Source organism: Mus musculus, chromosome 5, assembly GCF_000001635.26.
Source record: "Mus musculus strain C57BL/6J chromosome 5, GRCm38.p6 C57BL/6J".
In the NCBI taxonomy this organism is placed as follows: Eukaryota; Metazoa; Chordata; class Mammalia; order Rodentia; family Muridae; genus Mus; species Mus musculus.
The window spans coordinates 117283266-117424692 of record NC_000071.6 but is presented as its reverse complement, the minus strand read 5'-3'; the positions used below and the strand labels follow the sequence as shown (position 1 = coordinate 117424692).

The 141427-nt window shown below is 48.5% G+C and overlaps 5 protein-coding genes, 4 long non-coding RNA genes and 2 pseudogenes across 12 annotated transcripts in view; 5 read left to right on the top strand and 6 right to left on the bottom strand.

Annotated features, from left to right (window-relative positions):
• Positions 1-10691, bottom strand: part of Ksr2 (kinase suppressor of ras 2) — a 353995-nt gene extending 343304 nt beyond the window's left edge. The window contains exon 1 of one of the 2 annotated variants that reach the window (NM_001312914.1): positions 9685-10691. In NM_001312914.1, coding sequence (NP_001299843.1) covers positions 9685-9864 — 180 coding nt within the window. In that variant the 5' untranslated portion in view covers positions 9865-10691. The remainder of the gene's footprint in view (positions 1-9684) is intronic. The other variant, XM_006530393.4, reaches the window with a different exon arrangement.
• An 814-nt stretch (positions 10692-11505) lies between these two features.
• On the bottom strand, positions 11506-14767 carry Gm52829. Its single transcript, XR_003955989.1, has 3 exons — positions 14739-14767; positions 13506-13576; positions 11506-11651 (listed from the first exon to the last, which is right to left on the bottom strand). It is a non-coding gene; the product is annotated as a predicted gene, 52829 (long non-coding RNA).
• An 18465-nt stretch (positions 14768-33232) lies between these two features.
• Positions 33233-35571, bottom strand: Gm15728 (predicted gene 15728). The gene is made up of 2 exons (NR_166496.1): positions 35408-35571; positions 33233-34539 (listed from the first exon to the last, which is right to left on the bottom strand). It is a non-coding gene; the product is annotated as a predicted gene 15728 (long non-coding RNA).
• A 98-nt stretch (positions 35572-35669) lies between these two features.
• On the top strand, positions 35670-45548 carry Rfc5 (replication factor C (activator 1) 5). Its single transcript, NM_028128.1, has 11 exons — positions 35670-35776; positions 36760-36824; positions 37835-37971; positions 39226-39305; positions 40089-40162; positions 41139-41298; positions 41833-41914; positions 42228-42357; positions 42780-42857; positions 43872-43926; positions 44787-45548. The coding sequence occupies exons 1-11, from the start codon at positions 35715-35717 to the stop codon at positions 44881-44883; spliced, it is 1020 nt and encodes a 339-aa protein (NP_082404.1). The 5' UTR covers positions 35670-35714; the 3' UTR covers positions 44884-45548.
• Positions 45549-46091: 543 nt separating this feature from the next.
• Wsb2 (WD repeat and SOCS box-containing 2) lies at positions 46092-67388 on the bottom strand. 2 transcript variants are annotated; one of them, XM_030254744.1, is made up of 9 exons: positions 66995-67179; positions 60934-61102; positions 53758-54002; positions 53473-53604; positions 50480-50580; positions 48752-48924; positions 48086-48196; positions 47895-48002; positions 46092-47303 (listed from the first exon to the last, which is right to left on the bottom strand). In XM_030254744.1, the coding sequence occupies exons 5-9, from the start codon at positions 50507-50509 to the stop codon at positions 47141-47143; spliced, it is 585 nt and encodes a 194-aa protein (XP_030110604.1). In that variant the 5' UTR covers positions 50510-50580; positions 53473-53604; positions 53758-54002; positions 60934-61102; positions 66995-67179; the 3' UTR covers positions 46092-47140. The 2 variants fall into 2 exon arrangements, with proteins under 2 accessions (XP_030110604.1, NP_067514.2); NM_021539.5 differs by lacking the exon at positions 66995-67179 and adding an exon at positions 67220-67388 and having other exon boundaries at positions 46104-47303.
• A 444-nt stretch (positions 67389-67832) lies between these two features.
• Positions 67833-69203, top strand: Gm42012. Its single transcript, XR_878716.2, has 2 exons — positions 67833-68066; positions 68920-69203. It is a non-coding gene; the product is annotated as a predicted gene, 42012 (long non-coding RNA).
• A 482-nt stretch (positions 69204-69685) lies between these two features.
• Vsig10 (V-set and immunoglobulin domain containing 10) lies at positions 69686-106217 on the bottom strand. 2 transcript variants are annotated; one of them, XR_001784682.2, is made up of 10 exons: positions 105190-106217; positions 101113-101193; positions 99559-99840; positions 89651-89925; positions 86232-86486; positions 80680-80967; positions 76288-76398; positions 74794-74809; positions 72902-73128; positions 69686-71942 (listed from the first exon to the last, which is right to left on the bottom strand). XR_001784682.2 is itself a non-coding variant. In NM_001033311.3 (10 exons), exons 1-10 carry the CDS (start codon positions 105248-105250, stop codon positions 71887-71889), a joined length of 1677 nt encoding a protein of 558 aa, NP_001028483.2. In that variant the 5' UTR covers positions 105251-105427; the 3' UTR covers positions 69687-71886. The 2 variants fall into 2 exon arrangements, 1 of the variants encoding a protein (NP_001028483.2); NM_001033311.3 differs by having other exon boundaries at positions 69687-71942; positions 89626-89925; positions 105190-105427.
• Gm15727 lies at positions 75328-75801 on the top strand (annotated as a pseudogene).
• Positions 106218-108545: 2328 nt separating the features above from the next.
• Gm52828 lies at positions 108546-111054 on the bottom strand. The gene is made up of 3 exons (XR_003955988.1): positions 110941-111054; positions 110358-110596; positions 108546-109905 (listed from the first exon to the last, which is right to left on the bottom strand). It is a non-coding gene; the product is annotated as a predicted gene, 52828 (long non-coding RNA).
• Positions 111055-130284: 19230 nt separating this feature from the next.
• On the top strand, positions 130285-130664 carry Gm3786 (annotated as a pseudogene).
• A 6464-nt stretch (positions 130665-137128) lies between these two features.
• Pebp1 (phosphatidylethanolamine binding protein 1) overlaps positions 137129-141427 on the top strand; it is a 4914-nt gene continuing 615 nt past the window's right edge. The window contains exons 1-4 of the mRNA NM_018858.2: positions 137129-137284; positions 138449-138558; positions 138872-138972; positions 141228-141427. The exon at positions 141228-141427 is cut by the window's right edge and continues 615 nt beyond it. Coding sequence (NP_061346.2) covers positions 137150-137284; positions 138449-138558; positions 138872-138972; positions 141228-141427 — 546 coding nt within the window. The 5' untranslated portion in view covers positions 137129-137149. The remainder of the gene's footprint in view (positions 137285-138448; positions 138559-138871; positions 138973-141227) is intronic.

Sequence of the window (141427 nt, the reverse complement as noted above, 5' to 3'; positions counted from 1 at the left end):
CCATGCAGGGTAGAAAGAGGGGCACACAGGAAAATTCGTCTATTATCTTCCTAAAAGTTGAGTCCAAAGCTAGAAAATTCCATAGTAGAAGCTATTCCAAAAGTCAGAGGGGGCAATGAACCCCTCAAAAATAATCTCATAATTCCGAGATGGGGGCTGATGGGGAGAACATGGGATTGGAGCACACTGGCCTTGATCAAAATCAACTATTATAAATAAATAAATAAATAAATAAATCATCCAATCATGCCGGGGATGTGGGAAACAGCCTTTCTCACACTGTTCATGGAAAGCAATTTGATAAAACTCACTAAAGGTCCAAAAACATTTAACCTAGAAGTTCCACGTCTAGGAACTGGAGGTAGGCACCAGCTATAAGGACGTCCGGCCACAGGCTCCTTCAGAATGGGAAGTCACGAAGCAAACACAGAACTGCAGCATTTTGATCAGGATTTAGGGAACAGCCCGAAAGTAATATGCAGCCATTGAAAGTAACTCTTAAGGGTTTGCAAGATAGCTCAGTGGGTAAAAGGGCTTGCCACCAAGCCGGGGGACCTGAGTTCAATCCCTAGGACCCACATAAAGATGGTAAAGAAAATCCAAATCTACAAAGTTGTCCTCTGACTTCTATACATGCACTGTAGCACACACACCTACACGTGGATCACATACACACACACACACACTTATACACACATGCACTAATAATAATAATAATAATAATAATAATAATAATAATAATAAATCAATAAATATTTCTCAAATATATTTTGGACCTGTGGAGATGGCTCAGTCAGTAAAGTGCTTGCTATGCAGATGGAAGGATCGGGGTTTGGATTCCCACCATCCACACACAAAAACCAGCTGGCCCACTGTAGCCCCAGGGCTTGGAGGTCAAAGACAGTGAGAACCCTGGCATTTAGAGGCCAGCCAACCTAGCTAAATCTGTGCAGTCCAGGTCCAAAGACCCTATCTCAAAAAATTAAGGTAGAGAATGACTGAGGAAGACACCTGCTGTCAACCTCTGGCCCCCATGCACACATACATACACACATGCACACACATGCACGTACACTCACACACATACTTGCACATGCACTTATGCATGCACACACACATGCATTCATGCATGCGCACACATACACACACAAACACACTCACACACACCAAACAGCACCTGAATAATCAGGAAAGATGCACTCAGTACAGGGAGTGGCCTCACAGCTCCGGCCTCCGCCCGGGCTCCAGCTTAGCAGGACAAGTCTGCAGTGACCATGGCGTGGAATCTCCCTTCCAGTCTTCCTATCCATCGACTTCTGGAGCCCAACACCAACACCACTTGTCCTTTTGAGACAAGTCTTGTTGAGGAGGCCAGGCTGGCCACAAATCACAGAGCTCTGTCATCTCTGCCTCCCCAGGCATGCACTACAGCGCCTGGTATACAATTCTGAATTCTTTGCCTTCCTTCCCAGTCTCTATATCCTGTTTCTGGGTACTTCTCATCCTGCCTTACCCTGACTCCACTTCCCCAGCAGTGTGCCTAGCTCAATCCACTCTGGAAGTTTGTTCATACTGTGCCCTCAGCCCAGAACACTCTTCCCCAAGGGAGGCTCTATGGTCACCTCACAGGCATTCCCTGCACCAAGGGAGGCTCTATGGTCAGCTCACAGGCATTCCCTGCACCTCCGTTTTGTTTCACCATCAAGATGAATATTCAAATTAGATTAAAATATTCAAATGCTTCTCAGCTCCTGGGATAGCAGCCATGTTGACTCTGGCTTGTCCACACCCCGTGGCTGGCTAATGGGTCACTTGTTACGTTTGCAAACAGAGGCTAAAGATAACAGGCACTGGGGACTGTCCTCTTACAATGCTGCCTCTACCTCATTGGGAGAAAACCAGGTTATCCTTCTGAGGTAATGGGGGGTGGGGGGAGATACTGAGGCAGCCAGCCATGTGAGGAAACGTATCTTGAGTCCTCAAGACTTAATGGAGCCATTGGATGAACACAAGCTCATTAGGACCCAGGGTAGCCACTAATCTTGAGGTGGCTTTTTCTATAGGAAAGATATCTATGCAAAATCGTGGGGGGGGGGGTCAACCTAAGATGTTGATATTGTTCCTCAGGTTTTTTTGGTTGGTTGGTCATTTTATTAGCCTGGAGGTCACTGCCCAGGAAGCCCTAGGTATCTTCCTGTCTCATGACTTATTGTGCCAGATCCTTGTATACACACACACACACACACACACACACACACACACACACACACACACAGAGACTTTTAAGCAGCTCTAACTTCTCCCCACCCTTCCTGGATATAAAAAGTGACGACACAAGATAGGAGGTTGATACCTAGGAGAGCACAGGCCAGTCATCCCACCTGGAACTGATTCCCCAGTGAGGATCTCACTCCATCCAGTCTAATTATCATAGCCCATCCCACTTAACCAACTTTGTAGCATATCTAACCCACGGAACACAATGGAAACAACATTGTTCCACTCTGCAGCCTCAAGATTCCTTGCAAGCTCTGTCTTTGCTCTCTTGGGACACTAACACCATAAAAAACACCCAAACCATTGCCCTAGGAGGCTCCTCATCCTGTTCCCAACCTCCCCTGCCCCCTATCACCTACAGATGAGTGAAGCCAGAATAGCCAGCTGAGCACAGCACACAGACTCACAGGAATCTGTGACAAGCCATCTTAAGTGCAGACCTTCCTGAATGTAGTTAAGTCTAGGGAGGGCTCATTACAGAGAAATCAAGAACTGATGTGGACGTATAAAAAGCAGAGTTGCTAAGTGTGGCCATGATGCCTGTGCCACACGAGGAGATGCCATAGCATCTGCCCTTGGCCCCCAAACCCATCACATCCCTCCCATTGCAATCTGACCACACTGGAATTGGCTCAAAGCCATCTCCCTGTGTACGGTCAGAGTCTTCCAGCCCCGTGTCACTTGAGATCGAATTCTAGATGACCTCCGTGCAATCCCATTCATCCTCCAAACGAGGAATGAGCCAAGGGTCACCCACCACAAATTCTTGTGAGGCTCCAAAACTAAGAATAGTGTGTGTGTGTGTGTGTATGTACATGTGTGTGTGTGTGTGTGTGTGTGTGTGTGTACATGTGTGTGTGTGTGTGTGTGTGTGTGTGTGTGTGTCATAAAGCAACTATCATAAACTTATAAAGCAAAGAAAAAGAATACATCATAGTAAGTATGTAAAAAATAATATCAAACTCAAAATTCAGGGGCCATAAATAAAGTTTTATTGAGAAACTTCCCAATATACCCATACCTCATGTGTGATCTAATGGCTACTACAGGTTACAATCGCACAGTAGGGTGTCTGAAACTTGGTGACTACAAAACCTAACATATTTGCTATTCAGCCCTGAACAGAAGAGAAGGCTGACTAGCCCCTGCCTCAGACTGTCACCAGACCTGTATAGCCCCTGCTACAAACTGTCACCAGGCCTGGAGAGCCCCTGCTACAGAACATCACCAGACCTGCTGTCAATCATCCTTTTGCCATATTCACTCCAGAACCTCTGAAGACATCTGTCTCCTCCCACAAAGAGACAGAAGCAGTCAGTGTGATGCCCCCATGCTAAGTAAGACCCCAGGAATCAGAGACTTAAACTCATTCCTATGACTCTTCACCAGGCACACTCCATTCAGAGCCGGTCCCTAAGCAGCACTGAGAGGTCTAGAGAGCCACAGGGTCCCCTTTGCTATAGTCTCCACCTCTCTCCTTCTTTCCACTCTAAATCCCTATGTCCCCAGCCAAGCAGGCCTCCCTAACTGCCTGGCCAAGTTTCCTCGGGTGGATTCTATGGAACAATACCCCTCCAGGGTAATCCTCGAGAAAGGAAAACACGCCAGGCTCCACGTGCACAGATGGCCAGGGAAAGACTCTGGGCGGTCCTTCACTGAGTATTTCCCAAACCCCCGCATGCCGGAATTTATTTTGCTCACAGAATACTTGTTGAACATGCGCTTCCAGAACAGGGCTAACAACCCATACAACCGTTCTACTTAACATACTCAGAAATATTACCCAGACTCCTCTGCTCCCAACTGTCCCCATGTCATTTAACCGACACCATCCTTGGCTAACTACCATCATTGTTAAGGTTTGAAGGTGAAGTGTCCCCCAAGTTACCACAGGCTCATGTGTGTGAACTGTTGGTCCCCAATCGGTGGCCCTGTTGTATACAGTTGTGGAACCTTTAAAGCAGTGGTTTTTCAACCTTCTTAATTCTGTGATCCTTCAATACAGTTCCTCATATTGTGGTGACTCCCCCCTCCCCCCATACACACACACCATGAAATTATTTCATTGCTACTTTATGACTGTAACTTTGCTACTGTTATGTATTATAATGTAAATATACGTGATAGGTGACCCTTGAAGGGGTCGAGACCCACAGGTTGAGAACTGCTGCTTTAAAAGGTAGCGCTTTGCTGACAGAAGCAAGTCACTGAGGGTTAGGTTTTGAGGTGTGATGTCTGCTCTCTGCTTCCTGACTAAGGACTGGTCATGAACAGCTGCCTCATGTTTCTGTCACCAGAGATTCTCATCCTGATGGGCTGTGGCTCTTGTGTTTGTGTTGAGACAGGACCTCACGACTGCCAACTCTAGCTATCATGGAACTTACCAGAGATCCGCCTGCCTCTGCTTCCTCAGTGCTAGAATTAAAGACACATGCTACCATGCCTGACTCATGTCCCTTTTGAAATCACAAGCCAAAATACATCTTTGCATCTAGGGAGGGTAGCTGCGAGGTAGGTTGGAGGAGAGAAGGGGAAGAAGAGAGAGGGTGAAGGGATTTTATTTGTTTTAAGTGGGAAAAGTACAAATCAAATAAATAAAAACAAAACAGTAATAGCAGACCCTTTCCTTTTTTTTAAAGTAGTTTCTTTCAGTAATTAGAGTCCAGCAAAGGGAAGGAACTAATATAATCTGCCCAAGGCAATTGACAGCTTAGTACGTTTCAGTTAGTATCTTTAAAAGCATCACCGTCCTGTGATCCTTACAATCACCCACTGCTGCAGGAATTATCTTACAATTGTCGGTGTAGGTTAAAATGTTTACATTTGTATCCAAGGTAAAGTAGAACAGCTAGGAAGCCAACCTGCCTCAAACTGCAAATTGAGCTGACTTTCTTCTTCATCAAAATATCTACCAAAAAAATCTATAGGGCTGGTGTTACTAGTGGGTCACCCAACATCCATTGGTGCCTCCTCCCCTGAAAGCAGAACCTTGACTTTACATGATTCCACACAGGACTCATCAAAGGCAAGGAAAATGATGGCTTTTCCTGCTCCTCTCTGTCTAGCCTCCCTTGCAGCTAGAACATTTGACTCTATTGTGGCCAAAAACCCATAGTTGAACATCGATGGTGGAAAGGAGGGTTACCATTGGAAAGCCTTTGTTTCCTAAAGCCAAAAATATGAACCACCATCTCTCCACACTCATGGGGGTCCCCCTCTATCTTCCCTTGAATGCTGATGTGACAACTGGAGCTATGAATGCCAACGTGTAACCATTGCAGAAAAGCCATCAGAATTTCCTTTGCCATCTCCCAAAGGCTTGAAGGCTTATCATTCACTGTCACTTGACTGTGATGTCAGCCTTTCCTCCCTACCCAAGAAGCATGCTTTATGAAGACCAAGTTCATGCTGAATACTTTTTGTTTCTGCAGAAGTACACACTAATTATCATCACTGTCTTCAGGATGGTCTAGCCAATCTCTTAGCAACTTTGGTGTTTGCGAGCAGGGAGTCATCACCATTAAATAGCAAAAACAACAGGGAACTAGTCTCTCAACATGTGATACCTTGAGCTACCTTGGGATTTTGCTCCAAACACATCGGTCATCTGATGCAGCCCATCGACCTTGGACCGGAGCCACAAGCCAGATAAACCACCTAAATACACATATTGGCTAGCAAGACAACTCAGTGGGTAAAAACACTTGTCTTAAAAACCTGATGACCTGGGTTCAATTCCTAGATACAAAGGAGAGTATGTACTTATATCCACATACATAATAATAGAATTCAAGGTAAGTTTAAAATGTAAAGAAGCCGGGCAGTGGTAGCACACACCTTTGATCCCAGCACTTGGGAGACAGAGACAGGTGGATTTCTGAGTTCGAGGCCAGCCTGGTCTACAGAGTGAGTTCTAGGACAGCCAGGGCAACACAGAGAAACCCTGTCTCAAAAAACCAATATAGATAGCTAGAAAGAGAGAGAGAGAGAGAGATACAGAGATACAGAGAAGTAGCTGGAACGCTAATGAAACATTTATGCCCTAATGGATTCAGGGTTCTGTTGTTGATTTTTGTTGTTGTTCCTGGTAGGTTTTGTTTTTGTCTTTTTCAGAATTTGGGGGCTAAACATGCTATATTAGGCAAGACCTCCACCACTGAGCTACAATACAGTTCTCTTTTCCTTTTTAATTTGCGGCACAATGTTACCATGTGGCCCACGCTGGCCTTGGATGTTCCCTCCTCCCCATTCCAGCATCCCAAGTGCTAAGATTACAGGTGTGCACTGCCACACCCAGCTTCGATTAGTAATTCACAAAGTGTCCCTAATCAGAAACACAAGGTCTGGGGCTTGAGGATACAGTCAGTGGTAGAACCCTCATCTAGCATTCACAAAGTCCTGGGTTCAATTCCCAGCACCGCCAAAGAAAAACTACGCACAGAAGTACACCATCTGCATACTAAATGCAGAATCCTGGACCCTCTCTCCAGTTTCAGCTAAATTCGAATGTGGCCATCAGATGCTGGGAACCCACATTTTAGTCAGCACCACCATGAGGCTTCAGGCTATCAGATAGCTGGGAGGGTCAAAAGCTTGGTGACTGCAAACATGAAGTCTGGCCCAACCATACCTTCTCCAGGGCTCCTCTCCTCTACCCTGGTCCTGGGGAGCTAGGCAGTTGAAACTGTCATGCTTGCTCCAGAAGCGTCACTGGGCATTGTGGACCAAGTGTTGGTGTGTCCTGTGGTACCCTCAAGACTGTGAGATCCAGAAAAAAAAATGTGCTTCCTGTTGTGTGGGCTACTAGGTCAATTTGACAGAAGCTTGAGTAATCTGAAAAGAAGGAACCTCAGTTGAGCAACTGCCTCCATGAGATCCAACTGTGAGGCATTTTCTTAATTGGTGATCAATCGGGGGTGGGGGAGACTCAGCCCATTGTGGGTGCTGCCATCTCTGTGCTGGTGGGCCTGGGTTCTATAAGAAAGCAGAATGAGGGGCTGGAGAGATGGCTCCGCGGTTAAGAGCACTGACTGCTCTTCCAGAGGTCTAAATAAATAGTTCTTTTAAAAAGAAGAAGAAGAGGAAGAAGAAGGAGGAGGAGGAGGGGGGAGGAGGAGGAGGAGAAAGAAAAAAGAAAGCAGACTAAACAAGCCATGAGGAGCAAGCCAGCAAGCAGCACCTCCCATAGCCTCTGCGTCAGCTCCTGCCTCCAGGTTCCTGCCCTGTGTGAGTTCCTGTCCTGACTTCCTCCTTTGATATATTTCTATGGAAGTATAAGTCAACTAGACCCTTTCCTCCCCCACTTGCCTTGGTCACGGTGTCTCAATTGCAGCAATAGGAACCCTAACTACGATAACCTATGACTCGAACTTCCCAACCAGCACATCAGCCCTTTGTCCCCTAATTTCAAATACAAGACATCTTGCAGAGATATCACTGAACCAGGTGCCCGTTGTTTGTGTATGTGTCTGCAGAAGTGCCGGGGATTGAACCCAGGTCACTACAAAAGTCAAGTGTTCCACCACTGGGCTCCATCCCCAGCCACAGAGTGCCTGGCTCTGTTAATCACTGCTCTCCAGGGAGTCAGCGAACAGAGGACAGAACACCATAGCAAGAAACAGAAGGAAACTCTGAGCAACTTAGACTGTAATCGTCCGCCTAGACTGGGGTTTGCTGATGACAGGAGAAGAGACATGGTGGAGGTGGTGGCCCTCAGGGGCCTGTATGAGCTTTCCCATGTATAGTTCTGAATCCAAATCTGTCCTGGGCCCCTGTGCAGAAATAAGGACTAGGCTAACAACAGCCCACACCTTTTCATCCAGCAGCAATCGTTAGTCAACCCCCCCTCTCTCTCTCCTTTGAGAAAGGCAATGCCTGGGCCTCCCAACACCCTTCCCACATTCACATTTATCTTATTTCATCCCTGGGCTCATGTTCCCGCTTGACAGGTGAGCATAGATACATAGCCAAGGGCAGCAAGCGCCGTATTTAAACACACATACATACACACACACACACACACACACATACAAACTCCTCTTTCCAAACCATAGTCTCCTGCACCAATACAGACATCAGGTCAAACTTAAAACCATGGAGGAGAAACAAAAGGCCTGACAAATGAGTCCAAGAGGTGCATTCATACAGATGACCCCATCAGCCAGGACTGATGAAACACTTCAGGCTTCCGGAACTCACAAACCAAGCCAGAGGCCAACCGAAGCAGCCAGCTCCGGGATACATGGCCATACCAATGGGAAGCCTCCTTTGCTCTGGGCTCCACAGCCACCACTCTCTGGCAGATGCCAGCTAGTGGGAATTCCCAAATTAAATCATGCAATGTGGACAGCTGGGCCTTCGAGGGAAGGAGGTTGAAGGGGCTGCTTGAATCCCTCTGACATTTTGAACAAGGTAGGTTGCTGGAGGATTTCGGTACACCAGGTCTTTCACAAAACCCTGAAAGCATCCCCTAGAGGGGAAAATGGCCTTTGAAGGAAAACAGTTCCTTCCATTTCTTGGTGGTAACTTTGTAGCCATCCCTACCACCCTCTCTTAGCAAACTGCTCCCAACTCCCCTCAAGTTCTGCTGGAGAGAAGATGCTACAAATGAGCCAAACGAAACTCCCGTCTCCTGGACCCCTATCCTCCAAGTCTCACCAAGGCAGCCCAAGAGCATTTTCCCCACGCCACCTAGTGCAAGAACCACTCCAGGCAATCGTAACATTTACACATTTTGGGCCTGCAAAGACCCCACACATACACATACACACACACACACACACACACACACACATCAAACGATTGTTTTAGAAATGGGGATTTTTTTTTTTCTCACGCATCTGGTTTTCTAAGGCGTAGATTGGGGGAAGGGGGGGGTGAGACACAGAGCAAAAGGTTGAATTCATTTAAGCAGCCCCATCTAACCAGGCAAAACCACCTTTGACCACCTGCAGAACGCACAAGGTCACGTGGGTTCCCTGCAGCTCCTTAACATAGCACCCAGCACTCAAGCCCCCGTAAACAAATCTGAGAGAGAGAATGAGAATAATAATATAATAATAATAAATAATAACAACAATAATAACTCCCTCTTCCCACAAGAAAAGAATAATCATGGCAACAGCTACAACCCATAATAATAAATACGGAACAGCAATTATTACTGCTACCACCACCACCCGGCCGAGCACAGACAACAGCCGCACTGGGAAGGGAAGGGAGGGACAGCCGCGCTGGCTTTGCCAGGTGATAAATCATAGCGCATCATTCGTGCCCACCTGCTTTAGCCCCCCCCCCCCTTCCCAGGCCCTCCGTCAACACACAGAATCCCAAAGGGAAAGGGGACAGACTGGAGAAGGGGAAGGAATGGAAGGATTGCCCCCCACCCCCACCCCAGGCAACACCTACCTCCAGGGTCCTGATCTCCTTCTGCGTGAGGTCGTTGGAAGCTGCACACTTGGTCCTAAGCCCTTCCAGATTGGAGATGCTCAGGTCGATCATGTTCTGAACCAACTCGCACTGCTGCAAGGCTTTTTGCAAACTCAGAGGTTGCTGCTCTTCGCTTTTCGTCATGTTTTCCTCATCCATCGCTTGCTCTGCAACCCCCCCTTCCCCTCCTCCTCCTCCACCTCCTCCCAGAAAGAAAAAAAGGGGGAGGGAAGGAGTAGAGGTAGAGGGAGTCCACCCCCACCCCCCCTACGCCTCCCCAACCTCTGCGACTTCTCAGCGGTGTCTCCTGAAGAAACCCAACATCTCACACAAGCTTGAGGGGAGTGGGGGGTGGAGGAGGGGACAAGAGCCAAAATTTATTATTATTTGGGGCGGGGGAGAGTATCAGGCAGTCTGCATTAGAATGTCCCTTGTCTCCTCTCTCCTCTCTCTTTCTCTGTGTCTCTGGTCCCTAAAAAGGGAGAGATGCCCGTTTGTCAGAAGCCAACCAGGTGGTAGGGTGCAGTCTGTACACTTAGAGAGGAGGAGGAGAAAGAGGAGGAGAAAGAGGAGGAGGAGGAGGAGGAAGGGGAGGAGGAGAAGTGGAAGGAGGAGGCAGAGGGAAATAGAGCTCACGCTTCGCACACCGGCTCCGTGAAGGGCGGAATTATATGTATATAAATCTATTTGGCCGGGCTGGCTTTTATGTCAAAAAGGAGCGCGCCTGCCCCCCTCCTGGTCGCGGTGACACGGCATGGTCCGCGGGTCCCCGCGCTCAGCGCGCTCTCGGGATGCTGTGCGCACGGCTGGCGCGGCTGCGGCGCCCACTGCGGCTGGCTGCGGTCTGCTCCCCGCGACAACGCTGCTGCTGCTGCTCCTGCTGCTGCTGTTGCCACTGTCGCCGTTGCTGCTGTTGCCGCCGCCGGGCTCCAGGGGGGACGGCTGCTGAAATCGCTCCTGCCTCGCTCCACACCGACATCTTGCCTGTCAATCACTGGGCGGGGTGGGGAGCGGAGCGGAGCGAGGGATGCAGCGCCGAGAGGCGCCGTGCGCGCAGCCGGTCCCCGGGTCCCCGCACTCTGGGCGCGCCTGGGACCCGCTGGCGGCAGGCGGCGCGTGCACCTGCCCGCCGGGCCACCCTCCAGCCGGGGAGGCGGGGTCCCTTGGGACTGAGGGGCTTGCGTGCGGAGCGCAGCCGCTACGATGCCGTGGGGGTGAAGAGGGGGGCCGGGCTGGTCCCCAAGGTGGCGGGGAGGCCCGGCCCGGGGGCGGGGAGAGGTACTCGGTGGCCTGGGTGGGGGTGGGGGCCACTACGCCAGCCCGGATCTCGCGAGACGAGGCCGGAGCGCGGCTCAGCAGGTGCGCGGGGACCCGGGAGCAGGTGCGCGCCCAGCTCACAGGGTTCTGTGCAGCTCTCCTGGCTTGGCTGGTGGCTTCTTGTGGCTTTGGTGGGCTGGAGGGTGCGGGAAAACAACCTTGATGGCTTTCCCAGAGTTGGGACGAGTGGGAGGAGACAATTAGTTAGGCCTGATCTAGCAAAGGTCCATCTGCAGGGTGATAGGAGGCTTGGCTTTCTTTCTTGTCCCCCAAAGGACTCCTGCTACCCACCTTTGGCAGCCACCTAGGGTACCGGAGTAGAGTGCCCAGTACATTTTAAAGAAGTTGAGGGCGAGGAAGGATACTTTGTGACAAGAAAGGGGAATCCTGTAAGAAATTCAAATTTCACTTTGCAGCTAATAAAGTTATACCGAGCGCCTCTGTTACAGATACGCTTTTTATTAATTAATGGGCGACGGGCGGGGGTGGGGTGGGGTGGGGGTGGTTCACGTGCAGCCCAGCGTGCCCGCGAGGTTAGTGCTCAGATGGTGAAGTCAATTCTCTTCTTCTACCCTAGGCTCCAGGAATTGAACTTAGCTGTCCATCCTCACTGAGCCATTTCCACGAACCTATTATAAATTAATAAAAGACGGGGCCTTTCTTCTTAGCTGCATGTGATGACGCATGCTTTTAATTCTAGCACTATGGAGGCAGAGGCAGGTGGATCTCTGGGAGTTCGAGTCCAGCCTCCTGCTGGTTTATCTCTATAGCGAGTTCCAGGCTAGCCAGAGCTACATACGGTGAGCCCCACCTCAAAATTTAATTAATTAATTAATTAAATGAATGAATGAATAAAATAGTTATATTGTAGTAAGGTAGAAAAGAACTGAGATGACTTACCACCACCACCACCACCACCACCCAGAGAACTTTATAGAGAGAATAGCATCCATCGGGAAACACATGGGTAGCTGCAGAGGCTGCAATCTGCAATCTATCAACTATCACCCACTTGCAAATGGTGCCTGGCTACTTTTGGCCTGTTGAAAAGCCAATAGTTGTAGCAGAGATGGCATGGCTCGTGGCAGCTAAAATATTTACCATCTGGCTCATTCCAGGGAGCTATGCCAACTCCTGATTAAATCTATTCTCTATATGAACTTTGCCCAGACCGCACATCATCCTAATTCTCTCTGACTTTTTTTTTTTTCTTGACATTCAGGGTGAAGTCAAATACCATCTCATGGAGACCTCCCATGGATGACTGACAGATTGACATCCCTAACAAACTGTCTACAGGCTGTGTTTACAATAATGAGTAGCCTGGCATGGCATGTACCTGAAGTCCTAGCCGATTGGGAGGCTGAGGCAGGAGGATTGCTTGAGCAGAGAAATTTGAGGTCACAGTCTGGCAACATAGTAAAAATCCCTCATGGGAGAGAGAGGGAGGGAGAGAAGACACTTTGATCCCAGCACAGGAGGCAGAGGCAGTCAGATCTCTGAGTTCAAGCCCAGCCTGGTCTACAGTTTCAAGATAGCCAGAGCTACACAAAGAAACCCCTGTCTCAAAAGCCAGAGGGGGAGAAGGAAAGAAAAACAAAGCAAGGGAGAGAATGAGTGAGAGAAAGAGAATACCCCATCTTTGGCACTCCAATGGGCTAAGAGCAGTGTGAGACCCAGAATTCACATAGTGTTAAATCAGTGCATTCCCCATTTCTGTTGGCCTGTGTGTGACAGAGCACTTTACCTAGCATGCGCCAGCCCTGGGACCCACCTCCCACCCCACCCTGCACCTCACACACAAAACATACTCTATCCAGAATGAGGTCAGGCAACCAATTTTAAGCACCATGAAGTCTTCACAGTCCAGTTTGACTCCAATTGGTTCCAGTTAGTTCCGATTGAACATTGGTAGTCTCTGACTCCAGCACCTGTCCACCAGTAAGGCTCTTTCTAGCTGCTAATTTTCCCTCTGTTTTCAGTGATCTAGTCCTACCTCTTAGTGAGCCTTGCTGAATTTTTGTTGCGTGCCAAACGTTGTGTGAGGCGCATATAGACTCTCAAAATGACACTGTCTGGCTCTGAAGAGCAACGGGGCCTGATCACAGCTCCATTCCTTGGCAGAGCCAAGTGAAGGGTGACTTTCAGTTTCAATGCAACACCTTCTCCTTGCACACAAAGTCCTTCCCTCCCCCACCCCCATCTCTATTCCCTAACTCCCAAAGCATGGCAAACTTTTAAAAACTTTCTTGTTCTTCTGGAACTTTCTACATGGCTTCTTATCCTCTGGCTCTGTGGTGCATTCAAATCTGCCAGTTATCCCAAGCTAGAAAATGCTGGTCTCAGATTCGTTTTCTGTCCTTCCCTCGGCAATCAGCCTCCCCAGAGCCCCTTGTTTTGTCCCCATGGACTGAGGAGATGAACAAAGGCTCTTCTGGTGTCTCCGCCCTACCCCACCCTTCATCGCACCCATATCAGCTCACCCCCTCGTAATTCTTCTGTCTTCAGAATCCTGAAATGTGACCACTCCGGTTCCCGTGTCTTCCACTGATCTCTAAGAGAGTTTAGCAGTAGTCAGTACTGATGGGGAGGGGTAGGTTTGATACTGTTCCAAAATGGCTTCTCTGGTTGTCATCACCAATGCTTCTGCTGAAGTTTAGATGGTGAAAATGACCGGGACTCATCAGTTTGCAGGGTAACAGCGAGTGCATCTTTGTCCTACTTGGAAACAGTCCACATTGTGGGTAGTACCTTTCTATAGGAGAAATATTATTTTTTTATATAATTGACTTTTACGTTTTTATTACTCTGTATTACATGTATGTATTGTGTGTGCGCACACAATGGGCTGCACATATGGGCTGTGTGTGTGTGTGTGTGTGTGTGTGTGTGTGTGTGTGTGTGTGTGTAAGACAGAGTTGACATCTTTCAGGAATCAAACCTCTCCTTCTATCATGTGGGTCCCTGGGATCGAACTCAGGTCCTCAGGCTTGGCAGCGAGCACCTTTACCCATAGGACAGGCCCTAAAGTACTCTTTCAGAACCTTTCTAGCAATCACATACAATGTGAGCTGACTCTGCCATTAGTCACGGCACATGAGGCTTTTAATGTAAAGTAGACAGCGGAGAAGAATCTGACCGCAGCAGGGCAGATGGCACACCTGCTTTCAGCCCCCACCCCCACCCCATTCCTACATGCATTGGGATGCCCATGCTGAGGGGTTTGGTGTCAAATTCACAGGTGTCCCTTATAGTTGCTTCGGGGCTCATCCCTGACCCCACAGCCCAAGGTGTCATCCTGAACTCTTTCTAATCATGCCTTGGTCTGCTCAAGCAGTTCTAACAACCAGAAGGAAGGGGGTAGATGCACTAAAGATCTCCATCTCCCTCCTTCCTCCTTCCCCTTCCTCCCTCTCTCTCCCTCCCTCTCCTTCCCCTTCCTCCCTCTACCTCCCTTTCCCTCTCTCTCCTTCCCCTTCTTCCTCTCCTTCCCTTCCTTACTCCCTCACCCTCCTCTTTCCCTCTCTCCCTCTCTCTCTCCCTCCCTGTCTCTCTGCTTCTCTCCCTCTATGCCTCTCTCCCTTACTCCCTCTGCTCCCTCCCTCTCCCTCTCTCTCCCTCCCTCCCTTTCTCCCTTTATCTCTCTCCCTCTCTGCCTCTCTCCCTCCTTCTCTCCTCCCTTTTCTGCCTCTCTCCCTCCCCAGTGTCTCCATTACCTTGAACTTGCTATATAGCAGATGATAACTTGGAACTTAGGACTCTGCTCCCTCTACCCTCCCAGTGCTGAGGTGTAACTCCCAGATGGTTCAGGAGTTTGCAGTGAGCTCCAGGGGAGGGTGGATCTCTCCTTCCCTGCCTGCTCCCCACCACCTGCAGGACCATCCTCACAGAGAACTGACAGGCCCAGAATGTCAGCTGCCTCGCTGAGTCTAACTACTGATCCAAAGGTACACAGGGAATCTTTAGGGACCTAGAGATCTGGGCACCCTATCAGGGACAGTGATGACCTCCCACACCTGTTTCCATTCTTGGAAGCACCCGACAGCTCCCAGAACCCCTTGCTGTCCTCTTGGCTGAGCCTTTTCAGGATGGCTCAAGACCAAGCATGCTTTGAGAGCGTCACCCGGCCCCTGGGGAACAGGATAGGCCTGTCAGAGAAACTTCTAGATAAGATCTTGACCTTATCGAGTGTAGGCTGGAGGTTGATAGTTACAGATGGTCAAGGGACAAGTCTGGCCACCTCTTCCCAGAGGAGGAATTACACCCTCTCCCATCACCTTTGAGCCGAAACTCCAGGACACCAGAAAAGAGACACTCTGTACCCTGCTTGACTGGCAGTGCGCTGCCCTTGAGGTTTCCCAAATCGCCTTGGGCTCACCGATTGGAGAATGATAGATCAGGGGGCAAAGAGGCCATCTGCCTGGAGATGCACACAACCAACACTGACTTCTTAAAGATGCTGTGCAGCCAAGAGTGACCTTGAACTGCTGATTCTCCTGCCTCTACTTCCCAAGGACTAGGATGGCAGGCATGTGTCACCATGGGTCATTTATGCGGTGCTGGGGATGGAGCCCAGACCTCTGTGAACACTAAGCAAACACTTCTGACTGAGCCGAATCTCCAGCCTCTCTTGACTTCCTATATGCCTTCCTTGTCTTCCCAGGCTGTCTCTTTTCATCTCTCTTTTTTCTTCGTCTTCCTACCAATTTTTTGAGATAGAAGAGAAGCTAGGAGCAGCAGTCTTGTAGATACCAGATATCTCCCAGCTGCACGGGATTGTGATTCTGTTCTAACTCACTGAACCAACAAATATAAATGACTTTAAAAATAGCTTTGATAAGTGCCAACAAAATGTTCCTCTCTTTAATATTGTAGGTTTCTCTGACATCGAGGAAAACTATTTTTCTGGCATTCTCCTTTTGGAACCTTTTGTTTCTGAGTCTTCATTTCTCCTACATGTGGATCACTCTATCCATGTCAGGATCATCTGGACTTGTGGGAATGGGCCATTTGACCCAGTGATTTATGCTGGTTTTCCAAGTTAAAGACTCTGCGGTATGCCGTGAGTTTCCAGTTACAGCTCTCGGACAGAAGAGCCACCCTCCAAACCCCCAAAGACACACAGTGTTTAGACTTCACTGAAAGTTACTATCAAGCCATATCAGCAACACAAGCCCCCCCCCCCACCTTCCTGTCCATTTGCATTATGTGCATGCAGTGCTCACAGACACAACAAGAGGGCGCTAGATTCCATAAAATGGATGAGAAAGAGTTGTGAGCTGCCAGGTGGGTGCTGGACATTGAACCTTGATTCTTTGAAAAGCAGCCAGTGCTCTTCTTAACTGCTGGGCCATATCTCTGCCGGGGCCCAAAGGTTTTGTTTTTTAATTTATTCATTCCTTGATAATTTTAGACATGCATGTATTTGATCACCATCACCCATCCATGAATGTCTTTTATCTTAATTTCCCTCTCACTAAACCCTTTCTTCTCTCAATAGTTTTTCCTTCTACTCCCATATCTTTTGATGTGTAACCTACACCATTTGATTAGGGCTGTTTGCTTGAGCATGGTGGTTGAGGTATATACTGGAGCAAACACAACTTACCAGTTGCTACATTGTTTTATAAAATATCCTTCTTCCCTAGTAACATATGTCAATAGCCTCTGGGGTGGGGAGGTGGGATGGGGTCCAGTCTTTTATGTTTTGTTTTTTAGAGACAGAGTTTCTCTGTGTAGCCCTGGCTGTCCTGGAACTCACTCTGTAGACCAGGCTGGCCTCAAACTCAGAAATCCACCTGCCTCTACTGGCTAGTTTTGTGTCAACTTGACACTGCTGGGGTTATCACAGAGAAAGGAACTTCAGTTGGGGAAATACCTCCATGAGATCCAGCTGTGGAGTATTTTCTCAATTAGTGATCAAACGGGAAAGGCCCCTTGTGGGTGGGACCATCCCTGGGCTGGCAGTCTTGGGTTCTATAAGAGAGCAGGCTGAGCAAGCCAGTAAAGAACATCCCTCCATGGCCTCTTCATCAGCTCCTGCTTTCTGACCTGTTTGAGTTCCAGTCCTGACTTTCTTTGGTGATGAACAGCATCATCAAAGAGTAAGAGTAAGCTGAATAAACCCTTTCCACCCCAAGTGCTTCTTGGTCATGATGTTTGTGCAAGAATAGAAACCCTGACTAAGACAGGTAGCATTACTCTCTATAAAACATCAAGATTTAGCCAGACAGTGGTGGTGCATGCCTTTAATCCCAGCACTTGGGAGGCAGAGGCAGGCGGAATTTTGAGTTCAAGGCCAGCCTGGTCTACAGAGTGAGTTCCAGGACAGCCAGGGCTACACAAAAAAAAACCCTGTCTGGAAAAACCAAAACAAAAAATAAAAAAACAAAAGACAAAAAAACAAAAACAAAAAAACCCAAACCTTCAAGACTTAGAAGTTGGTTTTGTGGCATGTTCATTTAGCAAAACAACAGTAATAGATTCTGTCCTAGGGCTTACAACCTGCCCAGCCATGGCCATTTGACTGGGTTCAGGTATAATTCCTTACCTACATAACAGATGATGACACTATTACACCAGAACCGTGAGGATTTACAGCTGGGTATAAGACTCATGATGGCTTCTCTTCCTGACAGACCTGCACCACACGTATCAACACTGTCAAAGCTAGCAGGCAGAGAGGAAGCTTCCTATCCAGGTCTAGCTTGGTATCTCTGTGTTCTGCCCCCAACATGTACAATGACATCAGCAATAGAGTCTTGCCATCTAGTTTTGGGGGACAACTGAGAACAATGGCCACAACCTGTATTGTTGACATGCAGGGGGTTTCTCTGGGATACCATAGCCAACTCCTGGCACTGAGATTTTCATTTATTAATACCGTATTTTTTCTGCAAGTAAGAGACCTTGGGTTCAGATTCCGTCTTAAAGACCCCGATTTAAGGCTAAACACAGGCTACTACCTAGCACCAGTTTCCAGGTTATCCCCTAAACAAGTCTAACACCAGGACCTGATTGCTTCCTCTCCACTTCGAATGACTTTTCTTGAATCAAACCATTTCCCTTTCTCTTCTTTTTTTCTTTCCCAGGGATCCCTCAACAAAGCCTGCATCTAGCACCAGTTTCCAGGTTATTCCCCAACAAATCTGTACCCCCCCAGATTACAAGCCTGCCCCTGTTACTTCCTAATAACCAACAATCAGGAGGAAGGCAGAAGTTAAGTTTATGGTTTGGGCCAGTGGTGACACTTTGGATGTAGGGTATAAATATTAATTTGAGGGGTGGGGGACTGGAGAGATGGCACAGCGGTTAAGAACACTGACTGCTCTTCCAGAGGTCCTGAGTTCAATTCCCAGCAAGCACATGGTGGCTCACAAGCATCTGTAATGGGATTGGATGCCCTCTTCTGGTGTGTCTGAAGACAGCTACAGTGTACTCTCAAATATATAGATATAGATAGATAGATATTTTAATATATATATGTATATATATATATATATCTTTTAATATAATAATTTTTTTCTGTTGCAAAGGACAAACCAAAGCAGTGTAAAGGTGATCACGTAAAAAAAAGTTCAACAACAGCCGAATACCTTTCTTTCTAACCCAGAACTCTGAGCTCTGCCTTCTATAATGGGGTCCCTTTTGGGATAGTTTGTTCTCAGGATGTGAGCAAGGCCAGTTGACGGTTTAGCCAGGCTGATATGGGCCCTTTCCTCAGGTTTCTTTTTCTCAGGTCACTTAGATGCTGGAAGACAGACAAACACAGTCAAGGCAGCCGCAGCAGGGTGTGAGGAAGGAGGTACAGTGAAGAAGAGGGTACAGTGAGGAAGGGGGTACAGTGAGGAAGGGGGTACAGTGAGGAAGGGGATACAGTCTGATTTTATCAACCAGATACCCACTCAGGAGCGAGGTGCCAAGGCACAGCTGAGGACCAGAAAGCTCATTACCATGGCCACACTCCAGAAGAGGTGTGTTGCAAGGGGGTGATGCCCACACAGACAGAACATCGAGGGTCTTCCTTTATTGCTCCACAATTTATTTTTGAGAATCTCACTGAACCTGCCGTCTGTGGATTCTCTAACCTGGCTAACCTGTGCAACCCCCGGAATCCTCCTGTCTCTGTTTCCCCAGTGTTGAAACTGCAAGGCTCACCACACCTGACTCCAGCCATTGGGCTTGCACAATGAGCACGTTACCGACAGAGCATCTCCCCGCCCAGGGTTTCTCTGCAGAGCCCTGGCTGTTCTGGAACTCACTCTGTTAACCAGGCTGATCTCGAACTCACAGATACTCCTCTACCTCTGCCTCCCAAGGGCTGGGATTAAAGGCGTGCACCACCACTGCCTGGCTGAACACAGGCTCTTCAGTGGCCTACAAGTTTGGGGCTTTTCTTCTTTATGAAGAAAAGGGGAGGGGAAATCCATCCAAGGAGATACATCCTAGAACTCCACTTCTGCGCTTAGCTGCACCAGTGGAACTGGTGTCGGAGTAGGCTTTCGCTCAAATGTCAACCACATATTTGATCAGGACAATGTGTGTGTGTCTTAGTCAGGGTTTTACTGCTGTGAGAAGACACCATGACCAAGGCAACTCTTATAAGGACAACATTTAATTGGGGCTGGCTTACAGGTTCAGAGGTTCAGTCCATTATCATCAAGGTGGGAACATGGCAGCATCCAGGCAGGCATGGTGCAGGAGGAGCTGAGAGTTCTACATCTTCATCTGAAGGCTGCTAACGGAAGACTGACTTCCCGTCAGCTAGGATGAGGGTGTTAAAGCCCACACCTACAGTGACACAGCTAGTCCAACAAGGCCACTGCAACAAGGCCACACCCACTCCAACAAGTCCATGCCTTCTAATAGAGCTGCTCCCTGGGCCAAGAATATACAAACCATCACAGGACTTTTCTTTTCCTGTTTGATTTTAGACAAAAGGCAGAAAAGTAGTGGCTTCCCCCTCCTCTGTCTTTCCTTTTTTTTTTTTTTAAAGATTTACTCATTTAGTTAGTTAGTTAGTTATGTGAGTACACTGTAGTTGTACAGATGGTTGTGAGCCTTCATGTAGTTGTTGGGAATTGAATTTTAGGACCTCTCCTCATTCTGGTTGGCTCCGCTCACTCAGTCCCTGCTTGCTCCAAGCCAAAGATTTATTTATTGTTATATATAAGTACACTGTAGCTGACTTCAGACACACTAGAAGAGGGTGTCAGATCTCATTACGGGTGGTTGTGAGCCACCATGTGGTTGCTGGGATTTGAACTCAGGACCTTCGGAAGAGCAGTCAGTGCTCTTACCCACTGAGCCCTCTCGCCAGCCCATCCATCTTTCCTTTTAATAAAAGATTTAAAACTGAATAAACGACAGCCCTTCACCCCGGTGTGGTGGCTCAGGCCTGTGTAACTTCAGTGCTCAGGAGGTCAAGGAGGACTATGAATTCCAAGCCAGCCTGGGCTACAAGATGACAGCCTGTCTCAAAAGAAAATTAAAAAGATTTGATTCATCATTATGAACTCTACATGCATGATCCCTCTCTCTGGCTGGCTCACCTGCCCCTCTCTTTCAGTGATAAGGACCCTTGTGGCTATATTAGGCCTTTTGGCCAGGACACTCACTGTCGTAAATCTTGGGGTTCACAGTTGCTGGGGAAGATTGCTGAACACTTTTCTCCTCTGGATCACAGATAGAAGCGTCCAGCACTGTCAAAGCTAGCCAATAGGGATAAAACCTCCAGGTTGGCGTGCCCTTCATACACACACACACACACACACACACACACACACACACACACACATACACACACCCCTCCCCCAGTCTTGAGCCGGCTGAATCAGACCTGTTTCTGCCACAGTCGGTTAGCCCACCTAGGGTGGAGTCTTCCGACCTAGGTAAACTCTATTGTGTGCTGTGCCTACAACTTCCTGAAAGAAACCACTACCTGCTGAGCTTGTTTTCCAGGCAAGATCTGGACTAAGCAAGGAGAGCCTGGCAAAGTGGAGGGATGGGTCTCGCAACTTTAAATTCAAGACCCTACAATTGCCGGGCATGGTGGCGCATGCCTTTAATCCCAGCACTTGGGAGGCAGAGGCAGGTGGATGTCTGAGTTCCAGGCCAGCCTGGTCTACAGAGTGAGTTTCAGGACAGCCAGGGCTACACAGAGAAACCCTGTCTCGAAAAACAAAAAATAAAGACAAAACAAAACAAACAAACAAAAAAAGACCCTACAATTAAAGACTGAGCCTTGATCAGAGAACGTTGGCTTGGCTCCTTATTTCCCTCACCATCTTAAGCATCCTTCCCATCCATCTCCAGTTTTCCTTTCAGGAACCCAACAACCCTGTGGCCGCTGGCGGCTAAGGGTTGGAACCAACTTGGCTTTTCCAGTCCCTTCTGCCATGATGTGATTATATCTCCCCAACATATTAGAAACAACGGAGCTGAATGGCCACGGACTGAGGTTCCAAAAGCGTGAACCAAAAGAAACCTGTGCTCACTTAGGGGGCTCTCTTCAGGCGGTTTTGCCGGAGCGATGGAGAGCTTACGGACTGACCCTCTGGAGCACACAGCCAGCTTTCCTCACTTGTCGCACAGAGCAGAAGTAGAGATGCGTTGAAGCGACCACTTGGCATTGTTACATTGAAGGCAACACCTTAATCATCATATAAATAACCCACAGGAGAGCCTTTTCCCCAGAAGGAGCAGCGGCAGCTAGGCTGGTGATGCTTCCACTCACAGAAGAGAAAGCTTGTTAACTGTAGTATGGATGGTTCGAGCCCTAGGATTCAGTTCTGGTACGCGATGAAAGACATCACTGTCTCTTCCGCCCCATGTGTGGTGCCATCATTTAGGAGTGTGGGGGAGACAGGAAACAAGGATGCTCTTCTCTTCTGATGCGGTCTTGGTCTCCGTTCTGACGCTAATCATTGGTTCCAGAGACCTAAGGTGACCTGATTTTGCCACGCTGATCCTGTAGAGTTCTCTGCTGCGGAGTACAGCAAGCTTTAGCCTTGGAAGGCCTCCCTGGTATTGAAGCAGATGGGTCCTTTGGAAGGATGTATGTGTGGAGCTAAGTTCTGTGACTTTCCCATATGCCAAACCACCTCCCCAGCCATTTTGGAGTTACGCAATGGGAAGTGTTTTTCGAAGATGCCCTTTCACGTGTTAATTTTGCAAAATTAATCCACAATTAGAATTTCAAATCATCTGAGCAACAGAAGCAAATGAGAAGTTGCAAATCAAAACTGGGGGCTTAATTAGAATTTAGCATTAAGAAGACAATTAATTAATCAGTACAGACTGAAGATAGCCTGGAATTGCCAGCTCAGGGTGACATTGGCCAGACTATGATATCCTGAATTGGCTATTTTTGCTCAATGTTCCTTAAATAAACAAAATGCTAAGACAAAAGCAGAGGAAAGCAGACCTTACTATCTATCATGTGACCCTTTCAGGAAGAAAATGGCTTTTCTTAAAATTTCTTAAACTATGTACTTAAAGTAATCTTTAAATTTCAGAACTTCCCCAAAACACTATCATCCAACCTTCATAGTAACAAGGATCTACTGCTATGTGCTTTCCTCTTGAATGCTTTGTTTTGTTTTGTTTTTTTGAGACAGGGTTTCTCTGTATATCCCTGGCTGGCTGTCCTGGAACTCACTCTGTAGACCAGGCTGGCCTCGAACTCAGAAATCTGCTTACCTCTGCCTTCCAAGAGCTGGGATCCAAGGCGTGTGCCACCACTGCCTGGCTTTGAATGTTTTTTAAAGAGAGACTGTAGAGATGGTTGAGGTTAGGAGTGCCAGCCGCTAGGACCCAGCATCAGTTCTCAGCATCCACATGGCGGCTCACAACCATCTATTATCCCAGTTCCAGGGCATCCGTTGCCCCTTTCCTGACCTCCATGGACACAGGCGCACACATGCAGGCAAAGCACTCGCTTATATACAATACAAATAAATAAACCTTTACATATTTTAAAAAGGAACTTTCTGAAATGTTGGCCACTGGTAGTCTCCCTGTGAGTGAATCCTGGCTCTACAGCCATGCACTGGTGGGCAGGGTTGGTTGGACTCAGTAGATTTAAGGGGGAAAAAAGGCATAAAGTTGGGAGGAAGGCATGTTTAGGGAGCAAGATATTAGAAGAGGGGATGGAAGAAATGAGGCTAGATATAATGAAAACATATAGCTGTATGAAATTCTCAAAGAATAAAGCTACATAATATATATTATATATTCTATAATATATAGTAATGTGTTATGTATATAAAATGTATAATATCTATTATTTATATTATATATAATATATATTATTTATATGAACTTTGTGGGTTGAAAGAATTTATGTGGGTGGGGAAAGGAGTGAGGATGTCTTAGTTAGGGTTACTATTACTATGACCAAACAGGATGACTAAAAGCAAGCTGGAAAAGAAAGGAGGAAAGGGCTTATTTGGCTTCCACTTCTACAGCACTGATCATCAGTGTAGGAAGTGAGGACAGGAACTCAAGCAGGGCAGGAACCTGGAGGCAGGTGCTGATGCAGAGGCCATGGAGGGATGCTGCTTACTGGCTTGCTCCCCATGGCTCGCTCAGCCTGTTTCCTTATAGAACTCAGGACCACCTGCCCAGGGATGGCTCCACCCACAATGATCTGGGCCATGCCCTAATGATTACTAATTAAGAAAATACCCTGTAGACTTGCCTACAGCCTGATCCTATGGGGGCATTTTCTCAATTGAGGCTCCCTGCTCTCTGATGACTATCCCTGGAGTCGAGTTGACAGGAAACTATCCAGCATAGAGGGGATTCTCAGGGGTGAGAGGAGCAGATGTAAAAGTTCCAGGGTCATTCCTCCAGAGCTGTCTCATTTGTTTCTTTGGTTTGGTTTTTAGGGTCTTTATACATACCCTTGGAAGTACTAGAGCTCACTTTATAGACCAGGCTGGCCTTGAACTCACAGACATCCACCTGCCTCTGCCTTCCAAGAACTGGATTTAAAAGCATGCGCCGGTCGAAACCACTGTCTCCTGTGTGAGATACGTTTCGAACCGGAGCTCTGCCATTATGGCTCCACCATGTGGTCGACACCTCTGTCTCCTGCGAGAGATACGTGTCGGCCCGGAGCTCCGTCATTAAACTACCTCATGCTTTTACATCAAGATGGTCGTCTGTTCGTGACTCTTGGGTGCACGCTAAATCGAGAATTGAGTGGGGGTTTCCCCACTAGGTTCTTTCAGTCTACAGAGTATTTACAGCCTGAAGACTACTCCCATACAGAGACTGCTCCTACTGAGATCAGCTAAACCTGCCTTCTTCATCCAGGACCCCAAGCTCATGAAGCAGTGCCACCTACATTCAGAGAAGGTCTTCCTGCCTCAACTCATTCTAGAACCTTCCTCACAGACATTCCCTGGGCTTTGTCTTTGGGTGATTCTGGATCCAGTCACGTTAATAGTCAATATTAACCACTACAGTGTATAAAATAAAATGTGTTTAAAAGCATAAAAAAAAAAAAAAATAAAAAAAATAAAAAAAATAAAAGCATGCGCCACCACACCCGGTTCTCTCACTATTTTTTGAGGCAGGGATCGCGCTAGGACCCAGGTCTCAATCTGGTAGCCTTAGATTGCCTTGGCCAGCCCCAGAGATCCTCCTGTCCGTGCCTCTCCTGTACCGTGACTACAAGCACCTACAACCTCACATTCATTCATTTTTAACAGGGTGCTGGAGACTGAACTTGGATCCTAAAGCTTGCATGGCAAGCACCTGTTTTGTTTTGTTTTGTTTTTCTTCTCGCTCCAGCCCCGCTACATGGCAAGCACTTTACTGGCTAAGCTGTCTCTCCAGTCCAAAGCTGAAAGAATTTAAAAAAAAAAAAAAAGTGATTGTTTCTACTTGAAGCACAAAGATGTCTTCAGGTTTCGCAGCTCTTCCCATTGACTAGGAGCAATCTTCTTCCCTGGCTTTCAGAGCTTCTTTGTCCTTTACTGCAGCCAGCATGTATTGGGAGCGTGCTACTAAAATCACCATGTGTTAAAGGCTTTGAAAGAGAGAGGATGGGAGGACCCAGGGGCTAGAATGATTGTGTCCCGCTGTCTACTGGATAACACCGTGCCATGTAAGTAAGGACACACTACAGCACAATGGAAATGGGGCAGCATCGACGTGTGTTAGCATTCTGTCTAAACTCCACCCCCACGTTTACCTGGCAACAGCCAGGTAGGCTCCGCCCCACAGTATACCGGGCCCACTATAAAAGGGGCTGCTTGCCCCCTCCTCCCTCTCTTGCTCTCTCGATCTCTTGCTCCTCTTGCTCTTGCTCTCCCCTTCCCTATTCCCTTCCCTTTCCCCTCTCCACATGCCCATGGCTGGCCTCTACTTCCTCTCTCTCTCTCTCTCTCTCTCTCTCTCTCTCTCTCTTTCTCTCTCTCTCTCTTCCTCTACCTCTACTACCCTCTAAACTCCCCCTCCCCATGCCCTGAATAAACTCTATTCTATACTATACTGTCATGTGGCTGGTCTCTGAGAGGGAAGGGATGCCTGGGCATGGGTCTGCTGAGACATCGTCTTCCCCCATACCTCACTACACCCCCATAGAATATATCTTATATCTCTTTATTTTTTTATAAACACATCAACTTGTTTTTTTTTTTTAATCACTATGTGTCTTTGCACAAGGATTATGGCCTTTCGATGATAAGAGTTTGGGGGTTGGCAAGATAGTTTAAGGGTTAAAGCATTTGCTATCCAACCCTAATGGCCTTAAAACCCACAGTAGAAGGGAAGAACTAATTCCACTCCACACAGTTTTCCTCTGGCATGTACACTCACTGTAATATGCTTACACACACACACACACACACACACACACACACACACGCACACCTTTAAAAAAGGGATTTTTGTTGTTGTTCATTTTGTTTTGAGATCGTGTCTTACTCTGTAGCTCAGGAGTTTACTATGTAGCACAGGCTGGCTTCAAACTCACAGCAATCCTCCTGCTTCGGCCTCCCATGGGCTATGCCTAGATTAAGATCTACCTTTTGCTTCTTCATACACCCCCCACTCCAGGCCCACAGCAGCAGGGTAAATGGGACACTGACTCGTCACTTGTTTGTATACAGTCAGCACAACTCTGTATACAACCATTTGTACCTGTGGGTTTTCATGTTCACAAAGCCTGAGACAAGCCAGAGACAAGCCGGGCTTCTTAAAACCCTTTTGTCTTTCTTAATCATGACGACCCCTGGAGACTGTAGCCCAAGGCAAAGATGCTGAAATCAAAGGACCCGGGAAGAAGGAAGATTCCAAAAACTAGATTTCCCCAGCTGGGAGGGTCTTTTATGTGACAAAATAGCAGGTTGCGAATGAAGGGGCTGTGTTTCCTGGTGCAGACTCAACACAAGAGGGAGTTTCTCCCTCCCTCAAGCAATTAAACCTAAGAGTTCTGGGATGTCAGGCTGGCCCAACCCAGGGGAGCAGAAAAGCCAAGGAACAGGGAGGAGCAGATGAACTGTTAAACAGCTGCAGGGCCTCAGAGAGGGGTGGGAGCAGAGAGCAGAGAGAGAGAGAGAGAGAGAGAGAGAGAGAGAGAGAGAGAGAGAGAGAGAGAGAGAGAGAGAGAGAGACGGGGGAGGGGAGGGGAGGGGAGGGGAGGGGAGGGGAGGGGAGAGGAGAGGAGAGGACAACCGACAATGGCACATACCTGAAAACCATAGTCACAGAAAGATCCTGGGACTCGGACCCCACTTCTGAGATGCTCCCAGAAAGTATAACTCACATTCCGTCTCTCTTGGAGAAGCCCAAGCTTCTCTGGTATTGGTACAGCGATAAACATTCTGGGTCGGCATGAGCATGAGTATGAGTTACAAGCCGAGAAAAAAAAAAGTAACTGTTGATATTCAGAGATTGTGTGTGTGTGTGTGTGTGTGTGTGTGTGTGTGTGTGTGCGTGCGTGTATCAGTTCTATGTAACCCTGACACTGGAGATAATCAATTTACAAAGAGCAATGTCTTTGGCTCACCGTTTTGCGGGCATCCTATGATAGGCTGGTCCTACTGCTTTTGAGGCTGGTGAGCCTATGGTGAGGCAGAACATCGTGGCTGGGGCAGGTGGTGGAGGAAGCAGTTCACTCCATGGTAGACGTAAAATGAATACAGATAGGAAGAACCCCAGTCCTCATAATCTCCTTAAAGGGTCCACCCACCAATGACCTAAAAAAAGGTCCCACCAGGCCCCACCCCTCAAAGGTCCCAACCTTTTAATAGTACCAAGCCAGGGATCAAACAAAACTCACAGGCCTTTTGGCCATTGCAGACCAGAACTGTCCCAACCAGCAAAGGACACCTCTTCCACCGAACTGCAAGTCCTTCCTCCATTTTCTCTATAACTTCCTGAACAACTTCAAGGCAGATAAGAGACATAACGGGGCCTCAGTCCCATCTGTCAATCTCTGGCCCATGTACATACAGCGGTGAGAGAGCCTACATATGCACACAACACACACACACACACCCCCTTACACACACACACACACACACACACACACACACACACACACACATACACACACACACACACACACACACACACACACGCCTGTGCTCTCTCTATAAACCAAAATAAGCTTAAACAAAACAAAACTATTTTCTCTCTGCAGATGCTTGCACCTGAATCCGGTGCCCTCCTAAATGACAGTGTGGCTCAGCAGTCGGTACTACCTGTCACATGATTCAGGCTTGGACTCCCAGAAGCAGTGACCTGCCCCCCTCCCCCCACTCGGTTTGCTGGAGGTACTTTGACCTTTCTTTTGAGCACAGTTGTCTCTGCTTCTTTTCTTAGTGGAGTCCCCCACCCTTCCTATTGATCGTGGAATCACACAGGGTTGTCTGTCTCATTCCTGCCTATAGGTTTTCTGCTCATTCTTAGGCTAAAAACTTGAGCAGACTGAAATGGCTAGTGTCTTTGAAGTAGGGGCATTGTCATGGGTCGGAAGCCAGCTGCGCTACAGTGTTTAGAAAGAAAGGGAAGAGGAAAAGAAGAAGGGGAACTTGGTGTCAGGAGGAGGTTTGGCTTGGTTTGGGTTTGGGTTTGTAGAAAACTGTTTTTTCTGTGTAGCCCTGGCTGTCCTGGAACTCACTCTGCAGCCGAGGCTGGCTTTGAACTCAGAGGCCTTGTCTACCTCTGCTTCCGGAGTGCTAGGATCAAAGGTGTGTGCCACCACTAGCCAGCCCCACCACTTAAAGGGTCCAATTCCTCTCAGAACCCCTGCAATGCAGACCATGCTTCCAACAGGTGATCCCCATGAGACGTACTCAACCCCACACCAAACCTCACCAGCCTCTAGGAAGTGAGATGGTTGGTGTGAGTTGTCAACCTGACAGAATTAGAATCATGTAGGAGATAATTTCTGGCCTGTCCGTGAAGGGGTTTCTAGAGTATATTAATGATGGTGGGCAGACCTGCCCCAAATGTGGACAGCAGCATCGCATGGACTGGAGTCCAGAGCTAGAAAAAGGAGAAAGTAGGCTTTGCCCCAACCTTCATCTCCCTTTGCCTCTTGACTGTAAATATGATGTGATCAGCTGCCCACTTGCCTCCTCTATCATCGTGACCATCACACCCTTCAGTTGGGAGCCAAAATAGACACTTTTTTCCATTCTTGTCACAGCTAGGAGACAAGTAGTCACCACAGAGGTCACTGTGAAACGGCCACCTGCTCTCCGTGCTTTGTTCTGCTTTCTTCTTGAAGGTGAAGCGACAATAGATGGAAGCAAATGGGATTTGTGCTTAGGTGGGCTGCCATCCCTTGGAGGGCTTATTACAGAGGAGGCAAGCACTCCTGAGTTTCAGAATTGATGAGTTTGGGTTAGGGGAAGGCAATTACTCTGTCTAACAATGTCCCAGGGGATTTGGCTGCTGTGACCGTTGCCAATGTGGAGTTCACCACTGTCCCTGCTAAGAACTGGGAATCAGACTCTTGGTTAGATCTCATTCTGTGCCCAGTGCCAGGAGAGCAACTACTTACCATATCTGCACCCAAAGGTCAAGGTGATACCTTGGGTTTCTTGCAACAAGTGATGCTCTGTACAGACGATCCTTGGCTCAGTTGAGGAGATGTATTCCCAGCACCATCATAAATCACACACCCCTAAATCCCATCATAAAGAGGAAAATTCATAGGTTGAAACATAGTCTATCGGGGTCCATATATGCAGTAAATACAAACTATTCAGAACAGTGCCCAGACCACGGGAATAGCCTAGTAGATATCAGCTAGAATTATCCATCCATTCATTTGATCATTCAGCCATTGTTGAGTGCTTCCTTTGAGTTAGACGGAGTTACAGACATCTGGCATGTGATGGTCAGTAAAACAGCATCTCTCCTCAGCGAGCTACCGTCCACATCTGGGCACACACAGATGATGTCATCAAGAGCCAACTACAACATCATCCAAACAAATTCATGGTTTTTAGTTTGTTGTTGTTGTTGATTTTTGTTTTTGTTTTTGTTTTCTGGACTAGTTTTCTCTGTATAGCCCTGGCTGTCCTGGAACTCACTGTGTGGACCAGGCTGGCCTCGAACTCAAGGACCCACCTACCTCTGCCTCCTAAGTACAGGGATTAAAGGCATGTGCTACCACTGCCCCAAATTCTTTGTACTGAGCGCCCAACTCTAGTGTTTGAGGACCCATCCCTAATGTTGTAAGAACAAAGGGAGTCAGGGCTGGGCACGGTGGCACACACCTTTATGCCCAGCTTGTTTCTGGAGAGTAACAAGACCAGAAGGCCACTGTTACTGGAGTCAGAACAGGAACGTGGCTACAGGTTAGGACAAAGGTGACTTCATCCTGACCAGAATGTTCCTGGTTTACACTTGCGAGGGGGTCCAAGGGTAAAGATAGACGTGTGTGTAATGTTTTTGTCTGCTTATGGTTTATGGGACAACCCAGCCAGTGGTCATCATGATGTTCTGGTCCCAAATGGCTGCTGCAGACATGTGACACTGTATCCATAAAAACCTGAACAGCAGGTGTGATTGAACTTTTATTAGAAAGTGTCCTTTCTGTGTGTGTGTGTGTGTGTGTGTAGGTGTTCACTTGAGTGCAGGTGCATACATACGTGTGTGTGTGTGTGTGTGTGTACATGTGTGTGGAGATCAGAGGTTAACCCTGGGTGTCATTCTTCAGAGGCCATGCATTTTGGGTTAGAGACAGGGTCTCAGACTGCCGTGGGGCTTAGGCTCAGACTAGGTTAGGCTGACTGTTGTCCTCTCTCTGGCTTCTTGTCGTTAGGATTAGAAGCACACACCAGCACGCCTGCCTTTGTCTGTAGGTTCCAGGGATCAGAGTCGGGTCCTCAAGCTCGCACAGCAAGCGCTTTACTGAGAAACTTGCCAGTCCTGAGAATTTGTTCTGGTCTCATCTGACTCTTTCCAGCTCAAGGAGGGGACAGTGACAGTGAAGAGTCATTAGCAGTTTGAATTTCTACACGGTGGCTAAATGACATACCCCTATGGCATATACTGTCAATTGTCTTAGTTACTTTCCTATTGCTCTAAGAGACACCATGACTAAGACAACTTTAATAGAAGTAAGAATTCATTGAGAGTTTAGTTCTCAGAGGGCTGGTTATCGTGATGGGGAGTATGGCAGCAGACAGGCATAGTGCCGGAGCAGGTTTTGGGAAGGATTAGAAGGTGTGGTGTAAGCATATATTTTTTGCAACCTACTTTTTTTTAAAAAGATTTATTTATTTATTTATTTACTATATATTGTTCTCAATGCATATGTGACTACACACCAGGAGAGGGCATGTGGGTGCTGGGAATTGAACTCAGAACCTCTGGAAAAGCAGCTGGGACTTTTGACCTCTGAGCCATCTCTCCAGCCTGAAACCTACTTTTAATAAGGGTTCAACCTCTCCTCTAGCCCATCAACCAGCAAAGCTAGTAGAAAAGTTATTAGGAAGTGGACTTGTTCAGCAATAGTTCTTTGGGAGTGAGTTTGATCTTCTTTCTCAGCAGTTCAGGCCTGTAGCAAACACCAAATATGACTCAGCAGCTGCAGACCAGTCCTCTAGGCAGGCAGGCAGACACTGAAAGAACCTAGTGGGGAAACCCCCCACTCAATTCCCAATTCGGTGCACACCCAAGGAATCATGAGAGACCGTCTTGATGCAAACACACAAGGTAGTTTAATGACGGAGCTCCGCACCGACAAGTATCTCACACAGGAGACAACGTTTGTCGGCCACGTGGCTCGAAAGCTAGGGGTTTTTATAGAAAAGGATCTGGGGTTTGGGGAGGAATTGGCGTGGTTTCACATGATTGGTTCATTTAAACATCAGCAGACTGTATGTGCAGATTGAGGTAACAGCAGAGCATCTGGTTAACATTTAACCCATGTCAGAAGGGCAGGAGATAGGGAGGCGTCAGGGCAGTCAGGACATGTCATTCTCTTTAACTTTATGGCCAAGCAGCCTCAGGAATGTCTTAACAATGGGCCTGTCTGGGCATGTCCTGGCCTGCTCCACAATGTTCTCAGCTCCAGGCTTCTAAGCTCACAAACAACTCTTTGGACTAATTGCCATGAGTTGCATGGATCACTGGTCTTACATTTCATTTTCTTTCAACACCAGGCAGGAACCAGCAGTTATAGTCCAGTCCTTCTGCAGGCAGATACCAGGCACAAACCAGGAGCTATAGTTCAATTCTGAGGAAACAGAAAGGTTCACCAACTGGCCTGAGGCAAGGCAGCAGAAGCAGCAAGCTAACTCTGGAACCTCACGAACAGTTCTTTGGCGAGTTTCTCTCAATGGCGGCATTACCACAAGTTGAGCTCAACAATGGTATGTAAGGCAAACCAATACATGCGTGTCCTTAGTGAAGAATAAATAGCGAGGCGGAGCAAACCAAACCAACATTCAGTGCTCCTCTCCCACTGTCTGTGGGGTCATATATACTCCTTCATCACAGGTCCTTTCTTGAGTCTGTTATATCCAAACACCCTTTCAACCATGTCTGCCCCAGCAAAACATTCTTTCACCTGGGTCTACTTCAGGAAAGCATTTGTTCATGTGTCTGCTTTAGCAAGACATCCTTTTACCTATGAGCCCCAACAAAACATCATTTGATATAGCTAACTTTCCAAAGAAACTACAAGTTTCCACTTCAGTGTGGCCATGTTGGTGGAGGTGTGTCACTGGACTTGAAGAGATCAGCTCAGGATCTCCTCTGGAGGGGAGAGGCTCTTTATATTCCTCAGAAAGACCACAGGGGGAATGGAACTATTGGCCACCTGCAGATAAGGGAAGCATTTGCTACCTAGGTGGTCCCTAAGGACCAGTTTAAAAGTCACACTGCATTGGGGTGTGGTGGCACATGCCTTTAATTACAGCACTTGGGAGGCAGAGGCAGGTGGATTTCTGAGTTCGAGGCCCGCCTGGTCTACAAAGTGAGTTCCAGGACAGCCAGGGCTACACAGAGAAACCCTCTCTCGAAAAAAGAAAAAAAAAAAAAGTCACACTGCTTTGCCAATCACATTGTGTCTAGTTGCTGATGCTCTATTCTGCCCTTGGAAACTGTATAAAAACTCACCAAACAGGCTGCCTGGGGGTACCACCTCTCCTTCGGGTGCAGGATGGAACAATAAACTCCTCTTGCTTTTGCATCGATCCCTGGCTCCACGTGGTTAGGGTCCCTGGTGGCTAAGGTTCAGTGGAGTCTTACAGACATGGTCTTTGAGATTGCAAAAGCTCCCAGAATCCATTTCCAGGTCGTTTGCTCTCCCCAACCCCCACTTATGGTTGGTGTCTCAAATGCAAAGTCTCAGCTGCTGCTCCAGTGTTGTGTCTGCCCGCTGCCTTGCTCCCAACTGTGACAGCCATGGAGTCACCCTCTGCAACTGTAATCAAGCTAAATGCTTTCTTTCTTTTTTTTTTTCCAGACCTGAGGACTGAACCCAGGGCCTTGTGCTTGCTAGGCAAGCGCTCTACCATTGAGCTAAATCCCCAACCCCACTAAATGGCTAAATGCTTTCTTATGCTAGTTGACTTGGCATGGTTTTTCTTCTTAGCAATAGAAAAGTAACCAAGACAGCCAAGCCTCCTAATCCTTTTCAAACAGTTCTACCAACTGGGGACAAAGTATTCAAGTAGATGAGCCTGTGGGGGCCACTCTCATGGAAACCACCACACCAACCCTTTCTTTCTTTTTTAAAAAGATTTATTTATTATGTGTACAGTGTTCCGCCTGCATGTATACCTACATGTCAGAAGGGGGCACCAGCTCCTATTCCAGATGGTTGTGAGCCACCATGTGGTTGCTGGGAATTGAACTCAGGGCCTCTGGAACAGCAGACAGTGCTCTTATGCTCTGAGCCATCTCTCCAGCCCAAAGTTTTGTTTGAGATGGAAAAAATATATATATATGAGAGAAAGAAAAGGTGAGCAGAGAGTGGCAGGAGGGAGGGAGTGTGGCATGTCCCCAATGTGTTAGCTATGTGGCTGTGTTGATCCCTCACAGCCATCCCTGTTATCAGTGTAGTGCACTGTGGCACTGTATCCTGTGCTTGCCACAGAGAGAAGTTATCATCAAAATCACCCCTGAGCCAAGTCAGGAGCATGGCATGTTAGTGATCTAAAGAACCAGTATTCACTCAAGTTGGCCTACAGAGGAAGCAGAGAGGCGGGGTACTGTCATCCTTGGAGTGCCATCTGATCTCCTTCTTCTGTGATGTGTTCTGTTTTGATTGAGACAGGGTCTCCTTTATTGCAGTGTTGATAAAAATCCCTTGTGTGCTGATAGCATTCCATGGGAGGGGGCATAAATGATGTCTACCCCTCCACCTAAGATTCCAGTGACAAACCGGGGCATGAGTCTACTGCCATACTTCATTTGGGGGAACCAATGAATTTATTGGGCTTCCTTACAGAGCATAGGTGAGGAGTACCTACAGGAGAGTGGGTTCTCCTTCCTCCAGAGATGGGATGGTACCAGAAAAGATTTGGCCAGTGGACAGCAGCTGGGCAGTGGTGGCACACGCCTTTGATCCCAGCACTTGGGAGGCAGAGGCAGGCAGATCTCTGAGTTCGAGGCCAGCCTAGAGAAAAAAAAAAAAAAAAAGATTTGGCCAACAGGGTAAGGGTTTTCCCATAGCTGCTTAGATAAAGACCTCTCTCCTAGTCTTTCTTAATCTGAGTACTCTAGTCTCCTCCCCCCACCCCTGCCCTCCAGGCAAGCCATGTGCAATTAAGGCAGAGTTGCACACAATAAATTATAGGGAGCCAGTGGATACTCAGGTGAGGGTCTTCCGTGAGGGGATGTAAACGGTCAAAAAGTCCAGCTAAGGTAATTCTTTTGTAAGTGGACACAGCTGAACTCCCCCAGATGGCAGCTGCTTGACTCCAAAGGTAGTTAAGTACACCACCAGGCTGGCCATGAGCTGGATATGCAGTCAAGGATGATCTTGCGATTCAAACGGCCAAGCTTGACAGCTAAGTTCGATTCCCAGGACGTCTGCATAAGAAAGAAGACCAACTCTTGAAAATTGATGCACATGGCCTCCACATGTGCAGCGAGGCACACACAAATTAATTAAAGTTAGTTTTCTTTCGAGTTTTTAAGACAGGGTCTCACTATGTAGCCCTAGCTGTCCTAGAGGCCACTCTGTAGACCTTGAACTCACAGAGATCCATCTGCTTCTGCCTCCCAAGTACTCGAATTAAAGGCATACCTGGCTCAAAGTAAAAGCTAAAGATGAAAATAAAATTGGTCACCAGGCAAACGGTGAAGCTCACATTTAATTAATCCCTGCACTTGGGAGGTAGAGGCAGGTGGATCTCTGGGTTTGAGGCTAACCTGGCCTACAGAGTGAGCTTCAGGATAGCCAAAGATACAGAGAGAAACCCTGTCTCAAAACTAATCAAATAAATAAATAAACAAACAAACAAATAAATAAATAAAATTGGTCTGTAATCCTCTTACTGTAGGAGAAAATGCATTTGTGTGTATAAAACACAAATGTTTGTATGTATTTATATGAATATATGTATGCATGTATGTGTATATATGTAACTGTATTTATGTGTATATATGATTGAATGTGTATGTTCTGTGTGTATATATATGTGTGTGATATACATGTATATGTGAGTATATATGTATGCATGTATGTATGTATGTATGCGTATTAACTGTGTATTTGTGTATACTTGTGTGTATGTATCTGTATGTGTATGTGAGTGCAGGCGTATATCTGTTTATATGTATGTGAATGGGGATGTATGTATATGTATATTTGTAACTGTGTGCATACCTGTATATGTACGTGTGTCTCTGTGTGTGTGTTGCTGGTTATGGAACCGAGGTTGCACTGACCACACACCTTGCTGCTCCTTGCGGCTTGCCCCTGCACTGACAGGATCGGGCCCTGGTGAGGCCCGCGGTGGCTCTGGCTTCAGCGCGCGGTCACCCTGGACCTCGTGCGAGGAGGCTGAGACAGCCGACTCAGGCGGTAACTCCGCTGCAGGCCGGCGCCTAGGGTTACCTAGCAACCAGCACCTTAGCAACGGGGAGGAGGCGGGCCGGGGGACGGAAGCCGGAAGCCGGAGGCGAAGCCTCGCGAGGGTTGGTTTGCGCGCGGACTCCGAGTGCGGCGGGTCAGTGGCAGGGACCCGCAGCATCTGTCAGTCATGACGGCGGCCGCGCCTTCGCAGCAGCGGCCCGCGGCGGCCCGGGCCCGGAACCTGCCCTGGTAGGAGCGGCCCCACATCCCGCTTCCCGCTCTTCCTCCTAGGAGCTTTGCAGATCCTTCCCCGCTCCCGGCCTTGGCGCCGCAGCCGCTCCTCCGCTTCCATACCTGAACGGGCTCTGAGCTCAGCTTAGCCATCCTCGGGGTCCTCGAGCATCGCCTCTGCGCTCCGATGACCCTAATAAATTGATCCTGGGTTTCTTTAGAAAGGTTCCGAGGACGGAGGAGTGGGTAGGCTTGGTTGGATTCGAACTCGTGTCCGAATTCAGCGCTTGCACTCTATCCCCTCTTTATTTGCGGGGGAGGGACCGTAGCAGCGCACCCTGGTGGAGGTCAGAGGACAACTTGCAGGGACCTGATCTTCCACCCAGGGCCCCAGCGCCTGCATTCTGAATGGCCCTACAGCACCTTAGCGGTGTTTTAAATGAAGCAAGCCTAGCCATGCTTTCATTTTCTTTTCTTCTGGTCTATCCTGAGGAGGAAGACTTGTCTCAGGCCACACGGTATTTAAATTCTCAGGACTGGAGTCACAGACCGTGTGGCCTTTTGAGTCTGGCTTCTCGAACTCAAGGGTTTTCTGTTCTGTAGCATGGTTCAGCACTCGATTCCCTCTTGAAAGCCACATCATAAGTGGATTGCCCGTTCTCTTGCTTATAGGTATTTGAGTATGAGTTCCGTTTGCGCAGTCTCAGCGCTGTTGGTGAGGGGCAAGGGGGAGCTGTCCTGCCCACTGGAGGATGTTAGCAACCTCCTGACTCCTACTCAACAGATGCTGCTAACACCCATTGCACAGTTAATACAGATAACTGGCCTGACCGATGTCCCCTGGGGGGACAGAACAACTCCTGGTTGTGAGAGCCAGTGCTCTGTTCAGACGCGAAGGGTTTCTCTTCCTCTGCTGCTTAGGATGTGAAGGGGCTTCTTTGCATGTAACAGAACATGGCTTGAGTATATAGATTGTAACTTAACGGTGAATCCTATTTCAGGGTTGAGAAGTACCGGCCACAGACCCTGGCCGATCTCATTTCTCACCAGGACATTCTGAGTACCAGTAAGTATCTGTCTGTTGCTGCTGTCCTTGTGGAGGGTTGGGTCCATTTCGTGATGACGATGTCTCTGCTGGGTGACCCTTAGAGGATGCTCTGAGCCTTTATAGAACCGGCCATGTGTCGCCTTCTCCATAGTGTACCAAACTGTCTCAAGATCTGTTTGGTTTTACTGTTTAGGTGTTTTGTTTACACATGAAAGTGTGTGCACCTTGTGTGCCTGGCTCCTCCAGAGGCCAGAAGAGGACCCTGGATCCTGTAGGCAGTTGTGAGCTGCTATGTAGGTGCTAGGAACCAAACCCAGATCCTCTGCAAGAGCACCCGGCTTAACTGAGGCACCTTCCCAATCCCCCCATGTCCCAAGAAGACAACACAGAAGAGGGATGGTTGATTTTGAAGAGGTTTTGGTTCACAGTGCTTGGCTCTGTTGACTCTAGACCCTTGGTGAGCACAACTTCGTGGCAGTGGGAGCACTCTGCTCCAAAGTGGACAGGAAGTAGAGAGCTAAAGGGGTGGGGGAGCAAGCAGTATGACCCTCAAAGGCACGAGTTTGGTGACCTGACTCCTCCAATGAGGCTGTGCCTCTAAACCAGTGGCTCTCAACCTTCCTAAAGATGTGGCCCTTTTAATACAGTTCCCCATGTTGTGGTGACCACCCCCCCCCACCATAAAATTATTTCATTGCTACTTAATAAATGGAATTTGGTACTGTTACAAATTATAATGTAAATAAATGTCTGATAGGCAGGGTATGTGTGCGATATGTAGCTCCTAAAAGTGTCGAGACAGGTTGAGAACTTCTGCTCTCAACTTAATAGACCCTCCCAAGATAGCTAGTGTGGAAGACAGATAGACAGACAGACAAACTGTGGTGTGACTTCAGGACTTCCCCTCCCTGTCTACTCCGACTAGGACACTGAAAAACTGAAGCATATCTGGATTTAGCATAACCAGGTCCTAAGGTGATTGTGTAGGACCCAGAGACTGACACATGTCACCCCTTCCTGTCCCTCAGTTCAGAAGTTCATCAGTGAAGACCGCCTGCCACACCTACTTCTCTATGGCCCTCCAGGGACAGGAAAGACATCCACCATCCTGGCCTGTGCCAAGCAACTGTACAAAGATAAAGAATTTGGCTCCATGGTCTTGGAGGTGAAGGAGACACTCTCACTCCACAACAGCTCAGACCTCCAGACACTTAACCTTTGTCCTTCTTTTATTCCCTGACCATCTGAGTCCTGGCTGTGTTTGACCAATGGGATCTTGTGTGTGTTTTGGGGGGAGTTGGGGGGTGTCAAAATGGGGGATACTGCTTAGACTTGCTAGGGCATTAACACCTGGCAGCCTCTACTTTCTGCGGGGCCAACTTAGAGGTTGTACCCTGCCCACACAGCCTGCTCTACCTGCCCACAGCTCTTGTTGAACCCCTTAAGATTTCGTGGTGATAATGAATACTGCATATCTCTTTAGTTTAGGCTAGTGGTTCTCAATCTTCCTAATGTTTCGACCTTTTAATACAGTTTGTTATGATGTGGTGACCCCCAACTATAAAATTATGTTCATTACTACTTCACAACTGTAATTTTGCTACTGTTATGAATTGTAGTACAGTTATCTGTTTTTTTGATAGTCTTAGGCAACCCGTGAAAAGGTCATTCGACACCCCTTGGGGTCAAAACCCACAGGTTGAGAACCACTGCTCGACAAACACCTTTAAAAATGTCTCTTCATCAGGATCTTCTTAGATTACTGCTCTGAGCCATGCTGTCTGTGAACTCTTGGGACCTTGGCTGACAACCTTAATACCCTTAGGTTACAAAAACCTAAATGCTGTATTTGAAAGAAAAGCATTTGAGGGACTGGAATGTAGCTTATTTGATAGAGTGCTCGCCTACTATGCACAAGGTCCTGGGTTTGATCCTTAGCATAATAAACAGACTATACACCTATAATCCCAGCATGCAGGAGGTGGAAGCAGGAAGGTCAGAAGTTCACGGTCATCTTAGGCTATGTGAGTTCAAGGCTAACTTGAATACAGAAGACCCACAATCAGAAGAAAAGCATTTGACTCAGGCAGTGGATCTGAAGCTTAGCCCCTTGCTGTCCAGAGTTCTTTCTTTGGCTTATTCAAAGCACAGTAGCCTGCAGGTGGTGAGAACTAAAGTTAACATCAATTGCTCACGGCAGAGGTCCTGGGTCAGGGTCACCAGGCCGTGTTTATTTCCTACATTTTTGTGGATGATCCTTTTAGGATGTTGTGTGATGGTATTGTGAGGCTGTGTACAGGGTTTTTGATGATTGTATCTTAGCTGTCATTAGACCTGAATGGCTGGCTGACACTTCCAGCCACTAGCTTGTAGCTGGCACAGGGTGTGACTGTCACAGCATCCTCTCTTCCTCCTGTAGCTGAATGCTTCTGACGACCGAGGGATCGATATTGTTCGGGGGCCAATCCTCAGCTTTGCCAGCACAAGGACAATCTTCAAGTAAGAATTACCTGTAGGATTTCTCTCCCTACAGGTCTTAGTGCGGGTTAGGAGGGACACAGCCTGGCTGTTCGGTCCCCCTTGGCTGGTATAAAGGGAAGAAGGGAACACCTGGACAGAAGCAGGGGTGGGCCAGCGTTTGAGAGGTGGGGATGCTGGGATAGAGGACTCCATGAGCCTTGGGCTCTGTGGGGGTCCTCAGCTGGGAGTCACATCCAGTACTGAATGAGCTGGTCTCAGTTTAAAACAGGGATAAGAGATAAGGAAGGAGGACTGACATGGAGCTCAGTTAGGCAAGGAGGAGGGCGGTGAGATGGTTCAGCGGGCTAAAGCACTTGCCACCAAGCCTGATGACCCAAGAGTTCAGTTCTTAGGACCCACATGGGGAAGGGGACAACTGATTCCCTCAAGTCATTCTGTGACCTCCTCCATATTTGTGATGTGATGTGGCATCGGCACACACACAAACACACACAGGAGTAAACAGGCTTGGGGGTGTGTGTAGCCCTGGGAACTGTTTGTGCTTGACCTACTCGCATCCCTGGATTCTAGTCCCCACAAGCAAGCAGCTGATCTAGGATACTGGGAGGAAGACTAACAACTCAGGGAGGGATTTACCTGCCACATCTAAGGGATGAAATTGACAGGCAGGTGTGGATGCAGTTATCAGCCTTCATCGGGGTCTGAGAAAGATGGACATGAGGTAGCCCAAGTGTGAAGATGGAGGCTCAGCCTGGTGTGGAAGGAAGCTGAGGGAACCTCCACATGCCTTTGTTCTCCTAGGAAAGGGTTTAAGCTTGTGATCCTGGACGAAGCCGACGCCATGACTCAGGATGCCCAGAACGCCTTGAGACGAGGTGAGGTTTGCTGCCCCATCTGACGGGTTGGCCAAGGAGTGTAGCAGGAGGGCCAGGGTTTGTGGGTATGAGATTACCTTCCCATCAGGAGGCACCTCTTAGTCCCAGTGATGCAGACAAGGCTGCCCGTAGCGCCCTCAGGACGGATAGCCTCTGTCATCTCATCCTCTAGGGCTGGCTTCTGTTCTGTGTTGGAAGTCTGTGGCATTCAGTGGAAATAAGGCTTACGCTCCTCATTCACTGTCAGATCCTCTGCCTTTGGTAAAAAGAAAAACCCATCAGGAAAGACTGAGTGTATGAGTGACTGTGGTACCGAGTGAGCCCTGTGTTTTCCTGTGGAGTGGGGCTGTAGCCACGCCTGTTAAAGACCCTTTGTGAGCAGCTCCCACTAACACTGTAAGGGAATCTGCTGGGAGGGAAGAACAGCTTCAGGAGCCTGGGGAGACGAGACCTGGGAGTGAGGAATAGGAAGTGGGTTGAGGGAATAGGATTTCTTCTGGTCCTAGAGTGCTGACATCCTTCAGCACCTTGTTCTGCTGAGTGACTGTCTGTGGGCAGATCTGTGTGGGGACACTGGTGCCCTGTGCATTCCTAAGTGCTGGCTGTTGCTCACTGACTGCTCCTAGACTTTCAGACATGGGCTGCAGGGAATTGTGCGAATATTGGACAAGACTGGGGTGCTAGTGTTGTGGCAGATGATAAAAAGATGCATTTGTGCATCTAATGGTACGTCTACTAGCTTTGCAAGCTGTGTGTGATGACTCGTGCCAGTACAAGTACTCCAGAAATGGAAGCAGGTAGATCGCCTGGAGTCTGAACCAGTGTGGGCTTCACAGAATGAGAGCTACACAGGATGGGGGTTAAGCTGAACCTGCCATGTCCCATAATACCCTCTACCCTACAGGCAGCTTTCTCACTTAGTATCATTAAGCCTTCCCTGGGTCCTCTTACGTGAAGTGTTTGGTTTCTCTCCCAGTGATTGAGAAGTTCACAGAAAACACCAGGTTCTGCCTCATCTGTAACTACCTGTCCAAGATCATCCCTGCCTTGCAGTCTCGGTGCACGAGGTTCCGATTTGGCCCTCTGACACCCGAGCTCATGGTCCCTCGACTGGAACATGTAGTACAAGAAGAGAAGTGAGTTTGCTTTACAAGAAGGAAGAGGGAGGGTTTGGGGAGTGAGCGGCAGGCAGGGAAAGCCCCGGCTGGGGCCTCCTGGCTGCTCGGGCCCTCGGTGTTCTGCCTCCTGAGCCCTTTTGATTGTTCTTGACCCCCACCTATATTCCTGCAGGCTGTCGCCTCTCTTTTGTCGTGGGAACTGACTGTTGCTGAGTCCTTTTGTACGTGCTGCCAGCTGGCTAGAAGGGAAGGCTCTGAGACATCCATTCTGGGTGATGAGATGCCCAGCTATATCCTCTTTCTTCCCAGAAATGTCTCTCGGCAGCCACTTCCTTAAAGCCTTGGTCCATAGTAAAGCTCTGGCTGGGGTCTGGCCACTCATGTGACACATGTTCCTAAGCACAAGTAGCTTAGATGTGCAGGAGAGTGCTGTCCCCTCCATTTTGGTGCTTTCCTTCCTTGAAGCTTCATCATTCAGGGCTCACGTGGTGGGTGAAGTCTGTGCTCTTGCAGAGGGGGCTTTAGTTAACTCTTCTGCCTGTTTCCTTTTAGTGTGGATATAAGTGAAGATGGAATGAAGGCCCTTGTCACTCTGTCCAGTGGGGACATGCGAAGGGCTTTGAACATCCTTCAGGTACAGTCACACTGCAGGCACTTAAACCATTGCTTCAAAATAGTTTTACAGGAAAGCCAGCCAGCTAGTCCACACGTTCATTCAGACTCCTAGTAAGATTCCCCTTGCCTGCACTAGCTCCCTGCCTGTGTGTTCTGATGGGAAGGCTCTGCGCTGCTCTAAGCTATGGGAGGGCGCCACATGCTGTAGTGTTCACAGCAGAGGGCAGCCCTTCCAGTGCACAGAGTTCAAGATTCCTTCCCACTGTGCTTGGCCTGTGCCTTGTCACTGCGGCAGGGCAGCTGCTGACAGCCCCTGGGCCCTCCTCCTGCAGAGTACCAATATGGCCTTTGGGAAGGTGACAGAGGAGACTGTCTACACCTGCACCGGACACCCACTCAAGACGGACATTGCCAATATACTGGACTGGATGCTCAATCAGGACTTCACCACTGCCTACAAAAGTATCCTTTTGGGCAACTGCTGCTAGGTTTAGGGCTCAGGGTGGCCAGAAGCCCAGGCTGCAGCCAGCACCTATACCTCCCAGGTGACAGGTGTCATCCCCAGGCAGAGTGCCCTTCTCCTCCTCAATGGCTGTCCGGAGCTTCCCCGTTCACAGTCTAAGCGGACTCACTGCCTTGTTGTGCAGTGAGATGAGAAGCTACAGGCGGCTGTGTTACCCTCTGAGCTGTCTGCTCTGCCAAGGCGGGGCTATCCCTTTTAGAAAAGCATGTTGAGGATCACATGGGGCGAGTTAGAATGGGGCCTGCTGCTACTGTCCTGGGATGAAGAGCCCAACTGCCAGGTCGCCACTAGGGGCTGGTGTGGAAGCCTCCCTGCAGCAGGTTCTGGAATGCTTCCCCTCCCCTTAGCTGCTCCTCCCCAGACATCATGGAGCTGAAGACTCTGAAGGGCTTGGCGCTGCATGACATCCTGACAGAGGTTCACTTGTTTGTACACAGAGGTAACTATGTGGAGCCGGGAGGAGGCACAGCTTTGGGATAGCTACAGAGTGTGACATCTTTGCCTCAGAGCAGAAACGGGAAGACAGTGACTGACCCTTAATCTTGAGCAGTTCTGAATGGCTCTGTCCAAAATCTTTGTAATATCTGTAACTGATAGGGTTAGTGGAAATGAGCCCGTGGAGGCTGTACTGTACATTTCATTCTCATTACAAGCTTCCCACACCAGGGATTGAACCCAGGGCCTTGCGCATGGGAGACATGTGGTCTACCACTGGGCTGTCTCCACTGAGCTTATTTCTGGGGTCCGTACCCAGGACTGATGCATCCTAGACATTCAGCAGACTCCAGCCTCTAAGTCACATTCTAAGATGCATCCCACAAAGGGGAAAAGATGTGTTCCTGCAAACTCGACAGTCTCCAGGAAGCTGCCTTTAAGTTCCTGCTTCCTGCTTCATTTCAGGGCTCAGTCTCAGCATAGGCAGAACCTGAGAATCACCCGAGATGATTCAGAGTGGGGAGGGGATGCCAGCCTTCGGAAGCTTTTGTCTCCCAGCCGCCACCTCCAAATGGAGAGGCTCTCAGGTCCCCAGTACTGTGAGCCTGTGTGGAATCTGTTGCTTAAGTTTGTCCTCAAAACTGGGTAACATGAGCTTTCTGGTTAGTGTATAGCTGTCACCCACTGTGGACAATGCTGACTTATTCATGTTCTATGACCACTGGGGATGGGGCCATGTATGTTTGTGGGGTCTTTATTGGTGGCATAGGAGATGGAACACTTCCTGAGCTGCCCCCAGCACGTGTGTGATAAAGAGCAGTGGCGCCCACACCACGATCAGCTCATCCGTCTCATGATCTGTATGCATGGGTCTGAGGGATGCTTGGGCTTGTCAGAAGTCGTGTGTGTGTGTGTGTGTGTGTGTGTGTGTGTGTGTATGTGTGTGTATGTGTGTGTGTGTGTGCGGCCCGCCCGCCCGCAAGGTAATCTCACTCATTTGATTCTGTTTTTCCCTCAGTTGACTTTCCATCTTCAGTTCGGATACACTTATTGACCAAAATGGCAGACATCGAGTGAGTGTGTTCCCAGTTTCAGTTCTTTGGCTGTCCCCTCTTCTTTGGCTGTCCCCTCTCCTGTTGTAAGCTCTTTAGTTTCAGCTTGTGTGCCATTCACACAAGTAGTGGGGTAGTGCCAACTGCACTGTGGAGCAGGCTGTGTGAGGATGATGAGCGCAGAGCGGTCCCTGCCTGAGCTGAGCTCCTGGCTCTCCTCACACCGGGCATGCAGGTCGTCTGGAGATGGCCAGCTACTCCACTTATTAAGGCAATGTGACATACAGGAGCCCAGTGGAGAAAAACAAACAGACTCAATTTTTCACTTTGCCCAGCTCAGTAAACACTGTCATTACTCCCCAGCGATTCTGGCAGCTGTCATTAAGTGGACAGCACACTGGGCTCCAACCAAATACTAGTATCACAAGCTCCAATAGGCTGTCACTTGCTCATGCAGGCAAAGTAGGTCATTTCCTATCACTGTGTTGGGAGTGACAAGTGACAAGATGAGCTGCTGGTGTCCTGCTTTACTGCCCTTCAGTGAACCTGCAGCTCTCTGCTGCAGTGCCACAGCCGAGGGGAATCTGCAGAGTTCCTTGTAGCAGTTCCTAAGCCTCCATCCTGTGCACCCTGCCCTGTCTGTCTGTAGAGGGCCGAGTGCAACTCAGAACCTGCTGGTGCTGGGTTTCTAATCCGGCCTCGGCAGCTTCAACCAAGAGAATGTTGGGGAGAAGAACGTTGGAGGACACAGACGGCAGTGCTAACCAGGGTGGGTCTGTCCGCTCCAGTGCCTCCATGGCAGGCCATAGCAGCTCCCACATTCTCACCCTTATAGGCAGGGCCTGGGTGCTTTATACTCAACTTGGGTTTGTTATTCCCAGGTACAGACTTTCTGTTGGCACCAGTGAGAAGATACAGCTGAGCTCCCTCATCGCCGCTTTTCAAGTCACCAGAGACCTGATAGTTGCAGAGGCCTAGAAGCTCTGAGGCCTGGCCCCTGGGTGACTGGAGGACAGAGGACATGCTGCCCTGGGCCACTGGATAAACCCAGTCACAGAAGTCTCTCTGCAGGCATTTAGGTACTGCTCTCTGTGGCTGTTTGGAGCAGGGATGGACAGGGCAACTTTAATCCATAATGATCGACACTGCTTGTCTTTATAGGGGAAACTACCCTGTCCCGTGGTGAGGGCTGCTTCAAAGTCTTTACTATCAGTCACTGGGATGACAAATTGGCTGCAGCTGAGTTGCGTCCTGTCTTCCAACTCTAAATGGGTGCTAGTAGGTTTCTAATCAAATATTTTATTACAAAATTTCAAAATCAGTCTTTTGCCCAAAGTGCTGACATGCCTATAACCTCAGGACCCAGGAGGCTGAGGCAGAATTGCCAGGCAGCTGCAGGTCAGCCTAGTGAGACAGACTCTGTCTCAGGAACAATGCAGTGGCCTTTCCCACTTTTAGAAGGCTTGCCAGCAGGTTCCAAATTCTATTGTGAAAATAGGAAAGAAACTACAACAGTTTGCCTTCAGACTGCACACCTCACTTGTTGGGGGGAATGGGGCACTGCAGACGTTCCTGCCGCACTGCTGGGCTGTGTTTTTACCAAGTCCTTCACAGGAAGAATAAAGCGTGTGTTCAGAGTTTAACCGTGCTGGGCTGTCTACCTGCATGTCTGTGTCACACTGTGTCACAGGGAACTCCTTAGAGACTATTCCTTCTAGGCCTTCAGACTGTTGTTACCTTGGGACCAGACTTCCCTTGGGCCGGATGAGGGGCACTGGAGGGCACCCGGTGCACCATGGGTAAAATGCATCTCAGGGAGGTGCTTTCAGTGTGTGCTGTCAAAGGGAGAAACTGACTTTCTTGTCCATGGAGAGCTTGCTCCCAAGTTTCAAGCTGAGTGAAGGCAGCATCCCAGCCATGTGGAAGAGTTGCCACCAGTGTCCTGCTTTCCATTTTAAAAAAAATTTTTCCCCTGAGACAGGGTTTCTCTGTAGCCCTGGTTGTCCTGGAACTCACTCTGTAGACCAGGCTGGCCTCAAACCCAGAAATCCGCCTGCCTCTGCCTCCCAAGTGCTGGGATTAAAGGCGTGCGCCATCACTGCCCAGCTACTGCACTCCTTTTATGTTTGGTTTAAACGTTTTGTTTTGCTTCTTAATGAGAGAGAGAAAAAAAGAACAGAGACAGGTTTTTTTTTTCTTTTTTTCTCTTTTCTCCCTTCAATGAAAGCCTCATTTTGCATTGTTCTTCAAATAGAGGAGACTCCTCTATGCATACACTGTACAATGTTAACACTGCCTCCATAAAGCATCAATTAAGAAAGGCCAAAGAATAAGATGTTGAGTTTCTTTTAAAATAATTTAAAATATATTAACTTTCTAAGGCAGATTTTGTGTGAGGCGTCTTGAATAGGTAGCTGCTACCGCTGTCAAAGAACGGTGCTTGGAAGGGGCTGTCTGTTTTGGGCAGTTGAACTGGAGGGTACATCCCATGAGGTCAAGCAGCAGAGACAAACACATGTGACAGACAGCACAAGCCAGTGATGTCAGCACTGACTCCACACGACTTAGACTTGGCTCCACAACTGGGCCACTTAAGAACTCTGGTTCTTCGAGACAATTGAGAAAACACAGTTGTACCTTACTATCTGCTGAGAAAATACAAATAAATATGCTGATAAATGGCCATCTGACCGTCATGCACCGAGGAACGCCTCCTCGTATGATCTGAATACTCGCTTGTTACTTCCTACACATGCAACCACTGTTTACAGGAAACAAAAGCCGGCACTAGTGTATGGTGAGGAGCTCAGCCCAGTCCACGCGCAGCTGAGCAGGGAACCAAACACCAGAGTTCCTCTGACCACAACGGAGGAACTTCAAACCATGCAGCCGCTGGCTGGAAATAGGCAGCAGAAATGCCCTACGTGGCAGGTACTTCCCAGTTAAGGGAGTGTGGCTTGGCCGCCACCAGAGAGGCTCTGGAGCCCGCTTGCCTTTATTACCCCAGCAACATCCACAACTGCACTTGGCTTCAACACAACTAGACTGACGAAGGCTGCTCACCACGGATGAAGACGAGGTAAGGCCGGCACCACAGAAGTGGGGTCACGCAGACCTACTTGCACATGCCATGGGAGGAAGGAAGGTCCACACTGGTCCAGTGTGAGCTGCCTGACTCCATCCTAGCCAGTCCCTTGTACTGCTGCTGCTGCAGGAGGTGGGGGAGCCGGCACTGCTAGAAAGTCCTGTATGTGAGGAACTCTTTCATCTTCTTGGGGATTGGCAGTGCTAGGACTTGATACGTTGTCAGGAAACTTCGGAGGGCTTTCCTGCATAAGTGCTTCAGTGAGGACAGGACCCGGGGAGCTGTCCAGAACTGGACATGGCCATCTCTCGTCCTGAAACAACAGAGACCAGTGCTTAGCAGCCCCAGAGAGCTGTTTTCATTATAATGGACAGTGGTGATTCTGGGATGACCTGAAATGGAGACTCCAAAAGCTGGAGTGGGCCCTGACTGGGAAATGCTGCAGACTGCTGGTAATGCCTGCTGTTTGGTAGGATTGTTAGAACCCAGGATTTTGTGACCTGTGCCTGTGGTCCCAGCTGGTTCATCAGATTAAAGTGGGATGAGAACCCAAGCCCAGGAACTCAAGACCAGTGAGGTTTAAGATTGTCCAAAACCAACAACAAAAACACCTTTGATGACAAGAGGCTTGCACGAGAAGGGCCTGAGCTCACACAATAACGGCCATGTACCAATTATAGATGTGATCTGTAAGGTGACCTCAGCTGTAGACTTCCCAGATAAAAACAGCATCATCGTATCTTATGCCTCCTTGTGGAGTTGGCCATTCAGGTAACATGGACCACATACAGGTCTCTCCTTGCCTTTACATTGATTACTAACATCTATAAATGGCATTACTGTTCTCCACACTTCCTTCATGGTGCACACAGAGTCTGCCCATCTGTTCAAAGCACATACATACCCTGTGGCAATAATTCCACCGTGTGGGAAGAACGTGCAGCAAAGACCATTGGTCATCGGAGCAAAGGCAACCGGAGCCTTCAGTTCCAGAGCCCAGATCCTGAGCAGCCTGTGTGGGAGACAAGTGTATGTGAGCTGGGTTGGGGCCAGCTCCGAGGCAGCTGGCTCTGAGCTCAAGCAGTCCCTCCTTACCTGTCATCTGCCACCGTAGCGAGATACAAGCCTTCAGGTGAGAAGCACACGGACCTCAGGGAGCTCATGTGGACGTCACTGTCATCCATGGTGGGTTCAAGCTGTGTGTGACTACAGAGCAAGAAGAGCCGGTCGGGAACGCTGGCTCCCCCTCCCCCACAGTCCTCCCCTGCAGGCAGCACACGGAGTACCCTGGCTTGTACTTATATAAAACTGTAGCAAGTGCACACTGGGAAACAAGGTCCCTGAATGCTCCAAGTGTCTCAAGATGTCAGAAGGGTTCCCAACACTTCCCTGTGCTAATTTCCTTATGTAAAGTAGGTCAGGTCCACCTAAATGCCACCGTGAAAACCGGCTTTTTAAGCTGATCTGTGGTAATTATAGGACTACTATCATTTGCTTCTGAAACAACAGAAACAGAGGAGAAAGTGGAGCAAGCTTGGGGGCGGGGGCAGGGGAATTTATACTGGAGGTAACAGCTCTGAGGAGAGTCACCCTGGACGTGGTACTACAGTTAAGGGTTACAAACAGCCCAGCTGCTGGGTTTGTATGAGCTGAAGAGAGTTCAACATGGAAAGGCACTGAGCCAACTGGGCCCTTCCATCCAAGCCGCTCCTCCCCAGCCCAGATTCCATGGTAACCCGCATAACCCCACAGGGTCCTTACTGAAGTGACCTCAGCCTCTCGCCGGTGTAGGGGTCCCACATAATCACACTGGTGTCATACGAAGCTGTGACAAGCAAGGCTGAATCAGGAGAGAAATCACAGGAGACAACACTGCTTTGGTGGCCTTCTAGTTTCCGGATTAGTGTGTAGGACCGCATGCTCCACAGAAAGACCTGCAGCAGGACAGAAATGGGTGTAGTGAGGGGGCAGAAGCGAGGCGCTTAGTTAGACACCAGTGACAGGCAGAGAAAGCCTGACCCTGCCCCTCAGCCAGGGAAAGTCAAGTTCTCTATTTCTACAAACCCCCTGGGACCCTTTATGCAGGTTTAAAGACTTAAAGACTTGCAATGAATTTTAAGAGAGCATAGGCCAGGCTAGCTTACAGAAGGCTGCCTACTCCACATTTCACACTGCTTTCTGATCCCTGCTTGTGATGGGGAAGCAGGGCTGAGGGAGATCTCAGATACGAGCAGCAGGCCCAGTGGGCCAAGCAGCAGCACCCTTCCCAGACTTCCAACATCTTGCTTAAGAGCCCTGGAAATCTGGCCCATGACTGCATCTGACCTAGCTCACAACTGTAAACCTTGATGAGAATCATCAAAATAGGATTTCCTTTTTTATCTTTACAAAACTCTCTGAGGGTGGAGATGTGGCTCAGTAGAGAGCTTGATGAACACTTTAGAAAGCCCTGGGTTCCATCCTAGCACTGCAGAGAATCGGCCTGGGGGGCAGGAGGAGTTCAGGGTCAGCCTTGGTTACACTACCCTGTCTCCAAAAACCAAAGAAAAGGAAAGGGCTTTGCTTCCATGATCAAGTTCCTGTGCTATGTCAGTGACCCCTTCAAAACTGTGTCATCCGACATCAGTTAGGTTACGCAAGCAGAAGAGAAACTCTGTCCAGATTGCCCAGGCTCTAATGTCTTTAGAACACAACAGACCAGCGCTGCTCCTGTCAGGACTGGAATTCTAATCACATGGAGTCCAACTGAAGAGATTCAAATGCAGGTCTGGGTGTGGGCTGTAGTTTTTAAAATCACGAACTCCGACAGGGAAAAAAAGGTCTGAAAATATTGCACTTCACCATTTTGGAAAAGGAACCTCCCCCAGAGATGAAGCACCCACTTCCACATCTCCCTCTCCACGGTCATGAGTGCTGTGTAGGGGGCCAGAGCCAGGCAGCCCGCCTCTGCTAGGACACACTGGCAGATGGACTGTGGCCCAGGCACTCACACACACACATGCTATGCACAGGCACACACACACACAAACACATACTATGCACAGGCACACAAACACACACATGCTGTGCACAGGCACACACACACACACACACACACACACACACACACTGTGCACAGGCACACAGACACATGCTATGCACAGGCACACACAGACACATGCTGTGCACAGGCACACACACACACATGCTGTGCACAGGCGCGCACACACACACACACACACACACACATGCTATGCACAGGCACACACACACACACATGCTATGCACAGGCACACACACACATGCTGTGCACAGGCACACACACACACACACACACAGTGCACAGGCACACACACACACATGCTGTGCACAGGCACACACACACACATGCTGTGCACAGGCACACACACACACATGCTATGCACAGGCACACACACACACATGCTATGCACAGGCACACACACACACATGCTGTGCACAGGCACGCACACACACACACTGGAGGCTTACCGACTTCTCCCCAGCTGCAGAGCACAGCATGCTACAGTCAGGGGAGATGGAGCAGCAGTAAACCCACTGCAGATGGCCGGATAACACCTGGATCTGCTTACCTGCCACACAAGAACAGAAGGCGATTCATCAGGCCTCAGAAATAAAAGACCAGTAAAGCCTCCGGGTGTCAGCTAGGCAAAAGACCCACATTCTAGTGCAGGACAAGAACTGGGCAAACACTTGGAAATCAAAGGGCAAAGGAAACTCCTGCACCCTAGGAAGGCAGCAGCCAAGGGTGCGCCTCCCCTGTGGCTTCCTCTAGTCTGCAGCTGAGGACGGCAAAGGTGCGCAGCTCGGTGCACAATCTTTTCAAGAACTCAGCACTGTGAGTACTCACACCTATGCAGGCTTAACAGCCTCTCCAAGTTCCCTAAGGCACTCTGTTCAAGCACGCTAGCAGGACAATCATCAGAGGCACGTGCTCTGAGGTCAGACAACCTGGCTGCGAGAACCACTGCGCTCTTTGCTCAGGGTATGGTCAGGGGCTGTGCATCACGCTGTCAGGCCTGGACTTTCCCAACCCCAAGGCTGGCCCACATGAGAATGAGTGAGTCAATGCGGCAGACGCTCAGCCTGTGGTCCAAAAGAAATACAAACTTCCTCACGTAGGGTATTGCTTAAGGAAAACTGCAATGTACAGGAAGAAAGATGAGGGACAGCATTCTCTTCTTGTGAAATGACCTCAAAACCCAATGTGTGTGTGTTCAGGAGTGTGTTACCAAGTACACACAGCGTGGATGGAGACATCCTGGGTTCTTGACAGGGGTTACCAATTTCAAGGGATGTCTGAAAGACGTAGGCAGGTAAGAACAGAACATACATGTAAAGCCAAGCAAGAAACACAAGAACTCGCAGATTTTTGGGTACATGTGGAGCCCACTGTCAGTCACCCCCATCTAGTCCACTCTCCCCATCAGCAAGGGATTTACTGAGTCTCCCCTCAAACCTTCCCAGCAGGGGTGTTCAAGCCTCTAGTCCCAGCATTTGGGAGGAGGAAAACATCCAATGAAGTTCAGAGCCAACCTAGGCTAAGCCATATGGTGAGGAAGTTCTACACACCCAGCATGAAATATGGTGGGGTTGGAGCTGGGCATAGTGGTTTAAGCCCTTAATCCCAGCACTCGAAAGGCAGAGGCAGGAGATCTGTGAGTCGTTGATCAACTTGGTCTATGCAGAAAGTTCCAGGACAGCCAGGAATACATAGCAAGACCCTGTCTTAAAAGTACAACAGGTCCGGTGCTGAGATGGACAGCTTAGCAGTAGTGTGTCTAAGTCAGGTGGGCCCAGACTGCCACAGGTCCTTGCTAGCAGGCCCATCTTCATCTGCTTGGTTTCAAGCTCCCATACCAGACAGAAACCACTGTGGGGCAGGGAAGGGGCAGTATCTCTTAGTGATTGAGGAGTTTGGATGAGAACACTCTAAACACCTCTGTAACTGTTTATCCACAAGCTGCTATGGACTGTGGAGATCGCCAAAATTAACAGGATACAAATATCATCTCCAAGAGATGGCATTTGGAATGGGGTCTTTGAGAAATTAAATTGGTTATGAGCAGGGAGCCCTCAAGAATGAGAGGAGTGCTTTATTCAAGAAAGCAAACCTCAAGAGGCCTGTGTGTCTTGTGACATAGCCATCTACAGGCTGGAGTGTGCTCCCCGTCATTCAGTGCTACTCCTTTGGTCTGCTGCTAAGGCCTCCAGGCTGTGCATGTACCATGCTAGGGCACTGAGCAGTACTCTTAATGCTAAGACAGTAGGAGAAATGCCCCACAGTGGGAGGCAGGACGGCCACCACAGCGGGGCACTGGCCCAGTCTCACTGTTGGGGAATTCACCTCTTGCAGGACTACCTATCTGGCCGTTTCTTCCCTCTACCATGTGGGTTTTGGAGATGAAACTCAGGTCACCATGCTTAGCAGCAAATTCACTGACCACTGAGCTATCTGGCCAGCCTGGACATCCTTCAAAAAAAAATTGTTTTTCAACCTATGGTGAGTCACAATAAAGTCGCATGTGTGCAGTCTGTTCGTGGGTATGTGGGCTGGCTTGGATCAATGTGCATTGATCACAGACAAGCACATGCTGAACCCTCGGAAGTGCAGTTGCCCCTAGGTGTCTGTGATCATGAGCTGGACCGCGCATCCAGATTCTGACCAGCATCCCATGAGAGGCCATTTCTAACCTCTCCAGAAACTGCAGTACTGATACTGCCTGCCTCCTTTGGCCAGGAGCCCTTGGTCTGAAAGCAGTCTAGTTGGGGACTTCCTGAAAGAAATCAGGTGTCTTTCCGAAGTAGGATCTCAGCCTAGAGTAAATGTCTCACTGCAGGTGGTCAGTCTTTACAGCACTCTGCTTGGGCAAGCTGTGTACCTGCAGAGCTCTGCTGTAGCCCCTGAGTGGTGAGAGGGAACAGGAGTTTATTGCCATCATTTCCCACAGAAGGACAGAAGGAGAGAACTCACTCCTGGAAACTGTCCTCTGGCCTCCACATGCAGGCTGTGGCATGTGTTAGCCCCACACACCCTGGGACAGTAACAGTAAATTAAAATGTTAAGAAAGACACTGTATTGAATCTAGTCTTGTCAGTGGTGCCTAAACGAGATATAGCTACTGTTCTCAGAGCATTTACACCACACCAGGGACTATGAGCCCTCTAGAGTTAGCCCTTAGGAAGAGGTGGGCTCTATAAAGACACTATGGCAGCTTCTGTATGAGGCACGAGCACTTGGGTGTTGGTGTCCCGAGAAGGTCTTTGAGTCTACCCCTGCAGGACAGCCGTGCAGTGAACTGTGACATTAAAAACACCTTTAGCTCAGTACTTTGAGGCCACAGGGTGGCTACAAGAACATCTCAGAAGGGCTTGTTGGCTGACATGGAGGAGGAAGGCAGCTCAACATGAAATAGCCCTGCTGAGATGAAGGCAGGACCAAGTGGCTCAGCCCCTGCCCCTACCGTGCTTATTCAGGTCCCAAATTCGAAGTGTCTTATCCCGGGATGCAGAGACCAAAATCAAACTGCCGCTGGGCGTGAAGCTCAGATCTCTCACGACGTCTTGGTGGCCAGAAAGATTCAGAAGCAGGAGGCCTGGAGGGAGCAGGTCGGGGGAAGGTGGAGGTCAGGGGAAGGTGGAAGCAGCTCGCTGGCTGGCACCCACTCCGCAGCCAACTGGCAGGGGTGAGGCCTGACCACAAGCCACGCGCACACCGCCCTGCACCTAGTACTAGCCAGCAGACCTACCTGTCTGTACCTCCCAAATCTTGATCTGCCCATCGTTGAGACCTGTGGCCAGGATCAGGCAAGAAACATCAGGCGCCTGGGGATGGTGACGTGCCCAGAGTTTCCTGCTGGGTGGAGAGGGCCATGGGCTGAAGGCCAGCCCCCACACAATCTGGCCACAGTCCAGCGTCTTCTCCTTCAGACTGCCCCGTCCTTTTGGGTCATTCTTGCTGCTTCGGCTCTTGGCTTCGAATCCTTTAGGGATGCTGGGCAAAGCAGACATTTCTGAGTGAATCTACAGCTGTAACTAACATGCCAACCACCTTGCCAGCCAGACTCTTGATTCCTAGAAGTTACTTCTGGCATTCTGTGAACTCTGGAATGCTTTCAATTCCTTTTGGAATTCATGGGACATGGGCTTTACTTCTTTGGCTCATCTAACTTGCAGCAGCCCTGAGATGGGGTGACCTGCCTTGTGAGACAAGTAGATCATAGAGGCTCCAAGGAGCCACGTGCTTGCTCAGGAAGTTCTCTTGGGTTTTGGACCTAGAGAGAAGCAAGCACGTTTCCCCATGGGAACGTGTGTCACGCACAGTGTACGTCTGCAAGCCGGACAGACAGAGTAGAACCTGAGTCCTTTCACTCTGCTGTTCCCCTGTTTATCCGGCTTGCCTCCAGCTCAGACACTCCAAAGGGACTGCAGTGAGCCCTCTCTCGACATGACAGCCCATGTGGTGCGTACTAAGGCTGCCCTCACACACTACAGCCCATGTGGTGCATCCTGAAGGCTGCCCTCACACACTACAGTCTAGGTGGTGCTGAGGCTCCTTCACCCACCTCCTTGATGGGACATCTAGCTTGGGACCAACCCACACATCAGCCAACCACAGCACAGCTCACAGGGTACTTACCCTTGGGACTCTCACCTCAGCCCTGACCTTTCCTATCCCCCTGGTTGAGACAAGGCCTGGAAAGTGAACTCAGGCCCCAGGCCCAAGGCCCTGTCCACCACTGTACCCAGTATGGTCACAGTGCTCTAAAGTTTGGCCTGAAAGCACAAGTCTACTATTCCTCAAGGTATATCTGACCAGCAGACAGCAAGCTCCACTTTTCCAGACTAAGTTGATTGTTTTGTATACTCAGTTGGAGGAAACCAGATGAGGACCCCAGATCCTCAGGCAAGCTCAGCTTCCCTCCATGAGAACTCCCCTTCCCAACAGCCCATGTGCCTGCACTGCTTTGTGGTCACGTGCCCTGAAACTGCATTAAACCCCACTGCTGTCAACTGCATAGGACAATACATTTTAAAATGGCAGCAAGCCCATCTGGAGATCTCGGACTCTCTAGCCTACCTGGTCGGCTGTTTCTGTTTTTGCTCCAACAATTCTTTTACTTGTCGTAGCTTACAAGTCAACATATGTTGATGGAATACTTACAATGTCAGTGTGCATGTGTGGTGTATAGAGACAAAGGGTGAACGCTTCCAACACTCCTCCCTCACACCCACATCACAGAGCATCGGAAAACCTCTCCTGGAACACGGTCCAAGGGGATACCAGAGTCACAGAACTCACCCTGCTGCCTGCCAGGGCTCTAGCTTTGGAACCTCCAGCCATTCACCGCTCTCACCCTTGGTAGCCAGCACTGTACTCCTGGCTGCTGAGTCGTCTCTGCTTTAGACTCCACATAAGAAAAGGTCACATCCCGTGTCTTTGTGTCTACCGTACATTACTCCTTATAATGTCTTCTGGGTTTACCAGTGTTGCAGAAAATGACAGGATTTGTTTGGTTTTGGAGACAGGGTCTTACCATATAGTCCTAGCTAGCCTGGAGCTCACAGAGATCTGCCTGTCTCTGCCTCCCGAGAGCTGAGGTCGAGATATGCCAGTCCATTCCTAATCACTGACAGGGAATTTAAAGAGAGAGGTTTTGTTGGGATCCTGGTCTCTCATTTCTGTGCACAATGCAATACTGAAGGAGCTGGACAGGAAGGCAGACCTGGCCCCACAGCCTCGGAAGCCATTATCTGGAGAGAGATTGCTGTTCTGGATAAAAACAGCACTGGAGGCCAAGGCCACACTGAACTCTGGAGGCCATAACTGGTCCAGGCCCCTCCTCTACCGTGTGAATTCTGTATACTCAGGTTCCAGGTGTGAAGAGCCTCATCCCGGGATGCAGACACCGAGAGCAGACTGCCAGCTGGCCTCTGATCATCATCTGGCCTCTGTCACGGATCCTGACCAATCCACATGTGTCACTGCCCCATCCACACTGCCCACACCTGCCTGATCCTGACACAGGGACCAGAGTTTCTCATCTTGGGAAAGGCAGGCCACAAAAGACACACCTTTAATACCAGTGATTGGGAGGCAGTGGTAGGCAGATCTGAGTTCAATACCAGCCTGGTCTACAGGATGAGTTAGTTCCAGGCCAGCCAGGGCTACAGAGAGAAACCCTGTCTTGAAAAAAACAAACAGGGCTGGAGAAATGGCTCAGCGGTTAAGAGTACTGACTGCTCTTCCTAAGGTCCTGAGTTCAAATCCCAGCAACCACATGGTGGCTCACAACCATCCGAAACGTACCCTCCTCTTCCGGAGGGTCTGAAGACAGCTACAGTGTACTTACATATCATAAATAAATAAATATTTAAAAAAGAAAATTAAACAAACAAACAAACAAACAAGGCTGGAGAGATGGCTCAGCCATTAAGAGCACTGGCTGCTCTTCCAGAGGTCCCGAGTTCAATTCCCAGCAACCACATGGTGGCTCACAACCATCTGTAATGGGATATGATGCCCTCTTCTGGTGTGTGTCTGAAGACAGCCACAGTGTACTCGTAAAATAAATAAATAAATATTTTTTTAAAAAAAAGAAAAACAAACAAACAAAAGAAAACAAAGCAAAAAAGGGGGCCCAGAGCTAGGTGTGTAGTCCCGCCCACCTGTTATCCTAGCACCGGGAGGGAGGCTCAGGCAGGAGGATCAGTAGTTTGAGACCAGTCTGGATCACAGGAGACCTTATCTCAGAAAAGAAAAAGGAACAGCCCATGGAGGGGTGAAACAGCTTAGAACCTCTAGCTTATTTAAAAATGGAGCTCTTGCTCCTGTACCTACTGATGGGAGCATCTCACCTCCTCACTTACAGGATGAGGAGTATGTACTGATGGGAGCATCTCACTGCCTCACTCACAGGATGAGGAGTATGTACTGATGGGAGCATCTCACCGCCTCACTCACAGGATGAGGAGTATGTACTGACTGGAGCATCTCACCGCCTCACTCACAGGATGAGGAGTATGTACCGCTTGTTTCATTTAATGGTGGTTGGGTCTTTCTAGAGAGAGAAAGTCACCCATGGCTAACAAAGGGCTACCTATGTTCTTGAGAACTCTGCAGTTTGTCCTTGGGGATCCTAATGTGGCCTACATAAACTAGGACAGTCACAGCCTCACAAGCAGTACAGCCTCACTGTCACAAACAGGCTCTTCGCTGACTAAATCACGGCTGAGTGTCACCAGCCTGCATTGAAGCAACTGCTTTAAAACAATTGACTCCGCTGGGTCACGAGGTCAGAGTTCTCGGCAAGTGCATCCTAGCCCAGCATCCAGGAAATGCTCTGGGGGCCTGAGCGTGCTGCTGAGTGAGTGTGTAACAGGAGAGCCAGACACACGGAAGGGAGAGCAGGTGGACGCTTAGGAGAGGGTGCTAAGGGAACAGGAGGCACTAGCAATGGTTTTCAACCTGTCCCTTGAATCCCTTTGGGGGTCAAACAACCCTTTCACAGGGGTGGCCTAAGGCTACTAGAAAACACAAGATATTTATATTACAACTCATAACTGTAGCAAGATTACAGTTATGATGTAGCAGTGAAAATAATATTATGGTTGTGGGGTGTCACCACGCCATGAGGAGCTGTATTAAAGGGTTGCAGCATCAGGAAGGTTGAGAACCAGTGCTCTAGCAGAAACTGACTTCACTTGAGTTAAAGTTTCTCAAGTCGAGGGCAGATGCAATGGCTTGGCAGCTCAGGAGCTTGCTGTCATGGTGACAGCCCAAGCTCGATGCCTGGGACGCAGAAGGTGGGAAGAGAGGGCACACCTGCAGTTGTCCTGTGCCTTTCATACTTGTGCAGGTGCATGCACGTGCGCGTCTTTTTTTTTTTTTTTTTTTTTTTTTTTTGGTATTCAGATCTTTATTCTTGAAAGTCGTGTGCATGACTGTGGGTGAATGGCAGGTACCTTGCCCTAACAGATGCATTTGCTAATAGAACGGGGTGGGAACAGGACCCTCTGTTGTGTAACTCTAGCTATCATGGAACTTGCTCTGTAGACCACCTCTGCCTCTGCCTACTTACTGAGTGTTCCCACTAAAGGTGTGTGTGCTTTACCATGCCTGGCTAATAGGATTAAAATGCTGGGTGTGTGGGCTCACATCTTTAATCCCAGCACTTGGATCTCTGGGAGTCTGACGCCAGCCTGGTCTATCTACCAAGTTCCAGGACAATGAGGGCCACACCGAGAAACCCTGTCTCGGAAAACCAAATGCGTAACTATTCTGGGCTGTAGCTCAGTTACAGAGTACCTTTATCACTCAGGCAAGGTCCAAGGTTGGGTCACCTGTCGTACCAATACAAGAATAAACAAGCAGACAAGGTCAGATACCCCTAGCAAGAATATGATGGTGGCAGTACCAATAACTTATGAAATGCAAGACACAACAGGAGATCCAGAAATAAATACGCATAGCTTTAAATAAATATGAAAGTTTAAATAAACATGCAAACTATGCAGCCTGGGGCCATAGCTGTGTGACAGGGCACTTACACAGAGGCCTGGTCCAAGGTCCAGCACAGGACAGAATACCTCACTGTCCAACCAGACTTTAACCACAGTAAACAAGTCACTAGGAACAGCTGTGTACTCGCTTCTGAGACAGTCCCATGGGTCATGTCACATACTGCTCTACTGTACATGCCTCTCTCGTGTAATACGGCACCTATAATACATGCACACAGCAGCCGTGATCGCACGCAGCGGTGTGGCTTCTTTTTCTGTTTGTACTGTTTTCAGTAGGGATGGAACCCAGAGACTCACACGCTCAGGAAGGAGGCCCTCACGCTGAGCTAAGCTGCAGCCTATCCCAGGGCCTGGCTCAGTGGCTCGGGCTACTCCCTGCCTCAGCCTCACCAGCAGCTGTAGTGACAGGGGCACTGCCATGCCTAGATGCTTTGAAAACAAGTCATCTGCTTGCACTACACCAGACTATCATTCTTCAATACCCGCGCTACCTCCCCAGACCAGTGATTTCCCATTTAACACACTAGTGAATACATTTCTTGTTTTGGTGAATGACACAGAAAAAAACCCTAACATTCCAACAGCCCTTCCCAGTTTTACTGATTATAAAGAGAAGGCTGTACTTGCCTGCAATGATGTAGGTAATTGAGAGTAAGAGTACTCTAGAGGAAAATAACAACAACAACAACAAAAAGACTTTTCAGACAATAAGCCAAACCTAGACTCAAACCCAGATACAAAGAATCTCTGGCTCTAGTTAGGAAATGTACCACATCCATAGTGAGTGACGCTGCCCTTCCCTTCCTGTTATAGAAGAACCTCACCCAACTCACTTGTCAGGGTGAAGCCACTCAGGAGGCAGCCCACCACCAGTCACCTCAGAGCCCCCACCCCCACTTTGGACAGTCCAAGGATTCGAGGGAGTTAGGTTCCAGGAAATAGGGACTGTGTAACTCATACCTTCCTCCCCAGCAGTGTGGGGCTGTCCCAGGACAAGCAGGACTCTTGGTGGCATTACCAGTATCAAGGCAACAGCTCCCCACGAACTGTACCTAAGCATCACGGAGGAGAGATGCCAGGAGCCTCCAGAACAAGTCTGATGTACTTCTGTGTTCTCTGCCTCTGTTCAGTGCCAACTGAAGACAATGTACAATGACTACATGCAGACAGGCTCAATCAATCGATCAATCCAGACTCAACTGAATAAATAAATAACTCAGAACAGAAGGAAGACACATCAACCAGGAGAAACACTGGCACCACAGCAAACTACAAACTAGGTTAGAAAACCAAGGGGAAAAAAAACAAACAGAAAGGAAACAAAGACCCAGTTAGAAAATGGCCAGAGATCGGAGGAGGAGGAAGAATTCCCTGAAGGAAGGACTCAGAGATCCATTAGCACAGGAAAAGGCTCCGAAGGTAGCAGGAAGGAAATGCAAATCAGACTCCACCTCACACCAGGAGAGCCAGGCAGGAACACAGTGACCACCAGTGTCCAGTGTCTCAAGGAAGCCTCCAATTTCAAATCTGAAGAACTAGGTCACAGAGAACTGTACCACCACTGTGACAAACAGCCTCCACTCCCTCAGTCCAACACTGGACGCACACGCCTCCGCAGATGTGTCCAAAAACATTCAGAGCAGAGAAAATAAAATAAAAAAACCTGTCAATTGAGTCTGGCATCTCACACCAGTACAATGTCACTGCGCAGGAAACAGAAGTGAACGGTGGTGAGCGCACGCACACGTGTACACACGTGCACACACACACACACACACACACACACACACACACACACACACACACACACACACACACACACAGAGCCAGGCACTATTTGTAGCTGTGTTGAGAGAGTCCCATGCAGAAACATCCAAGTAAAAAGCCCTTGACAGGTGAGCCCACAGTGAGGGCACAAAACACAGTAGTTGCCAGGTCAAAGCCATGGAGGACAATGGAGACAGGTGTCTCTCTGAGGAAGTGACAGTGCTCGAGAACGGATTCTGGTAGCAGGTGCACAGCTCTGTAGATTTTCTTTGAGGTGGAGTTACACCTAGTGCAGGCTCTCCTCCACCTGGTGGTCCTCTTGCCTCCAGCTCCCTAGTACTGATTACAGGATCACCGAGCACAGCTAGTGCTATATATTTCACGTGGACAACCTGTATGGGGTATCACTTCTAGCTCAATAAAGCTGTTCAAAGATTCAGGCCAACACACTCTCTACAGACCCGGTTCCCTGTGTCCAGACTGTGGGGTGCTCGGTCCTCACGAGCAAGCCCTCAGCTGTTCAGACTTTGCCCACCTAATCTTGGAAAAGACTCCCAAAGAGTAGGGAGCAGCCTGGGAAAGTGCCCAGCTCCCTGCCACGGGCCTCCTACGTTCCCCATGGTAGAAAGACTTACAACTGTTCCTCTAAGGGCCAGGGGACCAGCTTGACCACGCAGTGTCCTTGAGACCAGGCGAACCAGGAACCGTCTGGCGAGAAGGCCACGCTCCAGGTCTCACAGCTTGACTTCCAGTCGAACTGGTGGGGGCGCCCAGGCTTGAGTTCAGCCAGCAGCAGCGGCTCCTCTGGGGAAGGAGAGATCATACTTCAGAACACAGGTGACCGCCAGACTGGGGAAGCTGCTGTCTGCCCAAGACCGAGGGAGAGAGGAGGGCAGTAACGGTAGCCACAGGCTACATTCCAGGGTGGTTACTCAGCGGCAACCCTCCCATTGTGTGACTCAGAGCTACCTTGCTGTGGTGAGGACTTGGTGAATGAAGTCTCCTTTTCCTGTGAACGCCAAAGCAGGAAGAAAGTGAGAAGCAACTGTGTCCCCAATGAATGCTCTTAAGGTACCTGGTGCCTTCAGTTTGAGGGTTCCTTCTCACGCCCAGATCCCTCATCACTTCCTTCTAGAACACTCTTACTGGCTCTACTTCCTTCTTCACACAGTCCCCTTAGCCCTGGCTTAACCTGATCTAAGTGACTACTAAGCCATTCTTGTATCCCCAGGGACCCTGCCAAAGCTGAAAACACAGCCAATATATCCCAAGGCTCCCAGCTGCCTGAGCCCGGTCTGCAGCCACACCCCAGCACTAAGCCCTCCAGCAAGCCACCTCCTAGGTCATTGCCCTGCAAAGCCCAAGCCCCTTTTTTCAATCACGTCCAGTTCGTTTTCTAAGAATTGCACTTATGTCTACTGACAGGCAGCACCCCAACTTCCTACTATCAAAAGGAAAGAAGCCCAAACCTATTGTAGGCTGACACTTCAGCATTTTCCGCACCACCAAGATGACTACACCTCCCTCTCTTGAAAGCTCCATCTATCTCCTAGGAGTAGGCAGTGTTTGTTCAACCCAACCACAGGTCCTCTAAACGCCATGGCCAACTTCTAAGTCAGAGCCTGAAGAACGAGGGGTCTCAACCGTTTGTGCACAACCCACTCCAGTAGTTCTGGGATTTAACGCTCTCTGGGATAATAATGTGGTTTTTAAAAGTTATGTTATGTGTATGAGGTTTTGCCAGCATGTACATTGGTACCGTATGCATAGTGTCCATAAAGTCAAGAAAAGGGAGTTAGATCCTCTGGAACTTAAGCCACCACACGGGTCCTGGCAATTGAACCCAAGTCCTCTAAGAGAGCAACCAATGCTCTTAACTGAGTTACCTCTCCAAGACTCCTCAGAAAATGATTTAAACAAGCTATATTTCCTATATTTCCCAGCCTGCTTTTATGTAAGTTCTTACATTTGGGCCTCAAAGAAATCGGCATATACCTCAGGACGAGAAACTTTTCCTCATTAGAGGCACAGCAAGCATCCTTTCTAGGTGCACGAAATGTGTGGTTTCCCACCCCCAGAACAAGGCACTGAGATGCATGTCTTATGTATCAAAGCAGACCTGGCCTCCAGGTTGTCCTAAGTTCCCTCAGCCCCCACCTGGCATACCCTGCCCCCAACCTTGAACTTGATAGCCCAGGAGCCTGACTGCCCTTCCCCTAGATCATTACTGCCCTTCTCTATATAATCCAGACATTTTGGGGTGTCTCTGTCTCTCTCTTCTCCCTCACCCTCAATCCTTGGGGCCAGTGAACTCGCCCACTGGAGGGCAGCTTCCCAATAAACCTTCCTTTAATATAATCTAATCTGGCTTGAACTGGCTCATTTCACTGGCTGGAAAATAAATAACCTGTCACATAATCCATGCAATCCAAGGTTAGCATGATCCTGGTGAAACAGAAGGTAATGACTCACACATGAAGCACATGTTTTCTACCATGTATATAATAGGAAATTGGATGTGTCTCTTTAAGGATTTGCATGACTGTGTATGGGTGGCAGAAGCAAATGCCACAGGGCATGTGTAGGAAGAGGACTGGGAACAGTTGCCAGGAGCCGCTTCTCTCCGTCTACCACGAGCTTGAAGGACTAAACCAATTTTTGTGGCAAGTGCTTTGAAAACCCACTGAGTGATCTCACCGAACCAACAGATACACCATATTTCATAAGACATGTTGCTAGAAATTAAGATTTCAATTAGTATCTGAGTACATCACATCTTGGCTTTATAAAGAAAAAAATGGAGATATAGGTTTTAATCCATTAAGCCTAAACTGCTGTATGTATATGTGTGTGTGTGTGTGTGTGTGTATGTGTGTGTGTGTATTTATAGACTCACATGGCTCCTGCCAGAGATGTGCAAACACATGTCTGCATGAGCATTACTTTGTGGATATGAACATGTTCTGGCCTCGTGTCAACATGATAAGGCTGGGAAAACTGTGTCCCTCTGGCACACTTGCACCTGACTCACTTCCTCCCACACACACATTGCCCTCTCCTCTGATAACAATGGCATGGCACGGATGACGCTCTACACAAAATAAAAGGCTCAGCCCTTGTTTCTTTCTCTGCCCAGACCAAATTCACAGTCAAGTCCCATCAAGTCTGTCTCCGAAAGCCTCCGCTAACCTTCCTTTCCAGCCCCGTGGCTACTTCTTGAATCTCTCCAGCAGCACCTGTTGCCGGGCCTACCAGGCAATCTTCTCACTGCTCTCTGGGGCCTGCTCTGACTCCTCTCATCTGTTCTTACTTCTTAGCTTGCAGTCTCTCTTACCCAGTTCCTACCCTCAGCTCCAGCACGATCAGGCCCCTTTGACTAAGCTCAGTTAGTTCCAACCTCTGGACTTTGCACCAGCTCTCCAAGGCTGCACCTTATCTTCATTGTGTCTGCCTCAAAGGACTCCTCCCTCCAGGCAGTAATCAAGGGCCTTCACAACTCCTCATTAATTCCTTTCTAGAACTCCTGACTACTGAGGTCATTACCACTCCCCCACCCCCACCCCCCCCTCCGGCCTCACCCCCGGCCCCGCCCCAGGCACTAGGAGGTCTGCTCACAGCAGCAAATCTTGTCTGTTTGTTCCCAAAGCAAGCGGTCAGGCTACCAAGAGATACTCGTGACAGACATGCAATACCTCTTAAATACACAGGAAGTGGAGCCCATTGGACTACCAAGATGCATGTGGCATCCACTGTTCATTTGGAATTCTCAAACCCTAGCCCTGCCCAGAATTCACACTCTATTTCTGGGGTCTGGGGGGTTTCATCTTTTGCTATTTCAGGTCAGGAATCTAGATTCTAAAAGAAGACACCAGTCTCCTGGAGTCTGGGCCCAAACTAAACTTGGCAACTGGAAAACAAAACTGTAATTCGTACAGCACTTCCAAACAAACCAAGCAGAACTGGGAGGATCCAGCTTCATCTGAGACAGTACCTGCATGGCCCGCCGCGGCTGGGTCAGGACTTTGGTAAATTAATACGCCCCGCATACTTTCTGGACACCACGTGACGTACGGATAAGTGGGAAAGCCAACATACAGGGAGAGGAGGGCTCAATTAAGCTAATGAGCGTACGCACCCCTTCACATTCTCCGCATTTTTCTCGGGGAGGACTCTCTTAAAAACCTGTCAGCAGTTTCCAAGTACCTAACTGTTATTAACTGTAGTCACTGTCCTAGCTAAAGGAGATTCTGTAACCTTTGACCGACATTTCCCTAACCCTTCCAGGTTTCCCAACTAAACAAGGGATGTGTACAACAGGCAGAACGGGAGGAGGATTATCAAAGCCTCTTCCACACAAGGAAAGCCCCTTTAACAGAGGTGGAGGCAGGAGCATGGCTGGCAGCAAGCTTGGTAATCCTTCCTCCTGCCGAGGGATCTTTGCATTGCTAGGCTGAGCTGTCAGCTTGGAGAGATTTGTTTGGATGGTTGGTTGGTTTTGGTGGCTGGAGAGACTGCCCAGCCGTGGGTGCTGGGAACCAAACTCTCATATTTTTTGGCTGTGAGCCTAGCTTTTAATGGCTGAACTCTGGTCTCTCCAGGCCAGCTTGGAGAGTTTTGACTGGCTGCTCCATCATAATAATCAGCGCTCTGTGTCCATGTCACCTTCTTGGTGACATTGCTAACTCAGCAGGGTGACTAAGTCGCTGTCCTTTAGCTTTAGTCATTTAGCTTTCTTTACACTAGGGAATTCTGGGTTGAGTTTGTGGTTAGCATGCATCTGGGGTCTATTTCCTCCTCAAACCACCTTGCCTGTCTGTCACTAGTCACCAGCCATAAGCAGTTACTGAACCCCTGAACTGTGGAAGTCTATTAAGACTATAATACGGGGCTGGAGAGATGGCTCAGTGGTTAAGAGCACTGACTGCTCTTCCGGAGGTCCTGAGTTCAATTCCCAGCACCCACCCACATGGTGGCTCACAACCATCTGTAATGGGATTGGATGTCCTCTTCTGGTGTGTCTGAAGACAGCTAGAGTGTACTCACATGCATGAAATAAACAAATCAATCTTTAAGAATATAATACATGGAACTGGAGAGATGGCTCAGCAGTTAAAAGCACTCGTTACTCTAGCAGAGGAACCTGCGCTGGATTTCCAGTACCCAAATGGTAGCTCACAATTGTCTGTAACTCCTGTTTCGAGGGATCTGATGCCTTCTTCTGGCCTCTGCAGGCACCAGGTGCATGCATTGTGCAGACATCCATGCAGGCAAAACACACACATAAAATATAAAAAAGTAAATCTAAGAATAGTTTTTAAAAATTATAAAGCACACACCACACTGTAAAGCCTTAGCGGTAACGATGGCTCAGCTGTTACAGCTGCATAGGAGCCGCTTTGCTGTTCCATCCCCAGAACCACCTGGAGGCTCACAACTCTTTGTAACTTGGTACAAAGGCTCCGACGCCCTCTTCTGGCCCCCTCAGGCACTGCACGCAGCACGTGGTGCAGACAAACTGGCAGTTAAAACGCCCACACAGAAAAATTCTTCCGTCTCCAAAACATTCCTATAATTTTTGTTTCATGGCATAAATTAAACTTGAAATATTTTAGATACGTTATCCTTTTTAATTTCAACTGTTGCCTTTTTTTAATGTGTCTACGTTTAAATTACATATTGCTATTATATTACTCTGGGCCAGCAAGGACCCAGAGGGTGCCCGGCACATACCAGATAATAAATATTTGTTGAATGAATAAATTAATTGTAACCACCGTTCTACTGTTTTCTACTGTAATCCTTTTACAATAGACATTATTCAGTTTGAAAAGAGAGTAAAACTCTGGCCTAGTGTCTGGCCTTTTTAACAGTAGCTTGGTAGCTCCCAACAGCTCTGCCCACCGCCTACCACACAGACGTCAATCACTAGGGAAAAACTCTGCACTGGAAAAGATTCCGGTTTAAAAAAAAAGTGTGTGTGTGGGGGGGGGGAGGTGGTCTGGTCACAGATTGCTTTGAGATACAACTTTGAGGCATCAATGGAAACGAAAACGGAAGCTATAAAAAGAGTCACAGAAGAAAACAGTAGGGGCCATTTAAACAGAATTCTATAGGGAAGATACTGAAAGGTTTTAATCTAGATGGAAACCCGGGAGAGGAGCTGCCGCGACACCTTTCCCTGAAAGCCTGGCTCCTGCAAACAAAGAAATGTCATTTCCTAAATGCAAAGGGGACACCACCCCAGGGAACACCTGCCTTTCCAACAACCCCATCCGGCCCTGCCAGCCCTCTGGTGCATCCGAGTCCTCCAGACCTGGGTGAAGCTTCAACTTCACCGGAACAAGTCTGAGCCCTAGGCCTTGACTCTTAAAATCCCCCTACGGAATCTGTCTTTCAGCTCCGGTATTTGGGGACCCTGGAGTGTGGCGACAGCCCCCTCCCCCAGGTCCCCAACCCACGCTACTATTCCGTGATCAGGACGCTGGGACAAGAGCCCTCCAGGGAGAAGCCCCGAGGGGCTGCAGGTCTAGCCATCCCTAGCATCTCTGCGCTTTTCCAGGCGGCCAGCAAGTTCATCCCGTGCTCTCACTTTGAGCTTTCGTGGTGACAGCTGTGGACCTCACCCACTAGGGTGTCGGGACCTACGTGTCACCCCGGGGCAGTGTCCGGGGCCCCACCCCGTTCCCAGGCACCCACCCAGCGGCCGCAGCTACTACCGAGCCGCGATGGGCGCTGAGGCCAGAAGCCCGGCCATGGCGCAGGCGACCCGGGGACTCTGGAGCCATCCCAGTCCAGTGGGCTCGCTCAGGGACGGCGGCCGGTCCCCGCGGTGGCAGGAGGCCGGCTGCCGCAGCTGACAGCGAAAGTGAAACAAAGCTGCCCTCCCCGCCTCGGTCGCCGCCCCGCCGCGGCCGCACTCACCTCCGGCCTCCATGAGGACGCGCGGCCCGCCCCAGGCGGCGGGCGCCTCAGCCCCCAGGGCCGTGGGCCTTCATTCCGCGCCCGCCCCGCCGCGGCCGCGCCCGCCGCCGCCACCACCGCCGCCAATGCCGCCGCCGCTGCCGCCCGCAGAGGCCATCAGCTGCTTCCCGTCACATGGCGGCCGGCGGGGGCGGGGCCGGGGCCGGGGCGGAGAGCTCGCAGGGGAAACGCTGGGGATGCGGGGGCGGAGGCGGAGTGGGCGGCGGGCGCGGGACGCGGAGCTTCGAGGGGGACGCCGAGCTGTGGGGACGGAGGCGGGAGGCGGGGGGCGGGGAGCGGGGGGGGGGAGGGAACGCCGGACTAAAGGGACGCGGAGCCCGGAGGAAGCGGGGCTAAGGGGACCCGAGGTGGGGGGGAACACTGGGCAGAGCAGACAGAGAAGGGGGCAGGGGAGCCCCGGGCAGGATGGGGTTGGGGGTCTCCGAGAGCATCCAAAGTGGAAACCTAAAATTGGAGCGAGTAGAGATGGGGGTGGGGCGGGCAAGGGCTGGGGGTGTCGTGGAGAAACCTAAGGGACTGCTCGCTCGCTCGAGGCTCAGGGAAGCTGCCCGGGTCATGATGCTGGCTGGGGGGCAGGGAACTGGGGATCCCAGCGGGAGCTGAAATGCTGGCCTTGACAACGGCCCCAGCGGGAGGGATGCTGGGAAAGCCAAGGGGGAGGAACTAAGGGGAGAGGAGGTCAAGGTTAACCCCCACACACCCCGAGATTTCCCTCTTCGTGTCCTCAGATGCTAGTGCCTCGGGTCCTGGTCCTGTTTGTGTCGGGTGGATTTAACTTGGAGCCAGGGTAGGAGAAAAGGGGTTTTAAGTAGTTCCTGTAGTTGTTCCTTGGCTTTGGACTTTCTCATGGGCTCTGTAATCCCCTGGTAGTGTCCTGTCACCACCCCACCCACCACCCACACTCAAGGTCGCTCCAGTCCCTTTTCCTGTTTCCAGCCTGGACTTTTTTTTCTCCAAGTTCAATGTCCCCATTTCCTTCCCTTTTGAGTCATAGATCTCTTTGTAATGTGGAGCCAGGGAAGGAAAAGTGATGGGTTTAAGTCTGCTCTCCCATGTTTTTTGAGCTGGAACGGTAGGAACCTTGCTTCTACATTCTTGCTTTGTATGCGTCTCTCTTCCACTTAGCGTTTAGTCCAGGCACACTATTCATGACCCAGTTCTCAGGTCTCCTAGAAGATACCCGCGGTTTATCAGTTGTCTGTTTTGAGGACACACACACACACACACACACACACACGTTTTCTACCTCCCTGTCCCCTTTCTCGTTCTTCATTCTTACTTAACAGCCTCCCTTAACACACTCGATATCTAAAGGCATTTTTTTTTAATGGCTTGTTCCTCACCCTTACTCAGCCCCGGGGTTCCCGTTTTATTTCTGATGTCCTTCCTGATCGCCTTAGATCCCAATTCTATTCTCCAGACTTAACTTTCCACTATTTCCCAGTTCTTTTTAACGTGTCATGTTTCCCCCATCTCTACCATTTTCTCATCAGTGTTCTTTGTGAATATATTGTGGAGGCCAACGGTATTGTCCCTAGTATGTCACCACTAGGGGTGTGTGTGTACATGTGTGTGTGTGTGTGTATACATGTGTGCATACTTGTGTGGGAGGGGTGGTTTTGCCTGCACATACTTTCCAGGTCTCCAAAGAAAACAGAAGAGGACATGGGATTCCCTGGAACTGATGGACAAATGATGTGAGCGGTCCTGTGGGCAATGGAAATTGAGCTCAGTCCTCTGCAGAGCTGCCAGCGCTATCACCGAGCCATCCATCCCTCCAGCTCCTCCTTCCTGTGCTTCATTTCCCAAATGCCATTTCCTGCTGTCTTTAGGGTCTCATTTTTAATGGTTTGGTTTGTTTCTATTTTAAGGCACTGGAGACTGAACCCATGCATAGTTAAATAAACACTCTATTGGTGAGCTACGTCCTTTACTGTACTTAGGCATTCAGCGTGCACAAGTCAAGTGGTAACGGGGACAAAAGAAAACCACCTTTACAGCTCTTTTCTTCCAAATGGCTCTTTAAATGCCCGTTTACGTATCTTCTGTTTGTGTGTGTGTGTGTGTGTGTGCGCGCGCGAGCGCAGCTAGTTGAGAGATCCCGTGGCATGTATGTGGACACCAGGGCACAACTTGTGGGAATATGTTCTCACCTACCATGTGGGTTCCAGAGATTGAATTTAGGCTTGGAAATAAATACCTTTACAGGTTGAGTCACCTGGCTGGCTAGCTAGCTAGTTAGCGCTGATGTTTCTTTAGACAAGGTCTCTTTCTGTAGCCTGGGCTGCACTCAGTCAATCCCACACAGTCCTGCCTCAGCTTCCCAAGTGCAGGGATTACAGGCATGAGTCTGAACCCCCACTCTTTACACCCACTGGGGAGGCATAAATCAAGACCATAGAAATGTATGTTTTTTAAAAAGTAACTTTATTCCAAAGTCTTAAAAATGTATAACCTTAGAACTAATTTCTCCCAATTTTTTTCCTACGAAATGGTAAGGTCAACCACGTTGACCCATCTGCAGTTTTTCTTTGCAGTAGCTGGTAGCCAGTTCTGTGGTGAGAAGTTTGATTGCTGTACCCAGTGAGGAGGATACCTTCTATATCTTTTGAGTTTGAGGCCAGCCTGGTCTACAGAGTGAGTTCCAGGTCAGCCAGGGCTACACAGAGAAACCCTGTCTCGGAAAAACAAAAAAACAACAACCATGAAGTGGTTTTCTTCCCAGTTCTAACAAGTGGAGTTCATCAGTTAACTAATACATGCAGATAAGAATTATTTTTTTAAAGACCAATGCACAAATTGTACTTTGGCATTTAACACATATGCCTTGAGATCTGGGTATGGATGGCATCAACGGAAAGAAGGGATGTGGGCTCCAGTTTTTAACAAAGCCTTAAAACAAAGCCCTTGGTGCCTGGGCTCCAAACTGAACTGCCCCTTTATAAATGTGCACACAGGCTGATAAAATAGACAGTGGTAACTGGCCAGGGCTTGAGAACAGCGGTCGGCACCAAGCCCTTGAAGCTCTCATTTGCTAGTGGAAAAAACCCTCAAGTATTTCCTACCGCCAGGTGTGCACATAAGAGGAAGTTACGGGAAGCACCGAGTGATCTCACCAAACATTCACCATGTTCCCAGATAGCCGCTTCCCCTCTAACTTCTCTTTTAAAGTTGCCTCTGAGTTGCAGACAAACTCAGGAACTCTTGTCATCAGGCTTCAAAGGAAAGACCAGCTCGAAGGACTGAAGGCAACCTGAGTATCCCACCACGAAATGACAGAGTGCCTGAGGCACCACTAAGCAAGAGAACAGGTCATAGCCATCCCCAAGGGCTCCCAATTCACAGCCAGGTGGACTCCTCCACACCCTGACCTCAGGGTGGGCCACAAGGGGAGCGGTTTCTTCACTTTAGCCCCTGCATTCAGAGAGACCAGACAACCTCTCCCACATCGTGCAGGTACTTCTGTTAACCAGCTCCACAGGAAACCTCCGGCCCCAGTGTTAGGAAGTCCTTAAAGCCTTAGATCTTGTCCTGTCTGAGCAGGATGTGCCCAAGAGATGTACCCAAGTACAGAGTGCAAATTTCAAGTCAGATTTTCATGGTTAGTACAGACCTACTGCACCCTTAGAAGATCCCTGACTTCAGAATGTTTAGATGAAATTTTAAAAAAATAAAATAAAATAAAAATCCCCAGAACCCAGCTGTCCCAAGCTAAAGTCATCACCCACTATTTTCTTTTGAAACTTACTGGCCCAGTAAGTAGGATGGAAACATATACTCCCATTTCCAGAACACAGACACTAAGTCCAAATGGACCGTGTGTCCAGTTCGTTATCAGGTGATGCTCTGTTAGCACAGGAGACATGAGGAAAGAGAAGCCTTAGGTTCGTCACTTAGGCTTTCATAACCAGATGCAGCTCTGCCTGTACACCGTGAAGGAGAGGAGAGGTGCAATCCTCTCTAGGGGAAAAAGCATAGTTGGGGTGGGCGGAGCTGAGAGTCTATAATGATGGCCCCTGCAGTAGCTCTGTGGAACCCCTCCCTAGGCACTCCTACACCCCGAACTACCTCCTCCATCTCTCAGGAGCCTGGAAAGTAGGTACTGTTTCAGGGGTGTTCTTGATAGGAAAACAGACGCAAAACAATAAAAGAATTCAAGCCTTGGGCCCAAATCCAACTGCCTTTTGGTAGCTGACCCCTCCCCTCTGCCAGGAAGGTTCCTCATGTCCATATTCGTGTTGGGTAAGCTGTCTACAAACCTTGACTAATGGCACAGTGCACAGGTACCAAGTGCCCCACCCCACCCCAGTCCCCAATCAGTGTCTGTCACAGTACATCACCTGGGTAGAGTCAGTATCACAGCCAAGTGGGCCCCTCAGACTCCACTACGGCCACTGCAGCTTTGCCCCACACCGGCTGCTCCTTCTCAGTGCACTTCACACTGCTGAGGTGAACCCACACCAAATGAAGTCAGTGGGAGATGACAGACGGAAGAAGAGATGCTGTGCCTGTGCTGCAGAGACCCCAGCAGTCCCTAACACAAGCTCCCCAGGGCAGCACGGTGAGATGGGGGGCAAGACAGCACCAACAGTGAATCGTCCTCTTCATCAAACTGGCTTGCCATCCTCTTGAACAATGCCACTCTGCTGCCCATCACTGTCATCTGTCGGTGCAAGAGATGGAACTGAGTGATCTCACCGGCAGGGGAAGTGTTAACCTTCTGTCTCCTGTCATCTTGGTGACTTGTGAGCCCCAAGAACTGGAGTTCATAAAGGAGGTAGGGCAGGGAGTACAACAATCTTCTTTTTGTTTTGAGACAGGGTCTCATGTAGCCCAGGCTGGCCCCAAACTCACTATGTAGCTGAGGATAACTCAACTTCTGATCCTCCCGCTTCCACTTCCCAAGGAAGCAAGGAGGCTGCCTAGGCATTCACAGATGATACAGGACTTTCTTTTCCTAATTCAACAATCCCTGTACTGCGTCTTCCCCCATAGACTTTGTTGGATAACTTCTTCTCTGTGCTGCTAGTTTTATGCGTATTGATTGTCTTACCCAAATGCCTGGGTGATATGGACTTTAGACTATGGGTAATTTGCATCTACAGAATGACAGTCCATGAGGTGGGACCCAAATCTAAACAAACATGAGCTCTATGAATATTTCAGAGTTCCCTTAAGCAGGTCTCACTTGTAGGTGATTGTATAAAATATTTCATTTTATTGTTTGCTTATGTAGTGGGGGCAAGTGGAAATCAGAGAACAACTTTGGGGAGCAACGTCACTCCTTCCACCAGGGACTGAATTCAGGTCACCAGGCTTGGAAGCAAGAATCTTTATCTATTTAGCCATCTGGCCAGCTCCATTTATACAACATTTTAAATAACCTCATGCATGAAACAAAGTATGTTGCAGCGTCAGTCTTGCGGCATATGCTGACACTTAAATGTTTTACATTTTGTTTATTTCGGAATGGAGCACTCAACTTAGCATGGAGTCTTGGGTTCTAGACTAGACTTGAGCCAGCTAATTTGCCTAGGCTTTAAGAAACTGCCCCTATTTATTAGAAACACCCTCCAGGAAACTCTATACAGATTTGAGGGTCTGGAAGGGAGGCAAGCTTACCCTGAAACTCCTGGAATCCATTCCCCATGCGGTCTAAGTTCCCGTTGACCAGAGCAGTCACCCTGTGAATGTGTCCATGCTTGCTTATCCCTTTTGGCAACTCCTCTGTCTCATTTGTCTCCTGTTCCACCTCTTCAGCAACATCTTCCTTCTCCTCCTCCTCCTCTTCTTCTTCCTCCTCCTCTTCCGAATCCACCAAAACCATGACATCACCCATGTCCTGTCCCCTAATTTCCAAAGGAGAAAAAATAACCAGGAAGTCATCTTGTCTATCTCAACTTGAGCCCTACTGGAAAGACTACATGGGGTTCCTTGTAATCCTCTTACAACCATGGGGAATCCTTCACACACTTGGCATAGCTTAGTCGTGACTGTGAGATCGTAACTTCAGGATAAGACTTAGATACCGATGGTGAGAGATGGTGGCCGTGTCCTTTGTGGGTATCTGTTTATATGCTATCCCTACTGTGTTGTCTCAGGCATCTGGCACAGTATTTCTCAATGTGGAATTTATATAAATGCTGCATTCTGGGCTGGAAGTGAAGCTCAGTGGCTAGAGTGTTTGCCTAGTACGGATGTATGCATGGTAGGGTGTGCCTGCAATTCCAGCACTTGGGAGGTGGATGCAGGAAGATGAGAGGTTGGAAGTCATGTTTGGCTACCATAGTGAGTTTGAGGCCAACCCAGAATACTTAAGAACTGGTCTCAAAAAACAAACAAACCAACCCCAGAAAAAATAAAGTGAAAATCAAGTTCTTCCCTCAAATGGCCTTATTTCTGCCTCCCTCCTACAGATTCTCCCAATCCTCAGATAAGGTCTTCTCTCCCTCAAACTGCAGGAGGGCCCTGTGTCCAGCATCCTGGCCCAGCCACAGGCTCAGGGAGGGAAAGATGTGTTTACAGCTTAGCACCACCTTCACAGTTCACGCTCCTCCCACCACTCTGTGAAACCAACGGAGGGATGAAGGCTCAGAGGACTGGGAGTACCTGATAGGCTACTTCTCCACTGCCCGTGAAATGAGCCAATTCAAGCCACATTAGACTAAATTAAAGGCAGGGTTATTTGGGAAGCTGCTCTCCAGGGGACAGGGCAGTCACCACTGGGGGATGGGAGGGAGAGAAAGAGAGAAAGGGAGAGCACACAGAGAGAGAAGAGAAGGAGAAGAGAGAGAGGATCAAAATGTCTGGATTATATAGGGAGAGCCTCCAAGGAAAGGTCGCCCAGTCCTTAGGCTGGAAAGTTCAGGGATGAAGACAGGGTATGCCAGGTAGGGACTGGGGGATTCTGGGAGAACCTAGAGGCCAGGTCTGCTTTGATGTAAAAAATAGTCAAGTCAGTGCCACGTCCTTGGGTCGGAAGCCAACCCATAGCCTGTACAAAAGATTTGGGATTAGCAACTGGGGCCCAGGGCCATGGTTCATAGCCACTTCCCACAAGGCCTCATCATCTGTGTCTCCTGTGAATAACAAATCTGCCTGGACAACGGCCCTTCACCAAGAGTGGCAAAGGGACTGGCTTCCCAGGAAAGAGGGTTCTAGAACAGTAAGATCCCACTGTGAAAAATGAAAGTTAGGAACTAACTGTTTATGGATCATCAAGAAGAATTCTACTGCCCAGGATCACCTTGGGGAAATAAAAAAATATACAAATTCCACTTGGTTTTTTGGAGACAGGGTTTCTCTGTGTAGCCCTGGCTGTCCTGGAACTCACTTTGTAGACCAGGCTGTCCTCGAACTCAGAAATCCACCTGCCTCTGCCTCCCGAGTGCTGGGATTAAAGGCGTGCGCCACCACTGCCGGGCTAGTGTTATCATCCTTATAAACAAATAAGAACAGCAATGACAAGGAGTGATGGAGAAGAGACTTTGGATTGGAACGCCCCAAACACTTACCTGAATGTGCTCCCTCCTGAAAGAGAGAAAAGAAGAGAGGGGTAAGCACCAGACACACTGGTTCCGTTTCAAGAGTTTTCAATCCAACCGAGGAGGAAATAACTCAATAGCCTGAGGCCCTGAGATCAAAGTCAAATGCCTAAGAAGCCAGACATTGCTGTATGTACCTGGGACCCTATCATTAAGGGTGTGCGACCCATGGAGCCTAGGAGCTTGCTAGCCAGCCAGCCTAGCCAAAGGGGTGAGCATCCAGTACACACAGACCCTGTCTCAAGCCAGTACAGCAGTCAGAAAGGAAGACAAGGTCAGGCTCCGGCCTCTGCATGGACACACACGGGCACACACAACCACACGCTCCCGTGCACACAACACATACACATACAGAGCCAATAATAAAGGTATAGCTAAATATTAAAAAGAAAAATTAACACTGACAAAGCACGACCATCTAAGAAACATCCTAAGTGTCTCTTCCTTAAGTGCCCCGTTATCACCCACAGTGTGCAACGCAGCTTTATAAGATGAGGCACGCCCTTTTCCCTTTCTGCCACCGCCATGCCATGCAGACTGAGGAAGACCCGGAAACACCGGGGCCACGGGAGCCACGGCCACGGCCACATCGGTAAGCACCGCAAGCGGCCTCGGGAATGCTGGAGGCATGCGTCACCGCAGGGTCAACTTTGACAAATATCACCCAGGTTACTTTGGGAAAGTTGGTATGAGGCATTACCACCTGAAGAGGAACCAGAGTTTCTGCCCAACAGTCAACCTGGATAAACTGTGGACGTTGGTCAGCAAGCGGACGCGGGTCAATGCGGCAAAAAACAAGACTGGAGCCGCTCCCATCATTGATGTTGTGCGATCGGCTACTACAAAGTTCTGGGCAAGGGAAAGCTCCCTAAGCAACCTGTCATCGTGAAGGCCAAATTCTTCAGCAGAAGAGCTGAAGAGAAGATTGAGGGTGTTGGAGGTGCCTGTGTTCTGGTGGCTTAAAAGCCACGTTAATTAAATGCTAACGTTTTCCATGGGGGGGGGGGTGAAGATGGGGCATTTAGGTGGAAGCTGGGCACGGAGTTTTCTTCCCACCCACAGCTTTTTAAAGTTCTATTTGTTCATTTTAAAGCGTTCGGGCGTTTTGCCTGCAGGGATGTCTGTCTGTGCACAACATGCACGACCCGTGTTCAACGATACCAAAAGAGAGAGTCTGGGATGGCCTAGAACTGAAGTTACAGACTGTTGAGAACCGCCATGTGGGTGCCAGGAATCAAACGCTGATTCTCTGCGAGAGTAGCTAATGCTCTTTACTGTTTGGTCATCTCTCCAGCCCCGCCCATTACTGCTTCGTCATCTCTCCAGCCCCGCCCATTACTGCTCGGTCATCTTTCCAGCCCCGCCCACCGCTTGGTCATCTCTCCAGCCCCGCCCACTGCTTGGTCATCTCTCCAGCCCCGCCCACAGCCTTTTCTTAAGCACGGGAACTCAACGGGATCTTACCCTTCCACCAGAAAGCCGGGCTGTAATACAGAGTGAGGCCTGAAACAACGGCCAGTCCCAGCAGGAGGAGGCTCACCACAGTGCCCACGATGCCCCCGATGTTCAGCGGTTCTGTGAAGAGATCACGCCACAAACCTTTTCGATTGATCGTCCAAAACCTCTCCCCTCTTTTGGCCAAATCCACCTCTTGTCTCATCTTGGTTTCATGTCCACAGAACCCCTCCAAAAATCAAACTCAGGTAGATAGAATTTACAGAGTCAGACCAAGCATAGAACATCAAAGGACAATGCAGAGTTAGGGCACTCTATGGACCAGACCCTAGGTCCTTTCCAAGGCCCCAGTCAGAGTGGGCGTTAGTACCACAGTGAACATGGTGATCAATGGACCAGGACTGCAGGGCAGTGGACCATGCCACCAGACAGAAAACCAGGTAAAGTTGAGCGGATTCAGGAACCCCAGTGTGATGGTTTGAAAATACTTGGCCTAGGGAGTAGCACTATTTGGAGGTGTGGTCTTGTTGGAGTAGGTGTGTCACTGTGGGCATGGGCTTTAATGCCCTAGTCCTAACTGCCTGGAAGCCAGTATTCTGCTAGCATCCTTCAGATGAAAATGTAGAACTCTTAGCTCTGCCTGCACCATGCCTGCTTAGCTGCTGCCATGATCCTGCCTTGATAATGGACTGAACCTCTGAGCCTGTAAGCTAGCCCCAACTAAATGTTATCCTTATAAGAGTTGCCTTGGTCACAGTGTCTGTTCACAGCAGTAAAACCCTAATAAGGCACCTAGCAATTCTCATAATTGAAAACAGTAGGTGTTTAGAGCTATTCCTGGCCTGAAACACGTGACCACGACATCCCGCTGAGAGGACTGTGACAGTCACAAGGGGACAACACCTGAAGTCCTTCCTCATGCAGATGAGGCATCCTTAACATCCCAGGCTGAGTCAACAGAAAGCATCTGCCTTTAGACCCTAGCCATCCCCGAAATATTTATGAGATCCTACCCACAGAGGAATAACGTGCACAAGTTATTTCACCAAAGAGGGACTCAGGGTGCCTGTCATGTAGAGCTGTATCATTCCTGGGAAGAGTTTTCTCACCCAAGACTTTTGAAGCTGGACCTCGACTGGCTCAACCATCCCGGTATCTAAGCCTGACTGCAGCCACTTCCTGCTCGGTGGCCCTGACCTTGGCCCCTAGCTGCCAGCTGCATCTTGCTGCCTGCCACAGACTCTGGGACAGCAGTGGCCTTGAAAGAGGTCCCACAGCCCATCTTGCTCTGGCTTCTCCTTGAGAGCCACAACACTCTGGCTGCTCGGGCCAGGCCAGAGCCCCATGGATCCCCACAGACAGCTCCTGGTATACAAACCAGCACAGGACAGAGCTATTTATTTTCCATGTAGCTCTGGCTATCCTGAAACTCGCTCTACAGACAAGGCTAGCCTGAACTCAGAGATCCTCCCACCTCTGCCTCAAGGTCACCACCACTGCCTGGCCAGGTCAGAAAATTTCGGTACTGCCTACACATAGACAAAAGTGTGAGCCAGGCAGTGGTGGTGCACGCCTTTAATCCCAGCACTTGGGAGGCAGAGGCAGGTGGATTTCTGAGTTCCAGGCCAGCCTGGTCTACAAAGTGAGTTCCAGGACAGTCAGGGCTATACAGAGAAACCCTGTCTCGAAACAACAAAAAACCAAACCAAAACAAAACAAAAAAAAAACCAAACAAAAGTGTGGTATGTTGCATGGTGACACAGGCCTGAAGTCGAAGGATCACACTTTCAAGGCCTGGCCTACAGAGGAAGTTCCAGCCTGGCCAAGGCTACACATATCAAGACCCTGTCTCAAATGGAAAACAGACAGGAGAGGACCTTGATCTAGTCCTAAGAGTGAACAAAGGAAGCAGGGGAAGCAGGAGCTGGCTCAAACCTAGGCAACGAGGGAGGGGCAAAAGGAAGGAAAGAAACTTGATCCAACCGCTCACACTACCCACACAAACCAAGTCTGAATTAAATCCTTAACCAAGGTGGGAGAATGTTAAACCTTCAGAAGAAACAGAAGAAAGCCAGGCATGGTGGCAGACACCTGTAATTCCAAGTACTCTAACAATGCTGACTACTAAATAAATAAATAGAAATAAAATAAAATAAAAAGTATCAGTCAACTCTGCACAACATCGAAGACTCTCTGTGCACTGCAGTGGAAAATACTCGTCCAATTTAATTCTCTCCATTGCATGTGGTTGTGTGAGCGCACTCACGTGTTTGTGCGTGCATGTCATAGCCTGCACGTGGAGGTCAGAGGACACCGGGAGGCAGCCGGATCTCTCAATCCACCATGTGGGTCCCGGAGATCCAACTTAGTCGGTCAGACCTGGCTACTACCCACAGGGCCATCTCGCCAGCCCGAAATTGAATTCTCTGTGTAAAAGCAAGCATGTGTCTGTCTCATTAGGAGGCCGATTTGCTTTCATATTTAAAGAACGGTCAAAGTGCATGTAGATCCCAAAAATGTTTTCCAAAAGAAAAAAGACTGCTTTATGATTTATCATCAGTAAATGTTTCATTTGTGCACCTGGTTTATTATGCATTTTCACACTTGAGGCCCTGGGAAAATGAGAAATGTTGAAGCAGCAGCTCTGGTGTAAAAGAACTGTCCCTTCCTTGTTTGTTTGTTCCCTCCCTCCTTCCCTCTCCCCTCCCTCCCTCCATCTCTCCCTCCCTCCCTCTGTATACCTCCAGTTCCTCATTCGTCCTTTATTGTATGCAGACAGGGTCTGTAGCCTATAGGAGCCTTAAACTCTCTATTTAGCTGAGACGCCCTTACAGATAAGTAGGGAGAATTAAACTTGGGGGTATTTCACACTGCAGGCCACAGAGTGTCTTCAGAGTGAACTGACACTGAGTTTACAGTTGGCATCCCTAGTGGCTTGGAATTACAGGCGTCTGTCACCTTTACAAACCCTCTATGTAGCAGAGCTGACCTCCACACCTCCCGAGTGCTAGGTCTGGAAGCCAGTGCAACCATGCCCAGTTTATGAGTTGAGAGAGAGGGAATCCAGGGTTTTTATGTCTTTTTTTTTTTTTTCTTCCCGAGACAGGGTTTCTCTGTGTAGTCCTGGCTGTCCTGGAACTCACTTTGTAGACCAGGCTGGCCTGGAACTCAGAAATCCTCCTGCCTCTGCCTCCCAAGTGCTGGGATCAAAGGCGTGCGCCACCACCGCCCAGCGGGTTTTTATGTCTTAAAAACTGTCAAGATATAAAAATTTCTAGAATTTCCCCGACCACCATAGGGAGTTCCATATTTGATGTAAGTGGGACAGCAGAGAACTTCCCTGTTATAATTCACTAATTTTACTACACATATGTGTGACCACATATATGCATGCATGTACATATGCATGTTCTAGTACATATCCTTTGATAAGTAGGTGTAATTTTTTAAAAGCCTTTTCAATTATATATGTATATATGTACATATATGTGTATATATGTGTGTATATATATGTATGTATATATATGTGTACACACACACACACACACACACACACACATACACACTCACACTGTAGCTATTTTCAGACACACCAGAAGAGGGCATCAGATCCCATTACAGATGGTTGTGAGTCACCATGTGGTGCTGAAGGAAAATGAGATTTTGTAACTTGTGATTCATGTAAAAGAGCTGTCTATGAGACTGCGGCCTGGGGCCGAGAACAAAGCAGAACAGTCAGGGCTGTTGTTAAGACATTCCTAAGAACAACTTGACTGTAAAAATGAAAAAATGCAAGGACGCAGGCAAGGCTATCTTGTCTGAGTCAACACCATCTGGCCAGAACCTCTCCTCTGTCTACTGCCCCATGACGCCGGGTAAAGTCATACATCAACTGGTTGCTATGTGAACAAAGATAAGCCCCTTACCCCATAAAAACCCCTAGCTTTCGAGCCTCATGGCCGACATCCATTATCTCCTGTGTGGGATGCATGTTGGTCCGGAGCTCCGTAATTAAACGTCCTCATGTAATTACATTAGGATGGTCCTTCGTGATTTTTTGGGTGCACGATGAATCGGGAATTGGGTGGGGGTTTCCCCACTAGGTTCTAAAAGTGCCAGGATTTGAACTCAGGACCTCTGGGAGAGCAGTCAGTGCTCTTAACCGCTGAGCCATCTCTCTAGCCCCAAGGTGTAATTTTTTTTTTTTTTTATGTCCTAGGCATATATTGGCGCTCCCAAGTTAGACACTAATGTTCTCAGGCACTCTCTCAAACCACAGGCAAGTGATATACCATCTTCAGTTGACCATGGCCCATGAAGGGAGGCCCCAAAGCCACCTCCCCTCAATGATGCCAGGTGCTCTAAAGGCTCTTAACCTTTGGGGCCACCCAGAGGACCTACCTTTCACACTCAACCAGATGTTTGTTGCCCTCACCCCCACGAGGTTCTCGGCCTGGCAATAGTAAAAGCCTTCATCCAGGTCCTGTGAGCAGTTGTGGATGGTGAGAGAGGAGCTTTGGCCCTGCTGGGTGATGATGTAGTGGCTGCTGGGCTGGATGGCGGGCTGCGTGAGGTTCCTCAGCCACTGGATCCTCGCAGGTGGGTTGGCTCCTGACACTTCGCAGGTGAGAGTCACGTTGCCCCCCACGAAGCAAGTTCTCATGGGCTGAGACGGCAGTAAGGGGCTCGCTGGTGGTCGGAGGTGGGGAGACAGAGACAAATGTTTCAGGAAGAGTCAAGCTGGGGTCCACCCTTTCCCAACAAACCAAACCAAACCAAAAAACCCAATGCTTGTAATCCCCACAGGTGCTGGTCCTCCGGAACATAGCTTAATGCCTATCAAATACTTACTGTGCACAAGAAACTATATGCAAATGAGCCCAACTCACTCTCAAAGGAACCTTGACATTATTCCCATTTTACAGAGAAGGAAACTGAGGCACAAGGAAAGCCAAGTGAGTTTCTCAGTTAGGACACAGAGTGACTGCCTGTCTCACTTTTCCTAGGACTAAGAAGACACCGGGGATGGGAGGCTTTCCACCGAACACTGTTACACTGCTGGGTGAAAACCAAATAGGCTGATGATCGGGGACCCTTAGACTCAAGCACCAGGCCCTGTCACTCAGCGAGTTACACATCTATGTCAAAGTGTAAGGGTCAGTGAGAGGGCTTAGTGAGTAAAGGGGCTTGTGGCCACGCCCGAGGTCCTGAGCTGGATCCCCGAGACACACATGGCAGGAAAAAGAGAAGTTACAACAGAAAAATTATCTTCTGACATGAGGACATACAAATACACATAGACAGACAGACAGACAGACAGACAAGAATACAAGTACGCCGACCATGTCAAACACTGACACACACAGGCCAACAAGGACCAATGGCTTAAAGGCATGTTCTAGGACTGTGAACAGACAGTCCTATGACATAAGTTCTATGACTTTATGGGGCTGATAAGTTGGGGTGTTAATAAAACTGGCTCCTTTTGCATGCTCCAGGGAGACCATGCCTTACAGGTGGTTCCTTCGGTTTTTGGTTTTTTGTTTTGTTTTTTGTTTTCTTTTTTTTTTTGAGGCAGGTTTCGTGCAGCTTAGGCTGCCCTTTGAACTTGCTACGTAGCTGAGGCTGGCCTTGAACTCCTGAGCCTCCTTGCCTCCACACTCAGATTTCCTTCTTTTTTGAGTATATGTTTTTATTATTACATGTGTGTGGGGCACACAGGGGTCGGGGTGGGTATGTGCCCAGGTGCGGGTGCCCTCACAGGTCAGATGCATGAGGTCCCTCTGGGACTAGCTTTGTAAACCGCCTGGAAACTGGAACCTTGGTTCTTCATTGAGCTTGAAAAGTTCCTTCACTGCTGAGCCATCTCTCTAGCCCCTCCTTTTCTCCATCTTGGTTTTGTTTGAGACAGGGTCTCACTATGTAGCCCAGGCTAGTCTGAAAGTTAACCATCTAGGGCAAGCTAGCCTGGAACTCACAGATACTACCTACCTGTCTCTGCCTCACAAATGGCGGGATTTACAAGCGTGTGCCATCATACTGACATTTTCTCCGGACCCTTGGCTCCACACCCCGCCTCCCATCCCTTTAATATCTTCTTTCAGTGATCCCATTACCCACTGATTCTAGCCTCCCATTCCCCTCTTATAAGGACATACAGGATGACACTGGGACCAGCTGATAATGCAGAATAAAGTACACAGGCTCTAGGGACCAAGACCCAGCCTTCTACAGTGGAGCACTATTCCTATCTACTACAGAGCTGCCCGGGATGATTTACAATACAGTGCTGTGGTCTCCTGCCGCGAGGCTATTTCTGCTGAACACTCCTAGCTTGAGGAGACAGGGAAGGTCAGAAGCTCAGTCAGTTACAGCGTCACAGTCTCTCTACTTGGGTCACCCGAGCTGTGTGCCCTTGAGCAACCCCTCATCTTCCTGCTAGAAGCCCCAGTAAGCTCAGTTGATGACCAAGCTTATCTTTGGATCTTCTCTTTGGTCCGACACCAGGGCCCTAGCTGGGGTGAAGAGATGCTTGTGTTTGTCTTTCCAAGGAAACCCACAGAACACTATGGAGTCATCTGACTTGAGTCAGATGAGAGAGGCACCGAAGGCCCGGAAGTGATCCATCTGTCCTCAGCCCGAGAACCTCTCTCTCTGAGGCATTCTCTTCCGGGATGGGCTAGGACAGTGGGTCTCAACCTTCTTAATTCGTGGACCCTTTATTACCCTTCCTCACGTTGTGGTGACCCCCAACCATAAAATTATTTTCATTATAATTATAATGTAAAACAGGATGCCTGATATTCTGGATATGTGACCCACAGAAGGGTGGAGACCCACAGGTTGAGAACCGCAGGGCTAGGAAGAAACCTGGAATGGTTTTCCACACTGTGACTCTCTGGGGTCCGGCCTGGTAAAATGGAACCACCTGGTAAAATGGTCCCAAAGGAGAAGCTAGGGTGTCAGACCTGGCATCCTGGGAAGAGAGGAGGAAGAGGGAAGAGGAAAGGAGAAGGGAAGTGGAGCAAAAGGGTATGTAGAGCCTCCAAGTTGGGTGAAAAGGTCAGATCAACAGAAGAGAACTGCCTAAGTCTGAAGGTGCTTGGGACCCTCAGGAAAGATATCCTTCCCTCCCTGTCTATGGGAAACCTGGATCTCCTTCTGGGTCCTGAAGCCAGTGGCAATCCTCATAGGTATGCTGATATTTTGGGACTCAAACCAGAGTTTCAGAAATGGCTGCTTTTTCCTTAAATGTGCCCCCCCACACCCCAAGACTTTTCCCTAGCCCCCAAATGGAGGTCACACTCGTGACTAGACTGGACAAGCAGGGCACACTCACTTGTCATCACCCACGGGGCTGAAGAGATGGCTGAGAACAGTTAAGAGCTCTGCTGGCTAATTCTACATGAACTTTTGACACAAGCTGGAGTCACAGGAAAGGTAGGAGGAGCCCCTGTAAGATGGGGTGGTGTCTTAGTTTCTATTCCAGCACAAACATTATGACCAAGAAGTAAGTTGGGGAGGAAAGGGTTTATTCGGCTTCCACTTTCCACATTACTATTCATCACCAAAGGAAGTCAGGACTGGAACTCAAGCAGGTCAGGAAGCAGGAGCTGATGCAGAGGCCATGGAGGGATGTGACTTACTGGCTTGCTTCCCCTGGCTTGCTCAGCCTGCTCTCTCTCTCTCTCTCTCTTTTTAAGATTTATTTATTTATGTAAGTACACTGTAGCTATCTTCAGACACACCAGAAGAGGGCATCAGATCTTGTTACAGATGGTTGTAAGCCACCATGTGGTTGCTGGGATTTGAACTCAGGACCTTTGAAAGAACAGTCAGTGCTCTTAACCGCTGAGCCACCTCTCCAGCCCCCAGCCTGCTCTCTTATAGGATCCAAGACTACCAGCCCAAGGATGGCACCACCCTCAATGGGCCCTCCCCCCTTGATCACTAATTGAGAAAATGCCCCACAGCTGGATCTCATGGAGGTACTTCCGCAGCTGAAGCTCCTTTCTCGGTGATAACTCCAGCCTGTGTCAAGTTGACACACAAAACCAGCCAGTACAGGTGGCATGCTATACATGTCTGCAGAGCATTTTCTTAGTGATTGACGGGGCAGAGGGCCCCGCCCATTGTGGGTGGAGCCATCCCTAGGCTAGTGGTCTTGGGTTCTATGAGAAAGAAGGCTGAGCAAGCCATGGCGAGCAAACCAGTAAGCAGCACCCCTCCATGGTTTCTGCATCAACTCCTGCCTCGAGGTTCCTCCCTTCAAGAATTCAATGTCCTGAATTCCTTCCATGATCAACAGTCATGTGGAAGTGTAAGGCAAATAAACTCTTTGACTTTGGTCATGGTGTCTCACCACAGTCATAGAAACCCTAACCAAGACAAGTCATTTATATTCTTGCATAGGACATGGGTACCGTTCCCAGTACCCACATGGCAACTTACAACATCTCTAACTCTTCTTCCAGGGGGATCCAAGGCCCTCTTCTGACCTCCAAGGGTACTGGGTACTCATGTGGTGCACAGACACACAGGTCCAACAGCCACATACACAAACTGTCACACACACTTGAGCAGCATGGCACATATCCATTCAAGAGATTATATGAGCAGAAGTAGCAGGCAAGGATGGGAAGAAAGGCTCGCAAAGACATGGGGCCTGTGGAGATCCTCAAGTGAACACGGATTTGAGGGCCTTCATATGATGGGCAACCAGGGTGGCCCTTTAGGAATTCTTCAACAAACTGACCTGCAGGCCACTTTGAGATGGCTGCAATGGACCACAGTGGTTCTTTGTCTGTGGTCCTATTATTTTGAAGACTGAGGTTAAAGGGTCACTTGAGCCTAGGAACTCAGAACCAACCTAGCGATCTAGTAAGCTGCCCCCCCCACACACTTTGTGGGGGTACAGTGGGAGACAGGCATAGAGTTTGTGGCCTTGCTGAAGGTGAACAAGTAATATTCTGCCATCAGCCCTAATTTCTTTTCTCTCTCTCAAGAGACAGGATCTTGGGCTCTGGGATGTCAGCAGCAAGGGGGACATCCAACTATTTACCATGTGAGACAGGACTATATGTCCAGTGAGATCTAGGGTCTCATCTCCGGCACAAAACCAAGAAGGCAGACCAAGTGACTCCGGAGGCTCGGTCCTACAAAGGGATACTTCTTCTGCCTGGCTCACGCCCCTCTTGCATCACTGGCTCTCAGGAAAGTGGATCACCATGCTGGGAGCATGGGTCCACAGGAAGACACTCTGGCAGCCCCACAGAGGGCTGTACCTTGTGGGAAGGAGACAGCTCACCAGTCATGTGCATGAGCACCTAGGAAGAGTATCTTTCATGATTTCATTTTTTTTGTTTTGTTTTGTTTTTCGAGACAGGGTTGCCCTGGCTGTCCTGGAACTCACTCTGTAGACCAGGCTGGCTTCAAACCCAGAAATTCACCTTCTTCTGCCTCCCAAGGGCTAGGATTAAAGGCGTGCACCACTGCCTAGCTCTTTCATGATTTTAGCACCCCAACTTATAAGTCTTCTGGCTGAGATCCCACCCCCCAACTCTTCACATTCTTTCAAAGAGACACACAATTGCACCCTACCAGAAAAACCTCAGGCAAACAGTGTTTAAGCTACCAAGTTTCCGGGGGAAGGGATCCTCTGTTAGATAATAAAGAGGACACACGGAGGCGTCCTATCTGTCCTGATCAGCATGCCAGGCTGAGTGACTGAAACGGAGGGCACAGGCACACAGCCAGTGTCTGCTGAGATAAAGACCCTGAGGCGGGCATCTTTAAACATGGAAGGCAATAGCCGTGAAGCACAAGGAGAAGTGAGAGGAATTCTGGGTACTCCAATATCGACTTTCTCTCCCAGGACTAAAAATCAAACGGTTCTTTGAGAAGAAAGGCAAGCAGGTGAACCCCAACCCCTGGACAAAGCAAGCCAGACTCACAGAGCTTTACCACACAGCTGGCTCCAGACTCAGGTCCCAGTATGTGGTTCCCAACGCATTTGAACTTCTTGCCCTCCAACAGCTGCGCCGGGCTCAGTGTTTGCAGCTTTGAGTTCCCCATGATCGTTCCTCCAGGTTCCTCGGTCCACAAGAAGGTCGGGTCAGGGTAGCCCCCGTCCCAGTTACAGGCGAGTTCCAGGGTAGTCGATTCTGAAGACACCTCCACTGAGCACTGAGGAGCTGACGGAGGGGGCCCTGCAAAAGAGTGGAGGAGAACGTGGTTCATCTCAGACTATGAGTCACACAGCAGGGTGTGTGTGTGTGTGTGTGTGTGTGGTGGGGATGTTTCTGTCTGTCTGAGTGTGTCTGTGTGTCTATCTATATGTGTGTGGGATATTTCTGTATGTCTATGTCTATATGTCTGTGCCTGTTTGTGTGTCTGTCTGTGTATGCTTGTGTCTATATGTGTCTGTATATGTATCTGTCTGTGTCTATGTCTGTATATGTATGTCTGCTTGTATATCTGTGTATCTGTCTGCCCGTATATCTGTGTGTCCGTCTGCCTGTGTATCTGTGTGTGTCTCTGTGTGTGTGTGCTACAGAACCAGGGTCTCAGAGAGCCATTAAGGCCACCTAATCTACCTTCAGAAAGTCCCTATCAGGTTAAGAGGGGGTGGGGTGGGGTGTAGCTCAAATAGTACATGGCTTGCCTAACACGCAGAATGCCATGTCAGTCCCCAGCACCCCATAAAATGGTTGTGGTGGTAATACTAATACTAATATTAATATTCATCTGTAATACTCATATTGAGGAGGCAGAGGCAGGAGGATTAGGAGCTCCTGGTTATCTTTGGCTGCTTATCGAGCTCAAGGTTAGCCTGGGATACAGAGACACAGTTGAAGAGGAGGAGGAGGAGGAGGAGGAGGAGGAAGAGGACACACCAGAGAGTGTCAGATGGCTCAGTGAGTTAACAATATTCTCCATGAGAGGCTTACCACCCAACTCTAATGCCTGCAGCCCACACTGAAAGCAGAGAACCAACTCCCACAAGTTAGCCTCTGACTTCCACCCACCTGTTTATCATACACTTGCAAAGTTAGTTTATAAAAAATCCTGAGACTGGTGGTGGCGGCACACACCTTTAATCCCAGCTCCCAGAAGGCAGAGGCAAGTGGATCTCTGAGTTTGAGGCCAGCCTGGTTTACAGAGAGAGTTCCACCGCACAGCTGGAGCTGCACAGAGAGACCCTGTCTCAAAAAGACAAAGCAACAACTACAAAGAATTAACTAGGACCAAAAGGCATCTGAGGTAAGAACACAGTGAGATGGAGAAATGGCTTGGTGGTTAAGGACACTGGCTGCTCTTGCGGAGGACCAGGGTTCGATTCCCAGCACCCACATGGTAGCTGACAACCATCAGTAATTCTAGTTTCAGGGGATCTAGGGCCCTCTTCTGGCCCTTCTGGGCAGCAGGCACACAGTGCAATTATATAGAGGCAGGCAAGCTATAAAAAAGAAAAAAACAGAAGAGTCAGTAGACAGAGGGGCTGGTGAGATGGCTCAGCAGGCAAAGGTGCTTGTGGCTAAGCCTGACCTCTGAATTTGATCCCTGGAATACCTCTGACTTCTACGTGGCACACATGTGCCCTTACCAATGCACACAAAAAATAGGGGCTGGGCAGATGGCTCAGAGGTTATGAGCACTGACTGCTCTTCTGAAGATCCCGAGTTCAAATCCCAGAAACCACATGGTGACTTACAACCATCTGTAATGGGATCTGATGCCCTCTTCGGGGATATTTGAAGACAGCTACAGTGTACTTACACATATTAAATAAACAAATCTTTAAAAATAAATAAATACATATGACAAAGGGGAAAGAAACTTCCAGAATAGGCAAACCCAGGGATCAGGGCTGTTGGAGCTGTCGAGCAAAGTGCCGAGTGGCTACCCCATGGATGAAGCACTCCTCTGCAATTAGCTCTAGGTTCTGACATCCCCAGTCTGGAACTGCTGTTAGGTGGTAGAAACCATAAGAAATGGGACCTTAGTTAGGGGTTTTGGGTCATCGAAGGGGATTGTGGGACCCAAGCCACTTCCTCTTCCGTCTCTCTCTTGCGCCCAACTGTGAAGGGAACGGGTCCCTTTGCCACCGGCCCAAAGCAACAAGGCCAACCAGTCACAGATGGGAACCCTTACAACTGTGAGGTCAAAGAGACCTTTCCTTTCCTTAAGTTGATTGTGTCCGGCCATTGATTAGTGTACCCAAAATAGTACAGATGATTAAACACCATTGCCAAGGTACTAAACACTAAAAAGTCGTACCTCTGTGTGTGCACACGTGCATGTGTAGGCATGTGTGCACATGTGTGCACGTGTGGGGAGTGTACCTGCATGTCCGTGTGCATGTGTGTGCGTGAGCGTGCACATGTGTATGCAGGTGCATGTGGAGGCCGGGGTCAACCTTGGCTGCTGTTCCTCAGGGATCTTCTACCTCATTATCTGACACAGGGCCTCACTGGCCTGGAACTCGTCCAGTCAGCTAGGCTGGCTGGCTAGTGAGCCCCAGTGATCCTCTGCCTTTGCCTCCTCAGCTTAGGGGTACAGATACAGGTTGTCATGTCCTGTTTTTAACATGGGTGCTAGGGACTAAACTCTGTTTTTCACGCCTGTGGGGCAAACACTTTACCAATAGCTGCCTTCACACCCCCACCCTACCCCACCCCAGTTCTCTTTTTTCTTTTTTTTTTTTTTTTTTTTTTTTTTTTTTGGTGACAGTTATTTCATAGCAAAAACTGGCCAAAGACTCATGATGGTCCTCCTGCCTCAGCTTTCCAAAAGATAGAACTACAGGGATGAGCCACCATGACCAGTTTTTGTATACCTTGAAAGGTTAATACAAAAAAAAGAACAAACAGAAAGGTTAATACTTTCCCAAAGTTAAAAATAAATGTATTTATACATATAAAATTATAAATGAATAAGAAAATCATTAAATTAATAAACTACAAATTTATTTATAATTTTATAAATTATATAAATAATATAAAATTATTAAATGTATAGAAGTTCTGTATTCGTCTCCTTCTACAGCTTAGAGGGCTCTGCTACGTTCCAGATAAAACATGCTCTAGAAAGGATAAACCTCGCCTGACAGTCCACATATGTGCACATATATTGAAGAAGGCAATGAAGCATGTTAAGATCTGGGCACGGGTATGCAACAGAATATTATACAGCCCTGAAAAGCAACAGGGCACTAAAACGCACTGCGGGACCACAGAGTAGAGGCAACCGTGCGAGGCAGAAGAAAGCAGTGTTAAGCTCAAAGGAAGACAGGAAGACGCACAGATGCACAAACGCGGTTCAAGGAGGGGCGTGCTGCTTACGCACAGTAGACCAGGAGCTCGGTGGTCACCTTTCGCTGTCTCCCGCTGAGCACGTTGGTGGCTGAGCACGTGTAGTTGCCTTGGAGGTTTTGGGACATGAGCATCAGCGTGAAGCTGTTGGCCGACAGGTTCTTTCCAAGGAACTCCGGGATGCTGTGGGTCTGGATCCACCACTCCACCTCGGGCGGAGGCTGCGCGGCACTGCAGCAGTTGAAGTCCACCTGGGAGCCCCTGGCTGCGTACAGCGTGCCGTTGGGGAGGGTGCCAGTGGCTGAGATGTTAACTTCCACGTAGGCAGGGCCACCTGGGAATGACAGGGGAGGGAGGATGGGGAAGAATGGACATGGTAGGGTTCGAGCGCCACCACTGCGCTAAGGGAACCAGACACCAAGAACAGTCTATGGTCACACCCTCTGTGCCAAAGCTGTGCAAGGTTCCAAGGATCTCTGCTCACTTGATCTTGGACAGTTAAACGGAATTGGCTGAAGATAGGTGAGTACTTCCTTTTAAAAAAAAAAAATCCCTTTCCAGGCTGGAGAGATGGCTCAGTGGGTAAGAGCACTGACTGCTCTCCCAGAGGTCCTGAGTTCAAATCCCAGCATAACCATCAGTAATGGGATCTGATGCCCTCTTCTGATGTATCTAAAGACAGCTACAGCATACTCATATACATAAAAGAAATAAATAATTCTTAAAAAGATACTTTCCACTTTGTGTGTGTGTGTGCGTGTGTGCGTGTGTGTATGTGTGTGTGTGTGTGCGTGTGTGTATGTGTGTGCGTGTGTGCGTGTGTGTATGTGTGTGTGTGTGTGTGTGTGTGTGTGTGCGCGCGCGCACGCGCGCCTGTGTGTAACAGGCTCTCGTGTAACCCAGGCTGGCCTCAAACTGAAGCTGGGGATGACCCTGAGCTTCTGATCCCCCTGCCTCCACCTTCCGAGTGGACGTCACAGGCATGTGATTTATAACTGGTTTATTTAAGTGGCGCTGTGTAGCTTCACGATGCTAGGTAAGCACTCTACAACCGAGCTATAGCCCCAGCTAAACCCCGAAGAGCTTCCAGGCTGCCTGTGGCCATTTCCCAAGAGCTGGCACCGAAATGCTACACGGGCTGGGCAACCTCTTAGAGGTTAAGAACTTGCTGCTCTTTCACAGGACCAGAGGGGCGTTCCCAGGACCCATGTCCAGGGGCTCACAATTGGCTCCAGCTCCAGGGGAGCGACAGTGTCCTCTGGGTACCTGAATACATGCATATGTACATATACCCCCCCCACACACACACACCTTCAAAATAAATCTTGCCAGACAAGGTAGTGCATGAGGCAGAGTCAGGCAGTTCTCTGTGAGCCAGCCTGGTCTACACAGGGAGTTCCAGGATAGCCAGGGCTACATAGTGAGACCAAAACAAAACAAACAAACAAAAAGAAGCAAGGGCAAGTGACACAGCTCAGCTCAACAGTTAAGAAAACTGGCTGCGGGCTGGAGAGATGGCTCAGCGGGTAAGAGCACCGACTGCTCTTCTGAAGGTCCTAGTTCAAATCCCAGCAACCACATGGTGGCTCACAACCACCCATAATGAGATCTGACGGCCTCTTCTGGAGTGTCTGAAGACAGCTACAGTGTACTTACACATAATAAATAAATAAATCTTAAAAAAAAAAAAAAAAAAAAAGAACACTGGCTGCTCTTCCAAAAGACCTGTGTTGGATTCCCAGCCCACACATGGTAGCTCACAACTGTAACTGTAATTTCAGAGGATCTGATGCCCTTTTCTGACCTCCACACAGAACACCTATACACATAAAATAAGTAACAAATAAATGCTTTCTATATACATATGTACACACACACACAAGCCTTGCCAAGAGGCTAGAGTCATGGCTCAGCGGTTATGAGCACTGGCTGCTCTTGCAGATGACCCAGGTTCCACCTCAGGCATCCACACAGTGGCTCACAACACGGCTTCACTCCACCTCCAGGGATCTGACACCCTTTTCCAGCCTCCACAGGTGAGCGTGCACATGCACACTCGCACACACATGCACACACACGAACACACAAGCACACATGCACACACTGCACTTCCGAGAGAAAAGCATGTAGGCATAGGAAAAGAAGTAACACTCTGGGCCTGAGCCTGATCCCCCTGACCTCCTATGGAGGCCCCAGAAGGACCTAAAGGGAGATGCTATCAGAAGCCCTATCTACCATGCCCCAAACCTGTTATCATGGCTCACTGAGCCTCAACCCGCTGGACAATGTGCCTATGGAATGTCCACATTCCTTAGAGATCCTGGAACTCTCACAGGGCAGACCAGACCCCACTGAAAACTTAGGCCTTTCCAACTGGGCTGGCCTGGGGCCCTTTCCCTCATGTGGTTCCTGTCTTTCTACTCCCTGGACCTGCTGAGCTCCTGGGAGTTGTCCTGGACTATCTGTGAATCTGAGGGTGGCCTTGCAACCTGCCCACAACTCCCTCCTCCCCCGGCACACCATGCTGAGAGACAGAAAAATGATCACTCCAGGCCTGACTTTGAACTCCAGCTGTGTGGCTAAGGTTGACCTACTTATCCTTGTTTAGCCTCAGTTTCTCCCTCTGTGAAATGGGAGTGATGACAAGTCTCCTCCAAAAGGGCCACTGAGCCCTCCAGGTGCCAAGTGAGTTTAGATGATGGGGCACTCTGAATGGTACCTGGTGTGCCAGAAGCTCTCTACAAAAGGTCGGACCCCATCCTAGTTCACCTTCTGAACTTCTCTTAGTGTTTCTCAGGAGTGGGAATGAAACAGAGGGCCTCACGCATGTTGCATAGAAAGCACCCTACCAATGAGCTACACCTCACCGAGCCCTGAACTTTTTTGACCCCCAAAATGCCCTGCGTGGTACTATCCAGTGCATCCAAGATCTAAGTTCCATTTGGTAAAAGAAACGCCATCTCCCCGGTGGAGAAGCATCTCAGAGGTGTGGCGTGTGCTTAGTGGGCACAAGGAACTGGGTTCAGAGACGAGCACCCCAAACCAGAGGAGACGGGAAGAGGGAGGAGGGAGGGGGAGAGGAGAAATGGGAGGAGAAAAGGAGAGAGAAGAGGAGAGGAGAAGGAAAGAAAGAGGAGGTGGTGGAAGAAGAGGATGAGGAAGAGGAGGAAGAGGAGGGGGAGGGGAAAGGCTGGAGAGGAGGAAAAAGGATGCGGAGGGAGAGGAGGGGAAGAGGAGGAGGTAGAGTTAGAGGGGGAGAAAGAAGAGTAAGAGGGAGAGGAGGAGGGGAAGAAGAAAGAATGAGGAGGGAGAGGAAGGAAAGGAGGAGGAAGAGGAGGAAGGGAAGAAGAGGAAAAGGGGGAGGAGGAAGGGGAAGAAGAGGAGGAAGAAGAGGTAGAGGAGGAAGGGGAAGAAGAGAAGGAGGAAGAGGGAGAGGAGGAAGAAGAGGAAAAGGGGGAGGAGGAAGGGGAAGAAGAGGAGGAGGGACAGGAGAAGAAAGGATGAGGAGGGAGAGGAGAGGAAGGAAAGAAGGAGGGAGGGGAGGAAGGGAAGAAGAGGAAAAGGGGGAGGAGGAAGGGGAAGAAGAGGAAGGGGAAGAAGAGAAGGAGGAAGAGGGAGAGGAGGAAGGAGAGGAAGAGGAGAAGGAAGAGGCAGAGGAAGAAGAGGCAGAGGAAGAGGAAGAGAAGCATGAAAAGAGGGAGAGAGAACCTTTCATCCCAGCACTTGAAAGGCAGGTGGATCTCTGCCACACCAAGACCAGTTTAGTGTACATACAGAGTTGTAGGCCAACCAGGACTACATAGTAAGACCCTGCTCAAAACAAACAAACAAACAAACAAACAAACAAAACAAAACAAACAGGTATTTAAAAAGGAAGTGGAAGAAAAGAAAGTTATCTACATCATGACTTTGTCAATTACACTACACGAATGGGCACCCCCAATGCTGCACACATTAGGGTGCTCTCCCGGGCCCCCTAGCCTCAGAGAAGCTCTCTTTTAGAAACAGCCCAGGAAGGTCGAAGCTTCAGGAAAGGGATTCATTTACCGCTGTGAAGTTTAGTCCAGAAATAGGTCAGTGGGGGGAAAAAAGTGATTTGTGGGATGCAAAGATTTTCCTTTGCAGCCCTTCAATTAAAATACCTTGTTTCCCTAAGCCTAAGTAGCCCAGGCTAGCCTCAAAGTTGAGCTACTCCAGCTTCAATCTCCCAAGTGCTGGAATTACAGATGTGCTTCTACCAGGCCAGGACATCTTTGTCAGATGGATCTTTGGGAACTATACTTCGAAACGCCCCTGGGGTTTCGGGAAGACTTAGGTGGTGGCCTAGGAGGTGCCCAAATTGCCCCCAGGCCCTCCCCCATTCAGCTGGCTAGTCATTCAGGTATGTGGCTCAACAGGTCCTAGGGTGTGTCTTCTATTGGCATCCTGCCAGCTACACAGGGTTCAGTTGGAGTACTGGCAGCCCACACCTGAGCTGGCCAAGGTAATGTGACTCAGGTCACATACCTCGGGTCTCCCGGGTCCTGATGGCCTGACCTGGATGGTGTGAAGGCAGCTAAGAAGCAGAGTTTGCTGCTGAGAAGTGTCGGAAAGAAGGTAGGCAGGAGGATTATAAAGAAAAAAAACCAGGACGGGTGATGGCTTAGCAGGTAAAGACACCAGCCATGCAGACCTCAAAACCAGAAGTCCAGAGCTGAAGAGATGGCTCAGAGGTTAAGAGCACTGACTGCTCTTCTGAAGGTCCTGAGTTCAAATCCCAGCAACCACATGGTGGCTCACAACCACCGGTAATGACATCTGACGCCCTCTTCTGTTGTGTCTGAAGACAGCTACAGTGTACTTACATATAATAAATAAGTAAATCTTTAAAAAAAGTAGTTATAAAAAAACCGAAGTCCAGTTCTCAGAATTCTTCTAATAGCTGGATGTGGCAGGGTGAGTCTCCCAACACTCCGACAGTAAGTAGTCAGATGGGAGGCAGAAACAAGAGAACCCCTGGGAACCAAAAGGCTAGCCTGTGCTGCACAGTGCACCTGGACAAATGAGAAACCCTGCCCACCTTGAAGAAGTTGAAAAAGAATTCCCGAGAGCTGTCTTCTGGACTCTGACAGGCAAGTACTTACTCTCCCCAGCATAATAATATATAAATAAAATTTTAGAAGGTAGACAAGAGGGCTCAGCAGGTACACCAAGCCTGATGACCTGAGTTTGATACCCACGGAGTGGAAGGAGGGCAATGCCTCCCACAAGCTGTCCTCTGACCTCCCCACGGGCACCATACGCGCACACACATTAAATTAAAAAAACAAAAACATGTAAAAATGTTTTAAAATAAAAAGTCGGAACTGGGGAGACAGCTGGGAGTTAAAGGTGCTTGCGGCTCTTGCACAGGACCCGGGTTCTGTTCCCAGCACCCATGACAAAAGGCTCACAAATGCCTGTAAGTCCAGCTCCACGGACCTGATGCCCTCTCCAGTTTCCAGAGACATCCGTGCATTTGTGGCACGCACACACGCAGACACATAAATAAAAATCAATCTTGTGTGCTTTGACACAGGGTCTTACTTGGTGTGGCTGGACGGTGGTCCACCCCCAACCCTTGTGTAGTCCTGGCTGCCCCAGAACTCACTACACAGACCAGGCTGGCTTCACACTCAGCCCTCTTCCTCCTGTCTCTGCCTCCCAAGTGCTGTGATTAGAGCTGTACACCACCAAAGCAGGTTAAAATAGTATTTTTTAAAAATTCTAAAAAAAAAAAAATATCAAATTGAAACCCCCAATGAACCTTCTGCAGGGTTCATTGCTCCAAGGTCATGGATCATCTGAAGCCCTGGGCGGGGTCTCTGTTATATGGAGCCTGTCTTCTTGACCCTCTGGGGGTTTTCACTCCACCCAGGAGGTGCCTCAGACAGAGCACGGCCCCATCTGAAAGGCTCAGGTCCAGGGGACTTCAGATCTCAGGATGCAAACATCATTCTCACCAGCTGAGACCCTGTGTGCTGAAACCCGGACCTCTATTCTGCTTTGAAGTTTTGGGTTGAACCAGGGCCTAGTAAGTTGCAGTCCACCACTAAGCCACACCCCCCACCCTTACGCAGTACATCTGTTGTTGCTTGTATAGGTTTTCTCAGATAGCCCAGGCTGGCCCCAAACTAGCATCCTAGCCAAGGATGACCTTGAATTTCTAATCCTGCCGCTTCCTCCTCCCAGGCACCACACCCAAGCTCCTTAAATTCTACTTTCACTGGTGTGCCAATTGGTTTTCATCCCAGGCACCCTGGTATGAAATTTAAATCCAGAGCCCAGTCTCTCCCTTCTGCTTATTCTAAGCACCCAGGTGTGCCTCAAAGCCAAGTTAACAAAACTTTGCGCACCAAGTGCCTCAACTTCCAATGGGGTCAATGATCCCCCCTCCCCTCCATGTGCCCACTGCCCCCTTCTCTCCAGGAACCTGTACCATGAAGCTACGTTGACACTCGCCAATGAGTCAGGCTCAGTTAACAGAGGAGCATGGATCTTCCCTGAAACACCCATTGCCAGAGGTTCACAGAAGACAGCTACATGGGATGCTAGGCGCACAGGAGCATGCCCGAACCCTAGCCCCAGCTGATGGCCAAGGGGCTTCAGATACAAGCCTGCTTCAGCATGGCCCTCTTAGCAATCCAGACTGGTGTAACCATAGCAACTGCCTGAGAAAACTGTACGCATGCTGAGCCTTGCCCAGGTGTCTTGAGGTCTGACTGGGTTTTTCTCTGGGCTGGTTTTTAGAATCCTCATTTGGCTCGAAGACTTAGCTTCCAAACATTTAAGAGACGTGCAGGAAGCACTGAGAAGAAACTGCAAGAAACATCAAGGCTGCCGGGAGGTGATGGCACACACCTTTAATCCCAACACTTGGGAGGCAGAGGCAGGCAGATTGGTGAGTTCGAGGCCAGCCTGGTCTACAGAGTGAGTTCCAGGACAGCCAGGGCTACACAGAGAAATCCTGTCTCAAGAAAACCAAAACATCAAGGCTGCAGGACTAGTTAACACCAGAGCCACCTTCACGGGCTCTCCAACCTTACCATGGGCAAGCTGGTCCACCCCATACCAAACCTGGAATGTGGGCCAGAGGATATTTAGACGCTTAGGAACAGAGTTCACGAAATTCTAAGGCAACCATGGCCCTACTCTATCTTGCCTTTGTTTTAATGTTTGCTTGCTTTTACTTTACGTATATGGTGTTTTCCCCACGTGTATGTATGGGTACCACGAGCATGCCAAGTACATTCATTATCTGGTCACCCGGAACTGCAATTATAAGATGGTTGTGAGCCACCATGGAGGGAGGGGCTGGGAACCCGACCTGAGCCCTCTACAAAGAGCGGCCGGGTGCTCTTGACTGCCAATTCATCTTTCCAGTCCCATTATTTTTTATTTTTTAAAGATTTATTCTATTTATTTTACGAATGTATGAGTAGACTGTTGCTGTCTTCAGACACACCAGAAAAAGGCATTGGATCCCATTACAGATGGTTGTGAGCCACCATGTGGTTGTTGGGAACTGAACTCAGGACCTCTGGAAGAGCAGTTGGTGCTCCTAACCACTGAGCCATCTCTCCAGCCCTATTTTTTATTTTTTTTAAAGACAGGGTCTGGCTGGGTGGAGGTGGTACATGCCTTTAATCCCAGCACTTGGGAGGTACAGGAAGGCAGGTCTCTAAGTTCGAGGCCAGCCTAGTTTATAGAGTGAGTTCCAGGATAGCGAGGGGTACACAGAGAAACTCTCTCTCTCTCTCTCTCTCTCTCTCTCTCTCTCTCTCTCTCTCTCTCACACACACACACACACACACACACACACACACACTCAGAGCGTGGGGTGCATGGGGGTATCTCAAGGCTGGGGAAGACCAGGCTTCAATTCCCAGCACCTGCATGGCAGCTCACAACTGTCTATAACTTACATCTCAAAAGGATCTGGGACCCTGGCATAAATATACATGCAGGCAAAACATCAATGCACATAAAGATAATCTTTTGAAAAATTAAATCTAAAAAAAAAGGGGCTGGGCAGTGGTGGTGCACGACTTTAATCCCAGCACTTGGGAGACAGAGGCAGGCGATCTCTGAGTTGGAGGCCAGCCTGGTGTACAAAGTGAGTTCCAGGACAGCCAGGGCTACACAGAGAAACCCTGTCGAAAAACAAACAAACAAACAAACAAAAAGGGTCTCATATGTAGCCCAGGCTAGCCATGTCTTCCCTAGGTAAGGAATCTAATCCTACCCTCTAATTCCTGGGTGCTGGGAGAACAGGTGTGCACCACCACACTCAGCTCTGGCTCTGCCGTGGTTCTGGGGATGAACCCAGAACTTCACACCACCCAGCCTGGTGGACACAGCTGGACACAGGCCTCTGTGGCACGAGTCTTGGATGACCAAGGTCACTCACAGATAAGAACCTATATAGCCTGGAAAAGGGGATTTTTTTCCCTCCCTAGTTCCCAAGGCCACATTAGAGCATTCATAAACTGCGACCACGTGACCGAGTTATCTATTTACATGAAAAGATAAAGACAAAGTCCTATTGAACACCCACGTGGAAACTGGGAAAGAGGACTCATTCATGCCTGTGACCCAAGTCCTGGGGAGGCAGGAGGATTGCTGTGAAGGACTCTGTTGTCACTGTGCTTTGCTTTATGGATTTCTGCAATGGGTGTCTCAAGTAGCACAGGCTGGCCTCAAATTTGCTATGTTGCCAAGGGTGACCTTGAACTCATGGCTGTCCCACCTCTCTCTCTAGAGCGCCAGGATATCACCCCAACTATGTTCATTTCTCTTCTCTTTCCTTCTTTCTTCTGCTTTTGGATGAAAGATCAAAAGCCATGTGGTCTTGCTCTGGCTAAGTAAACCCCCTACTCCTAAACTATAGCCAGCGTGGGGGTTGGGGGGATCTTGTCTCATAAAAGAATGGGCTGGCTGGCTGGGAAGCCTGTGCCTTTAATCCCAGCACCCAAGAGAGAGAGGCAGGCATATCTGTGAATACAAGGCCAGTCTGATCTACATACAGACCCTCTCTAGATCTTCCACTTCTTAAAAAAGGGAGGGACCGATAAAGCAGAGAGGAAGGGAGCAGGAAAAGACCAGGATACACCGCGGCTGGTGGGACCTTGAGATGCATTTTTCCCACGGGAATCCAGTCACCAGTCCACTGTACCAGTTTCCCTTATCAGCGCATGGGATGCAGCAAAACTCCACCGTGACCCAGAACTTCAGATGATAAAACCAAATGCTGAGAAAACAACAGCCAATGGGGCCAAGACCAGAGCCAGGTGTGTAGCCCTGAGGACTTACTACTGACAATAGGCAGCACCAGCACCCCCCCCCCCCCCAGGAACGTGATACCATCAACTTACAACACCCTCTCACACTCCATGAGCAAAATGAGGCCAAGTCTCCCTCAGAGCCATGGTCGTCCTTAATGGTGACTGATGAGCAAGTAGGGGGCGACCGGGGGAGGGGGGTGGGGTGGGGGGGTGCGACCTCTGTAGCTCAGGAAGGTCTAGGAGGCAAGATCCCCTGGGGACTCTGCTGCAGATGAGCAGAGGTACCTGCCTCGGGTTTTCACGGAGAAACTGCACCAACCACAGGCCCACATTTCCCAGAGAAGGCCTTCCCACAGTCCCGAATGCATCGGATGTATGTATGGAGCACAAGGTGTTGTTTGATTTCAGGGACACTTGTGTGTTTGTCGGCAGGTGTTCGAGCATGTGTGAGGACACCTTTTTTCTTTTCTTTTTTCTTTCTTTCTTTCTTTCTTTTTTATTTTTATTTTTTTTATTTTTTGAGACAGGGTCTGTGTAGCCCAGGCTGGCCTCCAACTTGCCCAGACCGAAATCATCTGTCACTAAAGCCCACACTCCTGACAGTGACCTCTTCCACAGGCTCTCGCCGTCACCTCCCCAAGCCTTTCCCCACCAGTCTCACTTACTGGCCACCCGAAGACGCACAGGGAACCAGTGGGTCTCATTCAGAACCTCCTGGCAGGTGTAGTTGCCGTCATCCTCTAGTCTCAGTGCCTCAATACGCAGGGCACCTGCATCCTCTAGAGAGAAACGGGGAGCAGCCGGAGGGAGGCTGGAATTGAAGGAGACCAGGAAGGCGGGCTCAGAGTCATTCCTGTACCAGGTCACCAGGCCCCTGGATCCCGACGCGCTGCCACAGCGTAGAGTAACGTTGTCGTGGACTTCGCCGATAGCCACAGCCTCTAAGTCTGGAAAGGGAAGGTCGGGCTGTCAACTCATTTTTTTGGTTGATGGGCAACAACCCTTTGAGAACAGTAAGACTTTACTTTCTAATAGCAATGTCATGTGCGTGCGTGCGTGCATCAGAGTCTCAAGCAGCCCAGAGTAGCCTTGAACTCCCCTCATAGCATGTGCTACCTCCCAAACACTGGAATCACAGCTGTGCCACCCCGCCCAGTTTATACACTGCTGGGCACTGGAATCACAGGCTGTGCCACCCCGCCCAGTTTATACACTGCTGGGCATTGAACCCAGAGCCTCCAAGTGCTCTAACAGTGAACAAAATCCCCAACTATTTTATCAAACATTTTAAATAGTAGTGATATGGTTTGAATGTTAAGTATCCCCCATGGGTTCCCGTGTCGTCCCCACTCTCCCCCCCCCCACCTCCCAACCCCTGCTGGTGTCACTGTTTGGGAAGGTTAGGAGCTGGGGCTTTGCTGGAGGAAGTGAGTCACTGGAGACAGGCTCTGAGGTTACGGAGCCTGGACATACTTCCGGTTCTCTCTCTGCTTCCGGATGGATGCACTGAGAGGGGCTAGCCTCAGAATCTCACGGCTAGCCTTCTCATGCTGCACCCCTTGGGAACTGTGAGCCAAAACAAACCATCCTAATTCTTTAAGTTGATTTTGTCCATCACAGCAACAGAAATGGTCACACACACACACACACACACACACACACACACACACACAGCAGAAGCGCCGCATCATCCAATGGCTCCTTTGAATCCTCCGCAGTCCATGAGGACAGGCACAGCTCCAACTGCTGGGCAAGGATGATCCCCGCATGGGGCAGAGCCAGGGTTCTCAGAGGTCCCAGATGCAAGTGCCCTAGATCAGTCTTTGGTCAGACCATCCTGTGAGGGCCCAGGCAAGATCAGCAGAGCGCCTATCCAATCACCCCAACAGTATTGAGCAGTAAGCATTACCCTCTCTCTTCAGGTGGCCGTCTGTCACGCCACAATATTAAGCAGCAAACTTGTTCGGGGTGGGGGATCAGATCTTGGTGTCCATCCCCTGGGGATTAATCACTTTGGGGCGCTCCAGGCAGGAATGGGTTGACAACATATACTGTGCAAACACTGGGGAGGCAAGTCCCCTGCTGGGCTCTGGGGATCTGCTGGTGGCCAATGAGAGAACCAACTCATCCAGTTTCCAGGCTGGTGGGAAAACAGGCACAAAACTGGTATGGAGGATAGAGGTGAGGAACAAGGGGACAGGAAGGGCTCCCAAGCTTACCTGGATGTATGCCAGGCAAGACCTCAGAGTTGGGCCGGACAGACAAGTTGGCACGGGATGGGTTCAGAAGAAGCTGGAGTCCTAGGCAGAAGGAGAGAGCCAAGTCAAACACCTAGACCAAAGCCAGCTGTGGTGACATCCATGTGGAATCCTAGCCCTTAGGGAAGAGGTGGGAGATCAGGTGTTGGGGGGCAGGCTACAAAATAATCCCCTGCATGGGGGAGGGGGGCGTGGGGGTGGGGCAGAGGGCATTTCCAACACCTGCTCAAGACGGATGGGCAAACGACAGCTGACCAGGGGTTGGTTAGTAGGTAACAAGAAACACACACACTCTGTTTATCCTGAAAAGCACAATATTCCAGAACTTTCCACAATCGACACCCAATTCTATAGAGGCCACGGGGACAGGGATTTGGGCACAAACCAGTAGGCTGATAAAATGTCCTGGAAGTAATTAACAGGGTAGATGCTATGCAACCGTAGCATTGCACACAAGTGCAGGTCAGATTACAACTTTCAAGAGTTGGGTCTCTCTTTCCACCAATGGGGGAATGGAGGAGGATGACCAGGGACAGAACTCGCGTTATCCAGGTCAACAGCAAGCTCCTCTGCCCACTGAGCCATGTCACTGGCCCAACAGAGTGGCTTTCATTTGTTTTGTCTTAGAATTCACTATGACAGGGTCTGAAGCCGACAAAGCTGGCCTTGAACTTATTGCACAGCTAAAGATAACCACTAAAACTCAGGTTCTTTTGCATCTACTTTCCCAGTGCCAAGACGATGGGTGTGGACCACCACCACGCCTGGTTTTATGGGGTTTTGGGGACCCAGAGCAAGCCTTCTACCAACGGAACTACATCCCCAGCCCAAGGGTAGAGTTTATGGTATGTAGATTATATCTCAATAAAATTGTTATAAGCAAAAAGAAACTGCCACCTGCCTCTTGGTGACCTTTCCAAGGAGTATCTGAGCCACAGGGTTCCTCCGGTGATAAGAAAAGGCTCCTTGGGCAGGGTCACAACAAGTCCTAAGTCTGCCCATTCTAGTCACACTACTTCCAAAAGGCTTTCAAAGCCAGAAACCACGGGGGTTGGGGGTGGGGGTGCATAAGCCAGTATCTATAAGGTAGAGAACCCTCTAATGCTAATGGATTCAAATAACATTAAACACTTAAAAGTGATCATTTAAAAGTCCGCCACAGGGGCTGGCGAGATGGCTCAGCGGTTAAGAGCACCGACTGCTCTTCTGAAGGTCCTGAGTTCAAATCCCAGCAACCACATGGTGGCTCACAACCATCCGTAATGAGATCTGATGCCCTCTTCTGGTGTGTCTGAGGACAGCTACAGTGTACTTACATATAACAATAAATAAATCTTAAAAAAAAAAAAAAGTCCGCCACAGCCGAATCTGGTGCCACACGGATGCATTCCCAGAAACTGGAAGGCAGAGGCAGGAAGATGAAGTTCAAAGCCGGCTTGGGCTATGAAGACAGACCCTTATTCCAAAGGGAGGATGGGAGGAAGTAGGTGTGGGGGTAGAGGGTTGAGGAAGGTTCATTTTCAAATTATTACCTACCAATGCTGGTTCTCAGCTGGCAACCAAGGAAAAGATGAACTGCAGTGTTACAGCTGCATGGAGCATCCTTCAGACTAGCACAGCTGCCCCTTCCTAACCCCCTGGCCTGGAATAACCTTCCTGCAACTGTAACCTTGAAAACTGAGCTAATACAGGCTCTGAAGAAGGCAATGACCTGGCTAATCTCCTCCTGGCTCTGCCCACATCATTGCTTCTAACTATTGAAGCTGAATATGGCCTTAGGTCATCTAGTCAGGGGTGCAGCGGAAGCCAATCAGCCTTGGAGAATGGTTATCAATTGGTGATGTCTGTCATGGACAAGGAGAGGGTGGCCCCGAAGATATGCCAATTCCAATACACACTGGTCCAATACGTGCCACATCAGGCTCCATGTGTTTCCTTAGTGATGTGGGATAGTCACTGTCTCGAGTGCATTGGGTCAGAAGGATTTACTTGGATCTGAGACACTGGACAGGGCGAGACAATATAGCCTAGCAACAGGGTCAAGGTGTTTGCCACCAAACCTGATCCCTGGAACCCACACGGTGGGAAGAGAGAACCCCCAGAGATGTCATTGAGCGCCACACACACCATGGTACATACATACACCACACACAGAGATAAGTTGAAATGTAATTTTAAAAAATTAAACACAGAGTACCATTTGTGCCAGCTTGACACCCTTGTCCAGGGGACCCTTTGTTGTGGCCCCAACCTTAGAGTCACATTATGCAATATGGAAGAGATACACACTCTCAGGGAGAGGGGAAAGGGAGGAGAGACAATGTGGTGCACCTCATGCGGCTTGAGCGTTCCTCTACCAGGCTACATCTCCAGCCCTGCGATGACCAATCTTGATGCTATCTGTCCTCATTTACATGGCTTGGTAATCCCCAGACAGGAATCTCTTCCCAGTAACTCCCCCCAAGCACAGCCCGGAGCACACAACCAGGTGACAAGCTGAAGCACGGATGACAATGTAGTTGAGTCAGAAGAAAAGACACCTGTCCCACCTTTCCACTTGAAAAATGAGAGTGACATATGAATGTCCAGCAATGCCCCTGGGCACCTAGCACACAGGGAAAGCAGACCTGGAGATCTGGGCCTCAAAATGACTGAACAGAAAGTCAGGGCTGGTGGCTCAGGCTTAGAGCCCCAGCAGCAGGGAAGCTGGGGTGACAGTGTGAGACTATGACTCAAGCAAGGAACCAGGACTTCTGGAGGGAGCTTTCCAACACTCTAAAAGCAAGTTCATCTAGCACTCTCTTACTTATACTCAAGCTCATTCAGGCTCCAGCAAACTGAGAACACAGGGGAAGAAGACCGAAAGTGACCCCTTAACTCCCAACCAATGGCTTACAACAGAAGGGTCACTAAGTCGAATGCCAAGCAAGGCGGTCAGGTACCATTCTTTGACTGGAGTTGGTGGTGTGGCTAAGAGCCGAGGACTGCCTGGGACACGTGCATCATCAGCAAGAAATTTTTAAAATCCATGGCCCAAAAAGACCGGGGGGATAACACAGCAAGAAAAAAGTGGAACAAATTTGGGGTCACATGTCCCACATAACACAGGCCACGGCCCAGTCTCTAGTGGGACAGCCTGTGTTGTCAAACTTTCAAATGTTTTCCTCCCACATAGTCAAGCAAACCTAGGTTACGGGAAATGGTACTGATTTTTACACGTAAACAAGTTATAAAAGCAAAATAGCTAAGTGAATTCGAAGCGCATAATAGTTAAGAACTATTGCCCCTTGCTGCCAGGGAGCTCAGAGATGACTGAAAAGCTTACTTCCTAAACGTACAAGGCTAGCAGGTGGGTGGGGTGGGTTTGGAAATTACCCACACCTCCTGGGTTTGTTTTCCCCCACCCCAACCCCATATCGAAATGTTCCTACACTGTAGGAATTCGCGAGCGAGTTAAACTCAAACATCCTTTTCTAATCTATATGTTTTGCTAAGCACACTCCCCCCCCCGCACGCGCGCGCGCGCGCCTCTTCCCACCCCCCAACCCAAACCCCCTCGCGCGGTACTTTTCTGCAACAACGCTAGGTAGATGAGCTACAATAAGACCATTCGCCACCTATATCTCGTAGCGGGGGGGGGCGGGGGTGGGGGGGGTAATCTTTGGTCAAGTCTGAAATGACTTCAAAAGAAAAAGTAAGAGGAGAAGAGAAAAGGAATGGAAGAGGAAAAAGGCGCGGCTTGGAACGCACGGGTCGGCTCAGGTAAACTCACTCCGGGAGGGCGTAAGGAAGCAACTCCGTAATTTACAGGTGTAAGGCCGGGTCAATCTGGGAAGCGGGGAGACAGTGAGATGGACACAAATGGAAGCTTACAGCGAGGTGCGCCGATGCGGCGGGCAAAGCCAGAACACGGAGTTAACAACGAAAAGGGAAGGGGTGGGGGATCGCTTTCCCCTCCACGTGCCCCTCGGTGGGTCCTGCCGCACGTTTATTGCGGGGGCTTTAGGGTCCCCGGGTTGGGGGTGGCAAGTCCCTTACCTGCGGAGCCCTGGCGGGCCAGCAGCGCCCCGAGGCACAGCAGGACGCGGAGTCCGGCCATGGCTCCAGAGATCTACTCCTGGGAAAGCGCGCAGCTCGGGGTGCACGGGGCTCCTAGGACTCCCCGGCCAGCGGCGAGGGGCTCCCCGGCTAGGATGCTCCCGCCGAACCCCGACGATCGCCTCTGGGGCACGCGCCCCGCCCCTGCGCCCAGCCCGCCCGACTGGCGGAAAACAACAGCCGCTGGCCCCCTCCCGCCTCTCCGGCAACTTCCTCCACCTTGACCGGGAGGAGGGCCTTGTGCGACGATCTCAGTCCCGCGGGGCCTGGGAGGTAGCGGCCGTGAGCGCTGGCCCGCCGCTGCGGGACGCACTCCCCGGCCTTGCACTGAGCGCGGGCTGCCGGGCACCCGGCTACGTCCCAGCCCTGCGGCTCTATCGCGCTTGTCATCTGGGTTCTCCGGTGCAGGGGCGGGCCACAGCGCCGCCATCGCTCAGAGCCCAGGGAAAGATGATCCCGCGACCGTCCGGCCAAAAGCAACCACGAGACTCGGGTTCTCGAATGAACTTGGGTCGAGACCACACGAGAAGAGCGAGTTTCGTTTTCAGGTGCTCCCACAGCAGACCCTCTTGGTCTCCCCAACCCCCATCCTGGCAGAGCCCCGGAGCGCCACATTTCCGGGCTCAGCTTTCTGGCATCCCGATTCTGTGTCCTGGTGGACACCGCCACAGCTGGGCCCTCGGGAGGATCTGCCCTTGAAAGGGCTCAGAGAGAAAACTTCGTGTTCAAAACAAGGATGTAGTCATCGCTGTGGAATCTTCACTGTGGGCTCTGGGAGGTGGGCGTCCCTCGGCTCAAGTTCTCCGAGTCTTTTTGTGAGTTTATAAAATATTGGGACGGCTAAGGATGACATTCAGGGGTATAGCGCCTGAGCCCAGCCCTGGATTCTATCTCCAGCACCGCCAAACCAAAGTAAAATATGGAGAAAAGGCTAAAATGGAAATTGGAAAAAAAAAAAAAAAAAAAAAAAGAAATCACAGAAAACCTCACTGTCCTAAGGTAAGGTTTCCTAGAGAGAACTGCCTTGATTCCATAAACACGAGGGAGTTTATTCGGATCGAGCCCTGCCTCCTTAGGGCCACGCACCTAGTTGTCACCTAGGCTATATTAAATAAATGAATGTGCATGGTAGTTTGACACAGCATTTGACTCAGTCTTCTACCTTTGAGGCAGTCCTCCTGCCTCAACTTTCCACATGCTGGGATCAGAGGTACAACCATGCCACTCTGGCTATCTTAAGTTAGTTGGTTTTGATGATACTTGAGCGCTCCAGACCAACTTTCTAGTCCTAAGTCAACAAGCTGATCGTAGAAAGCATCGTGGCTAAGACTCTGGAATGTTCTGGAACCTTGATGGTGCACAGAGAGGGAAATTTCATGGAGCAGGCCCAGGGCACTTGCTGAGTTAACCACAGAGTTCCTGCAACCCTTAGACCAGAGACACCATTCAGTCCCTTTTTACTCAGCTGGAGTTGCCAAGATGAGTTTGTTATAGGGAAAACCAGGACTAGATTCTGCTTAATCCAACCCCAGGTCCACATCTGTGACCATATTCCAATGTTGTCACATTTTCCAGGACCACTAAGGCCAAGGGGACATAGGTCTGTACGTTTGAGCATCACACAGAGGAAACCACCCGTTTGGAAACACCAATGCCCTGGGAAGTACCAGGAAGACTGGCTGAGCAAATGGGGCTTCCCATGGTAAGGCAGGTCATCAGTAAGAGACTACCACGGGAGGTTGCTGTAAGGATGGAGTACTTTGGCTTACTCCAAACTAAGCAAACCTTTTCATAGACACTGAGCATTGTCGTAGAAATCTCTCATTTGAGCCAGGCCCCTAAATCCCATAATCAAATATGGACTTGAACTGTGGGGGGCTGGAAAGATGACTTGGCTACTGAGAGTGCTCAGTGCTCTTGCAGAGACTGTAAGTTTGTTGCCAGCCCCCACAGGCAGCTCCCAACTGCCAGTCGCTCCAGCTCCAGGGGATCCAGCACACACTTCTGTTCTCCCAGGGCACCTTCATGTGCATGGGTGTAGGAACACACTCATGTACATAAGTAAAAACAGAATAAAGGGTTTTTTAAGTACGAGCTGTGGGGCAGATACATATCTGCCTAGGCTATTAAACATGGCTAATCTTGTCTGGTTTGTTTTTTCCACCAATCAGTGAATTAAAAGGCAGAGGGGAAAAAAAAATCACACAGAAGGCAGAAAAAGAGAAAAGTAGCCCAGACAAAACAGAGCAAGGCACAGAGAGAGTCTTCACAGAGCAGAGATGGCGGTGATGGTGGTGGGGTTCCGTGACTCTGATGTCAATTTTTTTTAAGATTTATTTATTATATGTAAGTACACTGTAGCTATCTTCAGACACACCAGGAGAGGGCATCAGATCTCATTAAAGATGGTTGTGAGCCACCATGTGGTTGCTGGGATTTGAACTCAGGACCTCCGGAAAAGCTGTTCTCTGAACCGCTGAGCCCTCTCTCCAGCCCTGGCTCTGAAGTCTTAACTTCTTGGGAAGGGCAAACCTAATTTTGGAATGATTAGCTTAGACAAAGAAAGGGGAGCAAATAGGTCCACAGCTTCAGGTAAACAGGTTCTGGACTCTGCTTGAACACATCTGACCAGTTGTAACAGTTTCCTCCAAGATTGAGACATTTCGTTCTTAATGAAAGCTCTTTAAGCAGGAAGTTAAAACAATGCAAAATAGCTTCCGGAAGTGTCTGAAACTGAGCAGATTCACTAGGCCCCCTCCCCTCCAGAGTAAGAAAAACCAAACTGCAAAAAGAAAACTCAGATAAGCCGAGCTTTAAAGAAGACTCGAGACCAGACCAGCTAGCTGGGAGAAGCAGAAATCTCTGTGCTTCCTGGAAAGAGTTCAGACCAGCTGAGGCACCCAGGGAAGGACTCTCTCCGATCCGTTGAGCTGCCTGCCGGCTGTGGCAGTGTGTTTCAGGTTCCCAGCTTTTTGAGCTGTCACCCATGCTGGGGTGGTATCTTAGTCAGGGTTTCTATTCCCACCCAAAACATCATGACCAAGAAGCAAGGTGGGGAGGAAAGGGTTTATTCAGCTTACACTTCCACATTGCTGTTCATCACCAAAGGAAGTCAGGAGGTGGATTAGCTGGGCAGTGGTGGCGCACGCCTTTAATCCCAGTACTTGGGAGGCAGAGGCAGGCAGATTTCTGAGTATGAGGCCAGCCTGGTCTACAGAGTGAGTTCCAGGACAGCCAGGGCTATACAGAGAAACCCTGTCTCAAAACACCCCCCCCCCCAAAAAAAAAAACCCCACCAAATCTATTAGCAGCCCCTTTCCCTGTCTGTCTGCCTGGTGGTGGTGGACTAGCTCCAGGTCACTCTCATGGTCAGTCCTTGGCTAACCAGAGGGATGGATGACTTCTTTCTCACTTTCCAGAGGATTCCAAGAGGCTCCATTATAGGAGAAGTAGAAGAGTCACAATTTTGATTCCACATCTCAGACTGCCACATTGTTTCTGTTTGTTTCTTGTGTTTGCTGGGGATGGCTGCCAGGGACTCTTGCGTGCTGGGCAGATGCTCTGTTCCTGAAGCCATTTCCCTAGCTGGAGGTGCCACCATGAGGGGAGCCGGGTAGGAAAGAATTGACTAAGGTTCTGGCCAGCTGCTTCATGGGGGTTGCCTCTTCAGTCTGAGTCTTTGACAACAGTCAGGCAAGTCACCTTTGTGCCAATTATTTCTGCCCCACTCACTCCCCCTGTCCCTAGAGGTGACTCTTGAGAGAGTCTTAGTAACCTAGAGATGTCCCTCGAGGCTTTGAGGACCAGCCTGGGTGGAAACCTGCTACTGCTGCTGCTGCTTCTGCCGCCCCTGCCTGGGTTGTGGAGAAACAAATAAGGCAGATAAACAGGCAAACATCCAAGAAGAGGGACTGTGGGGTGAGGCGGAAAAGAGAGTTGTCAGACGAGGTTGTTCATAACCGGAGCCCAGCCTCTCTGGAGCACAGGCTAAGATGGTGAAGTTCTGTGGCTCCAAGACCCATGAGATTTGGAAAGAAGACCCATATGGATTTGGAAAGAAGACCCACGCTCCCACAAAGTGAAATTGCCCCTCTCAGAGGAAACAGAAAGATGGCCACCTGCTTCCCAAGGAAACAGACACAACCCCCCCAACCCCCCAGAGGCTGATGGGAGGTGAATGAGCCAGGTACCCTAACAGGTGAGAGCAGCCAAGCAGGTTTTGGGAGATAATAAAGTAACATAGTCACCATGCTGAGCCCAAGGCTGGAAAGGTTCTTTGTCTGGATGAGATAACTCCGAGGAGGGAGGGAGGGAGAAGGAGGATGGGAGGGAGAGAGAGAGAGAGAACCAGCAAGCGGGACACATCCCTGCTCCCTGCTCTCTCCAGTCCTTTAAATAGATTTCACTTATTCGCAAATACCTCTGGCCCGGGCGGTTGTTATTTCCCTATGAATTGAGGCAAGGCAGCTTGACCAGTGTCTTAATTTGTGGAGGCAGAAGGAACAAAAGGGCTGGGGTGTGTAGCTCAGTTCAGCGTTAGAGCACTTGCTAGCATTGTTTAGTAGCCTCCTGTCCTTAGGACTGGAGTGAGCTGTCCTGGGCAGTAGCCCCAGCCATGAAGAGATGCTTGGCCCCAGTCTGACTGTTCAGCTCCACCTGCAGAAACAAGATGTGTTATCTGGCAAACAGCCCAAGCTGTTCCCAGTCAAATCACACACAAAAAGAGAGCTGTAACTTCCTGGTATGCGAACAGGTCCCCCCCAACCTCTGTAAATACACTCAGCTTTAGTCCCAGGGAAAGGTTGAGGCCCCTTGCTGTTCCAGTAAAGTGTTCTGAGGCTCTGAACGGAGTCTGTCGGCCTCTCTGCCGGGTTTTCTTACTTCTGGTGTTAACAGATTTTTTTTTTTTTTGGTTTTTCGAGACAGGGTTTCTCTGTATAGCCCTGGCTGTCCTGGAACAGATTTTCTTATGTCCTTCGACAGAGAGCGTTCCTTTCCCAGTCCCGTTCTGTCCCGCCCCCACCCCTCTTCCCGGCCCAGTCCCACAACCCCAGACCCTGGTTTCTGGCATGGACACCTAAGCTCAATATAAAAGCCACCAATCTGACCTGACACCTCAGGTCCTTTGTGGCCTCTGCCTCCATGGGTACTGTAAGCCTACGGACAGATCTTCAGGCCCTGGGGCTTTATCGGTGCTGTGTAAACCCAGCTTGGCCAGTCCTCTCTTCCCTGTCCTCTCCATCCATCTTCCTCAATCCCTTCTTCTGACCTCTTCCTCCCAGACTCTCTGATCTCCAAGCTGAGAGTCCGTTCACAGTTTGATCGCTGCCACCCACGCGTCAGAATTCTGCAGGACAAGGTATTCAACCATCCATCAGGGTCTGACTCAGAGGTGCCCTGACAGGACTCCTGGATGCGTCAGGAGCTTGTCCTCTGGATCACAAAGCCTTAGAGGTTTGGGGAACCTCCTACGTTTAATTGTGCGGACTCTGCTGAATCTTATGAGCATGGGATAGCCCCGGTCCCCCCTCCCACCCTCAACACTTGGGTTCATTTCCTTCTTTCCCTAAATCCTGGGGAATGCCTCAGGCTGCAGGGTAAGACATTCCACTAGACCTGCCTGTTGTTTCAAATTTAAACCAAATTGTTTAAACGGGCTCTAAAGCTCTGTCTTAGCAAGCTCCGACCCACCAAACGCATCCAATTATCCACTCCAATCTGTCCGCATTACTCCCTCGATGTTGGCCACTGTTTGCCCCAATTGGGAATGTTTGACTTTCTCGCAGACCTAGACAACTTTCATAAATGAACGAGCAAATGGCTGGAGGCCCCGCCCACACGTAAACTTTGCCCCGCCCAAGCTCATTTTAACTCGTTTCCTCCCCGCCAGCCACTCAGCTTCCACTTACAACCGGGTCCTAATGCCCACTGTTTCTCCTGGGTCTCCTAGACGGTGCCCCCCCCCCCCCCAGGGTGGTATTTTTGTTTGGGGGGCATTTTTACCTTAAGCCTTTAGTCTGGCTTTTGTTTCCGCCCCACCAAGCCTGCATTTTCTTGCTTTTATTTCTATTTATCAGCTACTTATTAGGCTTTTCAGGTTGTCTTCATCCATCTACAGAACACACAAACTGCTTATGGAGATGTAGATCACTGAGTTCAGTCCGTGTCTTTGGGTGTTGATAATACTGGAAAGTTGTCACTAGCTATTTAACTTCGCCGCAAAGCATGCTCTGGAAATGGGATTTGGCCTGCCTACTTCAGACCCAAGCATGTTATTTCAAAGTTTCCCCAAGGCCACCTTCCTAGATCAAGGTGGCTCCCTGACTCTGTGACAGAGAAAGAAAACAACAAAACACCCCAGGAAAAAAGACATCATGGTCTCTTGAGAACCGGTAAGAGGTGAGCTATTCCCAATAGAAGCTTCTCTTGTTTACTTCATAAGATGTACGTATTAAAGCCAGCTGATAGGATGCTCAGATAGGAAAAGGATAAAAGAGACCCTTTGTATAAAATCTCTTAATGCACAACAACACAGTTTTAACGGAACCCTCTCCAAAATTTTAGATGATGTTCATATAAATTTAGTAATGATTATAAAAAAAAAAAAACTCGGGCTGGTGAGATGGCTCAGTGGGTAAGAGCACCCGACTGCTCTTCCGAAGGTCTGGAGTTCAAATCCCAGCAACCACATGGTGGCTCACAACCATCCGTAACGAGATCTGGCGCCCTCTTCTGGAGTGTCTGAAGACAGCTACAGTGTACTTACATATAATAAATAAATAAATCTTTAAAAAAAAAAAAAAAAACTCTACCTGCTACATAACTTATAAAGGCTGTTTTATGTTTTGTGTAAGGTCTGCCTGGAAACTTACAAGGCCTAATGGTTTTACAGTATGTAAATTAAAATTAAAAGAGATAATTATTAATTTATCGTGTCGTTCTCTGTGACCTCCTTTTATTAAGGTGGTATCGTAGTGTCTCCTGAATTGAACACTTGCCATCTTCAGAACTCGAGCTAGACCTGCTTAAAATAACTGCAGCTGGCCTTGTTAAATGTTAATATTCCCCCAAGAAAAGGGGAGAGAGGTAAGGTCATGGGACCTTCACCAGAGTATCCAGTCCCAGCTCCCGGCTGGGTCTGTGCAATAGGCCCTCATTATATGAACTCTCACGGTTTTCTAAGTGTTCAGGCTAAAGACTAAAACTGGAGAGGTGGCCTCCCAATATGACAAGAAGAAAGCTGTTACATATATCGAGTTAAGGCTTCAGAAAGATACACACACACACACACATATTGAATAAAGGCCCCAGCTATTGCCTGACAACTTCCTGTAGGAAATTTTATTACTACAAATGATTAGTTTGTTACTTTTGTATACCACTCTCTCTTTATGGATAGCTGTCACTGTTTGTTTTGAGGCAGTGTTTCATGATGTAGCCTGGAACTTGCTTTGGTCACAAGGCTGGTATATAACTCAGAATTCTTCCTGCCTCTGCCTCTCAAGTAATGAGACTATAGACGCCACCATGCCCAGCTGGTGTGTGTGTGTTTGTGTGTATGTGTGTGTAATTACAAATGTCTAGTTCTCAGAATACTCCTACCTTCTTGGTTCTTGCCAACTTAAAACCTATAACCAAAAAAGTTAATAGTTGAAAGTCCATGTACAGGTAATCTTAATTTCCTACAACACGCCATATATAAAATTCCTAAGATTATAATGGTCTATTCATGTTAGCAAATTCTAACTTAAAGATGTAAGTCTAATCAGTTTATGTCTTTGCTAACTTTGTTAAACTTTAGCTATTTGGAAAAAAAATACACAATACTATGATGTTTATAAAAGTACACCATGAAAGGCTAGGGAGTGGTCTGGAGAGATGGCTCAGCGGTTAAGAGCACTGACTGCTCTTCCAGAGATCCTGAGTTCAATTTCAGCAACCACATGGTGGCTCACAACCATCTGGAATGGGATCCGATGCCCTGTTTCTGGCCTGTCTGAAGAGAGCCACAGTGTACTCACATACATTAAATAAATACATAAAAACCTAAAAATAAGAAAAATTAAAGCAAGTTAACTTTTAAAAAAAAGTTAATGGCAGGGCAGTGGTGGCACATGCCTTTAATCCCAAACTTGGGAGGCAGAGGCAGGCGGATTTCTGAGGTCTACAGAGTGAGTTCCAGGACAGCCAGGGCTACACAGAGAAACCCTGTCTCAAAAAACCAACAACAACAATAATAACAATAATATTCAAAAGTAGGTAGATCAGAAAAACCAGCTTATGGAAAATTAAAATCCCTGAGTAAAATTGGCTACACTTACAAGGCACTTGCATGGCAGGATGTCCCCAGATCCAAGTAGGACTCTCTCCATTGGATGGAACACAGCTCCACCAGAATAAATTGCGTGCTGCCCTCATGACAGATAAGGGTGCGTGGGAAAATAAGACCTTCAGAGGCCTGCCATTCCTGTCTCTGGTCAAACCCAAAAGGACCACCTCCTCATCTACAGGGAAGATGAATTCCTTCCTGCTCAGGTCTTACGTGACGGGGTGGATTCTCTTGCCCAGTGGAGGATCTCAGAGTTTGTACCCATATCCTAAATGTCTCAGACAGCGTCGAGGCAGATAGTAATCCCTCTGCACTCAATGTCTCTCCGGTTGGCATATGAGGATGCTGTAAACGGAGGAAGCTTGATCCTAAGCCACCAGGCTGGGGTGCGACCTGAGTGCTAGTTACCAATACCTTTTACCCTGGCTTTCCAATGTTCCTTTTAGCAAGAGCTGATTCCAGGGTCCACACCCTCACCACCAGCGTTCCCTGACTGAAGGAGGCTGCCAGGTGCTCTGTCACTGGACTCCCAGCTTTGGAAAGTTATTCTGGACACTGGAGTGGTGTCTTTGAGAATCTTGCTAGAGGATCCTATAAAAAAACCGACTCAGTAGGATCGGGCTTCTCTTTTAAATCGCCAGTTAGGGAGTTGACTTCAACTGAGTCCCTTTACAAAGCTTCCAGGTGCTTGTTCCTTATTCAGGAGTCCGATGTAACAAACTGCTAACCAGAGTTACCTTATCCTTCTCCAGAAACTCTGGTACTGGGTCTACCTAGCTGTACGATTCTATTTAACCTTATTAAGCAAAATGTATGTTAACTTTGTCTCAATGTTTCTCACAAGTTTGCACAGTTCTGTCTGGATCTTTGCCATCTGTTGAATTTGATTGTGACCCCAGGGGATGGCCCCTCCTCTGAGGTACTCTTAACTGCTGCTCTTTCTCTAGCGTCCCCTTTTGACACTTTGAAGAGAAATCTGCACCCTAAATCTCCCAAAAGCGGTTTGAGTGACCTCTGACGTGGAGAATCTAACTCCATCCAACGTCCCTCTTTGAACCACTCTGGACGTTGTTTCGGGACTCAGATCTATAAACCGTTAGCAGAGAGGCAGCCCCTCTGTCTCAGTAGCTCTCAAAAGCCTTAAGAGAATTTTGCGATCAGCTTAACAGCTTTCAGGACCAGGTCCAGTCTCCAGCTGCCACAGAGCTCCACAAGTAGATCTGAGTACTGCGAAGGATGGGATCTGTGCGCTTCTCCTCCAAAGATGCTGCTTCCACACCAACAAATCCTAACTGGTTTGCGATGGGGCCCCAAATCATAGGAACCAGAAAAAAATTCAACCACAAGCCTCCTCCTGTGTACTGGCATTTAGTCCCTCCCACTCTGACTCTGGCTTTAGTCCCCTCCCACTCCGGCTCCTGAACTGGATCAGTTCTTTCCTCCTAATTATCCACATACTCACATTTTATCCTGCCTTTTAATTTCTAAACTTCTCCCTCACACCCAAAGAAAAGATTCCATGTTAGCCCCACTCCCACCCCCCATGGAGCTGACCCTACAGTAGCGCATGGCCTTGCTATGCCTCCAACAGGTACAACACAGCTATCCCAGTCAGATCAAAGGGGACAAGACCTTAGTTCAACAATACATACTCACTCTGAAATCAAACCGATTGCCTGGCTACAGCAGTTCTCCAGAACCACAGAGGACTGGGCGTGCGCCACCATGCCCGGTGACAACATTTTTTTTTTTAATTAGGTATTTTCTTCATTTACATTGACAAAAATCTTTTAAAAGATAATTTAATATGAACACTTAGGAGGCAGAGGCAGGAGGATCTCTGTGAGTTCTAGACTAGACCAGCCTGGTCTACAGAATGAGTTCTAGGTCAACTAGAATTACACTGAGACCCCTGTCTTATAAATAAACAAAAACAAAACCACACACAGAGAAATCTAAAAACAAACCCAGACCAGACAAACAAAAATCATATTATGCTTGGGGCTAGAGAGTTGGCTCAGTGGTTAAGAGCACTGCCTGATCTTCCAGAGGCTGAGGGTTCAATTCCCCACACTCTATAACTCCAGTTTGAGGGCATCTGACGCCTTCATAGATGTACACCAAGCAAAACTCTTATGCACATAAAAATAAATCTTAAAAGAGGTGGATTAGCCGGACGTGGTGGCGCATGCCTTTAATCCCAACACTCCGGAGGCAGAGGCAGGCAAATTTCTGAGTTCCAGGCCAGCCTGGTCTACAAAGTGAGTTCTAGGAGAGCTAGGGCTATACAGAGAAACCCTGTCTCGAAAAACCAAAAAAAAAGAGGTGGATTAGCTGGGCAGTGGTGGCGCATGCCTTTAGTCCCAGCACTTGGGAGGCAGAGGCAGGCAGATTTCTGAGTTCAAGGCCAGCCTGGTCTACAGAGTGAATTCCAGGACATCCAGGGCTACACAGAGAAACCCTGTCTTCAAAAACCAAAAACACCAAAACCAAAACAAAAGTGTGTATGGAGAGATGGCTTAACAGTTAAGAACACCGGCTGTCCTTCCAGAGGTCCCAGGTTCAATTCCCAGCACCGGTTCAGGGATCTAACCCTCTGACACAGATATACGTGCAGTCAAAACACCAGTGTACATAGAATAAAAATTACTAAAAAAAATACTACTCTCATATTTTCATTCATTTTTTTATGTGATTTTAGGAACCCCATAAGCTATCTGGCTGACCGGACCAGCCTCTTAACAGCAAACCCTGTTTTCAGGGGAGTGACGGTGCACAAAGTTGGAACCTACAGAGGAAGCGTCCTGATGTTAGCCCCAGCTCCCACATCCCTCATAGCACACGCTAGAGTTTGGGTGTATCTTCCCAAGTTCCCTGAAGCCTTTATTCCCGTTTGTTTGTTTTTTGGTTTTTTGGTTTTTCGAGACAGGGTTTCTCTGTTTAGCCCTGGCTGTCTGCTCACTTTGTAGACCAGGCTGGCCTCGAACTCACAAATCTGCCTGCCTCTGCCTCCCGAGTGCCTCCTCGCCCGGCTCCGGTGTTGTTTTAGTAGGAGGGGCTTATGTCACTAGATTAATCAGAGTCTAGGTAGAGTTAGTCAGCTTGAGGCTAGGTTGATACGAGGTGAGTCTATTCCTGTGTGCACGCGTTCCTTCCCACTCTATTCGTCCTGTTTCCTGCCGGGCATATGTCTCAAGCTGGCTTGAACTGGCTATATAGTAGGGGTGACGTTGAACTTCCGATCTTCTTACTCCCTTCTGTGCTGGAATGGCTGCAGCTCCAGATGCAGTTCCTGCAGTGTCAGGCAGCGCCCTCTAGTGGCTGAGCCCCAGCCCCAGCCCTCCTCTCCCCCTTCCCTCCACCTCCAGCTTTGAGAGGTGTGATAGGAAATGGAAACCTCTGGAAGCTGACCCATGCTCATGGACTGGTCAAGCATCAGTACTGTGAGCCAAATGTGCTTCTTCTACATTATAAGCCGTGGTGTCTTCTGTTACAGTAACAGAGAAACCGACAGGGGCAAGAAGGTAGAATTTTCTTTTACTGGGCACAACGGCACCTATCTTAAATGCCACTCATTTGATCCCCATTTTACAGGTGAAGAAACGAAAGCACAGAGAGGGGAAATAAACTCCCAAGCTGTCACAGCCTCACATCTGTTTATAAAACAAAATCGCTGGGGTCCTGTATTTCCCCAACGAATAACGAATTTTTAGTTTGGTTTTGTTTAATTTTTTTTTTTTAATATTTAAGTGGTGTGTGTGTGTGTGTGTGTATAAGTGCCTACAGAGTCCAGAGGTGTGGTCTGTGGTCTGATCCCTCTGAGCTGGTAGTTACAGGGAGTTGAGGGGCTGGGAACCAGTACAAGCTTTTAATTGCTGAGCCATCTGGCAGGGCTGTTTTTTGATTGTTCGGGTTTTTTTTTTTCTTCTTCTCTTTCTCTTCTCTCTCCCTTCTTTCCTTTCTTCCTTCCCCTCTCTCTTTCTCTTCCCTCCCTCTCTTTCTTTCTTTCTTCCTTCCTTTTTCAGATTTATTTTTATGTAAATGAGTGCTTATCTGCATGTACACCTGCATGCCAGAAGAGGGCATCAGATAACATTACAGATGGTTGTGGGACACCACATGGGTGCTGGCAATTGAACTCAGGACCTCTAGAAGAACAGACAATGCTCTTAACTGCTGAACCACCTCTTCAGCTCAGGCACTCATCTTATTGTGTCTTATAGATCTTTGGTTAACTATTGAAAAGATATAAACACTGTGCACAAAGAAACGGAACCACATCTTGTTGCTTGTTACTGTTGGGTCTCCCATTCCCAGAAACAGTCTTACTCTCTGGTATCTTGTGCTTAGCATTCTGGTATTGACTGCCCACCCTCTACCCTCCCTCCTCCCCCTCCCCTCCCTCTCCTCCCCCTCCTTTCCTCCCTCTCTCCCTCCTTTTTCTCTTTCTTCCTTTCCTTCTTTTCTTTTCTTTCCTTCCCTTTCTTTCTTTCTCTTCCTCTGTTCCTCTTTCTTTCTCTCTCTTTCTCTCTTTCTCTCTTTCTCTCTCTCTCTCTCTCTCTCTCTCTCTCTCTCTCTTTCTTTCTTTCTTTCTTTCTTTCTTTCTTTCTTTCTTTCTTGTATTTAACTTGTCAAAGCTATCAGGGCTGGAGTGCTGGTGACCCCTGTAACTCCAGATTCTCAGGAGGCCAAGGCAGGAGGAGACTGAAGCAGGAGGAGTCCAAATTTGAGGCCAGCCTGTGCTACATTGCAAGGCCGTTTCAAAATAACAATTTAAAGGTTACGTTTGGTGTCACATGCCTTTAAAATCCATGCCACTCAGGAAGCAAAGATAAGTGAAACCCTAAATTCAAGGTCTACAGAGTGAGCTCCAGGCCAGCCAGAACTACACTGAGAAACCATGTGGGAAAAAAAATGAAACAAATAAACAAACAAGCAAAACCATCAGAAAACAAATTAACAATTTCTAAAGAGCTACATACCGGTTGCACCTTAATAGCATTTGTAAGACTGTGATAAAATAAATTCACCTGGCAAGACAGGTTTCCCTGGTTAAGAGCAGGTGATGCTCTTCCAGAGGACTGGAGTTTGGTTCTCTGTATTCACATCCGGCAGCTCAGAACTGCCTGTAACTCCTTATCGCCTGTAACTCCAGCTTCAGAAGGTCAGACTGCGCCCCCTTCAGACACACACATAATAAGGTTGTTTAAAAAGTAAAAAAACAACAACAACAAAAAGATATACTTACAACAATTATTTCAAGGAGCTTAAAAAACACACCGGAAACAACAAAGAAACAAAAACCAGTCCTTGCAGGTCTAAACTGGAATTATAAATGTGTTTCAGTGGGACATGTTACATCATACGACCCTCCCCCCTCCCTGCCCCCCAGCTCTTGGGAGGTTGAGGCAGGAGGATCAGGAATTTCAGGGCAATACAAGCTAATTAACCACTTTCAAAACAAAAACAACACACAAAAAGGAAAGTGTTCTAGTTTTCTTTGGTTGCTATGGTGACCATTATGACGTCACAAATGGAGGCGGAATGGATTTTTTCCAGCTTATGCTTTGATGGCCATCATTGAGAGAAGCCAAGGAAGGAAACTAAAGCAGAAGGCCAAGGAACTCTGTTGCCTGCGTATTAGCTTTGCCTAGGCCCATGGCCTAGGGATAGCACCGCCCACAGTGGACTCGGCCTTGCGACCTCAGTTAATCAAGAAAACGCACCATAATGTGCCCAGGTGCCGTAGGATGGAGGCAGTTCCTCAGTCGAAATTCCCTCCTCAGGTTTGAGCTGTGTGACCTTAACCGCCAAGACTAGCCATCAGACAAGGGGAAGAGAGGACCAGAGATAAAAGTAAGAAAAATTGTCCATGCTTTCTGAATCTAGAACCAAGAGACGAGCTTACTTACAAACTTGGTCACCAGGTGGCGCTCTCAGCCCTGAGTGGACTTCGGATCCCTCCACCAAAGCCATCTGATAAAGATCCAGCCAAGATGCATAAAACTCAGAAGAATTTTAGAGATTTCCGTTCAGCCAATAGCCACTGTGGTCCAGAGAATTCAGGGAAGGCCAAGACTTACTCAATGCCTCTTTCAAGGTCACAGCTCGTGGGAAAAGCCAAGAACCACACACAGTCCAGGCTCTGATAGTCTAAAATGTATCTATCCCACGGTCCTTGATCCATTGTTCAGAACTCCTGGAAGGCCCTCCTGTCCTTAAATACTGGAAAGTCACTTTTGCACAGTGTCAGCTGTGGGGAATAGAAAACATTCACCCCCAATCCCTGATTTTGGGGAATCTTTCTTAAAAATACCTCCTCATTTTAATTAATTACTTCCTAAGGATGTGAAAGTGTGTTAGGTTTTTATTGCTAGGACCAAATGCTTGAGAGAGCATTTAATTTTCTTTACATTTATTTATTTAGTAGCTAGTTAATTGGTTAGTTTATTAATTTATTTTTATTTCTGAGTACACTGTAGCTGTCTACAGACACCAGAAGAGGGCATCAGACTCCATTACAGATGGTTGTGAGTTACCATGTGGTTGCTGGGATTTGAACTCGGGACCTCTGGAAGAGCAGCCAGTGTTCTTAACTGCTGAGTCATCTCTCCAGCCCATGGCTGGGTCTTTGGTTTGGTTTGGTTTGGTTTGTTTGCTTTGAGACAGGTTTCTCTTTATAACCCTGGCTGTCCTGGAACTTGCTCTGTAGACCAGCCGGCCTCCAACTCAGAGATTGCAAATTGCCCTATTGAAAAGGAACGGTGTTCCCCAGAAGTCACAGCTGGAGTGTGGCCTTTCCAAGGACAGCTTGCAAGAGTCAGTTCTTTCCTTCCTCAGGGTGGGGATTGAGCCAGGCTGCCAGGCTTAGCTGCAGGTCTTTTTATCTTCTAGCCCTCTTGGTGTCTCCCACTGCCATACTCACTGCTGTTCTGCTGCCGACTGCTTTTTGCGATTAACATATTTGGGCGCTTCTTCATCCCACCCTGTGTGAGCCCGCCCGGCTGGTGCTCTGTGAAGTCCCCATGCTTTCCCATAGTGTCAGGGAAGCAGCTTTGCTCACAGTCAAGCAGTCACTCCTGTGGCAGAAACCTGCCTCTCACGCAGGGTTGTGCGGTTCTGACGGTACCTGCAAGCGGAGATGCCCCGGCCTCTGACTTCAGTATCTCAGCACTTCTGACCTTCCCACAGACCCTCTTCAGGATCAGTTGATTCACTACAGTGTGGTGATGCAGAACTGTTCCTCTAAAGAATGTCACCGAGGGAACAATGGCCCTTAGAAACAGACACGTGGGAAGGAATGCAGAACAGTGCCCAAGGTCGGCTTATCTCAGCCCTTCAGAACTCTGCCACTACCGTTTTTTTGTTGTTGTTGTTTGTTTTTTGTTGTTAATTTATTTATAGAAGCTTTCGTATATACACCACTGATTACCTTCCACCTCTCCCCTCCACAGGGAGCTGAGGGTGAAAGGCCCTACCCTCTAACATTACTTTGGTCTCTCTGGGGACCACCTTCCATCCTAAATCCAGCCAGCTAACAGAATTGAAAACAACAAAACAACAGCAGCAAAGCAACAACAACAACAACAACAACCCACTTGGTATTCTGAGAGCTCAGGAGTTCTATGCCAAGAACAGGACAAAGGCTGAAATGTCTATATTCACAGTGTGGCACGGGCAGGTTCTCAGAAGAGATGGTACCTGACACATGCATGCAAGCATGCCAGAAGTCTCTCCAGATTCCACCTAATCTACACCCCCCCCCCCCAAATATTTCACTCCAGCAGCTATGTGCAAGGTCAGCCTTTCCCCACGTCCCAGGAAGTGCTATAGGTTGCAGAGATTAGACTTAAAAGCCCACATCTGGCCAGCTGTGTAGCTCAGCAGGGAGCGTGTTTGCTTAGCCTGGGCAACAAACTTCCCGGTTTCTATCCCCAGCATTGTGTAAGCCAAGGGTAATGGGGCACCTGTGATACCCCCTCCCCGTGCCCTACACTTTGTAGGTGGGGGTAGGAGGATCTGAAGGTCAGGTTCACCTTGGCCACATGCCAAATTCAAGGCCAACCCAGGATATGTGAGAGCACTAGAACTGTAAATTATTTAATCAAGTGCAGTGCCAGGGATAGAATCCAGGCCAACACAGATGCTAGGCAAGTCCTGTACCACTGAGCTACCTCCCAGTACTAGATACTAGGCTGGAGTTGACAGGGTCTCCCTACATAGCTATGGCTGTCTTGGAACTCATGCTGTAGACCAGGTTAGCCTCGAATCCACAGAGATCTCTACCTGCTGGGATTAAAGGCCCATGCAACTATACCAGGCTCTGAGAAGTCTCTTAATTTCCCTTTGTATGGGGGAAGGCACTGAAAGGAGAAGAGAAATAACTTAAGTAGTTTGAGAGGCCACACTTCATTTGCCAGGAACACTAACATTAGACCCCAAAATTTTACATAAAAATGAGGTACCAGAGGCAGGCAGATTTCTGAGTTCGAGGCCAGCCTGGTCTACAGAGCGAGTTCCAGGACAGCCAGAGCTGCACAGAGAAATCCTGTCTGGAAAAACAAATGAACAAAACAAAACCCATTCAGAACTGTGGGAAGCCACATGTGCTGTTGCTGAGTGGCACTGACTACTGCTGGCCACCATGCATAAGATTGGACAAACAGCCAATGTGTACATATGCAGTAAAGTTTTTTGCAAAAACACTGCCTGGCCCAGGCATGATAATGAGGTTCTGTAAGGTACTGAGAGTATAACCAATCGGATGTGAGACATGCAAATGAGGTATGATAATGAGGCTCAGTGAGGTACTGAGAGAGAGTAGCCAATCAGATGAGGAACATGCAAATGAGGCTTAGTGCATAACCAATCAGGGTATGAGACACGCCTCTCCTAGGCCTATAAAAGCAGCACCAGCTCTGGGCAAAAAGTCTTTTCGCCTCTGCAATCAAGCTCTCCCAATAAACGTGTGCAGAAGGATCCTGTTGCAGCGTCGTTCTTGCTGGTCGAGTCGAGCGCGCGCAAGAAGTGGTGCCGAAAACCCGGGACAAGAAACATCTTCAGGCACGAGCGAAGACCCCCTGCTACAGGGAGGATTCAGAACTGCATCGCGGGGAAGGAGCGGTTAATAAAGGTTCCCGTAAAACAGACTGCTGAGAAGGATCCGGTGTGGATTCAGAACTCTTCAGCTGGGGAGCGGTGTTAATAAAGGTTCCTGCAAAACAGACTGCTGAGAAGGATTCAACTGCGTGGATTCAGAACTCTTCAGCTGAGGAACGGTGGTACCAGTAAGTATAAAGAAATTAAGGTAAGTCTCTGAGAGGTATGCTTTCTTACGCAGTGGGTCTGGTAATTGTTGCTGGGTTTGTGTGGGACCAGCTGTTAAGGAAGGGCAGCGACTTTGTAGGAGTACCAGGAAGGCATATCAGAAACAGAGAGAAAGGAAAAAGAAGACGCGCGCAGAAAAATAAGTAACTTAAGAAATATAAAAAGAAAAAAAGAAAGGAAGCTAAAATATAAAGACACAAAGGATAATATAAAATGTAAAGATACAAAGGATAATATAAAGATATAAAGGATAATATAAAAAATGAAGAGCAAAAAATTAAGTCAATTTACCCTCCTCTCGAGGACTAAAGAGGCAGCCTTCATCAAAGGCTTAAAGATAGCTCTCAGGGAAAGAGGAGTAACTATTAGAAGCAGCCACTGTGCAGAATTCCTAGAAGAAGGAGAAAAAATGAAAATAAGCTATTTCAGAGCCCTCCTAGGGACAGACAGAAAACGGGAGACGTCCTGCTTCCTCTCTGGCTCCTATGGAAATATTTTTAGCTTCGAATAGGATATCTGTGTTCTATTTTCTGTTTTTTGGTGCACCAAATTGTCTATATGTCTGTCAACTCGTGTTTGTTTTTGCTTGGATGATTGAATGATTGTTGTTCTGTGTTTCATGTTGAAAAATAAAAAAGCAGTCTCAGTCTGCACAGCAAAAAATGACAAGTTAGCTGCACAGTGGCTGGGAGTCAAGTACAGCTGAAAAAGCCCTGCTGAAGGCTGATTGCAAATGGAGCTTTTAAAGGGGCAGGCAGCCTTTTGCTTGTAACAGAAAGTTAGCTTAAAATTGGAAACCCAAGGTTGGAGTTATTCTAAACAACATAAGAAAACAGGTAATATGCAAAAGCAATGTATAAAGGGTAGAAAGAGTATGTTTGAAAATAAAGTACATATCTTTACAAATAGAAGGAAAAACCTTTCAAGGTATAATGGATACAGGAGCAGATAAAAGCATTATATCTAGTAAGTGGTGGCCTGCTTCTTGGCCTGTTAATCAATCGTCACATAGCTTACAAGGATTAGGATATGAGGCTACCCCAACTATAAGTGCAAAATCCTTACAATGGAAAGATAAAAAAGGAAGGACAGGGCTTTTTCAACCATACGTACTCCCTTTGCCTGTAAACTTGTGGGGGAGAGATGTGTTATCAGCTATGAACTTTATATTGACTAATGATTACTCTCAGAAAAGCAAGGAAATGATGAAAGGAATGGGATATATACCTGGACTAGGTCTTGGAAAAATTTTGCAAGGTAGAATTTTACCAGTTAAAGCCACTGTAAAGGCAGACAAGAAAGGGCTGGGTTTTTTCTAGGGGCCACTGAAGAGCCTTTGCCCATCCCGTAGCATACGGAGGACATGGTGTAGGTGCCTCAATGGCCTTTACCCTCTGAGAAGTTAAAAGCAGCTAAAGAATTAGTACAAGAACAATTAGATCTGGGGCATGTGGAGCCCACTCAATCACCCTGGAATACCCCCATTTTTGTTGTAAAGAAAAAGTCAGGTAAATGGAGATTGTTACATGACCTAAGAGCCATTAATGCACAAATGCAAGTTATGGGTCCTGTACAAAGAGGGCTCCCCCTACTCTCAGCTCTACCTAAGGATTGGAGAATTATAGTAGTAGATATTAAGGATTGTTTCTTTTCAATTCCATTAAATAAGAAAGATAAACCTAGATTTGCATTCACCTTGCCTTCTATTAATCATATGGAACCTGATAAAAGGTACCAATGGCGGGTATTACCCCAAGGAATGGCAAATAGCCCTACCATATGTCAGTTATATGTAGGAAAAGCTTTACAACCGGTTAGGGATGGTTTCCCCTCCTTAAAAATTTGTCACTATATGGATGACATTGTAATCTGTGGACCTGAAGAAGAAAGTATACAGCAAGCTTATGGCTTGCTTAATGAAACTTTAAAAAATAATGGTTTGAGTATTGCACCAGAAAAGGTACAGCAGTCTAATGTTAGTCATTTTCTAGGAGCCACTATTACTTTACGATGTGTCACCCCACAAAAGATTAGTATTAGAAAAGACCATCTAAAGACACTAAATGATTTTCAAAAATTATTAGGAGATATAAATTGGATTAGACCTTATTTAAGGATCCCTACTTCGGAATTAAAACCTTTATTTCAAATTTTAGAAGGAGACTCACATATTACCTCATTGAGACAATTAACACCTGAGGCTTCTGATGTTCTTAGGAAAGTGGAAAAGGCGATCCAAACAGCACAGTTAACTCGTATAAATGAGCAAGAACCTTTGTGCCTATGCATATTATGCACCATCAATCTGCCAACTGCTGTGTTATGGCAAAATGGTCCTTTAGTATGGATACATCCACATATATCCCCTAATAAAACTATAGAGCATTATCCCACCATGGTAGCAAATATGGCCCACAAAGGAATAAAAACTTCAATCACTCACTTTGGAAAAATGCCTGATAGCATAATTGTCCCGTATACTGTCGCACAAATGCAAATATTGTGTGCTACTATAGATGAATGGGCCATTCTTAGATGCAGTTATTCTGGTTTAATTGATAATCATTATCCTAAACATCCGTTATTACATTTTATGTTATTGCATCCAGTAATATTTCCAAAGGTAACGGCTAATACCCCTATAAAGGGAGCCATTGATATTTATACAGATGGATCCAAAACAGGAGTTGGAAGTTATGTAATCAATGAAAAGGCTGTAAGGTTGCAATTTACACCAGGAGCCCCTCAATTGGTAGAATGTTTGGTGGTTTTAGAAGTCTTTAAAAGATTTCCTATGCCCATAAATATTGTCTCTGATTCTGTTTATGTAGTTAATGCGGTTCTAGCATTAGAGACTGCCGGAAATTTTAAACAGTCCAGTCCTGTATCTGAAATTTTGATGAAAATACAAAATTGTATTCTGATGCGTGAGCATCCCTTTTATATTCAACATATTAGAGCACATACATCATTACCTGGACCTATGGTTAAGGGAAATGCAATTGCTGACTCAGCCACCAGAGACATGGTTTTCCTATCACAAAGTTCTATAGAAAGTGCAAAAAATTTTCATCAGCTTTATCATGTCCCTGCCTCTACATTACGACAAAAGTTTAAGCTCACAAGAAAAGAAGCCCGAGATATTGTCCTACGGTGTGGTAAATGTGTAGAATTTGTTAATGCACCTTCCGTGGGTGTTAATCCTTGCGGATTGCGACCCCTAGATGTTTGGCAAATGGACGTAACGCATATCCCATCTTTTGGGAAATTACAATATGTATACCAGTTCTGGTGTCCTACATGCCTCTCCCTTGACAGGGGAAAAAGCAGTTCATGTCATATCTCACTGCTTAGAGGCTTGGGCTGCATGGGGCAAGCCCCTAGTGTTAAAGACAGATAATGGTCCTGCATATACTTCTTCTAAATTTAGCCAATTTTGCAAACAAATGCAAGTAAAACATATTACTGGATTGCCCTATAATCCACAGGGCCAAGGCATAATTGAGAGAGCCCATCGCACTCTGAAACAATATTTGCAAAAACAGAAAGGGGGAATAGAGGCTATGACGCCAAAGATGGCTCTATCCCTTACAATATTTACTCTTAATTTTTTAAAATTGGATGATGCTGGAAGATCACCAGCTGAAAGGCACGGACAATGGCCTCAATCGCCCAATGAAATGGTCAAATGGAAAAATGTCCTTGATAATAAATGGTATGGCCCGGATCCTATTTTAATCAGATCCCGGGGAGCTATTTGTATTTTCCCACAGGGTGAAGAAAATCCACTTTGGGTCCCGACGCGACTGACAAGGACCGTGAAAGAGCAAGATGAACCCCAAGATGATTCTCCTGCTCCTGATGATTGAGACCGGGATAAGTATACCTTTGTGGGCCATAGTAAGATCATGGCCAGTACCTTTACCGGTACATTCCAATTCTTCTACCTTGCCTTTATTTTTTGCAACGGAATGTTATTTGGATGCGCCTTGTGCACGACAAACTCCTCAAGAGCCACGGGTGTATAATAGTACTAGTTTTCATTTGAATTATACACTATGCTTTGTGCATAATGTGGATAAACCTTTTACACCCTGTATATTTTTAAAGAAAAAGATTATCTCTAATTGGGCAGATCCCATTAGCCAAAATAAGGTGAGCTCTGGAGTGTTGTTTAATGCTTTAACGCAAGTTGCTCAAGGAGCGCAATCAGGCTCAGGTGATGTTGAAAATAATATAATTTCACCTATAAACATCACCACTATTATGATAAAGGGAAAGGTGACCATTCCCAAAAGATCACGATGGCCTGTTGGCAATGCTACTGCTATACGCAGCATGCCTTGGTGTCATCCGGACCTCGCATTTCCTATAGTTTTTTCACCTTGTCAATCAAAAATTTTTCCTCGGAAAGAAATAGCAAAGGGTTTTGTTTTGTCACCCCCACTAGATTTTGCTATAATGAACGATAAAGGAGATGCTACAGGGAAAGAAAATATTTGGCCATATTACCAATGGATTTTAAGCAATGAGGCAGGTGCTAGTACCAGTCTGTCAGCCTTTGCATTGCTGACTGGAACCTTTCATGAGATATTGAATGTTTCTGCCACTCTTTCCAATACCTCTACTCATTTAGATAATGTGACAACTAATATGACTACTTCTCCAGTAGAAGTTTGTGTCAATCCTCCATTTTTCTTTATATTGGCTGAATTTCAAAATAATACAGAATGGTTAGATTGTACAAATGTTACTTGTTTTTTGACGCAATGCTGGAATGGAACCAAATTCTTAGCCTTAGTGGTTCATCTACCAATCTTTGTCCCTGTGCCTGTTGAGGCAGATCCAGAGAAGTTCCCAATAACGAGTCTTATTCGGCAAAAGAGAGGTTTTGGAATCACAGCTGCCATTGTTACAGCCATTGTAGTGTCCGCGGCATCAGCAGTTACCGCAGGAACTGCAATGGCCCATCAAATTGATACTGCTGACACCATAAGTCAGATAGCAGAAAAATCCTCTGAAGCATTGCTTACCCTGCAAAAGGTGGATTCTCATATCGCCTCAGGGTTAATGTTAGTGAATCAGAGAGTGGATATTTTACAACATAATATGGAACGGATGATGGATGTCATACAAATGAGTTGTGTGGCATCCACATCGCATGTGTGCATTACTCCCAATAAGTATATTAATAATTCTTTTATTAAAAGTACAGACCTATCAAATTACCTGAAAGGGAACTGGTCGCAGGAGCTGGAGAGGTTGCAGACGAGACTGCAGATGCAGATCCTGAACCTTAATGGGACCAGAGTGGAACCAGTGACCCTCGGAGACTTTACCTCTTGGTTTACCTCTGCTTTTTCTTACTTTAAGGAATGGGTGGGAGTGATTTTGTTTGGTGCTGCCATATGCTGTGGACTGGCGTTCATGCTCTGGTTGGTATGCAAATTCAGAACCCAACAAAAACGTGACAAGGTGATTGTAACTCAGGCACTTTTAGCTATTGAAAACGGCTCCTCCCCTGAAATTTGGTTATCTATGCTCAAGAATTAGTCAGCATGAGATTAGATGAGAGAGACTCAACGATCATTGATCAGCCCTTGCTCATCAATAGGGTGATCATGATTTCCCCACTAATTCAATTTTTGGCTGGCCTCTTTTGCAGAGTTCGCCCTAGGTCATTTAGCAGTTATTGTCACACAGCACTGCGGTATCCAGAGACGGGCAACTTTCCTCGTGCACAATCCAACCTAAGACATGGGGCCCGGTGGCGATAGGGTTACCCTATGACGGGTAAGGCTGTGACATTAGAGGAACGACCTAAAACAGGAGCCACGGCGGATGGGCATAATTGCACAGGCCTAGTCCAGCCTCATTTTATTAAAACAAACAGGGGGAGATGTGGGAAGCCACATGTGCCGTTGCTGAGTGGCACTGACTACTGCTGGCCACCATGCATAAGATTGGACAAACAGCCAATGTGTACATATGCAGTAAAGTTTTTTGCAAAAACACTGCCTGGCCCAGGCATGATAATGAGGTTCTGTAAGGTACTGAGAGTATAACCAATCGGATGTGAGACATGCAAATGAGGTATGATAATGAGGCTCAGTGAGGTACTGAGAGAGAGTAGCCAATCAGATGAGGAACATGCAAATGAGGCTTAGTGCATAACCAATCAGGGTATGAGACACGCCTCTCCTAGGCCTATAAAAGCAGCACCAGCTCTGGGCAAAAAGTCTTTTCGCCTCTGCAATCAAGCTCTCCCAATAAACGTGTGCAGAAGGATCCTGTTGCAGCGTCGTTCTTGCTGGTCGAGTCGAGCGCGCGCAAGACAGAACAGTATCAAAATTAGTTACGGAAGGTTGGGGGGGAGGGGGGGTCACCTCAGCATGAAGAACTGTATTAAAGGGTCGGGTTAGGAAGGTTGAGGAGCCTTGGACTCTAGAGCAACTAACTGGTGACCGTGACTGAAGTTATCTGATTCAGCACCCGCCGAAGACTTTGTCACTGCTTTGAAGATCAGACTGGGCTCTCAGATGTCCCCCAGTGTCTCTGTTTACTTACCTTGAACTTCTGGACAGATATCAATGACAGCGTCCCCCCTCACCCGTTCCAACCAGTCCAGGAGGTCACAGGAAATCCAAGGTTGCCTTGTTCCAATAATTCCGGTAATTCTGGTAAATTCAAAAGGTTTTAATGACATCCCGATGGAGACTGTTTTAATTGAGTGGCTGATAGTGTATGTAGGTCTTATTAGTCAGGCCTCTGTGCAAGGTGTTCACCAATATGGCATACATTTTTGCCCCTTCAATTGAGAAGATGGCTGCAGTGGCTGGGGACATAGTTCATAGCCCACCGTGATGTAAGGGAAGCCAAACAACTAGACGTGACCAGTGTTTTAAGCCTGTCCAGGCCCGATGCTCCCTATCTGCAAACACAGCGATCAGGAGGCAGGAAGATTGTGAGTTCTAGGTCAGCCTGGCCTAGACAATAAGACTCTACTTCTTAAAAAAAAAAAAAAAAAAAAATCCAAAATCAGGGGCCAGCAAGATGGCTCAGTAGGTAAAAACTGCCAAGCTTGATAATCTTTGTCTGATTCATGCCCCACACAGTAAAACCAGAACCAATTCCCTCAGGTTGTCCTCTGCCCTCTGCCCCCAACCTGTTCACCCCCCCTAAACAAACAAACAAATAAATAAAACTACAAATATCCCAAGAAGCTAAGAATGGTGGTGGTACACACCTTTCAGCCAGAGACAGAAGCCAGCCTGATCTACACAGCGACCTACAGGCTAGCCAAGGCTACACACACACTGCTACACACACACTGAGACCTTGTCTTTAAAAAAAAAAAAAAAAAAATCCAGCTTGGCAAGATGGCGGCCGCGGCCACCGGCCTGCGCCAGGCTGGAAATGGGTGAAGCCCATTTCCAGTCGTGACCCGAGGAGGCCAAGCAGAGGGTGCGCGAACTCTACCGCGCTCGGTATCCGGAGGTGCCGAACACTGTGCACTTAATGCACCTGGATAGCATGGTGAAACAAGGACAGGAGAAAGTCTGAGAAATGAACATGCAAAATGCCCATGTCACAGACCCCAGAGTGGTTGCTTTCCTGGTCACTAAGGGAAAAGTTGGAGCTCCAGGAAAACATTAAAGTATGGAAGCAGCGGACACACGTTATGTGGGTTTTCCAGGAAACAGAAACACCAAGGCTAAAGGATTTCTTGTCTAAGTTCTATGTTGGCCATGACCCATGAGGTCACCTGATGGGAAGGTGCATGTTAATATTTAATTATTTTAGAGCACAAATAAACTCATTATTTGATGGCTGTTTGTGATAAAATTGCACTGGTGAACCCTTAAAAAAATTTCAGGGCTGGAGAGATGACTCAGCAGTTAAGAGCACTGACTGCTCTTTCAGAGGTCCTGAGTTCAATTCCCAGCAACCACATGGTGGCTCAAAACCATCTGTAACGAGATCTGATGCCTTTTTCTGGTGTGTCAGAAGACAGCTACAGTGTACTCATATAACTAAAATAAGAAATCTTTAAAAAAAATTTTTTTTCAAAGACAGACAAGCAGGCAGCTGGGGTTGGTCACATAACTCAGTCCACAAGAATTGGGGGTATGGTATCGATGCCTTCTCTCTGTGGAGTTCATGGCCTTGATGGAACCTGCAGGCTGCAAGCTGCAGCGGTCCCCCATGCTGTGAAAAGATCACCTCAAACTTTGAGACTTAAGACAACACAGATTTGACACCTCCTGGTATCTGTGACTCAGCAGTTTGGCCATGACACTGCTGGGTCTCCTGCTGACCCAGGACCTCACAAGAAATTGTCTAAGCCCCTGACCCTTTAATACAGTCCCTCATGTTGTGGTGACCCCCAACCATGAAATTATTTTTGTTGCTACTTCATAACTGTAATTTTGCTACCGTTTTGAATCATAATGTAAAACTGCAACATGCAGTATATCTGATATGTGACCCCCCAGAAGGATCGCAATCCACAAATTGAGATCCGCCACTCTAAAGGGTTAACTGAGGCTGGGGACTGAGCTCAGTACAGAGCTGAGCAGTTGGGTCTCTGAACAGCTAACTAAATACAAGAAGGATTGAGAGTTCCAGGCCAGCTTAGGCTGCACAGCCAGTTTTAGGCTAGCCTGGGCTGCATGAGAGCCTGTCTCAAAAAGAAATGTATACATTTCCCGATTGTTTTCAAGGAATTTTTTTTTTAAAGAAGCCAGCGAGAGTATGGGGCGTGTTTTCAGCAGCTTTGAGATTATTATGGACATGGAAACACACACACACACACACACACACACACACACACACACACACACACACACACACAAGAAGTAGGAATCCAAGAGACCAGCCAGAAGGCAATGTCCAAACCACAGCTCAGTTTGGGTCCTTGGCGTCTGCCAGCTCCTGTGTGCATAGGTCGCCACCCTCAAACCTCTGTGCTTCATAGTGGTAGCTTACAATTGTGGACACACCCAGAGGACACAGAGCTTTGAAACCTCCCTTGAAGCACAGAGGCAATACTCCTGGGGAGGAGCCGCTTGGCTGACCAACCATATCAAGGAAAGTCATACCCCACCCACCAATCAAAACAGTCCTCAGGTTTAAGGGCGTCTACCCACAACTAGAGCCTAATGAAATCCCAGGCTGGACGCACCAGCCGACAGATGACAACCCAGAAAAAGCACACAGGCATTGGATACACATCAATCAATCAATCAATCAATCAATCTTTCTCTTGCTGCTCCCCAACTTGTTTTAACACATGCTATAATTTTAATACCCCACGCCCTTCCCCCCCCCCCCACGCCTTTTGTAGCCCATAGTAGTCCTTCAAAGATGACCTTGGACTTCAGACCTGCCTTTACATCCAGAGGGCTCTCTGAGGTGCACCACTATATCTGCTTTCCGCAGTGGATGTTGTATATTCCAGCCACATCCTAGGCCTATATTTTTCATTTTAATATTCACTGTGTGTGTGAGTGCGCACACACCTGTGCACAGGCCTGTATGAGTTTATGTGCAGGAACCTGTAAAAGTCACAAGAGGGAGTCAGCTCTCCTGCAACTGGAGTTACAGACAGTTACAGGCAGGTCTGAGTTACAGACAGCCAACTGGGTGCTCAGAACCAAACCCAGGTCCTCTGCAAGAGCAACAAATAAGCCAAACACTGACTGACTCTCTACCTCTACTCTCCATCCACTCCCACCCTACCCTCCATCCTGGCTTCATCATTTTTACCTTAAATGGCTCCCAGGGGCCAATGTGCTAGATAGAGGCTGGGATCGCAGCCCATATGCCATTAGTAGCATATCTCCTGAAGGGAATTGTGTAACCCTGGTCCTCTCTGTCTCTCTCTCTCTCTGTCTCTCTCTGTCTCTCTGTCTCTGTCTCTCTCTCTCTTCATCTGCCCTGATATTCACTGTCTGCCACATCGGGTTGTGTCACTGCAGACCCCCAAAGCAGTGGGAACACCTGATCACAGACAGAGCACAGCTAACCCTTTCTTCCTGATAATTTGATTGTCACGGGTATTTGTTATAGTAGCACATAACTGACTGACAACATACTGAATAGTATTGGGAACAACCAGCCAGCACTGAGAGTCTGTGCTTGTTGCAAGAGGCTCCCTAGACCCCACCCCTGTCACCTCCATATCTTTACCCGGAGGTTTAGGGCATGTCTCTGGTTTTGGAGAAACAGGAGGATTCCCACAAACTGGTTCCAGGAGCTCTGACTCCCTCTTGTGGCCTCTGTAGGCTCCTGCATACACACACATGCACATAAACAGGGATACCCAGCTCTTCAGCTCAAGCAAGGCAATGTCACTTCCTTGATGCTCTCTCTGTCCCAGATGCTGGAGACAGCTCAGAGCCACTCTCTCCCCATAGCGGGCCACATGGAGACTTCTTTGCTGGGGTTACAGCTTCAGCAGCCTCCCGAGCTGGTGAACGAGCAAGGAAAGGAGAAACCTCTATATTCAACAATTAACTCCAGACCATACAATTCACAAGTCATTCACATCAGGCAATTGATTTAAAATAAATGTTTTAGGGACCAGAAAGATGGCTGGTCAATTAAGGCACCCACTGCTCTCTCAGAGGATGAGAGTTCACTTGCTAGCATCCACTTTGGAAGGTGCACAACTGACTGTAACTCCAGCTCCAGGGAATCTCATGCCCTATTCTGGCTTCCTCAGATATTACAAAGGCTTGTTGTGTGCATGTGTGCGCACACACACGCATATGAACATGCACCCACACTTTGAAAATAATTGAATCCGGGCAGTGGTGGCATACGCCTTTAATCCCAGTACTTGGGAGGCAGAGGCAGGCGGATTTCTGAGTTCCAGGTCAGCCTGGTCTACAGAGTGAGTTCCAGGACAGCCGGGGCTACACAGAGAAACCCTATTTTGAAAAAAACAAAACAAAACAAAACAAAATAATTGAAAAATTTATAAAAATGGTGTTATTTTTACATTAAAAAAAAAAACAGTGTATATAGCCCAGGCTAGAATTAGAATCAATCTTCTCCTATTGGAGCTTACTAAGAACTAGTGTTGCAGATATAGTCTTCCACAACTGGCTCAAAGAACAATGTTCTTGGGCTGGTGAGATGGCTCAGTGGGTAAGAGCACTGACTGCTCTTATGAAGGTCCTGTGTTCAAATCCCACATGGTGGCTCACAATCATCTGTAATGAGATCTGACGCCCTCTTCTGGTGTGTCTGAAGACAGCTACAGTGTACTTATATATAATAATAAATAAATCTTTGAGTCTGAGCGAGCAGGGCCAAATGGAGTGAGCAGGGTTGAATGCAGCAAGCAAAGGTTCTAAATTCAATTCCCAACAACCAGATGAAGGCTCACAACCATCTGTACAGCTACAGTGTGTACTCAAATACATAAATAAATCTTTAAAAAAAGAACATTGTTCTTTGTGTGTGTGTGTGTGTGTGTGTGCAGTACCCACACAAGCCAGTAGAGGGCATCAGATTCTTTGGAGCTGGACATAGGCAGCTGTTAGCTGTCTGTCGTGCATGCTGGAAATCAAACCTAGGTCCTCTGGAAAAGCACTAAGTGTTCTTAACCTCTTAATCATCTGTTGTCCAGCTTCTTTTTCCTCTTCCTTTCTTTCTTTTAAAGATTTTATTTGTTTATTTTATATTTCAGACACACCAGAAGAGGGCATCAGATCCCATTACAGATGGCTGTGAGTCACCATGTGGTTGCTGGGCTATGAACTCAGGACCTCTGGAAGAGCAGTCAGTGCTCTTAACCACTGAGCCATCTCTCCAGCCCTGGCTGTCCATTTTCAATGCACATTTTTATTTTTGTTTTTATCTTTTTGGGTTTTTTTTTTTTTCTTTTGAAAGATAGCATCTCACTGTGTAACTCTGGCTAGCCTGGAACTTGGCCAGGCTGGCCTTGAAAAGCCACAGAGAGAAAATGGCTTGCTTCTGCCTCCCAAAGGTTGGGATTAAAGGCTCATGTCACCATGCCCAGCTCATATGCAATTTTGAGAAGTTTGTTTTTTTTTTTTTTTTTTTAAAGATTTATTATTTATTATATGTAAGTACACTGTAGCTGTCTTCAGACACTCCAGAAGAGGGAGTCAGATCTTGTTGCGGATGGTTGTGAGCCACCATGTGGTTGCTGGGATTTGAACTCCGGACCTTTGGAAGAGCAGTCGGGTGCTCTTACCTGCTGAGCCATCTCACCAGCCCTGTTTTTGTTTTTTAAGATTTATTTATTTATTATATGTGAGTACACTGTAGCTGTCTTCAGACACTCCAGAAGATGGCGCCAGATCTTGTTACAGATGGTTGTGAGACACCATGTGGTTGCCGGGAATTGAACTCAGGACCTTCGGAAGAGCAGTCTGTGCTCTTAAACGCTGAGCCATCTCTCCAGCCCCGAGTTTTGTTTTTTTTTTAAAATTTATTTATTATTATACATAAGTACGCTGTAGTTGTCTTCAGATGCACCAGAAGAGGTCGTCAGATCTCATCATGGGCGGTTGAACTCAGGACCTTTAGAAGAGCAATCAGTGCTCTTACCTGCTGAGCCATCTCAGCAGCCCCCAGTATTTTTGTTTTAGTCAGATTCTCAACCCTGTAACAAATACCTGGGAAAACAAAGTTATAGAGGTTCGAAGTTTGAAACACTTAGGCCCATGTTCTTGGTGGCTAGGGGAGGGGAATCCCAAAATTAGGGACCTGGGGAGGAATCCCACCCTTTAGAATACTCAACAGGTGGGGAACTTCGGCTATTGATTGACAGGGGTACTTTCTGGATGGAGTCCATTTGATCCATGAGATGTAGATCTGAGTGGGTTTCCTGGAGCTTACAAGAGTCCTGAGGTCCATCCCTGGCACCACGTGGTACAACAGAAGGAGACGTGGACTCTCACATTTTTTCTCTGACCTCTATACTTGGACCTGTTGCAGGCATGTCCAGTATCTTCCCCCAACCCCCCACATATAATTAATAAATAAGTGAAAAAAATCAGTGAGAGCTGGGTGTGGTGGCACAGGTCTTTAACCCCTGCACTCAGGATGCAGAGGCAGACAGAGCTCTGAGTTGGAGACCAGCCTGGTCAACAGAGCGAATTCCAGGACAGCCAAGCCTACAGAGAAACCCTGTCTCAACAATAACAATAACAACAACACCCCAAACCAGCAAACAAACAAATCCGGGATCATATCGTCCCTGAAGGGTAGAGTATTCTATTAGCTACCACACTGTAAAAACCTAGTTTCATACATTTCTGACTACTTCCAGTCTTGGGAGGCTGCTGGTATCTAACTGCAAAGTTGGCGATGGCCGGTCCAGCTTTGCTTACCCTCAGTCTGGTCCTGTCAATCACACTTTCAATATCTCTTTCAGGACCCCTAGGATGATCTGGGAACCCCCCAGGAGATACCCACATTCTGAAGCTAACGACTGGCAACCTGAATTCCACTTTGTCTTGTAAAGTCACACTGTCTGTAAAAGGTCTTGTTCCAGCCCTTCAGGATCTCAGCAGTTGCTACTTGAAGGCACCGTGAAGATGGGGCTTGTAGTCTATCAACATTCACTCTTAGGAGGCAGAGTTGTCATTGAAGCCTCAACCAAGATCCAGCCATTCCTCTCAACCATGTGCGTGCAATTCTGCCCAAATTTACAGGCACAACATTTGGAAGGTTAAATGATGAGAGTTTCCGGTGTGGGCATTTAGGCGGCGATGGAAGGCCATCATCTGTGCAGAACTTGCAGAACTGCTGCTATGGAGTCACCTGCACTCCGCGGTTAAGCCCAACCAACACACTGATTGATTCCCGGGAGGTTGAATTTCGTTGGCATTTAAAGAACTTTTAAAACAACAACAAAAGATAACGCAGGGAAGAAACCTGGCTCGTTTGAAGAAGTGCTAGGGAGAAAGCATGGCCTTATCTCCGGGAACTGCGAAATGGGGCAGAGAGTCCTTCAAATGCAAAGGAGAAGCCGCAACATTAATCTGCACCACAGCCATGCACGCACTGGCCTGCAGGCACAACCCGCGAAGTTTCGCAGTGACCCTGGCGCTCGGACCGCCCAGCTCCGGCTCAGCCAATCAGAGAGCGAAGGGGCGTGACCCGACCTGCGGTTGGTCCCGGGGCGGCAGTCAACTGCGCAAGCGCTTTACGTTAACAGCGCTCGGGACTCGGCGTGCGCGTGCCTTCCAACTCTCCATCGCCATGGCCGCCGACATCAGCCAGTGGGCCGGGCCCTTGTGCTTGCAGGAGGTGGACGAGCCGCCCCAGCACGCCCTGCGGGTCGACTACGCCGGGGTGACGGTGGACGAGCTGGGCAAAGTGCTAACGCCCACCCAGGTACGGTGTGGGCCCGCCGCCGGGGAGACCGGGGGACAGCGGGGCGGAGCAGGCCTCGAGCTCAGCCTTTGTATACCGGACGGGAGCGTCACCCGACAGCCGAAAGCCTCTTCTGTAACCTTCTAATGTCCCGAGCTTGCAATCACCTCCTCAGGGAGCAGCCCGCACTTTATTAATGATTCCGGGGCCAGCGCTTTCTCATTAACCTGTGTTGCTCCTGGGGGTGGCGGTGGGGGTGGGATGCTGACGCTCAAGAGCGGTTCCAAGCTCAGAGAAACTGGGTCTAACCGTTCTCTTTATATATTTAGAGCGCAGGGTTTGAGATGGTGACTTGGAAGGTTTCCATTCGGAGCCCTGGCCGGTCTCCCTTGTCCCAAACTTTGTACGTGTCCTTGGCCGCTCTCGTTTTCCGAGGGCGGATTACTCCTCAGCTGGCCCCAAGCGGACCGTTGGCCACCATATTTAAAGGCGTTAGGTAGCTCGGGACCCTCAGTGAGGTTGTGGAGGAGGACCCGTTGCCACCGTCGGACTTCCTTGTCTCACCACTTTCTGTTAATAACGTGGGCAAGTGTTTGTCGAGGCTGGCTTGGTGTGTGTGTTACATGTAGGGTCTCACTCAGTTGTGGCCCTGGCGGGCCTTGAACTCACAGAGATCTGCCTGCTTCTGCCTCTCCAGTGCTGGGATTAAAGGCGTGCACCACATCTGGTTTTGTTTTGTTTAATTAAAATTTTTTTTTAGACTCCTGGCTCTTTAAGATTGGTTTTGTGTTTTTAATTATGTGCGAGTGTGTGGCTGTGTGTGTGAGAGAGCAGGGAGCTGTGGAGGTCAGAAGAGGCATCAGGTCCCCTGGAGCTGGAGTTGCACCCCCCCACCCCCCCCCCACAGGAGTGCCAGGAAATGTCTACCCTTTGCAAGAGTTCTTGGAACCCAGCATTCTCTCCAGCTCCAAGCTTCAGGCTTTTAGTAGCGGCCATACTTAGGAATTACCACTAATCTGCATGGGTGAAACTGCTATAAACTATTTTTTTTTTTGTCTCGGTAGTAAAAGAAAGGAATAAAAATAATAACCCTCATGTTTTACCTTTTGGGAATATAAGGTGGCAGAGTGTTGAGTTTTGAGAGCATTTCTAGATTTTTACCCCCACACTGGTTCCTTCCTACAGGTTATGAACAGGCCCAGCAGCATTTCATGGGACGGCCTTGATCCTGGGAAACTCTACACCCTGGTCCTCACAGACCCCGATGCTCCCAGCAGGAAGGATCCCAAATTCAGGCCAGTTGGGGAAAAGATGGGGAGAGGCTATCTATCATCCGGACACGGAAGTCCCTGCTGGACAGGGATGCGTGGACCTCCTGGGGTTACAGTCATTTTGTAGTGGTGGGGAGAAAGTCCTGGGCCTCGTGCAGCACAGGCTGAGACCCCCTGAGCCACAACCTCAGCCCCCCTCCCCCCGGAACAGGGTCTCTTGGTGTGAGGCCCTCATGCTTGCTTGTGGCTTCCCAGTGTATCATCTGCCTGTTATTGCCCAGCTTGAGAATGTCCTAGGTGTCTGGTGCTCACAGCCCCTCGTGTTCTGTCTCCGCAGGGAGTGGCACCACTTCCTGGTGGTCAACATGAAGGGTAATGACATTAGCAGTGGCACTGTCCTCTCAGATTATGTGGGCTCCGGGCCTCCCAGTGGCACAGGTAAGTAAAGGCTGTGTGTGTGTGTGTGGGGGGGGGGGATGGGGGGGAGAATGAGGCAGGGCGGGGGTGGCTACCACTGGGTTCTTTCCAAGCCTTACTGTAAGGACGGCAGAATCCTGCTTGTTTTTCCCCTCAGGCAAGTCTTTTCTGGGACAGTCAGCCTGTAGGATGTGGGTGCCAGAACTTTGGTTCTGATTGGGTAGGCCCTCTGTAGAACCACTTCTGGGACTCGGAGAGAGCTAGGTCTGTAAATGATTTGTGGTGGATTTGAAATATCAAAGCCAGGGCCTCATACTAGACAAGGTCTCTGTCGCCAGGCTGGCAAGTGTCCTGGGCACAGAGGGCAGGAAGGGCTGCAGGAGGCTTGCAGTGGGCTGCTGGGGGCTCTGTGGGCTCTCTGAGCCTCCTCTAATCTCTATGTAATCTCTGCTATGGGTGATCATGGAAGTTTCTGATCCTGTGAACAAGAAGCAAACACTTTTCATACTAGTGCCAAAGATTGCCTTTCATATCTCTTTATAACTCTCCCTTTCTCCCCAAAATGTGTCTGGGTACTTTGAAAAGACTTGGAAGACTGTAGTGAGACACATTGAACACACACACACATTCACACTCACACTCACTCACAGTCACATTCACACATACTCTGTCTTTCTGTGTTTTGTATTGACATGGAACATGAGAGTCCAGCCCCACAGTGCTCCCAAAGTCTCATAAGCACCCCAAAGCTGGTGGGAGACACAGTTACTGCCGGTTGCTTGTTATACACGTTTTCCTTTCACTGGAACAAGGCCACCGTGGTGGTGGGTGACGCTTGGCAGGATGCCAACTTCCGTGCATTGCCCTGCAGAGAACTGACTGGGATAACTAGTGTCCACTAAGGACAAAAGGGCCATTGCTCACGGCTCACCTTGTGTCTGTCGGCCCAGAGGCTTCCAGATGCTTTCCAGGCCTCTCAGTGTTCATCAGAGAATAGAAAGATAAGTTTCCTGGGGACTCTTTAAGGTTCTCCAGGGCACCTACAAAAGCAGGTGATTTAATTACAGGCAGGAGGCACTGGGGAGTAGAGCAGTTCTCTGGAGTCGGAGCTGTGCTCTGTTTTGAAGAATAAAACCCTAGCAGCTCTCAGGTGTTTGGAAGATTTAGCTTGCTTGATAAACTGGTGGCTCAGAAGGTTTCAGGCAGAGGATTTGAGGTACACACATCTGGACACCCCAGGAAGATGGAGGCTCTTCTTGCCACCCTGAATATCTTAGAGGTGGCCTGGTCCCTGTTGCCCTCTTGGAGCTCAGCATTTTCTGATATGGGTCTCCATGGGTCGCTTTGGATCCCATGTGCCTATGGGCAGGATGGGCGGGGTGTGGTATCTGGTGAGCGTTCACAGTGTGACTTATCTTGATGCTGGCTTGGGTTACGAGTTCGTTCCCTTTCATCAATTAGTATTCCCTGTGACTGTGGACTGCACGGTCCAGCCTTCCTCTCGCTGGGTCCTTGGGCTGTAGCCAGGATGTGGGTGTTATGAATAGAGGCACTGTGTGCTTTCTGTATTCCTAGGCAGGGGTTTCCATTGTACTTCTTTGTGCTTGCATAGATGCCCTAGGTCTAGGAATTGCTCTGGAGTCCGCTGAAATGGCTGTGTTGTACTCTGATAGCCCGGGTAAGGTTGCTGTGAGTCTGTGCAGCCTGGCAGCTTAGCGACACGGGTGTGGGACTGCACTTCTTTGTGGAGCACTCTGATGGATGGTGGCCGTTTCTCTCTCATTATGTTTTCATACTTGTAAATAGCTTTTTTTGTTTGTTTGTTTTTGGTTTTTATTTTGGTTTTTCAAGACAGAGTTTCTCTGTATAGCCCTGACTGTCCTGGAACTCTGTAGACCAGGCAGGCCTCGAACTCAGAAATCCACCTGCCTCTGCCTCCCAAGTGCTGGGATTAAAGGCATGCGCCACTATGCCTGGCACGTATTTAACTTCTTAAAAAGCCATTAAGAACCATACGATTTTGACATATTTCACATAGCCTAGGCTGTCCTTGAACTTTCAGGGTAGTTGAGAGTGATCCTGAACTCTTGATCCAAGAAGTGGGGTTACAGGTGTGCACCACTACACTGATTTATGCTGTGCTGTGAGGGAAAACCAGGCTGAAGATTTGTGAATGTTAGGCAAGAGCGGTCCCAAGCGGAGCGCACCCCTATTCCCACCCCCACCTGCACCCCCACCCTGACTGACTGGCTGGCTGGTACTTGCCTCCCCTGCAGGTCTCCACCGCTATGTCTGGCTGGTGTACGAGCAGGAACAGCCGCTGAGCTGCGACGAGCCCATTCTCAGCAACAAGTCTGGAGACAATCGCGGCAAGTTCAAGGTGGAGACCTTCCGCAAGAAGTATAACCTGGGAGCCCCGGTGGCGGGCACGTGCTACCAAGCCGAGTGGGATGACTATGTGCCCAAGCTGTACGAG

What these genes read in the sequence shown, in the direction of transcription:
- Wsb2 (NM_021539.5), bottom strand. An exon ending in TGGCCCTTAGAGGAACAGTT is followed by an intron (nt 54,003 to 60,933) that starts GTAAGTCTTTCT and finishes TGCTTTGCCCAG; the next exon opens with CATCCCTAAAGGATTCGAAG. An exon ending in GCTACGGTGGCAGATGACAG is followed by an intron (nt 48,003 to 48,085) that starts GTAAGGAGGGAC and finishes TCTCCCACACAG; the next exon opens with GCTGCTCAGGATCTGGGCTC.
- Rfc5 (NM_028128.1), top strand. Translation starts at nt 35,715, where the DNA reads ATGACGGCGGCCGCGCCTTCGCAGCAGCGGCCCGCGGCGGCCCGGGCC. An exon ending in TTGGCTCCATGGTCTTGGAG is followed by an intron (nt 37,972 to 39,225) that starts GTGAAGGAGACA and finishes TTCCTCCTGTAG; the next exon opens with CTGAATGCTTCTGACGACCG. An exon ending in GGGCTTTGAACATCCTTCAG is followed by an intron (nt 41,915 to 42,227) that starts GTACAGTCACAC and finishes CTCCTCCTGCAG; the next exon opens with AGTACCAATATGGCCTTTGG.
- Vsig10 (NM_001033311.3), bottom strand. Translation starts at nt 105,250, where the DNA reads ATGGCCGGACTCCGCGTCCTGCTGTGCCTCGGGGCGCTGCTGGCCCGC. An exon ending in CATCTGGTTGAGTGTGAAAG is followed by an intron (nt 76,399 to 80,679) that starts GTAGGTCCTCTG and finishes ATCTCTTCACAG; the next exon opens with AACCGCTGAACATCGGGGGC. An exon ending in TGGATTCCAGGAGTTTCAGG is followed by an intron (nt 71,943 to 72,901) that starts GTAAGCTTGCCT and finishes TTGCACCGACAG; the next exon opens with ATGACAGTGATGGGCAGCAG.